Source organism: Vulpes lagopus, chromosome 23 (genome assembly GCF_018345385.1).
Source record: "Vulpes lagopus strain Blue_001 chromosome 23, ASM1834538v1, whole genome shotgun sequence".
Taxonomy (NCBI): Eukaryota; Metazoa; Chordata; class Mammalia; order Carnivora; family Canidae; genus Vulpes; species Vulpes lagopus.
In genome coordinates, this window is record NC_054846.1 from 60,009,472 (window position 1) to 60,153,650 (window position 144,179).

General features: G+C 43.3%; 4 protein-coding genes, 1 long non-coding RNA gene and 1 pseudogene across 5 annotated transcripts; 2 read left to right on the forward strand and 4 right to left on the reverse strand.

Moving 5' to 3' along the window:
• Window positions 1-28,837: 28,837 nt before the first annotated feature.
• RRAGC (Ras related GTP binding C) lies at window positions 28,838-45,379 on the reverse strand. The gene is made up of 7 exons (XM_041739079.1): window positions 45,038-45,379; window positions 43,020-43,223; window positions 41,825-42,024; window positions 38,953-39,067; window positions 37,774-37,916; window positions 35,080-35,228; window positions 28,838-30,386 (listed from the first exon to the last, which is right to left on the reverse strand). Exons 1-7 carry the CDS (start codon window positions 45,272-45,274, stop codon window positions 30,235-30,237), a joined length of 1,200 nt encoding a protein of 399 aa, XP_041595013.1. The 5' UTR covers window positions 45,275-45,379; the 3' UTR covers window positions 28,838-30,234.
• Window positions 45,380-48,529: 3,150 nt separating this feature from the next.
• Window positions 48,530-55,348, reverse strand: LOC121481224 (MYC binding protein). The gene is made up of 5 exons (XM_041738426.1): window positions 55,232-55,348; window positions 54,953-55,025; window positions 51,479-51,527; window positions 51,110-51,239; window positions 48,530-49,746 (listed from the first exon to the last, which is right to left on the reverse strand). The coding sequence occupies exons 1-5, from the start codon at window positions 55,313-55,315 to the stop codon at window positions 49,702-49,704; spliced, it is 381 nt and encodes a 126-aa protein (XP_041594360.1). The 5' UTR covers window positions 55,316-55,348; the 3' UTR covers window positions 48,530-49,701.
• A 122-nt stretch (window positions 55,349-55,470) lies between these two features.
• Window positions 55,471-69,405, forward strand: LOC121481226. Its single transcript, XR_005985236.1, has 3 exons — window positions 55,471-55,553; window positions 55,925-56,312; window positions 67,748-69,405. It is a non-coding gene; the product is annotated as an uncharacterized LOC121481226 (long non-coding RNA).
• Window positions 56,500-58,044, reverse strand: GJA9 (gap junction protein alpha 9). Its single transcript, XM_041738425.1, has one exon. The coding sequence runs from the start codon at window positions 58,042-58,044 to the stop codon at window positions 56,500-56,502; it is 1,545 nt and encodes a 514-aa protein (XP_041594359.1).
• Window positions 59,534-59,639, forward strand: LOC121481714 (annotated as a pseudogene).
• RHBDL2 (rhomboid like 2) lies at window positions 64,767-113,876 on the reverse strand. The gene is given in 8 exon segments (XM_041738427.1): window positions 64,767-65,846; window positions 66,630-66,691; window positions 70,789-70,849; window positions 73,274-73,374; window positions 86,454-86,566; window positions 89,692-89,840; window positions 90,995-91,261; window positions 113,785-113,876. Coding segments are annotated over 7 exon segments (912 nt in total). The 5' UTR covers window positions 91,241-91,261; window positions 113,785-113,876; the 3' UTR covers window positions 64,767-65,666.
• Window positions 113,877-144,179: the final 30,303 nt, after the last annotated feature.

Genomic DNA, 144,179 nt, shown 5'->3' on the forward strand with positions numbered 1-144,179 from the left:
AGAGAATGGAAGGCATATGTCCACACAAAAACTTGTGTATGAATGCTCACCGCAGCATTAGTCATAATAGCCAAAACGCAAAAAAAAAAAAAAAAGAAAAGAAAAGAAAAGAAAAACAAAACAAAACAAATGCCCATCAGCTGATGAATGGATAAATGAAATATGGAATGTCTGTAAAGTAGAACATTATTGGGCCACAATAAGGAATGAGGTGCTGATCTGTGCTACAACAGGGGAGAATTTTGAACACGTAATGCTAAGCAGAAGAAGCCAGTCAGGAAAGACAACATATTGTATGACTCCATTTATATGAAATGTTTAGAATAGACAAATCCATAAAGACAGATTGTCAGGAGTTCGGGGGGGTTATGCTCACACGGGGACAAGAACAGGTAACAGGAAGTAACTGCTAATAGGTACAAAGTTTCTTTGGGGGAAGGTGATGAACATGTTCTGGAATTGGAGAGAGGTGACAGTTCCACAACTCTGTAAATATATAAAAACCACTAAATTGTACACTTTAAAAGAGTGAGTTTTATGATATGTGAATTATATCTAAATAAAACTGCTTTTTAAAAGAGAACGGGCTTGGCACACCTGGGTGGCTCAGCGGTTGAGCGTCTGTCTTGGGCTCAGGGCGTGATCCTGGGGTCCAGGGATCGAGTCCCACATCGGGCTTCCTGCAGGGAGCCTGCTTCTCCCTCTGCCTGTGTCTCTGCCTCTCTCTCTCTCTCTCTGTCTCTCTCGTGAACAAATGAATAAAATCTTTTTAAAAAAATTATAAGGGATCCCTGGGTGGCGCAGCAGTTTGGCGCCTGCCTTTGGCCCAGGGCGCGATCCTGGAGACCCGGGATCCAATCCCACGTCGGGCTCCCGGTGCATGGAGCCTGCTTCTCCCTCTGCCTGTGTCTCTGACTCTCTGTCTCTCTGTCTCTCTGTCTCTCTGTCTCTCTCTCTCTCTCTCTGTGTGTGTGTGTGTGACTATCATAAATACATAAAAATTTAAAAAAATAAAAAATAAAAAATTATTAAAAAAAGTTCAAGCCCAGTTCTGAAGACCCAATCCTCTAAACCATGGGCAATTTTATCACTCATTATTGGGGTTCTCCCTTGCTCCGGGGTTGCCCCCAGAATCCCGGAGTCTCAGGCAGCACCAGCCTCAGAGAGGCACTCTGCCCTGCTGGTTCCCAAGGACATGCCCAGGAGACCCAACCTCACAGCCCCACTGCCACGGCCAGCCTTCCGGGGTCACGTTCTCTCTCCTGGAAATGGGCCCCTGCCATCCCTTGGAGAGACCCAGTGCCCTCTCCCTTTCCAGTTCCCCGATGGCTCAGTCTTCTCTTTCTCGATGCTTTCCAAGGCTCTCCCTACTCTCTAAGACACTGTTCATTCAAGGAGCCCTGGCTTTTACAGAACAACTTTGGCTTTGTCCCGTGCAAGGATCCTCGAGGCAGAGAAATTCCAAGGGCCAGGCTATTGGCTGGAGCATTCAGGCGGGGGAACAGAAAAAATAAGCCAAATGCATTCACATGTCTGAAATAGATCCTGCCAAGAGCATGCACCAAAAAGCCTGAATAGATTGTGAAGGGCCACGCCTTGGGTGGGGGTCCCACAGTGCCAGGCCCCGCAGGTGCGGTGCTTCAGTTACCTCTCCGTGCAGACACCCTTTGGGAAATGCCTGCCAGGGCGGGCCATCAACAAGTACTGATCTGTGGAACGATGAAGGAGCAGAAAAGTCTGACTTCTTCAGTCCCAAGCAGCAAGCTTTCCTGACTTAAGAGGGGCGGTCAAAATCCAAAATTGGACGCTTAACACCTGACCTCAGAACCTTGGCCCTCTTTGGTTTCTCGGTTGTGCTAGATCAAGGGCAGGACCTCCAGCCTCAAGGTCAGTGGGGACCACCCACCACGGGGCTGCTGCTACTGGAAAGAAAACCTCTTGTTGAACCATCTTGGGAACACCCACAGTAGCCCTATCGCGGAACCAGTGTTTCCTAATGCCAAGCACCCTCCTTCCTTGCTTCCGCACCGGTCTCCCCTTAATCTGCACCGGAGTCCTACCGAATTCTTTTCACACTGAGAAATGTGTAGCACAGAGGGACGGGTTCCAACCCACATCTGTCAGATTTCAGAGCCTGTATTCCTAACCACCCTTGCACCTACTGCCTTCAGTTGTTTAAAAAAGGGGGTGGTGGAGGGGGGGTGTCTGGAAATGTACCCATGATGGAAGAAGCACCCCCAGCAGCTTTGCAGGGAGGCGATGAGTGGCTGCTAGCAGTTTGGAGGAAGGAGCTGTCCCCTCCACTCACAGGCAAAGCCAGTAGCACCTGGTGTGGGTGCGTTACTGCCCTTGACACCACCCTCACGTCTAGACTGCCCTGTGGTTCCGGGGCTCAGAATACAAGGTCAAAATACCTTCACTGCTTTCCCATCACCCCCACAACCAGAACCTTACCTTTCCCCACTGCTATGAAACAAGCACCGCCTGGAGTCTGAAGTCTGGCTCTGTGTTCCTTCCGGGCCCTTGGCTTCCCATTGGTGAAATGACAGTCGCATCTCTCAGCATTTGCCACTCAGGTGGCCTGACTCCATGAGTATCTGCGGCCTCACCTCCCAGCTGGTGCCTTCATACTCCACCCAAAGCACTTGCCCTGCCCTGGATCCCTCCTGCTTTCTCTCTCCCCTTTGTTCTCATTGTCCCTTCCCATAAAGCCTCTCCCCTCATGTCTCTGCCCACCCCAATCCTCCTTGTCCTTCCAGCTCCAGTCCAAACATCACTTCCTCCTGGAAGGCTGCCCCGATCCCAAGAGGAGCCATCTCATCCCCTCTGTACCCCCACCCCCAGCACAATGTCTGCCACTCTCCCAAGAGACACAGCTCCCTCACCTCCTTTTTATGCAGTTTTATACCCCCCCCGCCCCCCCCCCCCCCCCGTGAAGAGGCACCGTCCCCGTGAAGAGGCACCGTACTGATAAGGGCAAGGTTTTGAGTCAAACAAGGCTGGGTTCACATCCCAGGTCCCTTAACTGTGATGATCTTGGGCAAGTAACTTAATGGTCCTGAACTTCACTTTCCTTAGGTGTAAAATAGGAATAAAACAGCACTTCTTTCAGAGGGTCCTGGAGAAGATCAAACCAATGCATGTAAGAACTCAGTAAATAGTGGGTAGCATTACTACTGGCTTTCTTTTTATGCAAGCTCCTTGTGGGCAGACATACCGCCTTTCTCCTCTCCTCACAGAAGCTCAGCACAGTCCTTCCTGAACATGGCTAAATATTTTTAGAATAAATGAAACGATGAGAAGTAGCTTTAGGCTGCACATCTATGTCCCTAGCAGCATTATTCACAGCAGCCAAGAGGTGGAAGCAACCCAACTGCACATCAGTGGATAAATGGATAAACAAAATGTGGTGCAATCATGAAATAGAATATTACTCTGCCTTTAAAGGGGAGGAAATTGGGGGATCCCTGGTGGCTCAGTGGTTTAGTGCCTGCCTTCGGCCCAGGGTATGATCCTGGAGTCCTGGGATCCAGCCCTGCATCAGGCTCCCTGCATGGAGCCTGCTTCTCACTCTGCCTATGTCTCTGCCTCTCTCTGTGTGTCTCTCATGAATAAATAAATAAAATCTTTTTAAAAAATAAAAATAAAATAAAAATAAAAAAATAAAAGGAAGGAAATTCTGACAAACGGATGGAGGACCCCTGAGGACGTGATGCTAAATGAAATGAGCCAGTCACAACGACAACAACAACACTGTATGATTCCACTAACATCAGGCACCTAGAGGAGCCAATTCATAGATGCCAAAGGTGGAAAGGGGGTTTCCAGGAACTGGGGGAGGGAGGAATGTGGAGATGTTTAATGAATACAGAGTTTCAGTTTTGCAAGATGAAAAGCATTCTGGCTACACATCGTAAATGTACTTAACACTACTGACCTGTACCCTTCAAAATGAGTAACATGGGAAACTTTATGTTATGTATATTTTACCACCATTAAAACTCAGCAAAAACTAAAATAAAGTCAGTAACTTCTTCGGATCTTAAAAAAAAAAAAAGTAGATTTAGGCTGAATCCCTTAAGGGTCCCAGTTGGAACAGAGTAGCTGAACAGAGGCATTTAGGTTTAAAATGTTTGAGTATAAATATATTTTTTTTAATGTCTGCGAACCACCCATATGTAAATACGCTCAAAACGAGCTCATTTTTCTTCTCCTTTCTGCTCTGAAGGGTGACATAGCGATCATCAGCCCAGGAGGGACCTGAACGGTCTGCTGATTACAGGATAATATTCATACAATGAGGTTAAAAGCACTGGCTGAAAAGTTCTTTCATAAAACCTGCTACACGAGAAGAGAAAATAATTTATGAGAACATGAACAATTAGCACTTTGTAAAAAAGAAATAATGCACTTAACTTGATCCCTATATTTAACATCAATTAAAGATTATCCTCATGAATGAAACTCGACCTGGAAATTAACAAGGGATTTAAATTGCATTATGCAAGCGACACAGAGAAGCGCGTGCACAGCTCAGGGCTTCCAATATTCAGCTAAAATGGCATCTGCACAATGAGACCGGGCCACCTCCTCGCCTCTCCGCCAGCTCCAAGATATTGTCGCAACATACAGGAACATTTGTTTCAGCTCCAAAATCCCGTGATAAAAAATCCCCAGGTAGCTGCGAGCAAAAGGTTGGCATCCTTCATTTTTAAAAATAACTTCTGGGTCATCTTTTTTCTTACCGATAGAACTAACCAAGAGATTCCCTCAAAAAGCGTGTCTGCGCTGCTCCTAGATTTGAATCTGGATCATTTCCATAGAGCCATCCGAGTGAATCTATAGGGCGAGCCTAGATCAGAAATTATATTCTGGATCACCTGGTTCCAATTCACAGAACATTTTCTTCCCTAAAATGGGCAGCTCAAAGGGTGTGAAATGGGTTAGAAAACAAGCATGGACTGTATGTACCTGTGTTTTTTTTAAATAGTTACCATGTATTGAGCTAGACTCTAGGCTAAGCAGCCCCAAACCCACAGGGCCAGGATGGCTAGCTCTCCATTCTACACTGAGAAGACCATGAGGCCCAGAGAGTACAAATGGGCAGGTGTGGAACTGGGTCCCAGGGTCCTCTGTTTCCAGAGCCCACTGGTGGTCACTACCCTTTAGGGTGGAGGACAGATGTGGTGGCAAGAGCACAGAAAGCCCAGAGGACAAGCACAAGACCCCTTCCCCAAATGCGCCAGAGCCTGTATCTAGAACAGAGACTGAGCTCTCTCCGTTTGTCTCCCTCTGGTACAAAGCATCCTACTGCTTCCCAGGGGACATGTCAGGACCACAGCTCTGATACGATGGCCAAGAATCGCCCCGCTCGGAGAAAACAGAGATTTTTGCCATCTGCCATCTGCCCCCTGGAAGAAAGGGCCTTGTTCACAGCCCAGAATGCACCCCCTGAGAGATTTGGTTTTGGTTGGTTTTTTGTTTTTTTGTTTTGTTTTGTTTTGTTTTGTTTGTGCTATCACTGTCACTCTTGCCACATCCAGGTTTTCTCATTATTGTTCCTGGCATTGGATCTGGGGACAATTTACCTCTTTGCCCAGTGAGAAACTCAACTCTCGCAGTCCTGTCTTGGTGTGCGTGAGCGCAGGTTTCCCCCACTGTTACCTGGCGGGGAGAAAGCAGATGGTAACAGCTACCCCTTGAGAATTCACCTTGCTGTGCTGTAGAACTCTGCATTATTAACATTCCCAAATCCTTCCACTCTGAACGCATCTTAGATGGGAGTGAATTTTTGAGAATTCAAAAATGTGGAGAGGATGGAAGTGGCAGAAATTTATTAAATTGGCCCAGGGCAGTTTTGAAATTTGAAAGTTTCTCACTCTCCATGGCTCTGGGCCAACTTTGCCGACTGGCCTGTGCAGAGCTTTCTCCCTGGGTGGTCCTCTGCACCCTCACGGAGGTGAAAGGCAAGGACCCCGGGGCACCAAGGGAGGACAGACCTGGCTGGCTCCAGCTGGACTCTGGAGCATGGGGAGAGGGTACAGGGGCAAAAGGAAACCGCTCCAGATGGCTTCTCAGTAAGTGCACCGAATATTAGTTACATTAATGGATCTTTTTCTTTAAGGCAAATAATTCTAAGGTAACCTCACCTTTACACAAGCCAGCAGTGGAACACGGAGGTTTCTTCCTCTGATCTCGCTGACCCACTGGAAAGTGACAGGGTGTTTTGGTTTTTGTTTTTCAGTCTGGTTTTTTTTTTTTTTTCCAGATTTTATTTATTTATGAAAGACACAGAGAGAGAGGCAGAGGCACAGGCAAAGGGAGATGCAGGCTTCATGCAGGGAGCCCAATACGGGACTCAATCCCGGACCTGGGATCACTCCCTGGGCTGAAGGCAGATGCTCAACCTCTGAGCCACCCAGGGATTCCCCGTTTTCAGTCCGTTTTGAAAAGAGGGAGAGAGAAGCAGCAGAGCCAAATATTCACTCGTTGCAAAACCGTAAAAGTATTTTATTTATTTATTTATTTTTGTAAAAGTATTTTAAAGGGTATTTCTCAGCCTATGAATGTGCTTTGCAGCAAGTTAGCTACACGGTTCCGTAATAACAGAGAGGAGCAATTATGTCCAAGGCTTTGAAATCAGAACTTAAGCTGAGTCCTGCCTCCGTCCCCTTCCAGCTGTGTCACCTTAGGCAAGTCAATTAACCTCTCTGAGCTTCGGGTTCTCCCTCTGCCAAAGGGGAATAATAATAGCACTTACCTTATAGGGTCTGCTCTGAAGATTAAGTACGATAATGGGGATTAAATACACAGAACCTGACACATACTCGGTGCCCAAGAAATATCAGCTGCCCCACATTATTATTATTTTCATCATCCTTATTGTTGGTGGGGTCGATGTTTAAAGCACTTTGGCCCCCAGATGCAGTAACATCCGCACATCCTGCCCCAAAGCAACAGCTAGGGTTTGGTTCCCCATCCTGAGCTGGACCCCAGGAGCCCCCAAATGAGGCAAACTGCAAAATAAAGGGCCTTCCCAGAGGCGAGGTTTCTCCCCAGCCCACCCCTCCCCTCCCACCGCCAGGTTTTCAGGATTCCCGACTACAAAAGATACACGAAGAACGTGGGGGGTGGGGGTGGAGGGGGGGGAGAAAGACAAAATAGAATCTAATTCCTATAATTAACTGATTAACCATAGCCTTCCATTAATGGAATTTTTAATGTACTATCTTGTAACGAGGAGAGGGACAAATAGCCAGCCTCGGTGATCTGTCTTCCCCGAGGTACGGGGCTCCCTGACCCGGGCACCAAAGGCCACCCAAGGAAAACTCTGGCGAGTGCTGGCACCTCCGCGGCCGCCGGGACCTGAGCAAGGAAGACCCCCAGGGGGGCTGGGGGGGAGGTTTGTGCAAGGTCGCCAGGGGTCCGGGTGACAGCGAGGACGACGGCCTCATTAACGCCAATCAGCCGGCCGGGTTAAGGGAGCGGAGCCCGCACCCCACCCCCACCCACCCCCACCCCCACCCCCACCCCAGCACCCGGCCCGGCGTCTGCTGCAGCCGCGGCGCGGGGGGCGGGAGCTGAGCGGCTCCCTGCAGGGCGAGCTGAGCGGGGGCTCCCCCGCCTGAGTAGACAGCCATCCATCACCCCCGAGAGGCGGCGGCGGGGACGTGAACTCGGTCACCCCCCCCCCCCCCCCCCGCAGGCGCTGCGGAGCCGAGGCGGTGGCAGCCGCGCGGAGCGGAACGCGCTGCAAACTGCTCGGCTGCCGCTTTGCTGCACAGACGCCGCCGCCGCCGCAGGTCTCGCTGTTTCCCGCAACAGCCTCCAGCGCCCCCGGGGGGTGGGGGGGGCTGCCCAGGGGGGTCGGAGCTGCACACACACGCACACCCCGCCCGAGCCCCCCCGGGGCCTGGGGACAGCCGCCGCCACCCAGCGGACCGCACGGCCCTGCGGAATACTGAGCGGGGAGCGCGACGGCCGCCTGACAGGTGCACCCCCCGCCCCGGGCCGCCCCAAACCCGCCGCCGTCGGGGGGCTCTGCGCGGCCGTGCCCTGGGCTCCCCCAACCCGGCGCCTCTTTCAGGGAAGCTGCCGTCTAAGCAGAGCGGTACGTGCTGGACTGGACACTTGCACGTCGCCCCACTGCCAGGCGGGCCGCCTCCCCAGGGGCCCGGGAGCCCCGGATGCTCACACTGCCGCCCCCTCACTCTGGGGCGCGCTCATCAGACCTGACCTGCAGGCCTGGAGACCCACAGGCGGGGGAGCAGCACCCCTTCAACGCCTGACCCCACTCCTGCGACCCCAGGGGTCCGTGCGCTGGAGGGACAAAGCCTCAGATGCTTCTCAAGAGCAACGCAAACTGCAGAACTCGGCAAGGACTAAACAAAAAAAGTCTCCTGAGCAAGCCTGACGGCAGCAGGTACCCTAAAGTGGAAGACCCGGGTGCCCCGGAGTGACCTTGACAAAGGTCTGTCTTCTCTGAGCCTCTGGGTTCGCGTCTCCAGGTGCCAAGGCAAGGCCCAGCTTCTCAGACCCTGAAGCGGTGCAAGGCTGTGACTGACCAGTGCCTAGAAACAGCCCCTAGGCCAAGACGAATTCAGACTGAGGCCCCCTTCCTCCTAAAAAGCAGCGAAGGAACCCCACTGCAGGGGGGAGGTGCGAGGTGTTTGCAGAGCTCCTCTGCCCAGCAGGCAGCTCTCAGCAGGGTGATGCGGACCCGTGAGGGCAGAGCCCTGAACATTGGAGCCTGAAAGAAAGAGGGCAATGAAATCAACCCATACTTTATATCATACACCCCAGAGACGATAGGACTGACCCCAGCCACCCCCACCCCCACCCCCGCCGGGGGTCCCACCTTCTCTCTGCACTGGGAAAGGCAGTGTTGACATACACACACACCCCAGGCCACCTCCTCTACACCAACAGCCTTCCCTCTCCCATGGCTGGACCGTGGGGAGGGGCGGGGGTGACCCCACCTGCCACTGGGGGTCTTGAGTGGGTGGGCTGTCGCTGCGGCCAAGGGCCCCGCGGAAACCAACCCCAGATCGCTGCGCTGCTACTACGAGGCTCATCGCAAGCAAGTCTGGGGAAGGCTTCATGAACCGTAAGCCGCGTCTAAGGGGGCCGGATCTCCCGCCGCGGATTCCACCCCGCTTGGCCTCGCCAGCGCCCCCATCCCCCCTACCCCCCCCCCACTTCCCGCCCCGGCCCGGGATGCGCGTCCTGCGTTGCCCAGGGGGTTGCCCAGGCCGCAAGGGCCCCCCCACCCCGAGCACGCGAGCCTGGTCGGCGTCCAACAACTCTCCTCCACCGGCCGCGTGGACCCGGCAGCCCCGGGGCTCGGTGCCAAGTGCAGCGCCTCCCGCGGAGCCGCCCGCGCCGCCTGCAGCCCGCGGCGCGCGCGGCGGAGACCAAGGCTGCCATCTAGCGGCCGCGGGGGCCCCGGGCGGGCGGCGGGGGCGCGGGGGTGCGGCCTCAGGCTTGGAGGCCGAGGCCCGGGGAGCGCAGCGCGGGCCGTGACCGTGGACCAGCCCCCGGCCCTGCCGCACTCGAACCTCCCTTCCCGGGGAAAGGGGGCGGGGACGGCTTCTCCGCCCAGGGTCGTCGGGAGAGGCGAGACCCCGGGAGGGGCGCACCTCGTTCCTCGAGGCCACCCCTGCGGGGCGTGGGCCCCGCCCCCCGCGCTCCCGCCGCGGGACCTCGGGCTCACCCCTTCCCCCGAGGACGCGAGAGGAAGGGGGCGCTGCGGAAAGGCAGAAGAGCAGGATTCCGCGCTGAACAGCAGGATCCTCTTCTAGGAATTGTAAACCCAGAATTGTAAATAAAATGCTAATGATTTATTCGTGCTCAAACTCCGGGGGCTGCGTCGCAGCTTTTGAAGACAATTCCAAGCCAGGCTTTCCAGGAAGGCGGGCCTCCCCGCGGCGCCTTGCAGGGCTCTCCGGGGGCTCAGGGGTTGGGGGTTGGGGGTGGCGGTGGGGGGTTCTCGGCTGAGGGCTCCGAACCTTCCTTCACTGAGGCCTGAATGGGGTCAGAGGAGGACCGATCCTTTTCCTGAATTCAATCCACCACGGAGCCAGACCCCTCAGCATTCACCCACCATTCATTCAACAAATATTTACCCATCACCAAGTACCTATTAAGTCCTTAGCTGAATGCTGGTGATCAAAACAGACCTGGGATTCACATCTGGTGGGGAAGGTTGATTTAGCGAACAATCTCACAAATAAATACATGCAAATTACAGCGAATGCTTTAAAAAAAAAAAAAAACAGAATTTTTTTTTTTTTTTTTTTTTTTTTTTTTTACTCTTCTAGTATGGATACCGTGAAAGTTCTAAGAGCTTCCGCAGGCCCTTAAGGATGGCAGAGAAGTGATCCTGCAATAAGCCTTTAGTGTCCTAAATATTTTAAGACATTTATGTAAATAATGAGCTTTTTAAAAACTTAAAAATAGTTCAAGCAATGTCCATAGGCTTCTGCAGCTGCCAGGGTAGCTGACCTGATGTCTGACCTGGCTGGGTCAGGTGAGGGTCACTGAACACCAGCAGGTGGAGGTGTGGATCACAGAGGATCCTCAGACTGCCCTCCATCAGGCCCAACCCACTGAAGCAGCGGATTTGGCCTCACTTTCAGCTTCCTCTCCCCTCCCAGCAGGAGGTGCTCAAGAGCCTCCTAGAGAAGCTTCACAGTGGCCACAAATCCTACACCTCAGAGCAGGAGACCTGGAGCAGCCCCATCAAGCCCCACCCCCACCCCCAGCAGCAACCTGCAGATGCTTGTGGCATACTTTGTTTTTAATGGGTATCTCTTCCCACATTCCCCTTACCTGATTTCCTGAGAAATGGTGCATCTCTGGTCAACCTTGAGCTTTCTAAGGTCCTTTTGAATCTAAGTCACAAATGTACTAAGGATGATCAAGATTCCTGCCTCCACCATTAAGCTGGGGTTTTTTGCATTGGAGGGAATCTCCCTAAGACCAGTGAAGTAGTTCCTTTATCACTGGTCACCGAAGATCGAAGATTGATCATATCGTTGAGGAAATCCAGACTTCCTGCAGAGGGCTGTTCTGAATGACCTTCATTTTTTTCATTCATTGGACAAATGTTTATTGATCTCCTTCTAGGGACTGATTCTTTACAGGGCCTTGGGGATATAAGACCCATAAAACAGCTCCTACCCCCAGGGGGCTCCCAGTCAAGGTTAAGCACCTCATTTGCAAGCAAGGAATTCCGGGGTTCCCTCCCCTTCCCAGCAATGTGGAAATCTGGACCCCACCACCATCCTGCATCCCTTGAATTAGTTTATGTTTTGAGGGAATTCGCGAAACAAATCCCTAAAGGGTATAAAAAGAGATTGGTATTTGGTCAGGGCAACCAGAACAAAATTTTTAAATTTTTTTTAAATTAAAAAAAAAAAAAACCTCTTTGGGGCACACTTGTCCCAAAACCCACCCCTAGACTGAACTATACCAAAAATCACACTTTATTTCACAGGGCGGAGCTCCAGTGGTTTCTTTAAAATAATTTTCTTTAAAATAATAAAAATTATCTAATTATCTTTAAAATAATTTAAAAATTACTAGTGCTAAAGATGAATAAAATTCAGCTATGGGCAACAACACTGGTGAATCTCACAATGTAGAATCAAAGAAACAAGACCCAAAGAGCACATGCATAAAGGATGGTTCCACTGATACAAAGTCTAAAAGCAGGCAGCAAGAAACTGTTTAGGTTGAAAATTTATGAAGGAAAGCTAGTAAGTGGTCATCACAACAGTGGAGATAGGGATTACTTCTAGGAGGAAGGGGCTTGAGATAGAGAGGGGCACACAGTGGGCCTTTTGAGGGCCTGGCAATACTCTTATTTTTTGACCCACATGGTGTTTGCAAAGGTATTTCCTTTATTAATTATTTATGAGATCGTATCTGGGTTTTATGAACTTCTCTATGTATGCGTGATAGCTTACCCTAAAAATGTGTTCAAGGAAAAAGGAAGAGAAGGATTTTCCAGGCTATTTTTTAAATATAACTTTTTCAAATTTAATTCTTCAATTTGGGGATCTATATCCTGCCTGAATTCTCTATAGCTAAGCGTATCAACCTTTTGAGTCATGCAGCTGCAACAGATTCCTGACTCAGCCTTACAGACACAGGGAAGGCAGAGAGCTTGGCCCAGGAGACCCAAATTCAAGTTCAATGGCATCTCCAATTCACTGTGTGACCTTGGGCAAGTCCCTTCCCTCCCTGGGCCCCCTTCTTCTACCACACAATGAGGGGGTTAGAGATGATTCCCCCCCTCACACCTGTCGTTATGTGGGAGGTGCCTAGTAGGTTGGGCGAGGTTTTCTCCGTTCTAGAAACCTCTTCCCATCTCCTGCAGGACCCACCCCTGGAGCCCAGCAAATCCTGCAGTGAGATCACACTGCAGAGCAAGCAAACATCCCCAAAGCCAGGCCATCAAATACCCACATCCAACTGCCACAAGGGCTGTTCCAGGGGGGTGAGCACCCCGCCTCTCCCCACCTCCCAGAACCCGCACACAGAATCAGCTCCATCAGTTCTCAGATTCCTCCTCTCTGCAGAGGCAAGAGCTGTCTTTGGGCCTGATGTCCCTTGGGGACATGAGCTCGGCTAAAATCCCATTGATTAATCGGGTCCCACCCTTGGATCAATGGCTGGCATTAGGCGAGCTTAGCGCACTTTTATTAGTCTGGCTGCCCTCTTGCAGATGTTATAGATGAAGAAATAAAACGAGGAGGAGAGGGAAAAAGGACAAAATCATTAGTCTGAAAGGAGCAAAAGAGCATCTTCTCTATTTTGTATTCAGATTCAGAGCTGCGCTGGGAGCTCACACAACAATCCATTTTTATTCTGTTTCCAGAAGTTCAGCTCAGCCTCCTGATTTCCCATTTTGCCTGATGTCTTAGATCCCAGGAGCATTTGGGCAGAAGCATCCGCCAGCCCAGCCTCTGGAGCCATTGTCCAGGACTCCGAAAACATCTGAGGTCCCGCTCATTCCTTCCTCCAATTCTCACCAGGGCAGGAGGCTGCTGCCGGATGTAGGGGAACAGGCCCAACTGTCCCCCCGATTATCCATCATGCAGGTGTCATACTTGCTCTAAGGAGACTGGCCCTTCCCAGGCCCCGAAGAGCAGCCTGCCCCATGATCCCCACCTCGCCACAGCTTCTGTTCCAACAGAGGAAACCTCTGTGGAGCCCCTGTGCTCGCTGAAGCTCTCCGGAGAGGCGCTTTGAATTAAGACCAGAAATGCTTTTAAAAGACTTCGGTCCCTGGCCTCCTAATGATGACCTCTTCCTTAATTTTGTGATGGCTTCATCTGCCTCCTTCGATCATCGAGGTAGCTATAAAAAGCCAAACACCTCCTACTAACCCCATTAGGATGAAAGCAGAGGATTTTATTATTCATTTTTAATAGGAAGAAGCTCAAACTCCCCCAGGAAGTGTAAAAGGTAGGGTTTTGATGTATCTGGGATGGAGAGGTTGCAACAAAGCAGAACCCCACCCCCACCCTGCCCCCTCCCCAGAGAATGAGAAAGCCTTGTGGCAGGACCAACGGGAAAAGACTAGGGTGACCGGTGGCTGCAGAAAGGAAATGATCTCAGGCGCCTGGACCGCTCCTCCAGGCGCCGGAGCTCCGCCCGCACTGATCGCAGGCCCTGCGGCGGGGGGGGGCGGGGGAACACCAGGAATCACCCGAATCCCCTGGAACACCGTCTCCCGGTAATTGTCTGTTAAACATTTGCAACTCACACACAAAGGTAACTAAACGGAATGGTTCCCTCCAGGACCACGCGGTTCCTAACAGTGATAAAGCCCCTGCCACAGGCAGCGTCATTATCCAAACGCCATTAACATCAATATTCGTATCAAATGCCATCTGGCAGGAGAGCTCGCAAACCCAAGCGTGTCCCACTCGGGGACTTGGCAGCCGGTGGGGAGAGGACGGAGTGGACCACTCAGCTCCTGCCTGGGGCCGGGGTGCGGGCCTGTCCCCGCAGGGTCCCAAGGTGTACCCGGAAAGGCAGGACGGGGCGGGCGACAAAACCTCCAAGTCCTTATCATTTATTCCCTGTCATTGACTTTTCTTCAAGTCTTAATTATGAAGATGCAACCAAGCGCTCCTTGGCGGCGTCATCATAGGAAACTGATGGAGGATTTATATAAATCCTCGGAGGGATCCCTGTCCTGAGGAGAAGCGGGACTTCACCTCCCGCCAGTGCTCAGGCCTGCCTTGCAGACAGCGTCCCTGTGCGACCCTATACTTAAGTTGAAAGAGATTTCTCGGGGAGTAATTACCTGACCCCAGGACACTGGTTCTTCCTGAGGAGGGAGGCTGGGTGCGTGGGGCACTGCTCGGCTCCTCCTTGGGGCCGGGGCCTGCTGCCCCAGCCACTGCCTCCCGGGCCACCGAGGCGGCCTCCTGAGAACCAGGGGCCACCCAGCCGCGGGGCCCAGCGGCCCTGAGCCGGGTCATGTGAAAGGAAGAAAGGAGACAGGAGCCTTATAGGATTGGGGTTTGACAAAGTGGTGCTGGGCCCCAGGCACAGAGATGCAGGAGCAGTCTCCCAGGAGATCCTAACAAACCCATGCCCAGCCTCCTCCTCCCCTCTGCCAGTTTCAGCTGTGATGATCATAAATATCTATAAATAAATACCTGCCACATGCAGTTATAGTGAGGTTCCAATGAAGTAATAGTAATACTACTACTACTACTAATAATAATAATAATGGCCCCCATTTATTGAGTTCAGTATGTGCCAGGCAGGAGCCTGAGTGTTGCACATTTTATCTTATGCAGGCCTTGCCACGACCATGTGAAGCGAAAAAGCGTTTATACAGGATGAAACAGGGGCTCAGAGGTGTCAGGTAACCTCCGCGAGCCAAGTAAGCTAGGAAGTGGGAGCTGGAGTTTGAGCCCAAATCTACCCCCTTCGGGTGCCCAAGCCCTTGACCATTTTGTGAGCTCTGATGGGCTGAGCATGGGCTCTGGGGCTAGAAGGCCAGGGTTCTTGGAGTCCTGGCCCCACCGCCTTCCAGCTGTGTGGCCGTGGGTTAGTCACTTTGTCTCTCTGGGTCTCCGTTTCTCGGGCTGCCCCACAGGGAGGCGGTGATGCTCTTGTGAGCAGGAGCCTGAGGCCCACGGTGCTTCCTAATGGGCTGAAGGGTAGAGCCCTGCTCGGATGAAAGGAAGGAGCAGCAGCAATGAGGAGTGGCCTTAGAGAAACGCCAGGGAAGGAGGCTCCGTGTGAGCTCAGGGCCTGGGGCAGCCAGGCCGCAGCCTGGACATCCATCCCCAGGCCCGTTGGAGAGTGACCGAGGACCAGAGAGATGCTGCTTGGCCACCGGCTAAGGACAGGCCCCGGCCCCACGCAGCAGCCTGGCCATCCATCCCCAGGCCCGTCAGAGAGTGACCAAGGACCAGAGAGATGCCGCATGGCCACCGGCTAAGGACAGGCCCCGGCCCCACGCAGGCCTAGCCAGGGACAATCAGAGCTGGGCCGGGCAGTGGTAGCAGGATCGTCATCACTCTTCACAGCAGCTGCAGCATCTTTCGTCCTGAGACATGACCAGCTGCCAGCAGCACTCAGAGCCGCTCCGACGTGTGCTGCCTCGGTGCCCACGAGGATGTCATGAGGCAGGAAACTCTACCCCGCTTGAAACCCTTCCGGGCACGATGCCGGACTCAATATGCTCAAGTCATTCTCCCCACCATCAGAAGCATCCACGCCAGCCGCCCGGGATGTCCCGGGAGGAATTCCCATGCGGAGAGGGAGGCCCTTCCATCCTCGGCCTTCCATCCTGGTTCTAGAGCGGCCTCTGTACCCCCGCAGCACAAAGCCTCCTTATGGGAGCCAGGGACGTGCTTGCAGAGGGGACACCGCTGTCCTCTGGGAGGACAGAAGTCTGACTCCAGTGCAGTGTCATCCACACTGCGTCCCCTGTGACAGGGCGGCATGGGTGCCGCACCCCCCTCACTCCCTGAGTGCCCCCCAGGCCTGATGCGGTGGACCATTGCCAAGGGGCTAGAACACAGTGGGTTCAGGGACCAGGACAGGGACACCCGGTGGCTCAGTGATTGAGAATCTGCCTTCAGCCCAGGGTGTGATCCTGGAGACCCGGGATCGAGTCCCACGTTGGGCTCCCTGCGGGGAGCCTGCTTCTCCCCCTGCCTGTGTCTCTGCCTCACTCTTTGTGTCTCTCATGAATAAATAAAGTCTTTTTTAAGAAAAGAGAGAGAGAGAGAGAGAGACCAGGACAGAGCTGGGGCACCCCGGTGTGGGAAAGCAGAAGGCACCACTGTCAGAGGGGGGCTAAGTCAGAATGTAGCGCACAGAGTCCACGGCGGGGAGACGAGGTCCAGTAGGCAGGGATCTAATGGGATGGGATCTAATGGGACGTCTGCACAATTGCATCAAATGCCAGCCAGCATTTAGAGCATCACCTTTATGGCCAGTGAGGACCTGACTCATGGCTCGGTCCACCCTGTTCAAAACTGGCCTGGGGAGATTGGGTGCCTGGAGTGACGAGGTAGGAGCAGTTCTGGCCGCCAAGCACCCCAGACTGCCCACTACAGAAGCCTCTGGAATCTTCAGACACATCTTCCCTGACTCTGCTCTACTAACATCACAACCTCGGCAGAGGGAACTTTTCCCTTTTCTACTTTTCCCTAATGCATTCAGGCAGAAGGGCCATGAATACTTAACAAAGAATGAAAAATCAAAAGAGGAAGACAATTTTTTACTGTATTTTTTAAACATTTGGGTAAGAAAAGTCAGATGTCAAAAAAAAGTCCCCATTTACATCTTTTAAAATGTGAGCAATTAATATTTTCCATGGAGGTTCACGCTCCCTCTCTTCATTCTGTTTGCAGGGTATTGTTAAGCCATGCTTTGTAATTTGTTGCATGTTTAAATATTCAGTCTGTATTTCATTTGGGCTACACATTTAATTCAGCCAACATGTTCATTTTAAGATCAATACTGTCATAACTATGTTGAAAAATTAAATTATTGTAACTTTATTTACATTTCTTAAAAGTACTGTGAAAATTATTCTTAACCAGGACCTAATCAATGTTAGAGTCTAAAAATATGCCACTCTGCATGAAGCTATAAAAAGATTAATGTACATTTTTTTACAAGAAATTAGTAGCTTAATGAAGTGGATAAAAACGCTGTCACAATTTTTATTGGATCTAAATTGCATAGTAGTAGAGGTACAGTAAGTGCCTTCCACATAATGACATAATGAGTCATGACTGGTGCTGGAAGGCTAATTTGCCCTTAACTGACACAAAACCAGGGAATTAACATCCCAGTCGCTCTACGCCAATAGCAGATGCATTATTTCATTGCACAGCAGGGTTTTTAACTAAACTCTTAACTGTAGAAATATTGATCTATTCTTCTGTGAAATGATGAAATTGAAATTTTTTAAAAGGACGTCTTAAATTATGGCTGCTGCAGTGACATTTGCTTTCACGGTACCATGCCTGTCGACAGAGCAGATGCCACGGGAGAAATTTGGTGAGGCTCATACCTGTGTTTTAAGAGGCTTTAATCAGAGCAGAGGGGAAAGGGGAACTTTGCATGAGAGCAAATGCTGGCGTTTGAGAAACCGATAGACCGTCTACGGGTGCCCAGGTTCTGCAGGGAACACTCTTGCGTGCTGCCCTGGCCCCTAAGTTGGTTTACTTTGAAGAAGATCTAGGGCTCACAAGTTGTTTTGAGCAGCCACTCACCAAAACAGGGAAATCCAACTTAAGTTCCAAATACAAATTTGGTTTTTTTTTAAGATTTTATTTATTTTTGAGAGAGAGAGAATGAATGAGCAGAGGAAAGGGCAGAAGGAGAGGGAGAAGCAGACTCCCCAGGGAGCCCGATGTGGGGTGGGGGCCTCGATCCCAGGACCCTGGCATCGTGACCTGAGCCAAAAGCAGATGCTTCACTGACTGAGCCACCCAGGTGACCCCCAAATACAAATTTAGTGGTGAAAAGTAGCATAGGAGGAGCTAGAAACCCTTCAAAGAGATGAGTAGGAAGTTAGAGACACGGTACTGCCCTGGTTTTTTTGTTATTTATTCATTCATTTAACCATTCACTCATTCATTCATTCATTTTGCATTTATTGGGCACCTACCAAGTGCCAGAGATGGGTAAATACAGCGACCACCCTTTGGTGGCTAACTATTGCTTCTGTCAAATAGTGCAATGCAACATATTCTTTGTTTAACCAAATGAATCAAAATTCACCTTGCTTTGAAATTCACACAATAAACCTGGAACTAACAGCAAGTGCTTTGAGCTATTACAACCCGGGAATTTAGATTTAAGAAGAACAGTGTACTGACGCCCATAGACATCTGACACCTCTCATGTGTCTCTGTTTGACATCTTGGGTTACCACCCTCCCCCCTCCCCAAAAAAAAAGCCCAGAAGAAGCAAAATCAGAATTCTTTATGCTGGAAAGCCTGGGAAACCAAACCTATTTAACTCAACTCAACAGGCCTATATTATATCACATGACTAGGCCCAGGCACACAAAATAACTAGACGTGCGCAGTTGAATCCAGTCTGTAGGCCCCTGGTTCTCAACAGCACTAACTAACGTTGAATCACAGTCTTTATTTAACGGTTTGGGGTGGACCTGGTATCACTATTTTTCAAAATCATTCCAAGTAGTATCAGAGGGCAACTGGGGTTGAGAATCGCCTCAAAGGCACCTGGCACAGTAGCAGTAGAAACTGCACAGACCACGCTCAGGAAATTGGAGGACTTGGAGACCAGACTCTGCCCAGGAGCCAAAAGGAGAACCACAGATGGGCCAGGTGAGGACCCGTAAAAGGAGGGCAATTGGGCGCATTGCAAAGTGCACACAATGAACTTGCTTCCCTACTCTGAGGCTTAGGACCATGCTCTACCGCATGTAAAAAGCCGATAAAATCTCCTCCTCATCTTCTCTTCAATATTTATAGAATTTTTTAAAATGCATTTATGTATATTGTTAATTATAGAAAAGGATACATATTCATTGTAGAAAAAAATTGGAAAACACTGTTTAAAAGGTAGGGGAAAAAAGAGGCTTTTCAAATCCCTGTTATTTTAAAGAGGTACAAGAATCAATCCATCTGAAAACATCTTAAAATTGATTGCTAAAGCAGGAATGAAAGACCCTGTTCCTGTACCCCCATCAACACTGAGTATCATCCCTTAAAAAAATGCCCATTTTATAAAGAGAAAGGGAAACCCATTGCTATTTTAATATGTATTTCTTCTCTTCCTTGTGAGGTTTGGTCGTTTTTCATGTTTTTGGCTTCTTTGTGTGTACATGTCACATACTAATATCTGTTCCTCACTTTCTTTTGGAATGTGTTTCTTACTGATTTATAAAAATGTATAAAACTGTATTAAGAATATTAACTCTGGAAAAAAAAAGAAAATTAACTTTGTGGGGGCACCTGGGTGGTTCAGTCAGTTAAGCTTTTGGCTCGGGTCATGATCCCAGGTCCTAAGATTGAGCCCCCACATGGGACTCCTGGCTCACTGGGGAGCCCACTTCTCCCTCTCCCCCTGCCCCTCTCCAATGCTTATGTGCTCTCCCTCCCTCTCTCTCTGTATCTCAAATAAAAAAATACAATTAAAAAAAAAAAAGAATGTTAACTTTGAGGGCGACTGGCTGGCTCAGTTGAAAGAGCACATGATGGGATCCCTGGGTGGCTCAGCGGTTTAGCGCCTGCCTTCAGCCCAGGGTGTAATTCTGGAGACCCGAGATCGAGTCCCGCATCGGGCTCCCTGCATGGAGCCTGCTTCTCCCTCTGCCTGTGTCTCTGTCTCTCATGAATAAATAACTAAAATCTTTAAAAAAAAAAAAAAAAAAAAAAGAAAGAAAGAAAAGAAAAGAAAGAAAGAGCACATGACTCTTAATCTCAGGGTCATGAGATCGAGCTCCATGATGGATGTAGAAGTTACTATTTTTTTAAACTATTATTTATTTACTTACTTACCTATTTGTTTGTTTATTTATTTATTTATTTATTTATTTATTTATTTATTTATTTATTATTTAAGAGAGAGAGAGCACAGATAGGCCCAGCAGCAGGCAGAGGGAGGAGAAGCAGGCTCTCTGCTGAGCAAAGAGCCAGACTCGAGGCTCCGTGCCAGGACTCCAGAATCATGACTTGATCTGAAGGCCACACTTAACCAGCTGAGGCCACCCAGCACCCCAACATTCTTCTTTTTAAGTTTGTTTACTTGTTTATGTATTTCTTAAGTAATCTCTACACCCGGGGTGCCTGGGTGGCTCAGTAGGTTGAGCATCAGGCCTTGCAATCAGGTCGTGATCCTGGGGTCCTGGGATTAAGGCCCCCCCCTCAATGACCCTGTGCTCAGTGGGGAGCCTGCTTCTCCCTCTCCCTCTGCCCCTCCTCCCTCTACTCATGACCTGAGCCGAAATCAAGAGTCAGACGCTTAACCCCCTGAGCCACTAGGCGCCCCAGGACAGTAAGATATGTTGAGATAGAGACCACATTCACATTCCTTTTATTACATTATATTGTTATACTTGTTCTATTTTATTATCAATCTCCCGCTGTGCCTACTTTGTAAATTAAACTTTATCATAGGTATGTATGCTCTCTCTCACAAATAAATTTTTTAAAAATCTTTTTCAGATAAAGAATGTTAACTTTGTGTGTTACACATTAGCAAATATTTTTTCCTAGTTTCTCCTGTCTTGTGTATAGTAGCATATTTTGACATCAAGAAGTTTTTCATTTGTATGTTAAAAAAAAAAAAGGAACAGTAAACATAACTCTTTATTAGATTGCCTCTGTTACCTTTCATTTCTCTCCTCCCCACCCTTATGTGTTGACAAGGCCCTGAGACCCGGCGTCAGAAGACTAACACTCAGCAGCTGTGTGATTTAGGGCACACCCTTCACTTCCCTGAGCCTCTACTTTCCCCCATCTGCATCCTAACGTTGGTCAGGATGAAATTCAGTCACCACTCTAATGGGGACAACTTTGCTATCTTATTCACTGGTATATCCCCAGCACCTAGAATGGAGCCTTGCACCCTGCAGGCACTCAATAAATATTTGTCGATTGAATGAATAAGTATCTGGCTTGGACCCTCGCCCGGAACAGGCGATCGGTAAATGTCGCCACCAGCAGCCATCCCAGGCTACCCTGGTCCTAAGAGGTCCTTAAGGATCAGAAGCTGTATTTCCCAGTCCTGCTGCTTGTGTTTTCCATGTTAAGCCCCACCACGGGACAGCACGGCCGGAGTGTGCGGTGTGAGGCCAGGCCTCTCCCGAGAACTCCTGGTGGTTCCAAAAGTGGGCTGATGCACAGCCCTGGCCCTTCAGCTGCAATTAAACTTTATCATAGGTACATATGTATAGGAAAAAACATTGTATGTATAGGGTTGGGTATTACCTACAGTTTCAGGCCTCCACTGGGAGTCTTGGAGCATATCCCCTGTGGTAAGGGAGACTACTGGTACGGAGGAAAGCAAGTTGCTAGGCCAGATGGTAAACCATGATCTAGGCTTACTTTTAGTCCTAAGACTCAACAGTCTACTAATGTGCTACTTGACCACAAGATAATTATGTTTTATGTTCATGATTTCCCTCACCCAGATTATTTCACTTGCTCATTGACACTTGTACCATATGCCAATGTATTGGGTTTAAGAAAAGCTCTGCATTTATAGTTTTACATATAGAAGTGGGGGGAAATGGAGATCCCAAGAAAAATGTGAAATCCAGAACATTCAGCCAAATCGGGTTTTTCATTTCTGTTCTAAATAAGCCTCCTAAGTGCTTTGTGCTTCACAGCTGGTTCTTCGCTTTTTTGAGTGCAGACCCCTTGGGGAATGTCAGGAAAAGTCAGGTCCCCTTTGTCCAGTTGGTCTGTGTGATTTTGCACGCAAATTCAGGACTCTCCAAATCTTCCCACTGACTCCTAGGTTCATACAGTGAGTTTCTTGCTTTAGAAGTCTGCATTAGAAGATCATCCAGCAAAACCCAGACTTCAAATTCTGTAATCAGTATAATCTCCTTGGCCTGAAAAATATCATTTTTGGCGCAGCGGTTTGGCACCTGCCTTTGGCCCAGAGCGTGATCCTGGAGACCCGGGATCGAATCCCACGTCGGGCTCCCAGTGCATGGAGCCTGCTTCTCCCTCTGCCTGTGTCTCTGCCTCTCTCTCTGTGTGTGTGACTATCATAAATAAATAAAAATTAAAAAAAAAATTGATCTTTTTAGTTCACTTCCTTCCAGGGATAGGTTGCCTCCTCACTCACTACCTGACTGAGCTCCTAGTCAAGAATCATTATGTGTAGGGCAGCCCCGATGGCCCAGTGGTTTGGTGCCGCCCTCAACCCGGGGTATGATCCTGGAGACCAGGGATCGAGTCCCACGTCAGGCTCCCTGCATGGACCTGTCTCTCCCTCTGCTTGTGTCTCTGCCTCTCTCTCTCTCTCTCTCTCTCTCTCTCTCTCTCTCTCTCTCTCTGTCTCTCATGTATAAATAAATAAAATCTTAAAAAAAAAATGAATCATTATGTGTAGGTGCATACGTTAAGTTTGTAGGTCCATAAGTTAGGACATGGTGTGTAGGTGCATGAGTTAGGTGTGTAGGTGCATAAGTTAGGACATGGTGTACAGGAGCATAAGTTAGGTGTGTAGGTGCATAAGTTAGGACATGGTGTGTAGAGCATAAGTTAGGATATTGTGTGTAGGTCCATAAGTTAGGACATGGTGTGTAGGTGCATGAGTTAGGTGTGTAGGTGCATAAGTTAGGACATGGTGTGCAGGAGCATAAGTTAGGTGTGTAGGTGTATAAGTTAGGACATGGTGTGTAGAGCATAAGTTAGGATATTGTGTGTAGGTGCATATGTTAGGACATGGTGTGTAGGTCCATAAGTTAGGACATGGTGTGTAGGTGCATAAGTTAGGACATGGTGTGCAGGTGCATGAGTTAGGTGTGTAGATGTATAAGTTAGGACAACACCAACTGCTGTAACAAATAAGGCTCATGATCTCAAAGACCTCACAGCAGAGGTGCTTATTCACTGTTATGTAACAGTCCAGTGCAAGTTCTTCTGGTCATCCGATGACCCCTCCAACAAGGTCATCCAGGAGTCCAGGCCCCTTGCACGTCGAAGCTCTGTATTTTTGGTGGTGTTGTCACACTCATCGGCAGCTATCTGGTGGAAAGGGAAAGGATCATGTGTAGAGGATCACACAGGAGCGGGTTTTATGGGCGAAGTGGCGTGCGTTGCTTCCATGGTCTTCCATCAGCCAGAGCTCAGTCACATAACCATCCCTAAATGAATTTCAAGGGAGGCTGGAAATACTATCCCTGGGCCTGAGAAGAGAAAGCTCGTTTGTTGAACAGGTATCGGGCCTCCGCCATGGTGGGTGTCTACAGCTACTAGGAGCTCTGGGGCAAGCTGCTCAGAGTCCCCATGGAGCCATTCCCCTTCCTCCTTTTGTTGGCGCCGCCTCTAAGGTGCTCTGCTACTACCAAGAAGGCCGACCTTCGTTCTGGCATCAGACAGATGGGACTTTGAGGCCAAGCTCTGCCAATAACTAGCAATATGCTCCTGCAAGTTCCTTAGCCTCTCTGTGTCTCAGTTTACCCATCTCCAAAATGGACCACCGCAATGGCTCTAACCTCATGACACTCGGTAGGTTCATGGGAAGGCATATGCAAAGCTCGCAGTACGATGTCTAGGGAGTTGTAAGCACGCACATATTATAGTACCAATGCCACTACTAATAATTATAACAAAAACAATACTACTATTATTATAGGCTAGTCCAGACTTTGAAAAACAAAGAAGAAATTTTGAGAGACAAAGTGAGATTCCTGTAAGAATGGAGATAAAATGTGGCAAGAGCCTGGCCTGGGGGAAAATAAAAAAGAATACCAATTGAAAAAAAGCACTTTTATGACCATTCTCTCGAATCTGAGAGAAATCAAGAATAAATAATTTCAGGTTCTAATAAATACACTGTGAGAAGAGAGTCGAGGGCCTAAAGAAACAAAAAGTGGCCCAGATCTCCAGTTTGGGGGGTTTTCAAAGCCACCAATACTCCTAAGCAAAATTAAGGTCTCTTCTCCATCCTCACCCTCCATCTGTGCTGCACTTTGCACCGCACAGTCTACCTGGTGTTCTTGCTGTGAGGATCATTCTGACCTCTTTCCTTGCCACCCTCCCCTTGTTGACTGGCCATGGCCTTCCCCAAGTCCTGTCCCAGCCCTGTCCGTGTGCCAGCTCAGTCTTCATTCCGCTCAGCTTTCTTCCCCTGCATCCCTCTCCTCTGAGATCCCAGGCCCCCCAACACCTAAATGAGCTCCTTTTTACCAAATAGCCTATCTTTCTTAATGATCCTATTTCCCTCAGTAGACAGCCACCAAGGGTCATATAGTGAGGAAACAGAGCCCACAGAACCTTCGGTCTTAGACATCTAACTAGGAGGAGCAACCGTGCAGCACAAAAGCATCCTTCCAGCATGGAAATGGCAGGCAGTTCCAAGTCAAGACAGGTGTCAGGGAAACGGCCAGTAGGACTATTAGCTGACTTCTCGGCCCACCTTCCAAAGCTGGAAAGCCAATGCCTTTTCTGGGACGAAGCCCCAATACAGAGAGTTTCAGCACTGCTTTTTCAGAATAAGATTGGTCCATTCTGCTCAAATACATGAACACTCCCTTCTCAGCGGACTCATTACATGGAGCACAAAGTTCACATGCCTATTTGAATAGAGAGGACCCAAAAAAGAGAAGAGCAATGTTTATAACTTACCAAAATGAGTATACCCAGCACCTCTCTTTTTTAAAAAAGGAAGGAATGGGGCAGCCCGGGTGGCTCAGTGGTTTAGCGCTGCCTTCGGCCCAGGGCCTGATCCTGGAGTCCCGGGATCGAGTCCCGCGTCGGGCTCCCGGCATGGAGCCTGCTTCTCCCTCTGCCTGTGTCTCTGCCTCTCTCTCTGTGTCTCTCATGAATAAATAAAAACTTTAAAAAAATAAAAAAAAGGAAAGAAGGGAGGGAGGGAGGAAAGTGTATAAGATTAATATTCCATTTTTATGGCCCAGGCTTTTGTTCTGCAGGTTATGTTGTATTAAACCAAACTACTCACCTGCCACGTGCCTTCTGATGTTTGCTCACTTTAGCTCAAGAGATGCTTTTCACAGTGTGAGGGTCTTAAAGTGGAAGTTGTAACACTTTCACAACCCGTGGGGAGTAATGGGCGGTTTGAAGTAAGGGCTGGGGGGCACCAGCTCGCTTCCTTCCACTCAGTTCCTCATTATAACTGCCCTTCTGCAATGTTCTCAGTTATATTTTAAACAGTCCTGAAGATGTACAGAGGCATCTAGTTCTTTTCACATTAAAATCTGTCTTTGCAGAACAGAGTCACAGCTGGGGATTGTGGAGAGTTGCTGTGGCCCCAGAAGAAAGAAAAGCAAGTGCCCGCGGAAGGCTAATGCAGCCCAGCCTTTTCCTTTGCAGTGTTTTACTTCTCCAGAGTGAAATAATCACAACAGACCTCATCTGAGGCCAAGGAAACTGATGAAAGCAGATATTTCAATTCAAAGATGTGGCTTCTCCTTCCAGGGGAGCCTTTAAGAGCACATGCATACCCAACAGATGGTTCAGGGGGGCGAATAGTCCTGTTAACAGGAATGTGGAGAGAGCTGTCTCCTTAAGGCCCCTTTGTAACCCACCTTCCACGAAGCAAATGATGTTATGACCCTCGTCCTATCCCACCCCTTGTTAAAAAGCTGATAATGGATACAAAACGTGAAAAATCACAAACGGCTCCCCTCCTAAACTGTCTCAGATCAGCCCTGAATATCATTTCAGGGGAAATAACTCCAGCAATCCCTTGGATCTCTAAGTGGGGTGTACACTTGGGTGATAATAATTTGAACTTTCAGAGCAAATAGGCAGGAGCCCCAAAGCCAAAGGCTGTTTGAACAGTACAACACCGCCACCTAGAGGTCACACACCAGGGCCTCGGACCCTGCAGCCAAACCAGGTGAAAAGCCTGGCAAGGGGCTGCCCAGAACAGGGGGGTGCATCCCCCCCCTTCGCGTCAAACCCGCCAAGAAAGGCGATTTAAGTGAGCCCGGGCTTTCCACAGCAGGTGGAATGGCGAGGAAGTGCTTCAGGGCATCAAGGTGTGCCCCCCGCACGGCGCCCAGCAAGGATGGAGGCTGACCAAGTGAGCAAGAAAGAGGCAGAGAACAGCCCCACGCGTGTCAAGGTGCGGGGGGTGGGGTGTAGGTGAAGGAAAAGGCAGTGGGTAGAGGGCTTTGAGGGAGGATCTGCCATTTAAGCTGAGCTTAGCAGGAGGAAGAGAATTTCTACAGGGCAAGGGAAGCCAATTCCAGGTCGGAAGAAAAGCATGAGCTACGAGGCTAGCTTATAGCCTGGTTTAGGAAAACCTGGGTTTTCCAAGACAGTGCCAGTACCTATATTGTGAAAATACACAGGTTTTATTACACAACCAGGTCCCTGAAGGCTGTATTAACATACTTGGAAAAGGGAGGCGCCTGGGTGGCTCAGTTGGTTAAGCCACTGACACCGGATTTCAGCTCAAATCATGATATGAGGGTCTTGGGATCGAGCTCCACAGAGGGCTCTACGCTCAGTGTGGAGGATTCTCTCTCCCTCAGCCCCTCCTTCTGCTCATGCACACACTAATCTTTAAAAAAAAAAAAAAAGATACTTGGAAAATGGAATCCTACTTCCAATCCCACAGAAAACATTTCAGTGAAGTGCCCTTCAGTGTATTCATTATACAGATTGAATAGGCATTTCTTAAAGTGTCACATGGACTTAAGAACATGGGGTTTTATAAACTGCGGCAAAAAGTCTTCTCTATTGCAGTCTTCTCAGAACCTTTAATATTTGGCTGAAAACTGTCTAAGTCCCACAGACTATAGAACGCAATTTCCAAAATTTGACTATAGAATTTTCTGCAAAACATCCCATAAGCAAACCCTCCCTCCCTACTTAGGGAAGCAAGGTCAAGTGGTGGTTTAAGGATGCAAGTTCTAGACTCAGGCTGTGTGGATTCCAGTCCCACCTCCACCACTCACAATTGAGTCCCTCCCTGTCTCGTTTTCCCTTCCTCAAAATAGGAATATGGTACCTGCTTCACAAGATACTGTGAAGATTGTGTGAGGTCATACATATAAACCACCTAAAATAATTGCTAGTAGTTGCTGCCACTTTGTGTGTCTTACCTGGCTCTTTAGACCCACTGGCTTCCGGCTCTGTGGGAGTTCAGGGAAAATGCTGTTAACAAGAAACACACCAGCCAGGCCTAACTGCTGCCCACATTCCCTTGAGAGACTATGTTCCTTCGGATCTCTGGGGGAAATAGAGGGTTTTAAGTTACTCTACTAGCTTAGATGGAAAATAATGAGGATATTCACTAATAATCTCTCTTGGTTAGAACTCGAAAAGCTTTCAGTATTTGCAAAACAAAACCACATATTATACACAATTGCTTTCCTCAACTACAAAGCTTGTGATGTAGCAAGCTCCAGCATCCTATATGGGGGACTTCAGTGTGTGTGTGTGCGCGCGCACACATCTGTGTATATGAGACCAGGTGAGTGAACGGGAGAGGGAGTGCTCCCTGCTGAAGACTGTAAAGGTTTTATTCAGCCATCTGTTGCAGTGCTCTCAGAGGTAGCCTGGAACAGATACACGGGCATATTCCCTTAATAGTTTTATAGGCCTCTTCCATTTCAATTCCGAGTTGTCTCCTTCGTTCATTTTGTCTATTTCACCATTTTTCAAGTTTCTCCTCCATCCTCCCTGAATTTGTCATTTTCCATAGCAGGGGGAAAAAATAATTCTCGGGCACCTCTGTGCCATGGTATGCTCACCTTGAGGCATGATCTCCACTGAGCCAACGAGAGTATGAGGTGAAGACACAGGCAGGCCCCATGGGGCGGGTGCATCTGGAGCGCAGGCCCCACAGCACACGATCTCCGACTAGGACTAGGCCGCCAACCTGGGTTTTCCAAGACAATGCCAGTCTACACCTGTCGCTCTGGCATCATGATTAACAGCATCCCTTCTATCTCAATAGCATCCCGGTTTGGAGTTTAATTTATATGGTCATCCTAGACAAGCTTCTCTACTCCTCTGCACTTCTGTTTCCAAAATTTGGAAAAAGATACAAGATTAGATAGTATTTTAAGAGGTTTGTGTGGGATTTTTTTTAATGTTTTTGTGATTTCCGTTTCAAAGTTTTAAAACTGAATTCTAAAGTAATCCAAGCATGAAAATCAAAAGATCTTTCGATCTCTATCCACCTTCCTCCCTTCTATAAACTAAGGTATACTCTACACCAATCAGTGTAGATCTCACCTGACACTTAAGGTTCAGTAATGAGTATCCCAGGAACTGGAAGAAATGAACAAGCTGGAATTGGTACAGAATTTTTAGATGGTGTTTCACCTAATTCATCTCTTTACCCCGGCACCCTGGCTTGGCTAAAACACATCAGTTATTCCTCACAAGAGATTTGTTGGTATGAAACACTACAACCAAAAAACCATTTTCACCTAGGCCTGGACCTCCTACACTAAGCAGGAATAGACCAGGAGAAGTGTTTGGACACAAAGCATGAAATTCCTGCAGCACTGGGACAGAGCTTGAAGTCCTAAAACATATAGCATGCTAACCATCTGAAGCAGCAAAAGAAATGGATGCTAGAATGATAAAGTGAAACGACCCAAAGTCCCATCACCCCACCCTCCTCCTATTTCAGGCAAATAAAAAACTGATTTTGGAGTAAATACATTTATTGATACCCATTTTATATAGTTCAGTGAAATAATCTATAAATATAAAAGCATTTTCTTTTGGATATCCCCATGGTCCATGTAAATACTCAACAGTCAAAATCATCTGTAGGAAGCGCTGCAAGTCACACTGTTAGGTTTACAGACCTGAATATACACATTTCATTAAACAGCGGCACTTATGTACTCAAGTGGTCCAGTGGCTTTGGAATACAGGACTACTGGGCATGTCGAGTAAAAATAATGTGTCACTTTAAATCAATGGACAGGGTATCAACCATCAACAAAAAGAAATAATTATGAATTAATATCCTAGGTGAAGAAAGTACCACAGTTGACACTCGGTGTCAGAATACTGGAGACAAAGTATGTTTAATGACACATGTTGTGGTGCCATGTGCTCTCTCCAACTCCCAGTGGACAGTCCACCAGTGCCTTATTAGGGTCATTCATGGCCAACAAAACAGCAATTCTTAGAGAATCTAGATAGCTTAGAATAAAAGGTATGTAGCGGCTGGTACCAAGTTTAAAGAGATATGAGCTAAGTATTTCAATGACATAATGAGTATCTCCCCTAGGAGGAGGAAATTGTGGGGAAAACAAATTTTTAAAATTCCCATCGTTACACTGATCATGATCACTTATCTAATGGAGGAGAAGGAACCCAGATATCTGGTACCCAAAACACAGGTGCAAACTTCTTCTGTTTTAAAGTTTCTTCAACACTTCAAGAGAACTAATGCAGCAGCCACTGTTGAGCCTTGCTCTCAAACTGATGCAGCATAAAACTTTCTTGTTTCTTCAGTAACAAATACAAGGAATGTCCTTTGCTGCGGTCAGATCATATGTCTTCTGAGTTAGCAAGCAAATGCATTTAAAACGTCTTAGGTGTGTAATGTCCAAAATTGAAATCTGAGAGGCAGTGTTAGAACTTAAGCAAGGCAGGATTTTTAGAGACTACTCAAATGAAAACCTAAGTGAAGCATATAAAAATTCAGTTCTTTCTATTATTTCCAACTGGTAATTGACAGCAACATTCTCTGGCAAGGATGGGTAAGTGGTGTTATCACCAGGTCCAAAATATCCCAACTACTCAAAATAGGACCCCAAAGAGGAGAAAGACACACTGAGTTCTGTGGTCTCTAGAATTCTTTTTTGCCTTTTTTTTTTTTTCTAAAAAAAAAAAAAGAAATAGTAGCTTCAGTTGCACACCACTGGTTGAAGGGGTCTTCATCCAAATGAGAAACTCTACCCCTTGTCTCTAGTGGGACAGGCACCAGGATTCCCACAAGCGGCAGCTCCCCTGTCCTGTAGCACGTGGCATCTGACCCTGGAGTGAAGAGTAAGCTGGCACAGAGCCCCGACAGCTGGAATTCAGGCTAGATGGCATTTCGCGGCGTGCCATTGTGTGTCAGCGATTTCAGGCTGGGGGCACTTGTCTGGTGACCACAGCTCCTGTGAGAGGTCACACCCACCTCAAAAACCTCATGAATAGCTTTCCGGAAACAGTGGAAGTTGTAGTCTATTAAACCTGCAAGAGAGTAAAGGAAGATCAGGCCCCCTGAATGTCAACTGTGAAGTTATCTGTTAAAAAAAAATATTTGGTAACAAAAGAAAAAAACTGGTTTGTATTTTTAAATACACATCCCACTGAGGAATGTGCTCTGTTAGAAACATGATAAAGCGTATACCCACACTGTTAACACTGGCTACCTCTGGGGCCTGGGAACGAGCAGGGTAAATAAAAAAAAAAAAAAAAAAAATTAGGAAGGTAAATTTGCTATGAAAATCTACAATAAAACCTAAAGTGAAAGTGAAATACTCTTCAAAGTATCAAGCTTTTCCTTTCACAAGTCTTTCGGGCAGCCAGCGAGGAGCTGAAGGGAAGGGCTGGAGCAGTAGTTTGGCAGACTGCTTAGAGGAGCCCAGGGGTACCAGAGGTCCCCGAGAGGCCCACCAGCCAGAGCCTCAGGCAGCCTAGACTGCTCTCCAGGCAACACAGCTCCTTCTTCGTCAGTTTCAAGAACTGGCTTCCAAGTAAGACTTTGGTCAAACAGTTCTACTTTGTGACACAAATGGCTAGCTGCCTATCAAAAATACATGTTCCCCCTTCCTCCTCAGTAACAGAAACCCAATTTTGGATGAGCACAATGGTGCTCAGCTAACACATTACACTTCTCAGCCTCCCTTGCAGTTATGTAGGGCCACACGACCAATTCTGGCCACTGAGATAAGTGCAAGCACACCGGCCCTCTGTGAAATCTCCTTAAAAGGAAAAGGATGTATTCCACCCCCAGCCTTGTTCCTCCTCCTTGCCTAGAATACAGAGCTCCAGGAGCCATTGTGACCTTAAGAATAGAAGCCAGTGAGGGGGCACCTGGGTGGCTCAGTGGCTAAGCATCTGCCTTCGGCTCAGGTAGTGATCCCAGGGTCCTGGGATCGAGTCCTGCATCGGGCTCCCTGCATGAAGCCTGCTTCTCCCTCTGCCTGTGTCTCTGCCTCCGTGTCTCTCTTGAAAAAATAAAATCTTTTTTTTTTTTTTTTTATTAAAAAAGGAAGCTAGTCAGAAGAATTACAGATCAGAAAGAGAAGCATCAATCCCTTGAGGATACTAGGACATGAAGATGACCACACAAGACACAAATCAAAACAACATGGTGTCAAAATGACTACAGGAAGAAGAGCCCAGCACAGGGCAAAAGCAGCCAATGAAAGCCTCAGGAATGAGGCAGAACTTTGGGGATACAGGCAAGATTTAATTAGGCAGGAAAGACAATATTAAAAAAAAAAAAAAAAACAGCAGGGAGCTGGCAATGAGAACATGACACAGGTGGGAGACAGGAAAGAAACTGGTATGTCTGGGGAAAAGGAGCAGAGAATTCTCACTGGGAAGTACTGAGAATCAAGTCTGAATAAGTGGATTAGAGCCAAATCCAGGAGGTCCTTCAGACTCAGAAAAAATAAACTATAAAAGTTCTGATAAGTTTAACTACATTAAAAATGACTTCTAGGAAAATGGTAAAATAAAACTGACAATCAGGGAAATCTGAACTCTCGCCAGCGATGTGATATTATGAAAGCACTGTTCATTTTTTTAAGTTTATCAATGGTACCGTTAGGTTTAATGTTTTATTAATGGTACTGTTACAGATACCTACTGAAATATGTAGAGACAAAATTATTTCATCAAGTCAAAGATTTGTTTCAGAATAATCCAGTAGGGAAAGAGGTACAGAAATGAAGTAAGATTGGCTATGATTTTGATAGTTATCCAATCTGGGTGATAGACAAAAAGGGTTCATTCTGTTATCTTCCCTCTGTTTTGTGTTTGACAGTTTCTACAACAAAAGGGTAAAAAATAATAATTAAGCTGATAGGATAAACAGGAAACAAGACTGATCATATGCTTGTGACTGCAGGAGGATGGGCACATGGACACTCACTGTGGATATATGGATATATTTGAAATATATATGATATTGGATATATTTGAAAATTTCCATAACCAAAACCTTTTTAATTTCTCAGATTAGAATGCAGAAAAATAAAGAACTCCTAAGAAGTATAAAAAGGATAAAGGTAATATGAAACGGGTAAATTACCAAAGAAGAAACCTGAACTGGTATAAAAGGTACCTGTCATGAAGAAAATGCCTGCCCTAAGTAGTAATTAAAGAAGTATAAAAATTGGGGGTGCTTGGTAGCTCAGTCCATTAAACGTCTGCCTTCAGCTCAAGTCATGATCCCGGGGTCCCAGAATTGAGCCCCACATTGGGATCCTTGCTTGGCAGGGAGGCTGCTTCTCCCTTTCCCACTCCCCCTGCTTGTGTGCTTTCTCTGTGTCAGATAAATAAATAAAATCTCTAAAATAAAGAAGTAAAAATTAGGGCTCCTGGGTGGCTCAGTGGCTGAACGTCTATCTTTGGCTCAGGTCATGATCCCGGGATCCTGGGATTGGGTCCCCTATCGGGCTCCCTGCAGGAAGCCTGCTTTTCCCTCTCCCTCTGCCTATGTCTCTGCTACTTTCTCTGTGTCTCTCATGAATACATAAATATTTTTTTAAAAAAGAAGTAAAAATTAGAACCTCAAAATGAAATACCATTTTGCATTTACCAGATTGCAAGCATTATCAAGGACATGAAGTGACAAGAACCACTACACAGTACTGCCGGGGGCAAAAATGGGAAAGCCACTTGGGAGAGCAATGTTTAATAAAGTTGAAGACGTATGAATACATCTCTCTAAATTCCACTACTAAATATGTTCTAAGAGAAACTCTCCACACATACAAAGGGAAACATATTCATGTGTTGCATTTGAGTATTTTTTGCAAAGTTATTTGTGATTTTATTTTATTAAGATTTTATCCATTTATTTCAGAAAGCAAATGAGAGAGAGAGCATGAGTGGTGGGGAGGGACAGAGGGAGAGGGAGAAGCAGACTCCCTGCTGAGCAGGAACCCCCCAATCCCAGGACCCCGAGATCTGCCCCAAGGCAGATACTTAACCAACTGAGCCACCCAGGCACCCTGCTATTTGTGATTTTAAAAACAATCTATGTGTCCAGCAAGAAGAAAATAAATTGTGGTATATTTAGCCTGCATATTATGGTGTGGAGTGAAAATGAAAGAATGAACTAAAGCTACATTTACCAACACAAATAAATCTCAAGATGAGTGAAAAGAGTGAGCAAGCTGTAAAAATGTAAGTAGTCTTCTGCATCATTTACACGGAGATACACAATACAAAACTCTGTATTGGTTAAGGAAGATACAAAGTAAAAGAATACATCATAAATGGGAAAATTAACTACTACATTCCACATAGCACAGGAAGAGACTTCCAAATGAGACATACATAGAAGACAACTATGTCTCTGCCATGTTTCAGTTCTGGAGCTCAAAGGTGAATACACACATTTTTGTTTATCCAAAAATTGTGTGTATCTGACAGAGTTTATTAATATTAACATTAGTGGAATATTAATTCACCCCATATAAATTAATATTAAAAATGCAGACCATAGAGCAGGTACTTGTTACAGTGAACAGAGAGCGAGGATGCATCCTTGAGTAATGAAATAACATGTTGAAAGTAACTTCCTGAAAGTCAATCTGCCTTTGGAATAAAAGACAACACATCCTAGCCCCTCGAAACACAGGCTGAGTGCATAACCTCAAGGAGGACATGACTGCAGCGCCATGGGCCTGCAGGGATGAGGACCTGCACTGGGGGCGCGGACAGTGGGGGTAGAAAGGAAACCCGAGAAACAAACAAAATTTGGTGAAAATTCAATTGTAAACAATACATGAAAAGAATCGAAAATGGAGAACACAGAAGGCCCTCTATGAAATGCCCCACAGGGGCCCCTTCGTGGTACCACCACACAACCACCTGATTACGATATATCTGAGCTTGAGTACCAGAAAATGTCGTAACTGGTAACAGCACTAGGGTAGCCGAGAGGGTCATAAAACAGAGGGAAAAATTTTCATCACTTCTGACACCATGTACAAGACAATAAAATATTTAAGTGAAAACGTCTTACTAACAGCTCCAAATATGGGACTGGAATATGGGCCCAAGTCAGAGCTGGAAAGGTGAATTTTTCAATCAACCACATAGAGAAAATTAACTGAAACCACGGCTTGAATGAGCTGACCAGGAGAGTAACGGAAGAAGCAAGCAAAAGGATTGGCTCTGAAGAAGGCTCAGAGCTGAGAAAAAAGGTCAGAAGAAACAGAAGTGGAGGTCAGAGAAACAAATACATAAAATAACGTGGAGAGCTTAGCTCTAGAGAAGCAAAGTGAGAGGGAAACTTCAAGAAAGGAGGGACCGGCAGGACCACATGCTTCAGAAGGCTGAAGGGCTACAGAATGAGGGACCATCTCTGCATAAAGCAAGAAGGTAACCTGGGAACCTGCCAAAGAATCATCTCAGTAAACAGGTACAGGTGGTAGCCCAACTGCCGGCATTTAGACATGTATTAAAAGGACCCAAAATCAGAAAGACTGGAATTAAATACTTGATTTAACATAAAAGATCAAATGGAGGATAAAGTCTGGACTAGATCTGGAAAGGAAGAGATAGAAGTAGTTTGAGCTGAAAATTACCTAACACTGCAATATCATTTTCTCTGATTTTTCAAAAACCTAATAAATTATTACAAAGAATGTAACATAAAAAATGCCTTTTAAAAAAAAAATGCCTTTTAAAATGCCATTACCTTTTCGTTCAAAACTTTCTTCCCTAAGAATGCAGACCAGTGCCAAAAATTTAGTCACTTCCTTTAAATAAAGGACAGTTGTATTATTCAGCTTGATAATTGCCATAGATTCTTTGTCATAAGCACTTCCACTTCCATCTTCCTTTAACCTGTTTTAAAAGAAAGTATTCATTATGGGTTTCCCAACGACGTATTCTGTCACATTTAATTTGCACAATGACAAGTCTTTCCACAGTTTCCCAAGTGTCTTTTAAGAAAAAATACTGGCTTAAATATACAGCAACAAAAGTTCTCGTTTAAGAAATAGGGTTCCCAAGGGTGCCAATGTAGCTCAATTGGTTAGGAGTGCAACTCTTGATCTCAGCTCAGGTCTTGATCTCAGGTCGGGAGTTCAAGTCCCCATTGGGGTCCATGCTGGGCATAGAGTATACAAGAAAAGAAGAAAAAAAGAAGGAAAAGAAAAGAAAAAGAAAAAGAAAAAGAAAAAGAAAAAGAAAAAGAGAAGAGAAATAGGGTTCCCAGACTAGGATGCAGTATCCCATGTGTGCACACCTTCACCTTGGTTACCTAGGATGCATGGAATATAGATTTCAAATCTCCCCTCACACTAATCTGTACTGATGCAGTATACAAATAAAAAAGGACCTAACATAAGAAAACCCCCATTTCGTAGAAAAAAAAAGTATTAAAAACTAAAATGAATATAGTCTATCAAAGATACTGTGGAATCCTAATGCTTACAAAGTGAGCCATCAGGGTCTGAAAGCTATTATTTTTACTAGAACTCTCAAAATTGTATGTAGTTCTCCTCCAAAAAATGTAATCAAGACTAAAGGAAGAAGCAAACATAATAAAGCACACCAAACTGCATGCATGGATTGTGTTAAGAATGAAATAATGAGGGATCCCTGGGTGGCTCAGTTTAGCCCCTGCCTTCAGCCCAGGGCGTGATTCTGGAGTCCCGGGATCGAGTCCCATATCGGGCTCCCTGCATGGAGCCTACTTCTCCCTCTGCCTCTCCCTCCCCCTCTCCCCTTCCCTCTCTCTCTCTCATGAATAAATAAAATCTTTTTTTTTAAAAAATGAGATATTGGATAATTTTTCTTCCCTTTTATAATGTGCCTTAAAGGGGCACCTGGGTGGCTCAGTTGGTTAAGTGTCTGCCTTCGACTTAGGTCTTGATCCTGAGGTCCTGGGATGGACCACCACATCAAGTTCCCTACTCAGTGGGGAGCCTGCTTCTTCCTCTGCCCCTTTCTCCTGCTCGTGTTCTCTCACTCACTTTCAAATAAATAAATAAAATCTTAAAAAAAAAAAAGTTTGATGTGCTTTATAACATAATGGATTTTACGATGTACCTTATACGAAAAAAAACCTTTGCAATTAAATTTGATTTTTAAATTATAAAAAAAAAAGTTACGAAATTTTCACTTCTTTTAAAGAAAAAACAAGTGTTCTATTCATCCATTTTTTAACTCAGGAATGGGAACATGAAACTTTACTGAATAATACAACAAAGATAAAAATCACAGTTTCATTATGGAAAAAGAGCAAAGGAGAGCACGTAACCACAAAAGGAAAAAATAAATAGAAGACAGGAATAGACAAGTAAAGAACATGTGAGAGAAATGCATTCTCCTACTCAGTCAGCTGGAGAAAGACACCAACAAATTAGGCTGAGAGACCAAGGTGAAGGGCAGGGACAGAGAGAGACGACTTCAGACCAGGTGGAGAAGGGAACAGATAAAGGACACAGAAAGCAGAGATTATGTTAGAGCATCGGAAAGTGTCTTGGGAGTACTGATGTTCATATGGGAGGGGGATCAGGGCTGTTAAGAACAAGGTTGTTGGCTTTTGAAATACCAGTAATTCTCCAAAGTTTTCACTCATCCTCTAGACTATTCCACAAAATCACACCTTTGCTGGCATTTATAAATCTCTGTATGGAGTTTGATGAATTTACATAAAGAAAGAGTTTACATTTTAGACATTTATTTTGGATACTCAGATGTTTGGGTCAAATTTTTCTATGTGTAAGTCCTCCTGACATCCAAAATTCTGATTTCCTGGTTTCTTAGCTGTCTGAAAGATCAGGATCCCTCATTTCCATAAAGCCTGAAGTTAAATCAGAAAGCAGTACTTAATTCTGTTTTTCAAAATGTTTTAAGTTAATCAATCTACTTTTTTGATCTAGCAAAGCCCCTAAGGGAGAAGACACAGTGCAAATCCCTCAAAAAATGGCAGGAGATGGGACGCCTGGGTGGCTCAGCAGTTGAGTATCTACCTTTGGCTCAGAGCCTGATCCTGGAGTCCCAGGATCGAGTCCCATATCGGTTTCCTTGCATAGAGCCTGCCTCTCCTCCCTCTGCCTGTGTCTCTGCCTCTCTCTCTCTGTGTGTCTCTCATGAATAAATAAATAAAATCTTTAAAAAAAAAAAAAATGGCAGGAGAAACTTTCAGTAACAATTAAATCTGGCTCAAGCACACTTTTTCAACTGCTCTTACCCATCCTCTCTGAAGCAGTAAGACCTAGCCATCTATCTACAGGGAAATCAAGCTCCAAGTTTAAGCAATGGTCAGAACAATTCCATTCCATATGGTACCTGCTAGAGGCCTCAAAAATTAATCCCTGACAAACCAAACAGGTAGTTTTCCACCAGTCTGAGATCTTGCAAAAGTATATACATAACTTACCCATATATACAAGACACATCAATTACAACATCAATCATGTCACAGCAAAGTTCATAAGATTGCATATCCACAGGGGAACTGTCTGTTGCAATGTAGATTTTGCTGACAACATCGAAGAGAAAAGCTTTTTCAATACCTGAATTCTTGGAAAAACAAAATTGGGGAAGTATTCAGTTTTAAGAGTCAAAATTTGTAATTTACCTAAGATCCTGAAATTACTGATTAATACACAAAGATATTTTTAATTGTATAACCCTGTAACAAACAAGCAAATAGTATTTGGTTGAGAGACACTTCTGTTATCCAAAGAATGAAATAAATAAATAAATAATAATAAAAAATTATTATTTGGTCTTAAATAATTATTATTTAAGAATTATTTATCTGATTTACTGACTGAACTGCACTAAATTTGTTTTTTCTTCCTCCTCTACTTAAATGAATTGTTTGCTAAGACACTACACCAAAAAACATTAACAAAAAAAATCCTCCAAAAATCAAGTTGTGCTACATTTTCAATAATCCTTTTCTGTTACAATAATCCCTGATTTGAATGAGCTTGCTACCAGAAAGGCTTTCCATGGCAATGAACAAAACATAAAAAATTAGTTTGATGTCAACATCTAGCATAACCCAAAAGTCCAAAAGAACTGGGGATCGCTACACCCTGAGTCCTTCAAAGTAATGCCTAAAAAACATAATAGTTGAGTCTTATATTTATTGAGGAACATCCTTTTTATTAAGCTGAATCCTCAAAATAAGAATATGACACTAAGATTACAGTTAGCAAGGAAAGGAAAAGATCAATTTTTCAATGTGACCTCCTATAAAGCAGAGATTAAGCAGAGTCAAATTCCCAAAACCTAGTCTTTTCCAGTTACTACTCTTTATTCAGGAAACAGATATTATGAAGATTTTTATCATGAAAACTTTTATTAAGAAAGTCTGAAAAAATTTTTCATCTCATTTTAAGACCAAAAAGGTACGCTGTAAGGAAAGAACTCAGAAAATAACTCAAGCCATTTTTTTTTAACGTTCTTATGATTTATTTTGCATGTTATGTGTGTCATTAGTCTTCAGCCTGATTCAGACTAATTCAAACCATTTTTTGGAGAATTTGAATACACAAATATATTCAAGAAAATGGAATCGGAAATTATAGTGAATTAGCTCACTTACTGATATAAAGATATTTAATAGGTTTTCCAAGGTCGGCAGTTGTGGGATGAGTTTCTGCACCACCTTACTAAAGGCTTCAAATATCGAATGGTCATAGATACTAGTCAGATAAAAGCTGAAAAACACAACACAGTTTAATTAATTTGAAAAATATCTTAAGTTCCATGACAATTATCATAAAATACAAAATTTTAAGTTTCCTAACATGTGATGTCACTAAGTTCAAATAAAGCCTTTTTATCTTGCCTGTTGTCCCCACTGTTCAAAAAGACCCACGGAGCTTTACACCTGGCTTGTAACTATCCATTGCTTTACACCATTTACAAAAGAGGGCAATTTCCTAGTACCCAGGCAAGCATTTCCAGATGCAGAAACCTGAATAGTCACCTAAGTCTTTGCAACCTGGTCCAAAAAACCTGGATTCCTAAGCCCGTACTGATAAAAACTAAGACAAAAACCCAGGGAGAGCACAGAAAGAGGGGTTACATTTATTTAGCAAGAATATAATTCAGGTTTCTACTAAAATGTCATTTCTTCACAAAGCTCTTTCCTGACCTCTCTACCTAAAACAGCAGTCCTTTCCCTGAATTTTTCTGCATAGTACTATTAAGTACCTCAAACTATATTACACATTTATAAGTGCTTTTGAGTTGTCTCATTCATTAGAATGTAAGGTCCATGAGGACAGAGACTTTGACGGCTTTCCTCATAGCTATAACCCCCCTGTCCTGAACAGTGCTCATAAATATTTGTTCAATAAAAAAATGCACACAATTGAAGCTTCGAATTTAGATTAGAAGGATAGGAGCTGGGGCCCTAAAGAGAACAGGAAAGGAACAGGAATCTGGTGGCCTTAAAATGACATATGGTGGAGTAGTAACATCCACAGATTTAACAAAACATATATGAGAGAGACCCTGAACATTTTAAACAATAGAGACAATTTTACCTGCTTTTTAGCTCAGGGAGTACATTCCTCGTTAATAGTTGCTCTATTTATTTATAAGTATATATTACGAAGTCAGAAAATACAGAACTGTGGATATCACACTTTACAAGCAATTTAAAAATACTTCAAAGACGCTGACCTAGGAACCTAACCCTATGCAAGATGGAGCTTGACTCCAGAAGTTAGAGCAACAAAACAAATGAAGCCAAAATGACCCCATACACACACTAGGGACAAAGGAATATTTTATTGTTTCCCTTAGACAAAAAGGTTAGCAATGTGGAAAGGTCCTTGAGAAACTGTGAGGCTTGGAAATAGATAGGGACATGGAGAACTACACCATACAGGGCATTTTAGTATGCTGAGTTTCCAGAAATCAAATAGAGCCTAATCCAGAGGCATGCTAATAATTAATAAAAGCTCAGCGCAAAGATTCTACAGAGGTTAACAAGGCCTCAGGCCCTATAAGGAACTAGAGAAAGGGATGGTGTGTACCATTGGGGTGGGAAGCCCCAAAAAGGGACACAGAAGTGGTGTAAAGAGGATTAAGAGAATCCCCATGTACACCGGGGGACACAGGACAATCGCAACCTAAAATCCATTGTTAATAGATTTCCAAAAAGTAAGACTGAGGAATTTCATAGGGAGGCAATTTTATCTTACAAATACTGAATTTTTTTAAGCATGAATTACTGGAAAGTATTTTTAAAATTTCAATCCAGACAAACTACAGATCAATAAAGACTTTTTCTACATGATTTCCTAGAAAAGTAACTGAAAGACCTTGGAGCCTGAGGCCCTAAGGAATATTAGGGGTAGGGACAGGGGTTGGCTTGAGGCTATGAGGAAGTCACCATAAGAGACCAGGGTTAAGGAAACAGCTACACATGTGTCTCTCCCTTGCTTCCCCTTTAACTTGTTTATATCATCAAGAGAATATTTTCTTGGGCACTTTTTATTACTCATATCTACCTATACCACCAAAAAAATGCAAAATATAGAAAATATTCCTCATACACTTTCAGAACACAAGCAGATAAATAAATCATCAATCCTTTCTAGTAGTTGTTCTTTAATAATAATAATTCTTAAAGACAATTATGAATCAGTTCTTTAAGCTTAACAGGAACCCTAAACAGATTGATAGAATAAAGTCCCTAACCTAAACAATACAGATTCATAAAAGCATAAACTGTTTTTAAAAACATATACAAGATACATTAGAATCCAGGCTTGAGGGATCCCTGGGTGGCGCAGCAGTTTAGCGCCTGCCTTTGGCCCAGGGTGTGATCCAGGAGACCCGGGATCGAGTCCCACGTCGGGCTCCCGGTGCATGGAGCCTGCTTCTCCCTCTGCCTGTGTCTCTGCCTCTTTCTCTCTCTCTCTCTGTGTGTGTGACTGACTAAATAAATAAATAAATAAATAAATAAATAAATAAAATTAAAAAAAAAAAAAGAATCCAGGCTTGAAAATGTACCCTCTTTAAAAGGCTTTTCCTACTGAAAAGAAAATACTGTGAAGACTCAAGCAACAGCTCTACAACAAATCTGACAGTCCTTGAAATGAGGCAAAAATAAAATAAATAAATAAATAAATAAATAAATGATGGAATCAAGAGAGGGGAGTCCCAAAGCAGATTTATGCCACGAGGAAACAGGCTGATTCCAGTCTCCTGAATTTCTAAAAGCACCAATGAGAACACTTCATATAACTTCAATCTCCAGGAAAATGCAAAACACTGGGAAAGTAACTTCTCAAATCACATCAGACTCCCAAAATTGAATTCAACAAAGAAGTGATCAAGAACATTACAGATTCGGGAAGGGTTTATCAGTAACAGAAAGCTACGTGTTTGTAATGACAGAGATGGGAATACATTTACACATTTTTCAGGGCTCTCATATCAAACACACATGTTGTTACCTAAGGTGGAGTTTTTCTAGCCCAGCATCTGCAAGGTCATCATTGGCCCTCTGATGAATGTCCCTCTGTGTTTCTATTTTGTGATCATCAGACAGACCATCAACTTTGTGAATAAAAACCTCAAAATTCATGTCTGGGTTAACTTTGTAGGCTTTAGAAACAGTAATGTGAAGTCTTGTTAAAGCCTCCATGTAGTCATCCTGTAAGTCAGAACAAAATATTTTTTAAAAAGAAATCTTGTAAAAGTCAGTAATGAGTTAAGAAAGCCTCAAACCACCTCTTTCCCCAACCACAGAAAATATATTACCCTAACTATTCACAAATACTCCAAACATTCCAATACATTAACCTCCTTTATCTCTCTAAATCTTTAATCTCTCCAGACAAAAAAAAATCAATTACCAAGTTAATGCTCGTAATTTTTAATATCTATAATATAAGAAAAAGAAAAAGGAAATGGACATGTCTTCCCAATAGAATTTTTTAAAAGTAATCCCAGCTCTGCCATTTACTAGATGTGTGACTTTAAGCAGGTCACTTAAATTTGAGATCTCAGTTTACTCATCCACAAAATTGGAATTACCGTACCCAGCTCACAGTATCATGAAGAATAAATTAAGTTGGATCATGTATGTGAAAGCATCAATTACAGAGCCTGTCACTCAGAAAGCATTCCTAACTAATGTTTAAGCTTACAAAAGTAAGCTTCTTAATGTCAGGGACATGTCCCATTCACCTCAGGGCCTGTCACCTGCTAGGCCCTCAATACATGTTTGTTAAACCAAACCCAATTTGGGCAACCAAGAAAACTATTCACTTTAATATTTACTCAGTTCTCCTATTCCTCTTTAGATATGAGCACCGAGGAGATCTTTCCAGTGAGTGACATCACTATTATAATAGTTAATGAAGTACAGCAATATCCACTACTGGACAAATAAAAGTGGAGAACTACTCATTAACTAGAACTCAAAGATAATAAGCCACCATCTCCTAATCATCGCATATTTTTAATTCGCAGGATGGCAGCCTGCTCCCAAACACACCTCTGCGGTTGCATCTCTCATACTGCTAGGAATCTACCAGCAAAGAAATAAGCTGCAAGAAGCACATGATAAAGATGGTAAACACCTTTCCTTTGTGTCTACATCTTTTGACACCAGAAAAAAGAAATAAGCATCATTATTCCTACTACCTGTGCATCAATGACATATATCAGTGCTCCTGTTCCCCGGAAGATCATCTCGTAGTCAAAAGTAGGGTCAAAAAAGTCCATTTGCCCAGGAAAATCCCAGATCTGGAAATTCACAAAGGAGCTATTGGAAATGTCATCTTTATAAATCTTGTTGGTACTTTCCAAGAAGAGAGTCTCGTTGGGTGACATTTTATGAAACACCACCTGTTTAAAGAAAAAAGGTCATTTTATAACTATTCAACTTTGTATTCAAAGTTCAAAATTCCACTCTGAAATAACATATAGAGAATTTCAACCTATAGTAAAAAATTTAAAAGAGATAAAAGTGAACGGTGTATCCTCAGTACTCACTATCTTTTAACTTCTAAGAGTTGAGAAGACACCAAATTATTCTCCAACAAGCCTATTCTGGAGCTGAAACTTGTCTATTTTCTCCGCACCATTCATTCAATCCTAGTAGTAGGAGTAGAATACCTCTACTCATGTCAATCGATTTTTTCTATTAAAAATGTATTAATTCTACCATAATCTGCTTTAAGATTATAAAAGCTTATAGCTGAAGAATTTTTGTTCACTGAAAACTTATCGGAATGCCTAAATCAGGCTCTGAGAATCAGAAAGGTGACTGATTAGACTCTGCCTTCACCGAGTCTGCATTCTTGTGGAAGAAACCAAAGGCAGCTCGCATGAAAAAAGAAGTAGTAAAAGTAATTGTTAAGAATCAGGATAATTGGGGATCCCTGGGTGGCTCAGCGGTTTAACGCCTGCCTTTGGCCCAGGGTGTGATCCTGGAGACCCGGGATCGAGTCCCACATGGGGCTCCCTGCATGGAGCCTGCTTCTCCCTCTGCCTGTGTCTCTGCCCCCGCCCCCCCCCCCCGTGTGTCTCTCATGAATAAATAAATAAAATCTTTAAAAAGAAGAAAAAAGAAGAAGAATTAGGATAATCACAATCCATACAACTCTAACATAAACCTAAATTTGTGTCTCGCTGTTACTTTGTAGAAGAGAAAAACGGGTAGTTACTATCAGAGTTTAGTCAATGAGTAACAAGTGAGAAGAATTAAATTCAGCTTGCTAAAAAAAAAAAAAAAAAAAAAAAAAAAAAATCCTACCCCGAATTTACCAAAACCTGCTTGTAGAGGTGAAAAAATAAACAAAACGCAGCAATCTAGTAAATTCGGAAGTAAATAAAACACAGTAATCCAGTAATCTCAGAAGAAGGCCACTCTTTTTTAAAAACCGTCATGTTTACAAAATATCACACACATTTGTTTTGGATAGACCTTTGCAACGGAGTGGAAAGGGCGACGGACCAGGCTTCTGGCGTTTCATTACCGGCTCAGTTGTGTGTCAGAGGGATGGGCAATGGAGTCCTGCCTCAGTTTACCCCTACTCTAAAGGGTCTGGCCCTCCATTTGCTCCTGACAGACCCGAAGTGAAAACACGCGGGGCTGACAGAGATCTGCAAATATTTCTCGAGGTCTCAGATGTCCGTATCCGCACCCGGAACGGGAGGGACCGTCACCAGCGATTGCAGTCGCCCGGCCCCAAGTGCGAGAGCTGGTGGCACGGCAGCAGCCCCTGCCCTCCAGGCCCGGGGGTGTGAAGCCTCCCCGTAGTAGGAGTGGCTTGGTCACTGCTCGTCCGGCGCTGCTCCCTGGGGCTCACCTGGGAAGCCCTGCAAACCCAGATCACCAGAAGTGGGAGAAAACACGCAAAACCCGGGCAGGGCATGGGAGGGAGTCGGACAAGTTCTCCAAGTTGCCACTGCAGGGTACGTCTCGGTTTCCGAAAGGACCGCGGGGCTGGGTCCCGGGCGGCGCCGCCGGCACCTGCCTCGCTCCAGCCGGTCCCGCCGGCGGGGACCGCTGGGCCTCGGCGGCCTCGGCGTGGGCTCCGCGGACCAGAACCAGCGCGCGGGGCAGCCCGCCCCCTCCAAGTCCGTGCCCGGAGGCCGCCCGAGCCCCCGGGAGGGGGGAGGGGAACGAGAGGAGGGGCCGGCGCGGCGCCGCTCACCTTCTGGATGGAGGACTTGCCGCTGCGCCGCAGCCCCATGAGCAGGATCCTGGGCTTGGAGCTGTCAGCGCCCCCCGGGCCACAGCCGCCGCCGGCCCCCGCCCCGACCCCGCCGCCCGCCGCCGCCGCCTCCTCTTCCTCCTCCTCCACGCCGTAGCCGAAGTCCTTGGGGAACGAGTCGGCCGCGCCGTAACTGCCGGCCAGGGGCGTCTCCTCCGCCCCGTACTGCAGAGACATGGTGCCGGAGCCGCCGCCGCCCGCGCCCTGACAGGCCAGGCCAGGCCAGGCCGAGCCAGGCCGCCGCCTCCCCAGTCCGCCGCCGCCGCCGCCGCCCCCGGCAGCCGCCGCCGCCGTGCGGCCCGCCCCCCGGAGCCCGGCTCCCATTGGCTCCGCGCCGGGGCCCGGCCCCTCATTGGCCGCCCGAGCTGCCACTCGGGGGCAGCAGGGTAGGTGGTGCCCGTCACGTGCCCGGAATCACCTGACCCGGAGCCGTGGAGGGGGGAGGAGGAGTCACGAGGAGGGCGGCCCGGCCGGCCGAGCCCTCTGCCCTCCGCCCTAGCGAGCGCCTGGCTCCCGCCGCGCCCCTGCCTTCCTGGGAGCTGCCCCCCGGGCGTGGGGGGGGCGGGGGGAGAACCGATGGCGCTCCTGCAGCGGCACGCGCCCGACCCATATTGGCTGATGCCCGCGATGCCCTGCGGGGGACAAGGGGACACCAGCCTGCAACGGACCCGGACCCCGCCCGCCCTCCAGTTGCTCGGAGAGTAACAGAGCTCGGGATCTCCGCGTAAGTAGCTTCGGTACGAGATAGGAACTGGAAAGGTCAAGGGGGTGTATATATATAGATAAAATTGCTCGGGAGTTGGGTGAGAAGAGTCTGTACGGAGGTGACGTCTGGGTGGGTCTAGATGGATGGATGCGATCGGGATGTGCAAGGGGACGGGGGAGGAGCCAGCCCGAGGGAGGGCGAAGCCTCAACCAAAGGCAGAGTCGTGGGTGTGATGCACAGCTGGATCTAGCAAGTCGCAGGACCCGGAGAGGAAAGCCACAGCAGCCAAGCTAGAGCAGCTTCTCCTCCTCCAGCCGATCAGGCGGTGGTTATTTACTACTACCACTTCAGACTCAAAAGGATTCAGTTTCTCCCTCCTTCCCACCAAATCTGCTTTTCATGTAACTTACCCCCCCACACACACACAGAACGTTACATCTTCTAGGACTTTCGGATCACAGACCAAAGGGATGAAAAATGAAAGCAAACTGAAATGCTTTCACCAAATACGTTTCAGAAAGCTACAGGAATGTTCGCTCTGGACAGTCAGGTTTTAGAAATGAAAATCTGACTAAAGAGCCTCCTCTTAAAATGGAGGTGATGGCGTTGGCACTGATTTTTTCCAAAGAGACGAATTTCTTGATTATGAACGGAAAGCATGTTCTTGAAGGTCTGGGACTTCGTTATTTGTGAAGCTGTAAGTTAAAGGTAGGCTACATCCCTGAGCGGTCATCTAGTCCGATGTCTCACCTAAAGGGAGTCCACTTTATAGCACCTCTAGCTAGTAAATCAGCATACACTTCAATGTTGCAAAGGAAGAGAGCGTATTATCTAAAAAGGCAGCTACTTCCACCGAAGTAGAACGTTGTTTGAAAGTCTTCTCTTCAGACCAAAAATCGCACTCCCTGGAGCTTAACATGGAACACAGTCTTCATCTCTTTTCATGACAGCCCTTCAAATATTAGATTGCAGTCTTCACTACCCACTAAGTCTTTCTGTTCACGTTAAATATACTCCGTTCCTTTGACCATCCCTTCTTCTCTGGTGATGTCCAGAACTTTCTGTGATGATAGAACTGCTCTGTAACCATAATGTTCAATATAGCAGCCAGTGAGGATTGAGCATTTGAAATGTTGCCACTATGATTGAGGAATGGAATTTTTTTTTAAACCTTCTAAGTTGCCAGATGTGGCTAGTGGCTACCATACTGGACAGCACAACCTTGTATTTCCAGATGCCTTCTCCCTATTGATCACTCTTTTTTACACGCATCTGAGTTTGTCAACATCTACCAAATGTCTGGCACCTGCAATGCGATACTGACCAATACAGCCTTCAGGATGCCTGTTTAGCACCTGGACAGTATTTCTATTAATGCTTTACAGAATGGAATTTTTTTTTTTTTTTTAATATCCAGAGTATATGTGGTTCACACTGATAATCACTGGGACTAGTATTTTGTCAGCAATCCTAGTGCCTAAACTTGTACCACTGCATTTTTTAACCTAAATGTAAGACTTGACATTTCAGCTTTTTGGTTTAGGCCCAGAAGTTAGGGTACCCTGAGTTACTCATTTTCCAGTTTGTCTCAATTATAGTTTACCAACCAGCCAACTTTGTGGCATTTACAGATTTGGCTTTACACCATGTGACCCATATGTAGTCCTTTACAGTTTACCAGGCACTTTTCATCCATTATATTTAATTTGATCCTTACAACAACCCAGTGAGGTAGGCAAGATATGAAATCAGCATTTTAAAGGTAAGGCTGCTGAAGCATAGCAGGAGCTGAATAGATGACATCCTTTTTCCACTTCATTGAGCATCTTCTTGTACATTCTCTTCATCCATATCCTTGATAGAAATGAAGAGGACCTCCAGAGGCCAGGCTGACTCTGAATTCTTAAATAGCACTGACTGGTACAGCAGTTTAAAACAGGTCGGTTCCCCCTTCAAAGTGTGATTATCCAACTCACAGGTTGCCGTTCTGTCCAAAAGGATGGTACAAGAGACAGCAACCTGACTTATATATACGCTAATACTAGTCCCATGGGAGAAAAGCAAATGAGGGTTGGCTGCCAGAAAAAATTCTGCTTGTCTCTATTCCACAAAGGGACTGTCATACCAACTGCTTAAAGAAGCCAAGTGTCTGTCTGTCTCTCTCTCTCTCTCTCTCTCTCAAAATCCCCATGGGGCCATGTTTTATTGTTCTCACGGTTCTTAGCACTTCCTATCCCTCATTGTAATTGCTTATGTACATGTCTATAACTAACTTCAAGTCATTCATCTCTATAACACCCAGCACTCAGCCTACCGCTGAGCATGTAGGAGGCACTCAAATTGGTAAAAGATAAACTGATTCAAGTGAATGTTCTTCCAACAGTATCTGGCCCCCCTCCAAAAACGAATTTGTGACTAGAAGAGACACAGACCATTGCCACATTCTTACCAACATGACTGACTAAAATGCCTTTACAATTAGTTTGGTCACAGTTCCTAGCTGTGCTGAGGCTTTTGCTAATTAAATCAGCTTTCACTGGAGCATTCTGCGTTCTATGTGTGTGTTGACCACAGTAAAGACAGGTTCTCTAACATTAGGGTTAGAATACACAAAACAGGATGACTCTTAATAATGTCAATCAGTAAGGAAAATAAATGACCACTAAAATGAAACATCTGACTACAGGTCTTCCAAAAGAAAGGAAAAGGACTAACAAACAAGAATATAGTGCTTTACCATTGACAGATCTTTCACATACATTCCATTTGACCCTCACAACAACCCTGTGAGGTAGGCAGCACTGATATTATTCTCACTTTAACAGATGAGGAAAGTGACTCTCAGAGCAGTTAACTGAAGTGCCCAAGGTTCTATAGTTAGTGAAGAATTTGTATTAATATCAGTCTTTGGCCTAAAAATTCAGCACCCAACCTCCCCTCATACCTGCCCTACCTACTTCACAGGGATAATGAAGATAAAATGAATTCAAGGCTAGAAAAATACTTTGAGGGGAAAAAAAGCACTATATAATTATACCCGCAAACTATAATTCTCCACGATATATGGCTCATTCCCTTCTTATCCCAGCTTGTGCGTGAACCCAGAAATTTATATTGCCTCAGTTCTGTGCTCAATCAATTAAGCAACTAAGTAAGACAGGGGAACAGTGTGATCCTGTTTGAAGGTATATAAATTACAATCAGGGTACTGCTAGTATAGCAAATTGAAAAACAACATAGGCCAATGTGCAGCTGGAACCCACTGAAGCACAGAGCAAAGCAAGGCAACATTATCAGATAGGGCATGATTGCATAGAAGGAAACGTGGTGTCAGAGTTCAAACTGGCACACACATGGTTATCTAAGGCAAAGTGGTGGCAAAGAAGAGTTATTTGTTCCACATTATATAAACAAGAGTACGATATTCATGGGAACCCGTGCAAAAGCATCTTCTGTCACACAGATCTCTCCAGCTGCCTACAGAGGATATAAACAACAGTGTCCTCTTCATTTTAAGGAATGACTGTACCTGTGCTCACATCCTGCACTAAACCAAGGAACAGCTCCATGCTGAACTTCTTGGCCTATATACAACCAGTACCATCATTCCTAGTCAGACTAATAACAATGTCCTTTAAGGTAATGAATTAGATGGCTGTGTTTAGATTTTTTTTCAGGATTCACTTTGGATTCTCCTGCTTTTAAGACCCAAAGAAAGTTATATTGAGTTTTTATTGGTGATTCTAAGTATATGTGTTTATAACAGTTAAAGTGTGATAGGTGAATTCAACATATTAAAAGAGTTCTAGAGCATCTGTTCAGAAAAGATTATATACTATACAAACTATTCAAGTCATACAAAACCATTTTTTCAGTGTCTTTTCAACTGAGAAGAATCCTATTCAGCACGCTTCTCCTCCTGAGGTGGTTCATACTGAGCAAGCTATAGGGCAAAGACAGAGGAGTTTAGGTGAATTTTATTCTAAGTTGGGTAAAAAAAAAAAACTTAATAGTAACAAAACGAGTAGTTAACTATTATGTTCAGTTTAATCACTGAATCAGTAACTTATATGAATATCCTATCCCTTTTTAAACCATTTAAGATTAATACAATTTAAGATTTAATACAATCAAGTCTAATGAAAACTCTTTTCATATAAATCTTTAAAATTACTGGGAAACCAAAACTGAATTCCAATTCGTGACTACACTACTCAAATACTTGATATGCAATAATCTGTATCTTCCCAAAGATGTTGTGGCTTCTGGCAAGGTACTTAATCTTTCTCTTTACCAAACGTTGACTGAACTTTCTCTTAAAAAGCAGGAAAAAGAATATATTAATCTAGCCAGTCAATGAAGAGCAGCTCATGTCTTTGACTTAAAAAGTGCCAAAAAGTTAACTGGTATTTGTGTTGTGGAATCCTGGATAATTTAAGATGCTGCATTTTCTGTTATGCTAAGCTGTGGTTCCCTGAAAGAACACTAGGCTAAGATTTAGGTTGTTCCAATTAGCTGTCAGATTTGAGAAGATAATTAGACTTCAAAGTGCTTTCAGTTCCTAAATATAAAATGGTCTGTGTACCTGTTTCACTTATCTCGCAAGGTTGTTGAGAAGATAAATCACATTATGAGAAATGCCTAATGTAAAATGCATTATGTGATTCAAATGTGGAAAAACCTCAAAGACTTGGGAGTTGACTAATTTGAAGTTTATGAAAATTCTCACAGGCGTTTCAACAAAGAAAAAACTTTAGCAAATAGACAAAATCAGGTGCAAACAAATTTATAGAGATAGGCCAGCACATACGACTGTGCAGATTATGTACTGCACAACTCTAAGATGTGCTATTCACAAAGTAATGACCCTACATTGACCTACTTAAATCAACTGTTCATGACTCCCAGAAACCTCCATTTACTCATAAGCAGCATTAACCAGTACTCTCATCTTTTTTTAAGTAGGCACCATGCTCTGCATGGAGCCTAGTGCAGGGCTTGACCTCACACCCCCTACTAAGATCAAGACCTGAGCTAAGGTCAAGAGTCAAGACCGAATGAACCACCCAGGCATCCCTCTCATCTTTTTCTTGATGTAGGTTCCTAAGAACCTCTTCTTGACCACACGTAGCTTGTCCTATTTACTATCTGTCTGTGGTTTTCTAGATAGGGCATCAGTTCAGCCTTGCAGTTAATTGAGATTATTAATCCCCCCCAATTCCCTGCTATCCGTTTTAGTGAGGCTTTGATCTTATAATCATTAAAGATGAAATTATTTTTAACATGAATTCTTTTAAAACATTTACCTTTGTTTTCAGTTTTTTATTTTCTTCTACAATAGCTTCATATTTTTCTTTCATTTCTGCCAATTCTAGGCGAAGCAGCTCTATTTCTGGATTTTCTGGGGTAGCAGCTCCTAAGTGATGCTTTAAGAAACTAATATCAAAGTTAAGAATTTACTTGAGCTGAATGAAACTAATGAAATATCTCAGAGTAGTATCAATATCTCTGATCATGGTCACCCCATCTTACCACCACCATTTACCCAGAGATCATCATCACAAAACTTGAAGTAACTTTTTCAATCATCAAAAATATTTCAAATATTATTTATGTGAAAAAATAAGAGTTCCAAAAATAAGTCTTTTTTCTGACTTGAAGGATGAAAAGGATACTCCAAAGCACTATTAGGTTTCTCTGGTTCTTCATATAAGGCTACCAATACTGCAAATCAAAAAGCAGAAAAAAGCAACAATTAAAGTCTTAAATTTGACTGAAATTATATTCCATAGCCCAGTAAATATTAAGTGCCCATTATATGCCAAGCACATTGCTAAGGCTGCCATACCATGGTAAACAAGGCAGATAAGGTCCCTGCTCTCAACAAATTTACAGTCTAGTGCAAAAGCAAGGAACTAGACAAAAAAAGAGCATCAAGAAGCAATACAGGATGATGGATTATGGGAGCACATTGGAAGAACACCTAACTCAGCCCAAAGCAGCAGGGAAGGCTCCCCAATGAAGGGAAATAAGATGTGAGACTTGGCTCTGAGGGTTTCAGATAAAATGGGAAGGTGAGGGGGTGGGGAGGGCAAGAGAACAACATATTGAGGAACTGAAAATTCAAATATGGCTAGATGGAGCTATGAACTATGTGGCAGGGAAGGAAGCTGGCAAGGTGGTCAGGAGGCAGACCAGGGAGGATCCGGCAAGTTTGGCTGGACTTTGATGCTCAGAACAGGAGGCATATAATTAAACAGTTTAAGCAGGACAGTGACAGGATCGCTCTTGACTGCTGTGTGAAAGATCCAGAATGGGACAAGGATGAAGGCAGGAAGAGCAGTTAAGAGGCAGGTGTCCTAATCCAGCTGAAAAAGATAGTAACCTGCGCTAGCGTGATGGAGGGGTGAAAACAAAGTAGTAGATTAATTTGAGAAAAATTTTGGAGAATCAACAGGGCTTATGGTAATTACTGGAAGAAGCTTTGAATTCAAAGTGTGCTTCAAGAATAGTTTCATATACAACATGCTAAATAACCACCAACCAAAAACTTTACCAGTAATCGACATGCTCAGATCAACTTTAAAATAGATGTTTTAGTTTGTACCCAAAAGCTTATGTCAGCACTACCTTTTCTCATCTTCTATTGAACAAATTCCTCCTAGGATTTACTACTCAAAAATCTCTCTAAACCAGTGGTTAAATTTTTTGTGCATGGAACCCTTTGAAAAATGACAAAAGCCAAAAATGTAATTACACACAAAAAAAATGTGCATCTCTAGACTCCAAGAACTGCTGTAAAACTTACACGTTTCCTTTTTTATTTTTTTAGTTTTAATAATTCATCAAAATAATACACAGTATGAAAAAGTCAAATGACAATCAATGACTTTTAACAACCTGGACTGAATTCTGATACTCTTCTAAATGTATTACAACCCGTTTTTTTTAAGAATCTGGTATGTTTACATCACCAGCCCCCTCTCCCTTCATTATGTTTTTCTTTAAATTACATACTCAAGCCTGTTTCTTCTTCCACTAATTTCTACTGATCTCTGCCAACTAACTCTATAAGACATGAATAACTCTTAGCCTTTCTACCTCTTCCGCACCGCATTTCTTTCAGCTTCTAAATTTCTGTCAGTGCTACCATGAGGTTGATAGTTACAGAACACAATGTAAATGTCAAGCTTCCTGTGCTTTTCTATAGATGAAATATACTTCCTTTTAATCAGACAAGAACTTGATAGCTGGTGTTTCCCTTTTTGCCTTAGAGGTGGGATTTTTTAGAGGTTAGTATGGTACTCAACTCAAATGCCTTTTTCCAAAAGACTTCTCTTTATCTTTAGCCATCTTTATAGTGTTTTAATGTTAGAAGCAGTTTCAGATCCTCTTAGAAATAAGCTGTATTAAAATCATAAATTAAATTGTGGAAAGTACCCACGTTTGGAGCTGAAAAATCAAATTTTAAATAGGTCACATCAGTAGACACTATGTTATCTGATATTGAGGAGACTGGAAGTCTACAGAGGTGGAGGAGTTAGATGCCAATAGATGTGACCAAGAGAAAAGAAGCCTTCAGTGGTTTCCAATCTCATGAGGGAAAATCCATGTATGGCCACAGGCTGTTACCCCCTGCCAAGGTCACTTCTCTGCCTTCTAACATTCTGTCTTTAATTTAATGCAGTCACCCTGGCCTCCTTGCACTTCCTGGAACTCTTGACATCACATTTCATTCAGATCTCTGCTCAAATGTTACTTAAAAGAAACCTTCCCCCACCACCTCTTGCTCTTTATCCCCCTTTGCTGTATTTTCATTCATAACAATTCCCACTGGCTGGCACTACTTATTTATCTGTCTCCACCAACTAGAATAGAAGCTTATTTGGAGCAGGGTCTTTCTTTTTTCTTTCCCCACTGGTGTATACCCAGGGCCTAGAACAGAGACCTGAATAAAACGGTTTAATAAATGAAAGAAAACTCATGGAGTTTTTTTAAGGTTGGGGGGTCGGTATTGAAATTCCAAGTTTCTGTGACATTTCAAGAGAGGACAGAGAACAGCACTTTCGTAGAGTACTCCTGTAATGTTTGCTGAAATTTAATTGTATTAATTAATTTAATTGTATTTAATTTAATTGCAGATAGAAGGAAAGTAGTACCCAAACCTAAGGTAGGTAGCAATTCAAAATTATCAGCCCAGGTATGGGAATTAAAAGCCCTGCTTTGTGCTAAGGTCCAGTTGTTACTCTCCCAGAATTTTCTCCTAATAAGCTTTGCTTCTGGCCAAAGAGCAGTTACCAAATTATCTCCCAGACGCTTCTCGTATGGACCCAGTCATCATCCCGGACAGCTTTTCTGTTCTATACCCTTGAAAGTCCTAGCCAGTGAGTTGAACGATACATAGCAGGCATTCACATTATTGCTGAGCTAATAAGCAGTAGCCCAACTGTCTCCTGGAACGCTGCAGTTTCAAGCTCCTTCCTCATCTCAGGTCTTGAACACACGCACACACAGACACCACCACCACCACCACCCCCCCCCAGAAAGAGATACAGTGTCACAGCTTCCATCTTAAGTGTAAACAATATAACCATTTTCATGTGCCCTCAAGCTCTTTAAACTAATTCTACTTCGGAAATCTGCACAGGGCAGGAACTGGCATAGCCTACGAAAGAGGGGCTGAAAAACCACAAACTGATTCTTAATCGCCTATTTGGGGGATTCGGTTCACTTGGTTACTTTTATCCGCAACTTTGGAAATCCGGTCATTTTCCCCCTTGCCCTTTGTCCGGGGGGAAACATGCTGCTTTACCTAATTTTGACTCCGCAAAAAGTGTCAGGAGGGAGAGATTGGGATCTCAGGGTCTTTAGCAAACATGCCTTCTGCGGCCGCTGGAGGCAAAGCAACGGAAATTGGAGGGACTTTGCAACAGCTGCAAGAGTTCCACTCCCCGCCCGGAGAGCGCGGTAGCCCGGCGCGGGCGGCGTCCCCGCCGAGGACCGGGCCCACCTGGCAGGGCCCACCTGGCAGGGCCCGTGCAGGCCCCACCTGCTGCCCCTCCCGCTCCCGCCCCGCGCCTCGGCCCGGCAGGGGCGCAGCGCCGAGGAGCACGACGTGGACGAGGAGCCCCCTCCCGGCGCATGCTCACCCTTGGTCAGCGTGTCCAGCACCCCCGACTTCTCCAAGTACCTCCGGAACTGCTCGCGCTTCGAGTCGGCGGCCTGAGGAGACACGGCGGGTCAGCGGCCGAAGCGCAGGGGCCGGAGCAGGAAGAAGGCGCTGGGAGTCCGGCAGCCCCGCCTCCGCCTCCGCCTCCGCCTGGCTACTCAGGCCCCCCAAACCTGCGCGCGCGCCCCCACGCCCTCCCGGAGCCGACCAGCGGCTGGCTCCCGCCCGCACGCCCCCAGCCACGCCGCGCCCCCCTCACTTTGTAATGGGCCATAGTGACAGCGGCAGCGGCGTAGCTGGCGCCCGAGACCGTGGCTGGCGGGCTCCGAGCCGCACTGCTCATGCGCCGCAGGGCGCGCGCGCCTGCGCACTTGCGAACCGCGGTCGGCGAGCGCGGGGGCGTGGCCTGTTTTCATGACGACGGGGACGCTGCGAGGGCCCCGCCGCAGGCCGGGCAGAGGGAGGCTGCGCGCGCCCGCCTCCTGCTCCCGGGGCCGCGCCTCGCCTTCCTCTTCCGGTCCCTGCGGCGGTTCGGTGGCTCAGCGAGAGGCGAGGTCGAGGGGACTCGGACGGGCGTCCAGGTGGGGCCGGAGGGGGCGGGGCGCCCGGGGGCGGGGCCTGCGGGGGCCGGAGCGCGGCGGGATGCGCGGGCGCGGGGCTGGGCGCACCTGCCTCCCCCGGGACCTCGGTAGGGGCGCTAGCCCACCTGGACGCGCTGGCTTCCTGGCGCTCCTCCCGGAAAGGGGCGCGCCACCCGCCGCCGGTCGACCGAGCGCTTGGAGTCGTTATGTTTCAGCTCCGGCTGTTTACTTTCAGAGTTTGTTTTGTGGCCGGCGTGATTGAGAAGGGCCCCTGGAGGGTGAGCAGTGACGTCGTACTGAGTGCCGGTGTTAAACCTGTTTAACAGAATTTCTTCTTTTAAAAGAATTTCTTCTTTTCATTCTCCTGCAAGGTAGGCGCTGGTGAGTGAAGTGGTTAGAGGAACCAGGGAGTGTGGAGCTACGCCCGCCAACTTGGGCAATGAATCACGATGCTCTGAAGCCACCGATTTTTTTTAAGATTTTATTTACTAGATAGCAACGTCATCGTTACACTCAAGAGGCAGCAAGTTGCAGTCTATAAGGAAACTAAATTAAGTCCCATTTAACCATCGTCCAGAAACAAAAGATTCGCAACCAAAAGGAGGATGATGTAGATCCAGAACCATCTCCCAAGGCTGTACTTCCTTCAAGGAAAAACCTCGTTCCAAACCGTGAAGCCTCAGTTCTGAATTTGTGACTTTGCAAGAATCAGTTTTCATGGATTCTGAAGGGAGCCTGTGAAGCAGTAACCCTGATTTGGTAACTATGGCTTTGAATTTAAAACTGCCCCTTCGCCATTCAGAATTGATGCGTGTTTTTCTTTTTGAGATGGGTTTGCAATGGTCTGTCGGAACAGCTGGTCTTTAGAGCTGCCCTTACCTGTGCTCCACCACCACTAGGCCACCTCTGTGATAACTATGCAGAAAGTCTAGGAGCCCACAGCTGCTCAGATCTGAAGGTCTGTGGGAGCCCGCCTGCCAGTGAGGTGGTTTGTCAGCAACACTGAATGATTTGGAGGACAAGCAGTAGGATTATTGCAGCCTCTGACCAAATCAGATTCGAAGGTCAACTGTCCCAAAGAATCAGGAGTGTCTGAAATGTCAGGTGCTTGGCAGTCTCCCTGCGAAGGGGGAAGGGTTCTAATCGTGCCCTCTCTGAACTGACCCTTGAGGTTTCCTTTAGGGGGTGACCCCTGATTTTCCTCTTCAGGAGAGGGACCCCATGTCGTGCTAAGCCACGACTGTTCCCAAGCACCCTGAGCAGGTGGAGGGAAAGCTGTTTGGGATGACTGCCCCATGTGATTGTCCAGTTCTATAGCAACACCTGGAATAGAACAATGACCTCTAGAGCAGTGGTTCCTTTTGCCGTCTTTGCAGGCCATTTCTCTCTTTTCCTTTAATGGGGTACCCACTTCTCTTCTAAATATTTTATGAGTGTCTTCATTATTACATGAGCTGATGTGTTGAAGATGACTACACGTAGCACTAAGTGTACGCATCTCATCAGAAAGTACAGTTTCTTGTTCATCTAAAATGCATTTCTCATCATTTCCACTGTGGTTGTCAGGATCTGCCTGAAATGCGGGTGAACTTAAACTAGGACACGCTGCTGGGTGTTTTTGCTTTTCCATTAACAGATAATAATCAGGTGCAGAAGAGAATCCCTTCAGTGAGTATGCAGATGTGCTCTGATATTTGGCAAGATTTTGTTTTGACTTGTTCGCAAAGAATTCATTATGCTCATCCTTCAACTTATATTGTCCCCAAAGCCCTCTTTTAATCTTTTTAAAACCGAGGTGGAAAATTTCTAGAACATTTAAGAAAAGTGAAACAGTGGCTATAGATTGCATAAATAATAGGAATATTGTCTTTTCTGTTGGTCTTGAGACAAAGCAGTCAATTACATTTGGACATGGGTGGCCATGGCATTTAAATAAAGGCTGTAAATGAAATCCGTATAAAAGATACTGTCCAATTATGAACCCAACCTCAACCATAGAGCGAGTGAAAATGTGTACCACATAAGTGCAAAGCAGGTTTCCTCTGAGTGGAGCTTTATTTAGTTTCCTTTGTTCCAGCTGACAGAGTTCTTGCTCCAGTCTTCTCCGATCCCCAGGTACTTCAAACCCCACCCCCTCCAGTGCTCCTCTCAGTTGAGCTTTCCTCCTCTGCCTCTCTTTCTCCAGAACCCGCAGTCGGTACAAAGCATGGCCCATATAGACCAGGGACGGTGAAGACACAAATATCACCTGCAAAACCCAATATCTAATGAGGGAGATAGGAAAGGCCTGGTCATAGCACACATTTCTGCAGCCAGGTTGTTCTGTATTACAGATGAAGCCAGACTGCTCATCATTCCAGACATCTTCAGCTGCTACACCCAGAACAAGCATTCGAAATATGAACAGGACAGTGAGCCAGATCTTTCCAATTATGGTGGAGTGGATGTGAACTTCCTCCAGGATGCCTCCAAGGAAATTCCAGTTCCCCATGCTTATTTACTCAGCCATCTTCACTCTGAACCCCATCAGATAGGAGACAGATGAATTCTTCTATTCTGAAGGGCGTGCTGTTTCGTAAAGCAAACCTATGGCCAAAACATGAACAAAGAAAGCATCACTCTCTAAGTGTACTGGTTGCTCTACTTTTTCCCTAGAGAACTGATCATTTTATCAAGAATATATGTAAGATATCAGGAATTGAAAATCACTTATGTTTAGACGTCATAATGCAATGAAGAAAAAAAAAGATACCTGGAGGAGGGGGTTGTATATACTCTCTATGAAGAATAGAATGTAGATGGGTGTTTGGCTGACTCAGAAAAGCATGTGACTCTTGATCTTAGGGTTGTGAGTTCAAGTCCCATGTTGGGTATAGAGATTATTTAAAATAAGTAAATAAAACTTAAAAAAAAAACAACAATCGTAGGATTCCCTACAAGAAAGGAATCTTGTTATTGTTAGCTGAAGTTTATTACTGTTTTACTTTGTTTAACGGAGAACTTTTGGAGAGGTTTCTAAGACTACTGACATGATTTTATAAACCTCTTTATTAAGATTATATAAAAATTATAACCAAAGTCAGTGCTTTTAAAAACCCCATTTATACACTCAAGGGAAAATGAATGGGTTTCTTTTGATAAGTCAGTAAGATACAGCACTTAATGAAACCAGAGGAAACAGATCTGGTTTTTGCTAAAGAATTTAGATTTGTTTTTTAATCCACATATAAGTGTCAAATTTCTGGTGGCTTTCTGGCAGTTGTTGAGCATTTTCGAAACAGAAATTTCAGTAATATTTATGAATATCTGTAAAATCCTTAATGAATAATTGTATACATTTTTATCATCTTAAAATGAACTTCAGTTAACTAAGTAAAATTTAAATTAAAAAAAATAGAATTTAGGGGATCCCTGGGTGGCGCAGCGGTTTGGCACCTGCCTTTGGCCCAGGGCACGATCCTGAAGACCCAGGATCGAATCCCACGTCGGGCTCCCGGTGCATGGAGCCTGCTTCTCCCTCTGCCTGTGTCTCTGCCTCTCTCTCTCAATCTCTCTGTGTGACTATCGTAAGTAAATAAAAATTTATAAAAAAAATAGAATTTAAAGATTAATGCAAAGAAAGAAAGAACTCCAAAAATGTTCAACTATTTTTGTGCTACCAGAATGATATTAGATAGTTCTTGAAATAAACTGATGGCTGTTGTGGTGATGATATTTTTTCATTGTAACAATATTTGACCTATTGAAGACACTTTAGCTTGCTTTTGTGGAAGGAACAGTGGGCAAATTATAATTTACATGCTTGGATTATCAAGCAGTACATTCCATATTAAGATAGATATCCTAGTTCTAAGAGGAAGTTACATCCCACAGGAAAGATACAAAGAGGAATGTTTTCGTAACTTTAAAATATCAATGTGTATCCTATATCCTATATGTAAAGGAAAATGTTACACAATTAAATAAGAGACTGGGATGCTAAGACTATACTTTCAGGGATCGTTTCTATAGTTTGTTACTAGAGAAGTTTCTCTGAATGTGTAGGGTACCGGTCTCATTCATTTGGGGAATATAAAAAATAGTGAAAGGGAATAAAGGGGAAAGGAGAAAAAAATGAGTGGGAAATATCAGAAAGGGAGACAGAACATGAGAGACTCCTAACTCTGGGAAATGAACTAGGGGTGGTGGAAGGGGAGGTGGGCGGGGGTTGGTGTGGCTGGGTGACGGGCACTGAGGGGGGCACTTGATGGGATGAGCACTGGGTGTTATTCTATGTGTTGGCAGATTGAACACCAATAAAAAATAAATTTATAAAAAAAATAAAAAATAAAGAAAGACTGGGATGCTATAGCTAAATGATATGTTCATCACAAAAATCTTAGAAGGTAGGTATGTTGTTTCCTCAGTTTACAGATAGAGAAACTGAGACACACCTTACATTATACCCAAGGTCAGGGCACCTGGGTGGCTCAGTCGACCAAACATCCAACTCTTCTTTTTTCTTTCTTTTTTTTTTAATTTTTTTTTTAATTTTTATTTGTTTATGATAGTCACAGAGAGAGAGAGAGGCAGAGACACAGGCAGAGGGAGAAGCAGGCTCCGTGCACCGGGAGCCCGATGTGGGATTCGATCCCGGGTCTCCAGGATCGCGCCCTGGGCCAAAGGCAGGCACCAAACCACTGCACCACCCAGGGATCCCCTTTTTTCTTTTTTTTTAGATTTTTTATTTATTCATGATAGACACAGGGAAAGAGAGGCAGAGACACAGGCAGAGGGAGAAGCAGGCTCCATGCAGGGAGCCTGACATGGGACTCGATCCTGGGTCTCCAGGAATCACACCCTGGGCCAAAGGCAGGCGCTAAACCACTGAGCCACCCAGCGATCCCCGAAACATCCAACTCTTGATTTTGGCTCAGGTCATGATCTCAGGGTTGTGAGATCAAGCTCCATATCAGGCTCTGCACTAAGCGCAGAGTCAGCTTGGGATTCTCTCTCTCCTTCTCCCTCTGCCCCTCCCCACAAAAAATAAATAAAAATCTTTAAATTACCCAAGGTCACACAGCTGGAACTGGCATTAAAAATCAGTGTGGGGAAAAAAATCAGATTAAAGTCAGATCCTATTCTACTAAACTGTTATTTTTCCTATTTGGGTGCACTGAGATTTGCATGAAAAAAACGTTAAGAAATCATCTGTTTTCTCTTAAAAGTTTATTTAAATTAGGTATGTCAAATAGTGATCATTTGGGCTTTTTAAATAACTGGTTCTAAAGTCTTTAGTTCTTTTTCTAAAACTTAGTACAGTTTAAAAGGTTTGCAAAAGCATCAACCTTCTAAATTTAGTTGTATTCCTGAGTTAGAGAAAATCTCTATTTACCTTTTATAATGTTATTGATAGTATATTCTTTGATCCACAATCCAAAACACTTTAAAAGTGTAAACAATGTTATTATTCATATTGTTTATAATAATCACAAAATGAAAATGTCCAAAATAATTATCAATACAAGAAAGACAGTATCGTCCATAATCAATAATAGTGCATCTATAGTATGGTACTATGCAACCAGTAAAAATGATAAATACTACTAATATAAAAAGATATTTGAGGGATGCCTGGGTGGCTCAGCGGTTGAGTATCTGCCTTCAGCTCAGGGCGTGATCCTGGAGTCTCAGGATCGAGTCCCACATTGGGCTTCCTGCATGGAACCTGCTTCTCCCTTCTGCTTGTGTCTCTGCCTCTCTCTCTCTCTCTCTCTCTCTCTCTCTGTGTGTGTCTCTAATGAATAAATAAATAAAATCTTTAAAAGAAAAGATATTTGATATATCATTTCAGTTTACAAAATAGAACAGTATGACCCCATAATTGTATATTTGTTTATATGTACTGATGCATACAAAAAAGCCTAGAAGGATACTCATCAAGGTAATAACTATGGGTGTGTCTGAGAGGCCCCGTCAGTTAAGTCGTGTGCCTTAACTGAATAAAACCTTAAAAAAGAAAAAAAAAAAAAAAAGGATACTATGATAATCTCTGGGTGTATGATTACAGTCAACTTAATTTGTTATAATTATATGTATTTTAATTTGTTTTTACCATGAGCATCTCTATAATCCCCCCAAAATGCTGTTGTTGCTTTTCGCCTTAAAGTACAAAAGCATAGAATTTACTGAAAGAAGGAGCAGTAAATCATTTAGCTACAAATCTTAGGTTCTGAAGCTTTCATATCCAATGACATGAATACTAGTATACACAGATTCAATCCCATAGAATTCAAAAGGAAAAAATAAGAACATTTCAAACAACTCTTTCTTAATTTGCAAAAACAGAGATTAACACAAACCTGTTTAGATAAATCGGAGAAGCAAGTCATGTTTGTTCTCTGAAAGTGTCCCTTTGCAAGTGTAGAAAAGTTCAGTCTGAGCAGTGAGTCAGCGTCAGCTCAAATCATTTGGACTCATTGTTCTTGCTTCTACAACCCTCCCTGGGTTGTAATAAACTCTCTCTGGACTGACCAATAAGGTAGCCACTAACTACAGATAGCCATTGGGTGCTCGCATCATGATTTGTGTAACACAGGAACTGAGTTTTTTAATCTTACTTAATTTTAATTAAAACGTAAGGGCTTGCATGTGCCTTGTGGCTACTTTATTGGACAGGACAGATGAAGAATATTTCCACTATTTCTAATAACACAGCAGCTTAGAAGACTGAAGTGATAAGCCCCAAATTAAGCTGTTCAGATGGTTCCTCTATAATTCAGAGATGTCAAATTTAAAATACCAGATGTTTGCATGCTTTTTTTTTAACAGTAATTTTGCCCCCTAGGGAACCCAATTAAATAGTACTGGTTGAGATAATGTGAACCATGTTTCTAGTACCAAAAAGTCCCTGACTAAAAATGGTTTCATCGTTCGATGAATTGTTTCTCTGTCTAGTTTTCTGTTATGAACAATTAGACTTCCGTTTAGGTCATTAAAGGTCTCAAGTCTTCAGAGCTAGTGACCTGATGGGTTGACCATGACAGATGAATATTTCTCCTCTGGGCTTTTTTTTTTTTTTTTAAGGTTGTTTGTTTGTTTGTTTGTTTGTTTGGTGGTGGTTTTTTAGATTTTATTTATTTATTCATGAGACCAGAATGGGGCAGAGATATAGGCAGAGGGAGAAGCAGGCTCCCTGCGGGGAGCCCAATGTGGGACTCGATCCCAGGGCCCCGGGATCACAACCTGAACCAAAAGCAGACACTCAACCCACCGAGCCACCCAGATGCCCCAAAGATTTTTTATTTTTAAGTTATCTCTACTCCCCAGCCTGGAGCTCAAACTTAGAACCTTGAGAGAGAGAGAGCTCTACCAACTGAACAAGCCAGGCACCCCTTCTCTGGGCTTCTTTGCCAATTAATAGATACTTTTCAGATTAAATGCAACTATTTCACAGTGAAAAAAGTATAAATATTTATTCATATTTGTATATTGTATAAATTACATATATGTAATATATAAATTATTAATAAACTTGGAAAACACTAAGCCTCATTAGTAGACAAATACAAATCTCAGTGAAGTATTTATTTTTTAACTATCAAAATGCAAATTTTTCAATGATTTACAATACCTGCTTTTTGCAAAAGTGTGAGGAAAATTACTATCATCCACTTTCAATAAGAATATTAATGGATGCAGCTACTTAAAAGGCAGTTTAAATCTGAAAATTAACATTTCTGCTTCTGGGTGCTTAAAAGATTCATTCAGCAATCATGCTCAAAGGCACACTGCATGTACTAGGAAGTTCACATAGTAGGGTTGATAATAGTACAAAATCAGTAGCCTGAGTGTCCAATAGAGGCGTGGTTAAATAACCACAGTACGTCTTTATCCTTCAGCAACTCAGAGAATGAAGGTCTCTATGTCCCATTATAAACTAAGTTACAGAGCAATACATGTAGTATAATCTCACTTATCTTGTTAAAACCTGCATTTCATATGTATATTTAATTACCTGGAACAGAGATTAACCCAGATCTTTCTTGAGAAGCAAATCATTCTTAGAAATTATCCCACAGTATCTTCAACATGATCTCTGAACTTGCCCCTTTGGGGGTGCAGAGCAGATTCAGTGCCGTTCACTGCAGTGAGTGAGCCAGGCCTCAACTCAAATCCATTTTCCTTTCTGTGCATCATGGATGGAAAAAGGTCTGTGAGAACACACCCAGCTGTCGACAGCAGGCATCACCAGGGAAAAGAGAAGGTTCAGGGTGGGAAGGTAAGAAGGACTCTTTTAACTTCTTGTTCACATCTTTGTTTAACCAAAAACATAGCCCCACAGCCTGCAGAACAAGGAGGTGAGGCAAAAGAGACACAAAACTCCCATGCATATTCTCATACTCAAATTGAAAAACATTTTTTTAACAAATCTCCGATCCATTTTTCTCAATATGGTGAAATAATACATTTCTCGATATATCTATGTAAGTAGGTATGCTCCTTTCAGGATACAGCAACATGTTTGTTTGTTTATTTATTTATTTAGCAACATGTTTAGATAGGTGTTTATAAATAAAACACACCAATGATGAAAGAAAAAATTGTATTTCCTGTGTTCACATGGCCCCAAACTACTATTTTTGGAAAAGACTGACCAAGGTGCCTGGGTGGCTTAGTTGGTTAAGCATCTAATTCGTGGTCTCAGCTCAGGTCTTGATCTCAAGGTTGTGAGTTCAAGCCCTGTGTTGGGCTCCATGGAGCCTACTTTTTTTTGGGGGGGGGGGGCGAGGAGAGGGAGGGAGGGACAGAGAGAGTGAATCCCAAGCAGGCTCCAGGCTGAGCTCAGAGCCCAATGGGGGGGGAGGGGGCCTCCATCCCATGACCCTGAAATCATGACCTGAACCAAAATCAAGAGTCAGATGCTTAACCAACTAAGCCACCCAGGCGTCCCAACATGAAGCCAACTTAAAAAAAAAAAGAATAAATGGCCAACAATCTGGGTTCTATAATAAGAAAGGAGACAGGCTTCTCAGCCTTCAGATCTGACATTTTACCTTTTGTAAATAAATCCTACCCACTCCCAGAAGAGCCACTCATGTAAAGGAAGAGAATCCAGGGATCCCTGGGTGGCTCAGAGGTTTAGTGCCGCCTTCAGCCCAGGAAGTGATCCTGGAAGTCCTGGGATCAAGTCCCACGTCGGGCTCCCTGCATGGAGCCTGCTTCTCCCTCTGCCTGAGTCTGCCTCTCTCTCTTTCTTTCTCTATGTCTCTCATGAATAAATAAATAAAATCTTAAAAAAAAAAAAAAAGAGAGAATCCAGAGTCCAGGTGCCTCGTATGCACCAGAAAGCTACTTCTAGGTTCCTTGGGGTCCTAGACACACTTCTAGAATCTTAAACTGGCAGTCCAGAAAATTTTCAGTCTTCTTTTACAGATATTTCTACCACTTATGGCACACTCACAGAAATGTTTGTTCCTATACTCCCATGATACCCACAACTTGCAGGATTTGGGGGAAAGAGCATCATTAGACCAGTAGGGGAGAGGATGGGCTTTCGAGTCATTACCAACCTTTAAATCCTGCGCCCTCTTAGACAAGTTACTTGATTTTTCTTAATGAGTTTCCATGTCCTCCCCCCAGATACAGAGTAATAGCCACCTTTCTGGGTCACTGAAAAGATGAGCAATAATGCATATAAACCACCTCAAACAGTGATATGTCCACCCCAACAGTGATTGAAGGTGATTATCAATAGTCTGACACAAGTATGAAAAGTTTTTATTATCAGCACAGTACAATATATGTGGGTTCTATCAAACAGTCTCTATAATATATCCTCCAAGGAGAGCAAGTCTCTTTTAAAAAGAGACCACATGTCTGGAAAGAGCCAATGCCTGCTTTTTACCGTCCCTCCCCTGCTCCCTCTCTCTCTTTTCCCTCCTCCTGCTTTCAGAATCCCCATCCCTAAACCCTAACCCCCTTTGTAAACAGTCTTTGAAACTGAGAACTTCAGTTGTGTTCTGACCTCTTTATAAAACTATCAGCATTTGCAAGGACTTCTCTGTCTCTTCCTAGACTTCAGTTCTTTTCCCAGATGGCTCTTTTCATTACTTGCTTCCTATGAGAGGCAGGTCAGTTTGCCGGGGATAGGAAAATGTTGAAGAACACGGCAAATAAGACACAAGCAAAATAAGCTGCAATTGCCATCCAAAATCGTGGATCCTTCAGCAGTGCCTTATCAAAGCAGCTAAACACAGTGTAACCTATGGACATTCCAGTGAATCCGCCTACAATGTGGGCTGCAAAAGACACCTGGGGAGGGAGAGGGGAGCAATGAAAAGTGAAGAAAATGCTGTTTTCATATTCGAGCTGCATCACCCTCTTCCTAAAACACAAATGCCATCAAACAAGAGTCCCAAAAGCTCACAGAACAAGGAGAATGAGGCAAAAGAGACATAAAACTCCCATGTGCACAGAGAGGAGATGTTCTGAGAACGTGCAGAGCCAAAAAATGTCATTTCATCAGCTCTCTGAGTGCACAGGACGGAGCCACTGTTTCTCATTCTCTGTCACCATCATGTTCGGGATGGTTCTATATGTCAAGAGAATGTGTTGCATGACCACAAGGGATCTCAGTAGGAGCCGTGTCTGACCCCACATAAATGGAATGTCAGAATGAGAACCCAGATGATGGATACACACAAATATGCAAACAAACTATCCAATTCAAAGACTACTTAAAACTGAAAATCTTTGCCAGGTGTTTTTTTATGTTTTTATGTTGTTTTTTTTTTTTTTACTGCCAAGTCATCTGGACCCAAATTTTCATTGCTATTTTCCAATCAGCTTTTTATAAAATTCCTTCTCCCCTGTTTTGCTCCCAGTAGGGCAGGTGCAGAGAAATAGAGCTGGTGGGGATCAGGGCTGTGAGAGAGTTAAGTGAAAGGACAATCCAAAAGTCTGATTTCCTCAGGAATTTGCTTGCCTTCCTAATGGAAGTTTGGCTGCCCTAAATGGGTGCCCCTATTTGCTGGGCCTTTTTGGATAGGATAGGTAAACAAGCTTTCATTGAAAAACATAATAAACTGAACTCACCGGTGACCCGTCTGCAGGGACAAAGAACCTTCTGTAGAGAGCAAACCCCATATCCGACATAACTAGAAAGAAAAACAGCCTGATGAAGCCCCCAGGAGCGCCACAACAACACACCAGATGTTTTGGGTTCTCTTCTGATAATGGTGGCAGCTAACATTTATTGAGATTTACTCTGTGCCAGGTGCTGCTGTAAGAGCTTTATGGGTATTAATTCCCTAATCCTCACAAAGACCCTAGGAAATAAGTATATCATTATCCCATTTTACAGATGCGTTCATCCCACCTGTATCTACTGGTTATCTTCTATGCGCCAGGCACTCTTCTAGGTGGTGGAGATACTGCAGGGAACAGACCAAACAGCCCTGCTTCATAGAGCGGATGGTCTAGTTGGGGCGGAGAGGTTGGGGCACACCAGTAAAACATACACTACATCAAATGACGCTAAATGCTCCATCAAATGGACAAAATGCAAAGAGAGGAAGGAGGATTAGGAAAGCTGGGAGTAGGGTGTTATGTTTAGTTGGAGAGTCAGGAACAGTCTCACTGAGACTATGCCATTTGACAGAGATCAGAGAGCAAGCCATGCTGACATCTGAAGTAAGAGTCTTCCAGGCAGAGGGAAGAGCAAGTGCAAAGTCCCTGAGGCAGGACTGTGCCTGATGTGCTGGAGCTGAGCTGGCTGGCTGGCTAATTTTCAGAGTGATTCCCTGCCCCTCCAAGAGCAGCAATAACATTCACCTGGGAACTTAGTAGAAATTTAAATTCTCAAATAAATTAAAATAAAATAAAATTAAATTAAATTAAATTAAATTAAAATAAAATAAAATAAATAAAACAAAATAAAATAAAAACTCTCAGGCCCACCCCAGCCTTACTGAACCAGAAAACTCTGAAGATGGGGCTCCAAAGTCTGTGTTTTAACAAGACCTCCAGGTGACTCTGGACTATAAGTAGGGATAAAATGATAGGCGTGGAACAGGGGACAAATCCTGTAGGGGCTTTATGGCCCACTGTAAGGGCTTTGACTCCAAGTGGCAGGAAACCTAGGAAGGTGTCTGAGCACAGGAGTGATATGATTCAACTCATGTTTTCACAAGATTGTTCTCGCTGCCCTACAGGGAGGACTGGAAGGGAGCAAGGACGGAGCAGGAGACAACTGATACTGCACCAGTCCGGGCGAGAAATGATGGTGGCATCTTATCCATAGGGAAACCAAAATACCCAGGGTAAGTACTCATCCAAGGCCACACAGCTCAGAGGCGGGGGCAGGATCCGAACCGTAAGCAGTCTGGCTGTGGAGGCCCCTCTCTCCCCCACCAGGAGCACTGAAGACGGACCAAGGAATGACATGCGTCCACATCTCCAATGGGACAGTGAAAGCCAGAACTTGGATCTCCTTCAAAGAAGCCAGATCCTGGGGGTCTCTTGGCCTAGAAGAACTCCGCCCTCCGTGTGCCCTGCACTTGGAAACCTCTTGTACAGCTGTCACATTCCACACCCACTGTCCCCACCCCACCCTGTGCTCCACTTAGTGAGCTGTCGTGTCCTCGCAGATGGAAAGGCCTAGTCCTTGCCTTTGGGAAAATAGCATCACGACCCCGTGTTGTGGCTCATTTCCCTTTTCAGGACAGTATTGATGATGTTCAAGTGACTAGACCGGAATGGAGGTCGAGGAAGTACTCAATAGTAATTTAACTGTAAATGACTATTACACAACACACCGGATTAAATTCGGCTGTGTTGTATTTTCGATCCTCTTGTGAATCTCCTAATCCAGTGTAAAGGCACACCACAGAGACAGAACTAGGAAAGTCTAAGAAAACCACCCCATGGGACAGGGCTGACTTACTGGAAGCAGTTACTCTGGCCTCGTTGTCATCCACAGGAGGAGGCCTCCTTTCAGAAAGTTTTTGTGACCCTCAACTGTCAGTTTCTCCAATCTCTTTCTCTCGGCTCAGGCTCTTCCTCCATATCTCTGCCCAGGTCCTTCTGCTTCCCAGGGGAGCTTGCTTCTACATCCGCTGCAATCATGTCTCCCACCTGAAAAGAAGCTTCTGTTCCAATAAACCAACTCATTGTCCTCACTAAAAATCTGACACTGATTTTAAGAGAAGTTGCCTTTACATGGATTTTTTTTTGAAAGGTGAAAATGCAGGATTTCCTTTTTCAAAAGGGAAGCCCAGTTGCCTTACACATCCAAAAATAAGGCTTCATGAAGGAAGGTACTTAAGGCCAACTAGCCTTCATAATTAATAATAATTCACCTTTTTTTTGCCCTTTTTTAAAAACTATACATTTTCCCAAGGAAATGTGTTTAAAATTTTTTAAATACTCATATTTTGTTACTCTAACGTGTGTTGCAACTTTCCTCATCTTCAGTTGCAGGCAAACCAGGCCAAAGAACTTTCAGAAGTGGCCCGTGCCAAGGAGAAGGGAAGGGTAACGCTAAGGGGTCTTAGCTACTTTGTAAAATGAAGTGACTTTATTACTTACCTCAGGAATGACATAATGTTACATAAACTATTTTTGGAGCCTCCCTGTGCATAAGGAAAGGGTTTTTACTCCAACACTGAAGAGTATTAAAACCATTTCCCCATCAAGGGTCTGAGGCTCCCTTTACAAAGTCATTCATAATTACCTAAAAGAAACAGATTGAGGGATCCCTGGGTGGCGCAGCGGTTTAGTGCCTGCCTTTGGCCCAGGGCGCGATCCTAGAGACCCGGGATCGAATCCCACGTCGGGCTCCCGGGGTATGGAGCCTGCTTCTCCCTCTCCCTCTGCCTGTGTCTCTGCCTCTCTCTCTCTCTCTCTGTGACTATCGTAAATAAATAAAAAAAAGTAATAAAATAAATAAAAAATAAATAAATAAATAAAAGAAACAGATTGAAAACCGGGTAACTTGTGTGTGGCAACATTTTTTGGTCACAGGATTTGTCCCTTGGTCCTGGTTGTGACGCTTAACAGCCCAGGTGGCAGCTCTGCTGCACAGCGATTCTCCTCACCAAGCCCAGACACTTGCTCTCCCTTCTGTGCTCACAACTTTCCCTCCCATTTTCAATTTCTCAGGGACAAAAATATTACGTAGAGTATATGTGACCTATAAACAAGTCACTTATCTTCTCTCAGGATGAGTCTTGTGTTTACAGCGGAAGTGCCCATAAGCTGGATTTAGTGTCTTTGCTCAGAGGTAGTTGGCCCTGTTCCCAGCAATGTGGATAATTGAACTCCTGATACCCATTAGCAGAACCATTCCTTCCTTTCTTTTTCTTTCTTTTTTTTTTTTTTTTTTTTCATTTCTTCCTTTCATGTGGACAGCCCAAATCTTCGGTTTTATCAAGCATCACCTCCATCTTGGCCTCCAAGCGTGACCCTACAGTCTGACCCAGGGTCTGTCTTCCCCTGTGCGGCTACAGCTTCAACCAGAGCAGGTGCAGAAACATGAGTTACTAGCCCTGCCCTGGCTCCTCCTTCTTCTACCCTGGGTGGCCTGCCCCCACCCAGAATCTGCCCTGACATTCCGACTCAGCTAAAATTCCACCTCCTCTCCAGATTGAGCACCCTTCCTAAATTCCCTCAGCATGTAATTCTCTGCTATAATTCTTAGAGATTTCAAAAGCCACATTCGCCATCCTGCTTGTTCCTGGACCCTCTGCCTCTGTCTTCAACCCTAAGCCACCCACTCTGTGCTTAGATCCTAGATCGGTGTTTTGTTCTTTTTTTTTTTTTTTTTTTAATCTGACAATGTATAAATTGAGGAAGAAAACAGATTATGTCAGTGGTTTTCAAGCTTTCCCCATTTCAGACAAAATCATATACAGGGTCCAATGTATGAATGAGAAAAATCCAATATATAAAACATAAATGAAAAAAGAAAAAGAAACATAAATGAAACTGTGTGGTTAAAGTAGACAGAGTACCTAAAGCTCTGCTCTCTTGACTTCCCCCACTCCAGAAAGAAACAAAAAGCAAAAACTCATTACTGAGGCACCTCTAAAAGCCACCCATGGGTGTCTGTGAAAACTCCTCCATGGACCTTTCTGCTTAGGGCTATGGAGCCACAGTTCTTTGTCACTCCATGCTAGTGTTTAGGAAAAGTGAGGCCCTCTGGAGGTCAAACCAATAACACTATAGGTGTGAAGTGTTCACAAAACAAACTTACTTATAAGGATGATGATCAGTAGTCTGACAATTCCAAAGGCAGGAATCATTTCTCGAAAATTCTTGTAAAGAGATAAATAAAAATAATGTAAGCTATCTATTGGCCAATGAAATTTCAACTGTACTCTCTCTCCATCTGCTTTTTCATTTGAAGTTTGAGTATCAAATATTTGCAAAATAAAGCAATGCTGTTGCAGCCAGTTTTCAAATGTATTTGGGAAGTACAATGCTGGTGCACTTTGGAGAACAAAATGAATATTTAACTCCATGATATGAAATAGACATAATTACATTAGCAGGAAAAAAATATAAATATAAGTAATATGAAATCAATACTTCACATGTCAGTGATATGATAGATAGATAGATAGATAGATAGATAGATAGATAGATGATAGATGCTGTCAAACTAACTGATGAAATATTTTTAAGGTTTTATTGGTTAATATTCATTCAATACTTTATCCTCTTTCCCAATGGAGTTAGTTAAAATTTGAGTATTACCTTAATTCTTTTAGATAATTTAAAAGAATTTAAAATATTGGTTAAAAAGATCAAGTTTGATTTTAGTTGAAAAATCTCAGTCCAGGGGCACCTGAGTGGCTCAGTCACTTGGGTATCTGACTCTTGATTTCATCTCAGGTCATGTATGATCTCAGGGCCGTGAGATCAGGTTCTGTGTGGGGCTCTGTGCTCAGCCAAAGGGAGTCGGCTTGAGATTCTCTCTCCCTCTGCCTCTCTGCCTATTCTCCCCCTCTCTTTTCAAAATAAATACATAAACTTAAAAAAAAAAATCTCAGTCCAGTTTCAGTACCCTTCTGTGTTACCAAAAAACAACTGAGTCAGGGCACCTGGGTGGCTCAGTTGGTTAAGCATCTGCCTTCAGCTCAGATTGTGATCTTGGGGTTCCAGGATCAAGGCTCCCACTGGGCACCCTGCCCAGTGGGGAGCCTGCTTCTCCCTCTCCCCCTGCCCCTCACCCCACTCATGCCCCCCCCCAAATAAATAAATTATGTTTTAAAAAAAAGAACTACTGATGGGCAGCCCTGGTGGCTCAGTGGTTTAGCGCCGCCTTTCGCCCAGGGCATGATCCCGGAGACCTGGGATTGAGTCCCACGTCAAGCTCCCAGCATGGGGCTTGCTTCTCTCTCTGCCTGTGTCTCTGCATCTCAATCTCTGTGTCTCTGAATAAATAAATAAAATCTTTTTTAAAAATTTAAAAAATAACTACTGAATCAGAAAGACATCTCCACTTTAATTTATTGAGTTACTTCTCCTTTCCTCTTCAATTTATTGACTCTCTTCCCAAAGAGTAGACACTGAAATACCCAAGTTTATTCTAAATCAATTATTTTTAAACTGCCATGATCAAAGCCTACAGAAACAATTTACATAACAATCCAGTACATACAGAGCCAGTATTATGTGTGATATATGTTGAAATTTTTGTAATTTTTTCTTTTTAATTTTCCTAATTTTTTTATTACTTTAAGGCTCGATGCCCAACATGGAGCTTGACGTCATGACCTCAAGATTAAGAGTCATGTGCTGTACCCACTGAGCCAGCCAGGTGCCCCTCTTTTTGATTAATTTTTGGTCACAATTCTTAAACTGCTCAACCACTAATGGGTTGCAATCCAAATTTTGAAAAACATTTTTCTAAATAACTTCTATTTTTGGAATAGTTTTATAATTGCTTCCTATTTTCCTCCTAGAGTATTCTTATAAAGTATACATACCTACATGGTTAAATGATTTAAGAACTAGTTAGGAATTACACTATAGGCTGTTTTAGAAAGTGGTTGGCATTCTTACATACTATATCATGGTATGCCAGCTTTGGAGGGCAATTTGGCATTTATCTATGAAAATTTAAACCCTTCACCCAGTAAATCCATATCTAGGAATTTATCCTACCAAAATACACACACACACACACACACAAATGCAAAAAGATAAATGTAAGAGAACATCCTTACAGCATTACCTACAAGTGTGAATAGGTGGAGTCACCCCAATTTCTTTTCATTGAAGGATTAAATCAGGATGCAGCCTAGCTAGTGCGCTGTGGAGCACTTGAAGAGATTGAAGTGATTTCTGTGTACTGATATGGGTAGATGGGATCAAGGTAACTATGTTAAGATGTAGAATGGTATTTTTAAGAGTGGGTCCATTTTTGTAGCCTTCATTTTGGCAGGATTTTGAATACATATAGAAAAAGGTTTAAAAGGATGTACAGTAAACTGTTAACAGATACAATATTTGAGATTTTGACTATTTTTCAACTTAATTTTTTTTTTTTTTTTTTAGTATTCATCACTTTTGAGATCAGAAAAAAAAAAAGAGATTAAAATATAAAAGGAAAATTCTGGTGCCCAGAAGGAAGATGAGTGCTCAGTAAATATGATGAAGATTCCCTGAACCAAATACTAGTTACTCTTTAAAAGAACAAAAAAATTCAAAGATTCCATTCCCAAAGTTCTTACCACCAGAACATTCATAAAATAGCCTCCCATCAGAGCATAGACTCCTCCTGAAGCACCCACAAGATATCTGAGCGGGTCAAAAATGGAGCTGGCAAGGGACCCTAAAGAAATAAAAAACAAAGGATGACACATAATTGTAAGAATCATGAAAGATAAATCTTTCTAATATGAGGTGGAAGTTGGGAAGTCTGGACCATTATCATATTAACAAGCAACAAAGTAATTTTGTTTGTCTCTTCCATCCTATAAAGGTATAGCTATGTGACCTAACTACCTTAATTTTTCTGAAATAATAAATGTTCAGCATGAGGGCAGTGTAACAGGGACAAGAGCACAAACTCTAGTGCTGAAATTACAACCTGTGTGACTTGAGCAAGTCTCTTAATCTTTCTGTGCCCGTTTCCCTACATAAAGAGAATATTAATAGAAATTACCTGAATGCATTGTCAGGGAAAGTAAATGAATTGATATGTGCATCGTACTTAGAACGCTGCCTGACACGCATTATGTACTTGTTAGCTATTGTTTCAAAATATTGCAAGCATTTAGTCAAAACTATCCAAATACCTGAGATATTCCAACATTTCATTATCTGATGGCTGGCTTTCTCATGGAGTCAAGATGTGGTCTCAGAACCCGTTTCAACATAGTATTAATCAGATTCGCCAAACAACAGGAAACCTATTTGCCAACCGGATCTTAGATTTCCTGAGCAAAAACAAGACTTTCAAATCACCTAAAGTCAAACTCTAAGTTGCTCTCTCTGTACTGCTTTGTTCTACTACTTAGTTTTTTGCTCTTAAGGCTCGCCTTCATTCCTTAGGATACAATGTAATACCTGCTTTGTGCAAGAAAGACAAAGTGGCCTTAGGAATCTTACAGATGAGTAAACAATTATAAGATGCAGAATAAAATAACTACTATGATTTCTTAAAAGTAGTGAATTTACTATGAAAGCACTTAGGAAGGAATGATTTCTTTTTCAGCAGAGAGGTGGAAGCCTTGCTGCTCTGAGAAAGAGGATGTAGCGTTTTGATTAAACTCTAAAATATTTTTAAGATAAGGAGAAAGTAAAAAAAAATAAAATAAAATAAAAGATAAGGAGAAAGTATTCAGGACTTAGGGAACTGGAAAAGCAAAAACATAGAAACAGAAGTATATGGGTGACTAAAAATTAGGAGTAGTCCAATAGGTTTAGGGCAATGGTCCTCAAATATCAACCTTCAGACTAGGGCTGGGGTGGTTGCATCTTAATCATATGAGTAATTTATTTTTAAAACAGATACAAATGTCCACTTCTGGCCACAATGGAGTAATAAGGATAAGATTATCTCTCCCGCTTGGAACAGCCAAAAGCACTGGACTATGTGAAACAGTGGTCTCCAAAATACTGGACACCAGATAGCAAAGGACAGTGAATCCTGACATATAAGAAATATATGAGGTGAGTTGTCTGATTGCCCAGCTTTACTGCCTTGAGAGAGATTACAGGCTACAACACATGAAGGGGAAACCCAGGTATATCTCAGTAAACTTTAAGTTGATGAGATAGAGTTTGAAGTCCAGATAGTCCCAGGCAACTGGAGTTTGCAAGACAGTGCACCAGAGAAGAAGGAGCACCACAGAGGGAACCCCAGAGAGGAGCATGTGAGGAAATTACCTGAGCCAGGGAAAGAGCCACTAGAAAGGAGTAAAGGGAGGATGTCTGAGTGGCTCAGTGGTTGGTGTCTGCCTTTAGCTCAGGGTGTGATCCTGGAGTTCCAGGATCAAGTCCCACATCAGGCTCCCTGCATGGAGCCTGTTTCTCCCTCTGCCTGTGTCTCTGCCTCTCTCTTTCTGTGTCTCTCATGAATGAATAAATAAATAAAATCTTCCAAAAAAAAAAAAAAAAGGAGTAAAGGAAAGAACGAATAGCTTTGCTCACACAGCACCAGAGAGGCTAAGTAACTTTCCAAACTAGAAAACTTCATAATTCATGGGGCATTGGGTAAAGTACACAGAAGGATCCTACACCAGTAATGGGTAATAATCACACTAAACATGACTCAAAAACACAGTTTCATCTAGCAAATCTTACCAAAAAGTTTCAAACTACTTCCAAGTAACTGTGTTCCAGAACAAATTTAAGGAATACTTATAGGAATACAATAATAGGGATCCCTGGGTGGTGCAGCGGTTTAGCGCCTGCCTTTGGCCCAGGGCGCGATCCTGGAGACCTGGGATCGAATCCCACATCGGGCTCCCGGTGCATGGAGCCTGCTTCTCCCTCTGCCTATGTCTCTGCCTCTCTCTCTCTCTCTCTCTGTGTGTGTGTGTGTGTGTGTGACTATCATAAATAAATAAAAATTATAAAAAAAGGAATACAATAATATCCACCATCCAAAGATTAAATGTCTAGCATCCAAACAAAAATGGTCAGATATGCAAAGAAACAGGAAAATATGACCCATAAGAAAAAGAAAAAGCAATCAATTAAAACATTCCCAAACTAACACAAGTGTAAGTTTTAGCCGATAATGGGAATAAATAATTACTACGACTGTAATACTGTATGTTCAAAAATTGAGACATACAGGGATCCCTGGGTGGCACAGCGGTTTGGCGCCTGCCTTTGGCCCAGGGCGCAATCCTGGAGACCCGGGATGGAATCCCACATCAGGCTCCCGGTGCGTGGAGCCTGCTTCTCCCTCTGCCTGTGTCTCTGCCTCTCTCTCTCACTGTGTTCCTATCATAAATAAAAAATTAAAAATTAAAAATTAAAAAAAAATTGAGACATACAAGATACAAAACACTCAAATTTCTAAAGACAAAAACTACAATGTCTAAGATGAAAAAATACATCAGTAGAGTTTAATGACACATTAGACAGTACTGACAAAAAGATAGTGAACATGAAGACATAGTAGTAAAAGTATCCAACATGAAACACATAGAGAAGATTTTTTTTTTTTAATAAATACTGCATCAAAGAGCTGTGAGTCGATTTCAAGCAACCTAATACATACATAATTTGAGTCCCCAAAGAAGAGGAGAGAAGTCAGGTACAGAAAAAATAATTGAAGAAATTATGGCCAAATTTTTTCCAAAGTTTTATGAAAACTATAAATCAACCAATCCAAGAATTTCAACAAACCCCAAGCACTGCAAACATTTATAAAACTATACCAAGTCACAACAAAATCAAATTGTTCAAAAGCAGTGAAAATCTTAAAAGCAACCGGAGTAAAAAGACATGTGTCCTACTAAGGAACAAAGATAGGGATGGTAGCTGATTTCTCATTGGAAATGATGCAAATGAATAAACAGTAGAGCGCACCGTCTTTAAGCCATTGAACAAAAAAATACAGTCAAGCTAGAATTCTGTGCCTAATAACAATATATTTCAAAAAGAAAGGCAAAATAAGGATTCTTTTTTCAGACATACAAAGGCTGAAAGAATAGATAAACAGCAGACTCATACAAGAAATGTTAAAGGAGGGGCACCTGGGTGGCTCAATCAGTTAAGTGGCCAACTCTTGTTTTTGGCTCAGGTCATGATGTCAGGGTCCTGGGATTGAGCCCCACTTTGGGCTCTGTGTTCAGCAGAGTCTGCTTCAAGATTCTCTCTCCTTCTGCCCCTCCCCCCACTTGCTCACACACTCTTTCAAATAAATAAATAAATAAATAAATAAATAAATAAATAAATAAATAAATATTTAATTAAAAAAATGTTAAAGGAAATCCTCAGGCAGAAGGAAAAAATATCAAATGAAAATATGAAATTATACTAAGGAATGGAGGGCATTGGAAATGGTGAGAACATGAACAAACCCACAAGATTTTGCCTAATTACTTAAATTCCTAGGGAAGATACTGTTTACTAGAAATAATAAGTGAATTAAATTGGAGGATAGATCAAAGAAATCAACTTTATTTCCATGTCATAGCAGTGAAGAATTGGAAATAGAAAATTTTTAAATAGTACTTTACAGCACATCAAAAATATAAAATATGGAGATAAATCTGACCCCCCCACACACATACACACAAATGTTCAAGAGTTGACTCTGAAAGCACAATTCCTAAAATTTACAGAGTGATAAGTTATACACCAAAACTTTAAAACTCCTATTCTTCAAAAGATAATATTAAGAACATGAAAAGACAAGCAACAGACTAGGAGAAAATATTTGCAAGTCATATATCTGATAAAGGACTTATAATCAGAATATACATTATTATATATAATAAAGAATATAATCCAATTTTAAATGGGCAAAGATTTAACAGATACCTTACCCCAAAAGAAGATATGTGGATAGCAAATGAGCACATGAAAATATATTCACCATCATTAATTGTTAGGAAATGCAAATTAAAACCCAGTGAGAGGGACACCTGGCTGACTCAGTCAGTGGAGCATTTGACTTTGGATCTCAGGGTTGTGAGTTCAAGCCCTGCATTGGGTAGAGAGATTACTCAAAAATAAAATGTCTTTTATTTTTTTAATTATTAAATTTTCAAGTAGGCCCCACACCCAGCATAGAGCCCAGTGCAGGGCTTGAACTCATAACCCTGAGATCAAGACCTGAACTGAGATGAAGAGTTGGCTACTTAACCAACTGAGCCACCTGGATGCTCCCAAAATAATTTTTTTAAATATAAAAAAAATAATAAATCCATCCATCCCAGTGAGATACCTTCATACACCCAATAGACTGACTAAAATTTAAAAAAACTGATGTTAGCAAGTGTTGAGAATTGTGGAAGAGCTGGAACTTCTGGTGAAGGTGTAAAATGTTACTACGGATGACCCTTGAACAACACAGGTTTGAATTGCTCAGGTCCACCCTTATGCAGATTTTTTCCCAATAAATACAGCACAGTATTGTAAATGTATCTTATCTTCCCTATGATTTTCTTTAAGTTTTGTTGTTGTTTTTTGCCTTTAGTAATCTCCATACCCAACATGGGGCTCAAACTCATGACCTCAAGATCATGTGACTACATGCTCTTCTTTTTTTTTTTTTTTTAAGATTTTATTTATTTATTCATGACAGACACAGAGAGAGAGAGAGAGAGAGACAGAGGCAGAGACACAGGCAGAGGGAGAAGCAGGCTCCATACAGGGAGCCCGACGTGGGACTCGATCCCGGGTCTCCAGGATCACACCCCAGGCTAAAGGAGGCACTAAACTGCTGGGCCACCGGGCTGCCCTATAGGCTCTTTCTTCTGACTGAGCCAGCCAGGCACCCCCTTATGGTTTTCTTAACTGTTTCCCCTAGTTTATTTTATTATAAGAACACAGTACATAATAATATATACAAAATATATGTTAATTGACTATGTTATCAGTAAGGTTTTGGGTCAACAGTAGGCTATTAAATTTTGGGAAAGTCAAACATTACATGCAAATTTTCAACTGTGTGAGGGGGCTCAGAACCCCCTAAGGGTAAGCTGTACTTTCTTCCATATAACCTAACAATCCCATTTATAGATATAAATCCAAGAGATTAATACAAAAAGTTCTACACAGATATTCATAGTAGTGTTATTCGTAATATCCAAAAAGTGAAAATAACCCAAATATCCATCAATTGATGAATGTGTAGAGAAAACCTGTATAGCCACACAATGGACTATAGTCTAATAAATAAAAAGGAGTGAAGCACTGATATATGCTACAACATCAATGAAGAATGGAAACATTATGCTAAGTGAAAAATGCCAATCACAAAAGATCATATATTATATGATTCCATTTGTATGAAATGTCCAAAATGGCAAATCTAAAAAGACAGTAGTAGTAGTGGTTGCCTAAGGCTGGAAAAGGGAGAATGGGGTGAGGAGTGGGGAGAGGTCCAGGGTTTCTTTGGGGAACAAAAACGTAAAATTCAGTTGTGATGATGAGTATATAATCTGTGAATTAAGTAAAAAAAAAAAAAACATTGAATTAAATACTTAAATGAGTTGTATATTGTATAGCTTATATCTCAGGAAAGCAGTTGGCAGTTTCTTAAAAAGTTAAACGTACCCTCTGATAGGATCTGGCCATTTCATTCCTAGGTATTGACCCGAGAAAGCTGAAAACATTTGATTACACAAGTACTTACACACAAGTGTTCATAGAAGCTTCATTTGCAATAACCCCAAACTGCAAACAACTCAAATGTCCATCAACAGGAGAATGGACAATTTGTGGTATGCCCCTGCAATCAAATACCACTTGCAATAAAAAAGAATTGACCATTGATAGACATAGAGCATGAATAAATCTGAAAATAATTATGCTGACCGACAGAACCAAAGATAGAGTACATACTCTATGATTGCACTTCTATAAAATTCTAGAAAATACAAATTAATCTATAATGATCAGTAGTTGGCAGGGAAAAGACAGGGAGGGACAGTAGAGAGCGATTTTCAAGAGTCACAAAGATACTTTTTTGGGGAGCAATGGATATGTTTATTGCCTTGACGGTGGTGATAGTTTCATGATTGTATACACATAGCAAAATTCTCATATTATACATTTTAAATACATGCAGCCTATTATATGTCAATCATACCTCACCAAACAGGGAAGAAAACAAAACCAGATGCCAGGGCCATATCCTCTGAGATTCTGATCCAGTAGATCTGGATAGGCTCTGGATAGCTGTAGCTATGACAAACTTTCCAGGTGACTATGATGATCAGTCAACCTTGGGGAGCCCGGGTGGGATTGCAGACCAGCACTCTTCAGTCTTTAACGTGCATGCAAATCACTTCTGGGTTCATTCAAATGCAGATTCTGATAAGTAGGTCTGGTGAGGGGGGGGCACTATTATGCCTTTATGACGAGTGATACTAATGCTGTTAATCCGAAGCTCCTGCTTTGCCAGGAGCAAGGATGGGGACACTAAAGTTATTTGATGTATTAAGGAATCTGGAAAAAAAGCAAAGCAAGAAGACAGCAGGCAAGCAGAAACTTTTAGAGGTGATGGATATGTTTATGACATAGGGACGATTTCACAGGTGTATACTTATCTCCAAGCCCATCAAGGCACATACGTTAAATATGTACAGATTTGTGTCTGTCAATAAGACCTCAAAAAAGTTATTTTTTAAAAGATTTTATTTATTTATTCATGAGAGACACAGAAAGAGAAGCAGAGACATAGGCAGAGGGAGAAGCAGGTTCCCTGTGGGGAGCCCGATGCGGGATTTGATCCCGAAATGGATAAATGATCCAGGATCACTCCCTGAGCTGAAGGCAGATGTTCAACCACTGAGCCACCCAGGCGTCCCAAGTTATTAAAAAACATTTTACATCAAGATCCCCTTAACCTCTTATGTATAATTTTCTTTTTTGAACATTAGTAAAGATTATTCTTCCAAGGTAAGAAAAGAAAAGAAAGGCAATGGGGCCACGCAGTGGAGGGTAATGAGCAATCTTGGATGTTTTGACTTTCTTCTGGGCATTGTCAATGTTCTAGGAAGGATATAATATGATCTAATCTGTGCTTGAGGAAGGTGACCCAGGCAACAGTGTGAGGACTGGAATAGCAAAGAGACACCTGCCAAGAAGCTATTGCAAAAATTAACAGGGGATGTGAACAGGTTAATCACATTCCCTCCCCTCTCTCCTCTGAAACTGGGGCAGGGCTGATTCCATAGGTTGAAATCAAGCTGCGGGGGAAACCCCCGTGCAAATGCCAGAGCCAGGAAGGTCCTCATCAGTGCAAAGGCTTTGAAGGGCAGGAAAGACAGGTGTGTGCAGGAACGAAGGTAGAAGGCAGAAGAACAGGTTCCACAAAAGTAGAAGGGAAACAGAATGGGGAGCTATGTCACTGAGCATTGCCAATTCTATCCCTTTAACATGTCTCAGGAGTGCTTCCTGTTCTCTGGCCCCACCGCCCCAGGAGGCCAGTAAGGTTTTCATCAGTTAAAGAAAAAATCTGAGCACTGCAAAAGTTTGGATTGTGTCCCCCCAAAAAGACATATTGACGTTCTAACCCCCTAGCACCACAGAATGTGATATTATGTGGAAATAGGGTTGTTGCAGATACGATTCATTAAGATGAGGTCACAGTGGAGTATAGTGGGGCTCTAACCAATATGACTGTGTCCTTTTTAGAGGAGAAGGGGACATATGAGAGCAGAACTCCACACGATGATGGAGGCAGAGCTCGAGAGGCTGCAGCTACAAGCCAGGGAATGCCAAGGACTGATGGCCACCCCAGACTCTCCCAGACAACAGGATCAGAGGAGGGAGCATGGTCCTATTGACACCTTGACTTCAAACTTGCAGCCTCCAGAACTGTGAGATAGTACAGTGCTGTTGTTTAAACCACCCAATTTGTGGTTCTTTGTTATAAGAGCCCCAGGAAACTGATACAACCACCCACCACAATATAGGCATATGAATTTATTTGTAGGTTGCATATAGAAGTACCACTGTACTAATGTAGGGTTTTTGATGGCAGGTACATTTACTGGTTTTCTTTCATATACTAATATTTTTTTAAGTATAAAAATAGAATTTTCAAAGGATGAAACATTGATTACACAATATTTTTTTAAATTTTTTTATTTATTTATGATAGTCACAGAGAGAGAGAGAGGCAGAGACACAGGCAGAGGGAGAAGCAGGCTCCATGCACCGGGAGCCCGATGTGGGACTCGATCCCGGGTCTCCAGGATCGCGCCCTGGGCCAAAGGCAGGCGCCAAACCGCTGCGCCACCCAGGGATCCCCGATTATCATTTTTATTTTATTAATGGTACAAAAAAATGTTTTTTCTTAAAGATCTAGAGAGAGAGAGAGTGAGCAGGGAGAGAGAGAATCCTCAAGCAGACTCGCCGCTAAGTGTGGAACCTAACCTGGGGCCAGATCTCACAACCGTGAGATGAGATCATGACCTGAGTGGAAATCAAGAGTTAGCCGTATAACTGACTGAGCACCCAGGCACCCCTGGTACAAAAAATGTTTATCAAACCATGAAAAGACAAGGGAGACATTTAAATGCATGTTACTAAGTGAAAGAAGCCAATCTGAAGAGGCTACATGATGTATGATTCCAACTATATGACATAATGGAAAAGGCCAAATTACAGAGATGGTAAAAGGATCAATGGTTGCTGGGGGGGGTGCAGGGGGGGGCTGTAGGGATGAACAGAGGGATTTTAGGACAGTGAAAATACTCCACATGCTACTCTAATGATGGATACATGTCATCACGCATTTGTCCCAAACTGCAGGAGGTACAATGCCAAAAGTGAACTTCTCTATTGGGTGATTATGATGTGCCAGCGGAGGATTCATCAATTCTAACAAAGGCCCATCTGTTCGGGGGGGGGGGGGGGACATATTATATGGGGGGAGCAGGGAGTTTATGGGAAATCTCTGTGCCTTCCTCTTCATTTTCCTGTAAACCTAAAACTCCTCTAAAAAAAAATAGTCTTTAATTTAAAAATTTTTTTTCAATGAGCAGATTTATAAAATAAGCTTCATTGCTTTTTAAAAACCCTCATTGAAAATCATAACCCTGAAATTACAAATATATACTTCTAAATTTGGTTATTTTCTATAGAAATTTTCTCTTACTATCATAGCCAAAATGTACAATTTAAAAATGACATGTAAAAAAATAAAAATAAAAATAAAAATAAAAATAAAAAGGACATGTAGTTTCCAATGGGAGAATTATATCATTGACTGTGCTTCAATTATAAAAAAAAGAAAAGTGTTGTAATTTAACTGTTAATCCCCACCTTTCTTAGCATCAGTCACTTGTTCTTAATCAGAAAGTATTATAAAATATGTTTAAAACCCACTAAAACTCTTAACTGAGAAATCTTAAAACCGATTAAGAAATTGTTTCCAAAAAAAAAAAGGAAATTGTTTCCCCACATTTTAAGTGTGAATTTCTAAGACTCATTGCATCATTCCCAGCAGCAAAATCAAACAACAAGAGAACGATTTCCAATTATTAGTTTTTAAAATGCCCTTTCAGAGCATTAGTGTTTTTGGAAGAGCAGTTATGTTCTTTCTCCTTGTATGAAAAAGGCTATTATGTCGCCAAAGAAACATATTTTGCATTTGCTTTTTCAACATCTGTTAGGTTGCATCCTACTGAAAGCCTTGTGTTTACCACAGGGGGAAAAGTCAGCAAATTAGATACTCATCTTTTTGTAAAAGAAAAATGCTTAGTCTTTAAAATGAGCAAAATCTCTAACTCTCTAACTGAATCTCTCTAACTGATTTCAAGACTTTTATTGTATAGCTACAGTGGTATTGACTACATGGTATTGGTGAAGGGGTAACACATCGGTCAACAAAACAAACAGGAGAACCCAGAAATAGTGCCCTACAAATAAGCCAAGTGATTTTTGACAAAGGTGCAAAAAAAAATTTTTTTCAATGAAGGAGATAGAATTTCTAATAAATTGTTGCAAAGTCATTGGATATCCAAAAAAAACCCAAAAAGAACCTCAGTCTAAACCTCATACCTTATACAAAAATGAGCCAACTCAAAATAGATCATATTTCAACATAAAGCATAAAACTATGACTTTAGAAGATAACATCAGAAAAAATCTTTAGGACCCGGAGTGCAGTGAAGAGTTGAGACATGACCAAGAGCACGATTCATAAAGGAAAAATTAATAAATCAGACTTCATCGAAATTAAAAACTTTTGCTCTGTGAAAGACTCGATTAAAGCGATGCAAAGACAACTACACACTGAGAAAAATATACCTGTCAACTACATATTCGATAAATGACTAGAAAAGAAAAGAAGAACGAAAAGAACTCTCAAAATTTAATGGTTTATAAAAACTTAATGAAAAAAATCTAATTAGGAAGTAAGCAAAAGACATGAGCAGGTATTTCACAAAAGAGGTTATGCACATCAAGGGATCCCTGGGTGGCTCCGTGGTTGAGCATCTGCCTTTGGCCCAGGTGCTATCCTGGGGTCCTGGGATCGAATCCCGCATCGGGCTCCCAGCATGGAGCCTGCTTCTCCCTCTGCCTGTGTCTCTGCCTCTCTCTCTCTCTCTCTCTCTTTGTCTATCATGAATAAATAAATAAATCTTAGGGGGAAAAAAAAAAGGTGTTCAGCATCATTAGCCATTTGAGTAAAGCAGGTTAAGGCCATGATGAGATATCACTGCACACTTACGAGCACAGCTGAAATAATGGTGACAACACAAATGGTGGTGAGGAAAAATAAAAAAAACAAATGGTGGTGAGGATGTGGAAAATGGAATCACTTATACAATATTGGAGGGAATGTCAAATGGAACAGCCATTCTGGAAAATGTTTTGTCTGATTCTTAAAAAACGAAATATGCAACTACTATACAACCAAAGAACTGTGCTCGTGGACATTTATCCCAGAGAAATGAAAATGTATGTTCACAAAACTCTGTACTTTTGTTCACAAAAACCTGTACACACTATAACGGCTTTATTTGTGATAGCCCCAAACTGGAAACCACCCAGAGAGTCTCCAATGAGTCAAGAGTTAAACAAAAAAACAAACAAACAAACAAAAAGAGTTAAACAAACAGTGGTCTAGCCATTGGAATACTACTCAGCGATAAAAATGAAGAAGTGTTGATACATGCAACAACCTACACTGATCTCCAAAGAATTATGCCGTGCGAAGACCACCAATCCCAAAAGTGATATGCTGTGTTATTCCATTTATATGACATTCTTGAAGTGAGAAAATTATAGAAATAGAGAACAGATTAGAGGGTGTGGGGGGGAGAAGAAGCGGGTGTGACTATAAAAATACAATGTGAGGGATCCTTGTTTTGCACCTTGACAGTATCCAGGTGGATATCCTGGTTGTGATACTGTGTACTGTCATTTTGTAAGCTGTTACCATTGGGGGTAACTGGTTAAAGGACACATGGGACCACTACGTATTGATTTCATACAATTGCAATGTAAAAAAGTTTAATTAAAAAATAACTAAATAAAAAATAAAAAATTTAAAAAAATTTAAAAATAAAGTCTCCAATAAAAGGGTAGATGGGAATTCTAAGATTTTTCTGCTCCGACCAAAGTGGATCATCTTAAGACACACCCAACTTCAGAGATCACTGGCATGCTGCTAGTCTCTCTTGAGCTTTCGGGGCCCCTCTAGCTCTTCTCTGCATTCTCTTCAAACTTGCTTTTTTTTTTTTTTTTTTTTTTTTTATTTATGATAGTCACAGAGAGAGAGAGAGAGAGAGAGGCAGAGACACAGGCAGAGGGAGAAGCAGGCTCCACGCACCGGGAGCCTGATGTGGGACTCGATCCCGGGTCTCCAGGATCGCGCCCTGGGCCAAAGGCAGGTGCCAAACCGCTGTGCCACCCAGGGATCCCCTCAAACTGTCTTTCTTAAACGCAAATTTGTGTTACTTCCCAAGATCACCAGTCTGACACATCGGGCCTTCGTGATCTAGCTATTAAGTCTCTACCCAATCTGTGCACCTGGACACCAGACTACACACAACTCCCAATTGTGCAAAACCCAGTCCGACTCTGAGATATCTGAAGACAGGCACCATGACCTCTCCCCATCTGCTTATCTTCTCTCAGATATTTTTAACTTTTTTTTGTTTATTTTTTGTTTAGTAATCTCTACACCCAATGTGGGGCTCAAACTCACCATCCTAAAATAAAGAGTAGCATGCTCTTCCAACTGAGCCATCCAGGCACCCTTCTAACTTCTTTTTTGTTTAAGCTTTATTTAAGAAATCTCTATACTTGACATGGGGCTCAAACTCATGACCCCGAGATCAAGAGTCACATGCTTTTCTGACAGAGCCCACCAGCTGCCCCTAATTAATTTCTAATGCTCATCAGGTTCCCCAGCCCGTATTAGGAGTGCAGTAAATCTTGACTTAAATGTTGATTACTGGGAAACCTGGGTGGCTCAGCAGATCTAATTCAAAACCTGGATTTTGGGGGCACCTGGGTGGCTCAGCGGTTGAGTGTCTGCCTTCAGCTCAGGTCTTGATCCCAGGGTCCCGGGATCAAGTCCCGCATCGGGATCCCTGTAGGGAGCCTGCTTCTCCCTCTGCCTGTGTCTCTGCCTCTCTCTGTGTCTCTCATGAACAAATAAATAAAATATCTTTTTAAAACGTAGATTACTTTTGCTTTGTGCATTGCCTCCTCAGAGTGCAGAGGCATCGATTCTGTGTTGATCCTGAGGACACTAACCTGCGATCATTCCTGCCAGGTACACCAGCCCTACTCGGAGACCTTTGTGGTCCATTTCCAAGGGAATACCCAAAACGAGCTGCATAACAAGATTCCCCAAGATGTGCTGAACTCTGCAGAGACAAACACAGTAGTCAAAAATTATGACCAAAGCACAGTTATTTCTTTGGGACATTAACAGGCGTTGGTGTCTTGTTCCTGACGACAGACTTGCTTCACTCAAATGCCATTTTCTAGTATTTTTAGGTGACTTTTTTTTCTTTTAAATAAAATCTCAGCATGTAAAACAGACAAAGGACATTTTGGAAGTGTACATTCATATTATAAGTTCTGTTTTATAACAGTGACTGACAACGCGATCCTGGGATCGAGTCCCGCATTAGGCTCCCAGTGGGGAGCCTGCTTCTCCCTCTGCCTATGTCTCTGTGTCTCTCATGAATAAATAAATAGAATCTTAAAAAACCAAACAAACAAACAAAAAACAGTGACTGACCATATCAGGGAGCAATAAGGATGGCTTAAGGAACAGAAACTTGATATTAGGTTTAGATGACAATTACCATCTTACATCAGCCCCTGGCATCTGATTTTGTTTTGTTCGCATGGTATTAAGAAAGTCCTAATTTTAGGACTGAGAGTTTAAGTTTCAATAGTTTTGTTCTGTTTTTTAAAGTAATATCCACACCCAATGTGGAGACACCAAGATCAAGAGTCGCACACGCTACCGACTGAGCCAGCTAGATGCCCCCAAGTTTCAATAGGTTTTTAAACAACTGCTCTTGCCGTCTTAGGATATTCTTTAATAAAACAGAGACGGCAAGAGAAACCTCATCCCCGGTTCTACCTTAAAAAGCTGAAAAAACAGTTTACCAGGATGAAAAAGAAAGTTTACCCAGTAACACCAGCTTAAGTTAGCATCTGCCAAACTGTAGTATTGGCATATGACATATTTGAGCACCCGTTGCTTTTATTCTAGTTTTTACAGAGGTAAAAATATTTTTAAATAAAATTCACATTATGTTGCCTGCCAAATCCCACAGGTTATCTCTGGAGGATTTCTGAATGTATCTTGGTACATTCCCACATTACAGTAATCCTCAATTTAGTTATTACGTAAGAGATTTCAAGGTTAAACGAAAAAGTTAAAAAACAAAATAGGCGTTGGATCTTCCACAAAGTGTAGCAGCTTTCATACTAGCTTTAGGATTGTGTTTTTGCATTATAAATTGCTCAACAAATACCCAGCAGAGGTTCTCCGGGTAGACTGCAGAACAGATTACTTACCTTCATGGCCACGTGTGCACCCAGCCACAACTATCACTGCCCAAGGCATCTTCAAAGACATACAAGAAGTAACATGTAATTCAGCACACAATAGTCCAGCAAGGACAGTGACACTGGCCTTACAGAGAGACATCAGACATAAAGAGTATTTAGAAATCTGTGCCCTTAGTGAATTTGAACAAAGTCAAAGGAAGCCACCTGTCCTGTCCTCTGGCAACAGCTTGAGGACAAAGTGACCAGTAACACAAAAACCCCAAGGAATCACCCTCGGTGTTCTTTCTGCTGCTCAATAACATGAGTAGAAATGGCATAAGGATGAGATCCTATCATAACTTCAGAACAGAAATACTAACTTTTTTCATCCAAATTTTATCTACCCTTCCAAGTCCAGCTGGAACCCATGTCATCTGTGAAACCATCCCCATTCTGACCTTCCTTTCTTTATGTTTATATCTACAATAGCTAAGCCCACATCCATCTCCTTATCATTTGGCCAGCCTCTCTCAGCTAGGGGTAGTCGTGTCCATGGTTCTGGCCAACAAAATGCAGGTCAGAGCAGCAGTGATGGGCTGATGGGAGACTAGTAAGAGAGCTGCTTTCCAGGCAAACGGGATGGATTTCACCAGTACCCGGTCCTACACTTCCCCTTCCTGCTTTTAACACCCAGCTATAGCTGCCGACTTGCAGCCATGAGAGAAAGGTCAAGGGAAAACCAGAGATGCCAGCACAGAACCAGGAGTCTTGGCTTCATTAGACTCATGAATTAAGAAAAAAAAAAAAAAAAAGACTCATGAACTAACCACAAACCTCTGGGCTTCTTGTATGGTAAAGAATTACCTCCATTTGTTTAGGCCCCCATTAGATTCTTTTGGTTACTTTCATCTGAAAGCATTCCAAACCTCTACAGCCCCATCTATGACCTGTCCTACACAGCCTTGAGACCTCTTTTTGAGTGCCTTGCTATGTGTCGGACACTGCAGAAATTACATGATAACCATGGTGTCATTTAATCACAGCATCCTCATGGGACAGATACTATTGCCCCATTTTACCAAGTCACTACTATGACTATAATGCCATATGGCCCTGAGTTACTATCTAACCGACTGCTCGCCCATATAAATCCCTTGAGTGCAGGAGCCACGTTTGTTCAGAACATGTTAAATGAAAAACCAAACCGAAAGGATCCGTAGAAACTGGGCAATAGGCAATTTTGTCCTTGATTTGTCAAGCCTCTGAGCCCTGTGTCCTGCCATGGATGCTGGCCAGCATCTTCCTTCAAGGTCCAGGGCTGGGTAGGTCACAAAGATGAAGTTGGCCCCATCTGAACCCCCAGGCATCCACTGGAGGGGGAACCCAGCAGCAGGCAGCTTGCTCACTGCCTGCTATGGGCACAGTGAATCATGGGTTCTGAGCAAGGTCACAAAAGATGATGAGCATATAAGAAGCCAAATGGCAGGCAGGGCATTGCCCATGGCTTGTGTTAGTCCGTGTTACACACTCAACAAAGTGCTCACGAATTCTTTTTTTTAAGTGTGCGGCAGGCGTAGGGAGGGAGGGATTGATGATTCATATCCTAAAGGGAACATTTTAACAACATCAAAGCAACTAGGGGGAACATACATATTGTTTAGAATGATTTGGTCTCTTCTCATGAATATTCCTATATAAATACCAATATTGGGCAATGATCATGCAATAGAAAGTAGCACTTTGGGTTAGCACTAATGGGTTGAGGTTCCAGCTCTGCAACTTAGCCAAGTGACGTGGAGCGAGTAACATCCCCCAAGCCTCGGACACAGTAGGGCAGGACTAGTACCTGCCTCCTAGGGTCGCTGAGGATCAAAGATTATGGCCATGTGATTGCCTTATCAATAAGAGCGCCAACCAAATGCTGGTGGTTACGAGTACTTGCAGTCACCTCCGACATCCGCGACTTACTGTCATTCCTTACCCAGCATATACCAGCATGTATGAGATAAACCTCCAGGCTTGCTCCCTCTTCTCAGGGCTGTAGATAAAGGGGCTCTCCAGGATGCCTGTGTCCAGGGTGATCCACTGTTCCTGAGGCTTCTACACAGCATAGTAAATAAACACTGCCAGCTGCCAGGGAGGGGCAGACATGAATGTCAACCACTTTCTCTGCCAGAGTGGCCCTATTACATAAGCCCCGTGAGCCCTACCTTGCTTCCAAACGATTAGCTCTCAAGTGGGCCTCTCCACAGCGTGTGCTCAGAGGAATGAAACCCCCTTGCCATATATCTGACCATGTAACTGCGGTCACATCCTACTTCCTCCAGTGATTAGGAGCAGCCCGAGACCAAATACAAAGAACCCCTCAACCCCCTTAAATACCCTCTGCTCTCACTGCCCCTTCCCATCATTTAGTCTTTCACTTACAAGTTAATGTGAATTAAGTCGCTGCTGGCTTGCAAGGAGTAGATGAGGGGAAAGGGAACAGTAATAACCTTACAGAACAGAAGCCTTAACTAAGTGATGAAGCCTCATGTCGCCAGGGATGACATCGATGGGAATTAAGAGGATTACGTTAGAAACTTCCTAATGACCCCAAAGTCACACCCCACACACATCCATGCCCTGCCCATTCCTTTATGAGGCATTGTGGTGAAGGAGGAAAAGGTAGGCACAATGAGGCTCAGGAGAAGCCCAGTCCTGGCCCAGTCACTAAGTATGTGACCTTGGGCAAGTCATTCCACTTCTCTGGGTGTTGTACTCTTTTCTGGAAAATCAAAGGGCTGACTAGATCAGAGTCAAAACACACTACAGGCTGCCCACAGTAGACATCAGTAGGGGATCCCATTTTTTCCCCCTACTGAAATCTGGAGGCAGCCCACAGCTCTTCTGGTGAGGCTCCTATAATGGCTCCACAGAAAGACCTTACCAATCCAAGTCGGTTCATGAGACCAATTTGCGACTCCAAGATGATTTGGCTTCTAAAGCCCCAACAATTAAAATGAAACGAAGCCACTGAAAATCATAGTCACTACTGGGTGGGGCGGTTGCTTGAAAAATAAACCTCAACCCCTGGCTGAAAGTGGCTGCAATCATAGGGAAGATGGACCTAAGGGGGCTCCAGAGAGGGTGCTGTTGAGTTCCATGTGTGCTGTACTGGCCACTACCAAGCTCTTTTCCCACGTGTTATCCACTTTGACTAGATGAAGTCAAAGCCTCCTCCTCCTCCCTCCCCCACCCAGCAAGTGCTACTTGCTCTAGCACTCCCCGCCCAACATGTTCACCTCCGCAAGGCTGATGGAGATGATGAATATAGAGGGTGGGAAGCAGTTGGCTCTCTCCAAGTATGTTCTTCGGACCTTTTCAGGAAGCATCCATTTTGAGACAACCCTGTGGACCTTTTTATTCTTGAAGTGATCTTTGCTTCTCCAGTCCTCTTGCATTTCCTTCTCCTCTTCCAGCTCTCCTTTCATGTCTCTACCCATATTCAGATTCACATCCTCCATCTCCAAATCACCATCAGCAGCCATAGTCCTGAGTCCTCCCTCCACCTGAAAGGGCCATGAATGTCAGTGAAAAACAGATAACCCCATAGTCCTTGGGCCATGACTCTTTCCTGGGCTCTCTAGCATAACCATTGGTTTCCAAGGCTTTCCTGTATATTAATAGAAGGCAATTAAAGATCTGGTTTCCAAATACTTATAATATCCATACCCTCATCATCAGTATTCAGTTGTGACAAAGTATGAGGGTCTCCCCAGATAAGGGAAAGAACTCCCAGGGATCACTTCTGGTTTCCTCTATTGCCACTACCTAAAAGGATGGACTAGGGCCTTGAAATAGAAACTTTACTTTGTATTCCCCTTCATTCCCCTCTGCCACAGACTGTCAAGTCAACCTTCAGTGTAAGAGATGAGGTGTTTGTTGTGAGGTGATGCATCTCAGAGCTTAAACCATGCACACTGCATAACTGAACCAAGTCTTGACCAGCTAAACGATCTCCTTTCCCTTCTGAGGTTCATCTTGGAAAAAATAATATAAAATTAAAATTCCAAAATATAGGGGATCCCTGGGTGGCGCAGCAGTTTAGCACCTGCCTTTGGCCCAGGGCGTGATCCTGGAGACCCGGGATCAAGTCCCACGTCGGGCTCCTGGTGCATGGAGCCTGCTTCTCCCTCTGCCTATGTCTCTGCCTCTCTCTCTCTCTCTCTCTCTCTCTCTCTCTCTCTCTGTGACTAGCATAAATAAATAAATAAATAAATAAATAAATAAATAAATAAATAAAATTTATTTAAAAAATTACAAAATATAAAAATTGCAAAAGTGGATACACGGCCTTTGAAGGAGCCCATGCAAATGAGAGACCTGACATTTAAGCTCTTAGTCTCAGAGAAAATCCACCTCTGTTTATATTTGAAGAGTTTTTTAAATTTTATTTTTAAGTAATCTCTACATCCAACATGGGCCTTGAACTCACAACCCCGAGATCGAGAGTCGCACACTCTACTGACTGAGCCAGCCAGGTGCCCCTATTTGATTTTTTAAAGTATGTATCACTATTTGTTTTTATGATTTTATTTATTCATGAGAGGCACACACAGAGAGAGAGGCAGAGACACAGGCAGAGGGGGAAGCAGGCTCCATGCAGGGAGCCCGATGCAGGACTCAATCCTGGGACCCCAGGATCACGCCCTGGGCTGAAGGTGGTGCTAAACCGCTGAGCCACCCGGGCTATCCATGTATTACTATTTTAATAAAAAATAAAAAAACTAAGAAAGACATATCTAAGACAACTTTACCTGATCCTAGAGTCTCAACTCCTATACTATTTCTCCCCTTCCCTTTGGGGCCCAGTGTCTTGAAGGAGGAATCTATACCCTAACCAGCTGGTCATCTGCATGCCCCACTGAAATCAATCTCCTGAGTTATGCCCTTCAAACAAATCCACTTCCGGAATGATGTGAGTCCCAAACACGTATGCAGAGCCCCCTTGGCATTTCAAAGCACAGCCTCACTGCAAAATCTCACGTACTCCTCAGAATTACCTGAAGTAAAAAGGAATGATTCGGTTCCCAATTCTCTTCGTCTTCAACCTTCCTAACAGATTTTCCTATTGAAATCTCTCCCTCTGTCTTTCATCTCAACCATAATTCATTCACTGCCTCCACTGACTGCCTTTTCCTCCTCCCCAGCCATGGGCATCCCCTCTGGGGGCTTCAGCAACATGCTCATCCTGCAACTGGACCTCTCTAACCTGCTGAAGAGGAGCTAGTGGCAAGGTCCCTAGAGGATGGGGTTCTAACACCAGACAGACCAGAGGAATAACCTTGTCTTATTTTTCTTAGCAACCATAGACAATGGCCTAGAGCCTGGTACCATAAACAATAGAATAGTAGTTGGGAAAAAAAAGAAAAAAAGATTAGTAGTTGTGGGGTGGGGGGTGGGTGATGGGGGGCTGTATGTTTTATGAGTACAAAGATTCAGTTTGGGAAGACAAAAAAGTCCTGGAGATGGATGGTAATGAGACTTGCACAACAATTTAAGATAGTTAATGCCACTGAATTGTACACTTAAAAATGGTTAAAATTAAAAATGGTTAAAATGGGGGCAGCCCGGGTGGCTCAGCGGTTTAGTGCCACCTTCAGCCCAGGGCGTGATCCTGGAGACCCGGGATAGAGTCCCACATCGGGCTCCCTGCATGGAGCCTGCTTCTCCCTCTGCCTGTGTCTCTGCCTCTCTCTCTGTGTGTCTCTCATGAATAAATAAAATCTTTTTTTAAAAAAAGCATTTAAAAATGGTTAAAAAGGCAAATTTTAAGTTATGTATATTTCACACACACACACACACACACACACACACACAAATAATGTGAAACTTTCAAAGTCCTTGTGAAGATTAGATACAGTGTTTGTGTCACCAATATGTGCTTCACCAATGATATAATACTGCTATTTTCAGCTTAGGTTCATGCATCTAAATTTCCTAAATGACCCCAAATAAGGTTTTTCACAGTAACTTTTTTTAAAAAACATGATCCATGGAGCCGGAAGACTGGGATTAGGACAGAGCTCTACTACATGTCAACTGTAAACTTAGGTACGTCACTTAAATTCTCTGAGCCTCAGATTGCATTTTTTTAATTGTGGTAAAATACACATAACCTAAAGTGTACCACTTTAGCCATTTTATTTTTTTTTTATTATTTATTTATGATAGTCATACAGAGAGAGAGAGAGAGAGGCAGAGACATAGGCAGAGGGAGAAGCAGGCTCCATGCCCCGGGAGCCCGACGTGGGATTCGATCCCGGGTCTCCAGGATCGCGCCCTGGGCCAAAGGCAGGCGCCAAACCGCTGCGCCACCCAGGGATCCCCAGCCATTTTATTTTTTTTTTTAAGATTTTTTTAAGAAGCAGGGAGCCTGCTTCTTCCTCTCCCTCTGCCACTCCCCCCCCTGCTTGTGCCTCTCTCCCTCTCTCTCCCTCTCACTCTCTGTCAAATAAATAAATAAATAAATAACATCTTTAAAAGAAAAGAAAATGGAATCATACAACATGAGGCCTTTTGAGTCTGGCTTCTCTCAGTAGTAAGTTTGCAAGGTTGATCCAGGTTGTGCCCTGTATCTGTACTTTGTTCCTTTTTTTTTTTTTTTTTAAGTAGGTGCCACACCCAGTGTGGGGCTTGAACTCACAACCCTGAGATCAATAGTTACAGGTGGGAGAAAGAGGAGGTGGGAGGGTGGAGGGATGTATGAAATAGGTGATGGGGATTAAGGAGGTCACTTGTTGTGATGACCACTGGGTGTTGCATGTAAGTGATGAATCACTAAACCTACACCTGAAACTAATACTACCCTGTATGTTTACTAACTGGAATTTAATAAAAACTTAAAAAAAAAAACAAAAAAAAAAACGGAGTCATGTGCTCTACTGACTGAGCCAGCCAGGTAACCCAGTACTTCATTCCTTTTTATGGCTGAATAACACTGCATTGTACAGATATATAAACATATTTTGTTTATCTGTTGGACTGTTGAAGGACATTTAGATTGTTTCTGTCTTTGGATATTGTGAATAGAGTTGCTATGAACATCCCTGTGCATTGTTTGAACACCTGCTTTCAATTATTTGAGGTATATACCTAGGAGTGGACTTGCTAAGCTATATAGTAATTCTATATTTAACTTACTGGAGGGCAGCCCTGGTGGCTCAGCGGTTTACCACTGCCTTTGGCCTGGGGTGTGATCCTGGAGTCCCAGGATCGAGTCCCACATCAGGCTCCCTGCGTGGAGCCTGCTTCTCCCTCTGCCTGTGTCTCTGCCTCTCTCTCTGTCTCTGTCATGAATAAATAAAAACTTAAAAAAAAAACTTACTGGAAAACTCTCAGATTACACTTTAAAGTGGAGATAATTCAAAAAAATAAAAATAAAGTGGGGATAATGATAGACCTTACCTTGTAACATTGTTGGAAAGATCATCCAAGGTAATGCATGTAAAGCACTTGGAATAGTATCTGGCACATAATAAACACTCCACAATTACTAGTTATTATTAGCTATGGATAGATGAGTGGGTGTGTGCATGGATGGATGGATGGATGGAAAGATGAAAGGGATAGGGCTGAGTCTAGGGCCTATTTTCAGACTGCAAGTTACTGGAATCAACTCATACTGAATTTATTGTTTAAAATAGTTCATTAGGCAGTTTCCACATAACAATAGATTATATTCAGTAAATTTAGAGAAGAAGAGAATTCCCCTTTTATGTTACTTTTCCCCAGCAACTTTTCTGAGAAGAAAGTTCCCTCCTCTACATCTTCTACCCTCCCCACTCACCCACCCTCCCCAGGGTCAGACACTAAGTCTATAGACCTCACTGTTTCATGAATTTTCCTTGAATGTTGGTGATTGTTTCTAGTTTCACAACTTCTCATAATTGGCAAAACACAGTGCGGATTTAAGATCTGCAGCTTTTAACAGCAAATATTAAAGCATTTTAAAAATAAGTTCGGGGCACCTGGGTGGCTCAGTCGGTTGAGTGTTGGACTCTTATTTTTGGCTCAGGTCATGATCTGTGTTGTGGGGTGAAACCCCATGTCAGGCTCTGCACCCATCAAGGAATCTGCTTGTCTTTCTCCCTCAGCTGCTCCTCCCCCCACTCCCTGCCACTCACTCTCTCTAAAATAAATAAACAAAATATTTTAAAAATGGGGTATCTGGGGAAGCCTGGGTGGCTCAGCAGTTGGGCACCTGCCTTTGGCCCACGGCATGATCCTGGAGACCTGGGATCAAGTCCCACACCGGGCTCCCCGCATGGAGCCTGCTTCTCCCTCTGCCTGTGTCTCTGCCTCTCTCTCTCTCTGTGTGTGTCTCTCATGAATAAATAAATAAAATCTTAAAAGGGGGGGGCACCTGGGTGGCTCAGTTGGTTGAGTGTCTGCCTTCAGTTCAGGTCATGATCCCAAGGTCCTGGGATTGAGTCCGATATCATATCGGGCTCCTTGCTCAGTGGGGAGCCTGCTTCTCCCTCTCCCTCTGCCTGCCACTCCCCCTGCTTGTGCTCTCCCTTTCTCTGTCAAATAAATAAATAAATAATCTTATTAAAAAATCAGTAATAAAAGTTCAAGGACCCCTGGTTAGCTCAGTCAGTAAAACATGAGACTCTCGATGTCAAGGTTGTAGGTTTGAGCCCCATGTTGGGTATAGAGATTACTCTTTAAAAAGTGAAGTAGGGACACCTGGGTGGCTCAAGTGGTTGAGCATCAGTCTTTGGCTTGGGTCGTCATCCTAGAGTTCCAGGATTGAGTTCTGCATCGGGCTCCTGCGTGGAGCCTGCTTCTCCTCCCTCTGTCTGTATCTCTGCCTCTCCCTGTGTCTCTCATGAATAAATGAATAAAATCATTAGAAAACATTTTAGAGGGATCCCTGGGTGGCGCAGCGGTTTGGCGCCTGCCTTTGGCCCAGGGCGCGATCCTGGAGACCCGGGATCGAATCCCACATCGGGCTCCCGGTGCATGGAGCCTGCTTCTCCCTCCGCCTGTGTCTCTGCCTCTCTCTCTCTCTCTGTGACTATCATAAAAAAAAAATAAAATAAAAAATAAAAAAAAAAACAGAAAACATTTTAGAAAATAAAAAGTAAAGTAAAATCTTAAAATTAACTAATTAAATAAGTTCAGTTAGGGATGGTTAACATTGTATTAATAAGCTCTACTGTAAATACAGATGCCATACATGATCATTTTATAAGGAAATTAAATTCTACGTTGTTAAGGGCGCCTGGGTGGCTCCGTCGGTTAAGTGTCTGCCTTCGGGTCAGCTCATGATCCCAGAGTCCTGGATGGAGTCCCACATGGTCAGGCTCCCTGCTCAGCGGGGAGTCTGCTTCTCCCTCTCCCTCTGCTCTTTCTCTTGCTCATGCTCACTCTCGCGCTCTCTCTCCCAAGTAAATAAAATCTTTAAAAACAATTTTAATTCTACATTGTTAATACAACTTTAAAGCTTAAAAAGAGCTTTAAAAACTAAGGATCATATTTCCTCAAAATTTTGTCTTCTCTCGATTTCAAAATTTCTAGAAATTTTAGAAAGTCAAGCCCAGCATTTCAGGTATTTTAGAAAAATGTATTCCCTGTGCTACAAAGATATACAACCCATTCAGCTTGGCCAGGACTCACAGTGGGTCTGCTCTCTTCCTTGGCATGTCCAGTAACGAGATCTGACAACCAGTTCTAGCTCCTTCTGGCTCCAGCAATAGACGAACATGTTGGTAGCAACTGCAGCAATTTGGTTTTTACCTCTCTTCTCAATGACACTCACATTCTGACTTCCAGCTCTGTTTGTGTGCCCTGTTCCTTGGAGACAGGGGCCTCCCCCTGGTGAAGCAGCTCTCCACCATCTGCTGCTCAATGCTCACAGGTGTGCTTCCAGTCTCTGGCATTCCCTGTCCCTCCCACTCTTGTTTATCTTCTGCTCCCCCACCTAAGTTCCTGAGAGCCCAGTTCACCACCTTGAAGAAATTACCGATCAAACAATGAAAAAGATTTCCGAAAGGAAAGGAAAAGAAAAGAGAGAGAAAAGAAAAAAGAAAGGAAAAGAAGAAAAGAAAAGAAAAGAAAAGAGAAAAGAAAGAAAAGAAAAGAAAGAAAAGAAAAGAAAAGAAAAGAAAAGAAAAGAAAAGAAAAGAAAAGAAAAGAAAAGAAAAGATTATTCATATTTATGAGGCTATGAGAAATGGGTGCAGCCTTCTGGGAAGGCAATTGGGCAGTAGCTACAAAATATGAAAAGCATACACCTTTCAACAGAACCACTCTACTGGTAGAAATCTATCCCCCAAATGTATCTGAGCAAGTGCAAGAGCTATATTTCAAAATGTTCAGTGCAGAACTATTTATCGTAGCGAAAAATTACAAAGAACTTCAGTTTTCTGGCAGTTCTAATTCTTAGGTAGCTCTTCCTTATACTCTGCTGAAGTCTGCTCAGCAGGACCTCTGCTCCTAGGTCCAAGGTTTTCCTCCCTAGGCTAATCTAAGGTTAGGCCATTAATTTTGTCCTTGCATAGGCGTGGTCCGGATACTCCATGGGCTCTACAGGTCAAAGTTGGGAGAGAGTCTCCAGAAACATACTTTAGATTTAGAATTTTTGAAGGCCCAATTAAACAAAGCAGGCGCCTCAAAACAAGGCAGCAATGATGACAACACATCATACTCTTGGAGAGATATAAAAGCATTGCAGCTGTCAAATTATTCACTTGGTCACTCTCATCATGGTGTTGCGTATGGAGTGGAATTATTATTGCACTGACTGCTTTCTTACTCACTAAGCAAAGATCTTCCAAGTTTCATGACCTGTCTTTAATATTGGCTTGATGTGATGCCTCACCTCCTACCTTTTATCTTTATCAGGTGGCTGTCAACTCTTGTTGAAATCTTTCTCTCTCTCTCTCTGACACACACACTCACACACACACACACACACACACACACACACACACAGATCAAAACTGGGTGGCACTGCTGTGAAAAGTTCTCATCCTACCAGTGTGGAGCAATAAAAGTAGATTGTTAAAAAGAACGTTAGAGGAGGGACGCCTGGGTGGCTCACCGGTGGCTTTGCCTTCAGCTCAGGGCATGACCCTGGGGTCCCAGGATCGAGTCCCACATCAGGCTCCCTGCATGGAGCCTGCTTCTCCCTCTGCCTGTGTCTCTGCCTCTCTCTCTGTGTCTCTCATAAATAAATAAAATCTTTAAAAAAAAAATTACAGGAGTAGAAAAGACTCATAGCCTCCGAGTTAAAAACGAAGATGTCCCCCTGTGCACCAAAAGCTAAAGACCTTCCCTTAATGGCTGGCAGGTATTCTAATTTTTTTTCGGTAGGCTCCACACCCAGCATGGCACTCAAACTCACAACCCTGAGATCAAGAGTCATATGCTCTACCAACTGAGCCAGCCAGGCACCCCAGCAAGTATTCTTAAGAGGAAAAGTGGAAAGAACTTCCCTACATCCCAACTTTATCTGGAATAAGCATTGCTCATGTGATGAATCATAGAGCCATTGTCTTGGCCAAGGACTGGAAAGGGTGGGGTCCTACTCATTTACCCAGAACACTCTTCTGCCTTAAAAAAAAAAAAAAAAAAGTAGAAAAAGATTTCCATAAGGAGATTTACACAGGAGATCCTGTACAATGGCACAAGATTTTTCCAAAGCTCTTTCAGGAAACTGAATATACCACATAGTGTCTCCCAAGATCAAGTCATAAATTATAGCCAGAAAATTTTAAGCAATTGCATTTCAGACCCTAAATAATTCCATAAATGTAGATGTAGGGTTATTTATAAAGTTTGTTATGTGAGGAGTATTAATTGACCAGGTTCAACCCTTTGCACTCAAGGTCCCAAAGAAGAAAAGAAAATAGAACCTTGGTTAGTTCACTGTGCCTCTTCGTCTTTTTTTTTTTTTTTTTAATTTTTATTTATTTATGATAGTCACAGAGAGATAGAGAGAGAGGCAGAGACACAGGCAGAGGGAGAAGCAGGCTCCATGCACCGGGAGCCCGACGTGGGACTCGATCCCAGGTCTCCAGGATCACGCCCTGGGCCAAAGGCAGGCGCCAAACCGCTGCGCCACCCAGGGATCCCTGCCTCTTCGTCTTTAAGCCAAGTTTAACCTGTCTCTCGAAGAGCAATTTCTGCACTGGCTGAAACACCAATTAGGACAATTTCCCAAAGCACCTTTCCTTGTAGCTATGTGACACACATAGTAGCTCCCCCAGAAATCCTAGGCACCGCTGAACCCGACATTCCATGCCAATTTTATCCTCCACTTCTATTTTTGGCCACACACACATACACAAAAAAAGTCACTTTCTCAAGCTTCTTCACTTTCTTCTCATTTCTATTTCTAGCACTATCAAGTGATTTATTTTTAGGAGTCTCTTCTACTCCTCCAACACAAAAGAAAGATCTTCGTCACTGCATGCAGGTTACCCAAAGGCTGTAACTAGTAGAGAAGAGTGAAGACAGGCGAGCCCAAGAGGAACAGTAGGCCTGGCTCACTAGCTCCTGAATGACTGGCTGCAGCAAAGTCATCCAATTCACATCCACTTACAACGGGCCTTTGAGGGTAGATAATGAAATGCAAAACTGAAAGTGTTGAATCTGCACACGTCAAGGGCTCCCAGTGTCTTCTTTTGATAACACTTAGATAAAGGTCACTTGTCAGGGTTCTTGGGGAATCCTTCATCTCATGAATGATGGGCAGGAGGGACCACTTCCCACTACAGAGGGTACCTGAGCCCAGGTCCTGAGCTCAGGTAGTGACTTAAGCTTCACCCATTAGCCACACTTGCTTAGGATGTTTGAGGCTGGAGCTTCAAAACTGGGTAAGTTCTTTACAATGGTGCACTCGAAAGCAGTGGCGGCTGGATCCAGTGTCCATGCCCTTGGGGTCACAGTGGCATCATTGATGCAGGTGGTAGCAATGAGCACACAGCAGGGGTAGCAGGGGGGCCGCCTTCACCTACCAGGCCCTGCAATGTGATCTGGGTGTAGTTCTACATGCCTGGTCTCCTTTTGTCTCCGCTTATTTCCCAAACCTTGTTTCTGCAGCCTTCCAGGGATTTTGTAACCTACCAGTGATATTGTGCTGTACAAAGATACATATATTTGGTCTTCATCCCCAGTTCCTGGCAGAGTTGGAAAACCCTTGGAATTTCCTGAGTGACAGGGGTCGGAGGAGCAACTTCTGTTATTCATAAGCCCATGCTAATGAAGTGACTCTTGGAGGATGGGGGCTGGTTGCCTGAGGAAATAACCCTGTGTTTAGAGGGTTGGAATTTTCCACCTCTGGGAAGGGAAGAAGGGCTAGAGTTTGAGTTGAATCAGCAATGGTCAATAGCCAATCACGCCTATGTAATGGAACCTCCATGAAAACTCTAAACAGAAGATTTGGGGACGCCTGGGTGGCTCAGTGGTTGAGCATCTGCCTTTGGTTCAGGGCATGATTTGATCCCCCATCAGGGTCCTTGCAGGGAGCCTGCTTCTCCCTCTGCCTGTGTCTCTGCCTCTCTCTCTATGTCTCTCATGAATTAATAAATAGAATATTTAAAACAAACAAAAAAACCACAGAAGACTCAGAGAGCTTCCAGGTTGGTAAGCACAGTAAGGCACCGGGAGAATGAAACACCCAGAGATCTCATGGAAGCTCTGCATCCTTTCCCATCCGCCCTGCCCCACGCATCTCTTCCATTTGGCTGTTCTTGAGTTGTCTCCTTTATATATTTCAAAGAAAAAAAAATCAGTAATAATAAGTAAAGTCTGTGAGCTGTTCTAGCTCCTCTAGCAAGGAGGGGGTCATAGGAACCCCAATTTATAGCCAGTTGATCAAAAGTACTGGAAGCCCAGACTTGCAACTGGCATCTGAAGCAGGGAGCAGTCATGGGCACTGAGTCCTTACCCGGTGGGGTAGCTGGTGTCAGAAATGCCCCGTGTGAAAAAACCCACATATTTGGTGTCAGAAATGTGAGTACGAGTCAAGAAATAGTTTTTTCTCTTCCTACCCAATGTGCCTTCCATCAGATTCATTCACTGGTGTCCATCAGCCAGAATCAGTTTTCCGTCCCTTGGCACCAAGAACCTGCTAACACTCGAGTAGCCAAGAAATTCTTCTAAGCTCTATGTGGGGTCTTCCTGTTGGCAAGTTAAACTCCTGTCTTGTTCTGCGTTGGGGAGACAGGGAGACATGGAACCAGGGGACCTGCTCTCTGGCCTAGACCCTGCCACTACCCGGCTGTGCAGCCTGGAGCCAGTCGCTCCCCTGCTCTGAGCCCTGGCTCTCATCTGCGGGGTCAAATGGATGGTCTGCAAGATACCAGTAGTTCCCCCAAACTAGTTCTGCCTTAGAATCCCCTCGAACATTTGTTTTTCAACATGTTTTTATACAGCCTCCTGGGCCCCACTCCTGAAAAAACTCTTTTTTTTTTTTTTAAAGATTTTATTTAGGGCAGCCCCTAAATAAAGGCTGCCTTTGGCTCAGGGCCTAATCCTGGAGACCCGGGATCGAGTCCCACGTCAGGCTCCCTGCATGGGGCCTGCTTCTCCCTCTGCCTGTGTCTCTGCCTTTCTGTGTTTCTCAGGAATAGATAAATAAAATCTTTAAATATTTTATTTATTTATTCATGAGAGAGAGAGGCAGAGACACAGGCAGAGGGAGAAGCAGGCCCCATGCAGGGAGCCCGACGTGGGACTCGATCCCAGGACCCGGGGATCATGACCTGAGCTGAAGGCAGATGCTCAACTGCTGAGCCACCCGGGTACCCCTGAAAAAACTAATTTAATAGATGTAGCAGGTCTCTGACAAGTGACATGGAGAACCATAAACTAGGGGCTCCGGGGGCCCACTCCTCTCACAGACTCTGATCTTCCAGTGGAAACCAGAGGCACTTTTATTGCTGGATTCCTTGTGCCCAGAAAGTTCCTGGCACACAGGAGGTGTTCGGAAAATCCTAGCGTCTGGGTAAAGGGTAAATAAACTCTCTGCGACTTTTCTGTATATCTAAAATTATTCCAAAATAGAGTTTATTTAAAAGAATACTAGAAGGAAGGAGAGGGGAATTCTACGAAGACCACATTAACCAAGAGCCTTATAACACTTTGTGTTGAAAAGTGCCCTCCACCGCCCTGTTCCTCTGCACCCCCCTCCCCACCCCATCCTCTGCTGTCACGGAGCCCTCAGAGGAGACCCCCAAGGCCACCACTCTGCAATGGCTACAACAGGGCTTGTCACCTGCCTTTTTGCTGGGCACCGTGAAGACCCGAGTTCTGCTCCCAGCACACCCCTTAATTTCCCTGTGTCTCAGTTTCCTCGGCTATAAAGCAGACCCCCCCCCTTCTCCCTTCAGTATCCTATAGAATTATTGTAAGAAACAAATGAAATAATAAGATTTGCCGAAATGGTGAGCACTTCCTACCTGCCAGATTCTATGCTAAGCCTTTGAGGAGCAATCTCTTCATTAATTTTCACAACAACCTCATAAAATAGGATAATAACCAAAAATGAAAATAAAAAAATAAAATAAGAGGGGCATCTGGGTGGCTCAGTGGTTGAGCACCTGACTTCGGCTCAGGTTATGACCCCGGGGTCCCGAGATCGAGTCCTGCATCAGGATCTCCCCATGGGGAGCCTGCTTCTCCCTCTGCCTGGGTCTCTGCCTCTCTCTGGGTGCCTCTCACGAATAAGATATTTTTAAAAATTAAATTAAATTTTAAAAAGATTATAACATCCTCATTGGGTAGTTAAGGAAACGCAGGCTTCCAAGTACCTTAATCAAGGTAATCCCACCAGTGATGGGAGGGCTGGGCCAAGAGCCCCAGGCGTCTGACTCCAGACCCGGTGTGAGCCTCTGCCCTCTGGTTTCTGCACACCAAGTGTTAAAGAAGTGCACACCTTCATGTTGACTACTCACATCCATCCTTCCCTCTCCCCTACTCTCCTTCATCTTCCTCCAACTCCCCCACACACAGACCCAGACCAGAGCCTGGGAGTTTCCAAATGACAGCTGTAGAAGGGGCAGGTCATGGGCCTGAGTCTGGGGCTGGGAATCCCCACCATTCCCACTGCTGCCCACGGGAGTCAAGAGAGAAACAGGCACCCAGGGAAGGAAAAGGATTTGCCTCTCTGAAAACCCAAATGTCTAAGTCCGGCTCACCTTCACCTTCTTCACCTCCCCCAGGAGAGCACAGGCAAGGCCACCCACCTTAGGACAACTCCTCTCTGGCAGAAGAGACTTTTGATCATTAGTTTGTGCCGCTTTCCTGCTTGCATTCAAATGAGTAGGTTTTTAAATACCTGAATTGTTTCTTTAAACCGCTGGCCCCACCCATTCATTGGTACCAGGCAGGGCCCCTGCCCAAGGCTGAGTCCAGCCTTGATGTGGCCTGGGAACCCAGGAGGCTGGGCTGGGTGTACCCAACTTTTGCCCAGCCGGGCCTGGTGGGGACGTTTTTGGTGGTGTTGCCAGGCAACCTTGGTAATTGGAGAGGCCACAGATTGGGCTTCTGGGCCACGGAGATTAACAGCCTCCTTCATCACACTGCAGACCATCATTATGCCCAGTTCCAGAGGCCTGCAGCCATCTCTGTGGTTATAGCCTGAAAGAGTGCTTTTTTAGCTACAGAAATTAAGAACCGGCTTTTCAATATTATGGGTTTGTGGCTGTGGTTGTTTTCTTTTTGCTACCTCTCTGAGGATACACTTGCAACAAATACGCAAGCGATTTAAACACAAAACAAAACAGAAATGCCCTCACAAACCCCCTTTCCCAAAAGTTTTTCTTATTCCTAAAGCAAAGCAAACTTGCACTCACTGTGAGGGCAACTAAGGTAGAGACACTGTGCTTCCTGAGGTCTGTGCATGCCCACTACGTGTGAATCTTCTTCCTTGGAATCCCACACAACTGTGGCTGTGGTTCAGGGTGGGGGAGCCAGGGCCTTGGTCCTCAGCAAGGCCTCTCTCAGCAGAATAATTTGTTTGTGTCTCCCCCATTCCACAAAATCACAATGCCTCCCCTTCCCAGTCGACAGCCACTTTTACCTCTTCCTCTCTTTCAGTGGGTCTTCCTGGCTGCCCTGGGAAGAATGATGTCATTACTATGCCCATTTTACAGATGAACAACTAAAGCAAAAGAGGCCCCTGTGCTCATGTGCCTACCTAGCCACACCGAAGCTGAGACACAAACCCATTTTTCTGAGGCATCTGGAGATCCTGGGCTCTCCACTAACCACACTGCTTCCCCCAGAGCTAAGATAGGACACATGTCTTTGTACCTTATTACAATTTAAGTAACAGTAGTAATAATACACACCGGTGTAGACACAAGAACTTCATCCTGCATCTCATACTGTCCTCAACACAACATCCTTGCTGATCGTGGTCAGGCTTTCAAAGCAGCCTCATGTACACTAAGGAATACAGTCTGGAAAAATCACCAGGGATGGACACCCTATTAAACCAGGTTAAAAAAATAAATAAAATAAAATAAAATAAAATAAAATAAAATAAAATAAAATAAAATAAGCCAGGTTAACCAAGTACATCAGGGTACGGGGCTGAAGGAAAACATTGACCCTGAGGCCTTCATTCGAGGAGCTGACTCTGCTTGATAGCATGGTACGACCATGTGGGTCCCTTAAGTAAGGAGGGAAAATCATTGCTTTCATTAGATATCTGTAGTTATTCTTTAAGAGGGCTTTCACTGCCTCATCTACAATGTTTCTTGAATAGTGGCCCATTGATAGCGACCAACTGAGCCAGTTTGTGTGGGAGTAGGGATTTCCTGGGATGTGAGACTTGGGGTGCTAAAATCAGGATAGTCCTGGGCAAACTGAGGACAGTCACCTCTCCTGGACCACCTACATCAGAAACATCTGGGGACGTCAGGTGAAGATGGCCGATTCTAGTCCTCTGGCAGTGGTTCCTAACCTGGGCTACACGTCAGAATTATCTGAGATTGTATACAAATACGACTGTCTGGGCTTAGGAGTCCAGCTCATCAGTGGCATCAGAGCCTCTGGAACTGGGGCCTGAGTACCGGTATATTTTAATGTGCAGCCTAGACTAAAAACCTCTACCCTAGAGATTTAGATTCAGAGGGTCTGGACTGGGGTCTTGCCCAGGAATCTGCATGCCTTTTTGACAGCTCCTCGGGGGCCCCTTAAGGTATACTGTGGCTTGATAAGCAATGAATTCTTATGTGATGTGTGCATTCGCTGCAAAAGCATTCCCTGAATGCCTTATATATGTTGGGTTCTGGAAACATAAGGAAAAAACAAAACAAAACCGAAACACCTCCTGTTCCCAGGTCCTCCCTATCCAGTGAGGAATAAAGATCTATAAATAGTGCCAACATGGTATATTGCGATTTAGATTTATAAGTGAGTCAGCACCATCAGGATGATGGTTCCCAGAAGCCTAGTGTGATAGATTAATGATGGAGTATAAGTATATTATTTGCCATTCCCACTAACAGGTGGGGTTTGTTTCTCCTGCCCTTGGATCTGGGCTAGCTCTGTGACAGGTTCTGACAATAATACATAGCAGAAGTAGTACATTCCAAGACCAGGCCTTGAAAGATTAGCAACCCCACTCTTGTTCTTCTTGGACACCTAAGACCATAAGGTTGAAGACTGGGGCACCTCGCTGGCTCAGTCAGTAGAGCATGCAACTCTTGATCTTGAGGTCATAAGTGCAAGCCTCACCCAGGGCACAGAGCTTGCTTTTAAAATAAATAAATAGGTGGATCCCTGGGTGGCGCAGCGGTTTGGCGCCTGCCTTTGGCCCAGGGCGCGATCCTGGAGACCCGGGATCGAGTCCCACGTCGGGCTCCCGGTGCATGGAGCCTGCTTCTCCCTCTGCCTGTGTCTCTGCCTCTTTCTCTATCTCTCTGTGACTATCATAAATAAATAAAAATTTAAAAAAAAAAAAATTTAAAAAAAAAATAATAAATAAAATAAATAAATAGGGGGGACTCCTGGGTAGTTCAGCGGTTGAGCATCTGCCTTCGGCTCAGGTCATGATCCTGGGGTCCTGGGATTGAGTCCCACATCGGGCTCCCAGCAGGGAACCGGCTCCTCTCTCTGCCTGTCTCTGCTTCTCTCTCTGTGTCTCTCATGAATAAATAAATAAAATATTTAAATAATTAATTTATTTATTTATCGATTGATTAATTAATTAAAATAAATAAATAAGAAAGCTGGAGGGCCTGTGATGTAATGGGCACAGGTATTATACAAGACTGATGCATCACTGAACTCTATCTCTGAAACTAATAATATATTATATGCTAATTAATTGAATTTAAATAAAAAATAGGGGATCCTTGGGTGGCTCAGCGGTTTAGCGCCTGCCTTTGGCCCAGGGTGCGATCCTGGAGTCCTGGGATCGAGTCCTGCGTCGGACTCCTGGCATGGAGCCTGCTTCTCCCTCTGCCTGTGTCTCTGCCTCTCTCTCTCTCTCTCTCTATGTCTATCATGAATACATAAATAAAATCTTTAATAAATAAATAAATAAAAATAAAGTTCTTGTGAAAGACAAAAAAAAAAGAAATAATAAAATAAATTTTAAAAGAAAGTTTATTACCCTGAAGCTAGCATGCTATGATGAAGCCCCAATCTATTCATATGGAGAGAGAGGCCACGTAGAGGAGCACAGAAGTGCCAGACCTGTATGTAAGTGGAGGCTTCTTTTCTCTCTCTTTTTTTTTTTTTTAGATTTATTTATTTGAGCAAGAGCCAACATGTGCACGTGTGAGTAGAGAGAGGGGCAGAAGGAGAGGAAGAGACTCTCCAAGCCGACTCCCCACTGAGCAGAGCCCCACTTGGGGTGGGCTCTCATGACCCTGAGATCATGACCTGAGTGGAAACCAAGAGTCCAACGCTCAACTCACTGAGCCACCCAGGTGCCCCTAAATAAAGCCTTCTTAGACTGTACAGCCCAGCTCATCCATTATCTGTAGACAGCCAAGCCGCTGACCCCAGCTGACAGCTCACAGAGCAGAAGAACCGCTCAGCTGAACTCTGCCCAAATGCCAGACCCACAGAATCACGATAAAATAAAACGATTGTTGTTTTAAGCTGCCACATTTTAGAGTGATTTGTTAATATAGCAAGAGTTACCAACATACCTCATAAGAACCAGAAGACAGACGGCATCCCACACCATTCTGCATTCCCATTAACATTATTCATCTCAGTACCCCTCCGTAGAGGAGACCCCCGGTGTCTACCTGAAATCTTTTCCATCTTGGTTTCCACTCTGTCTCCCTCCACAACGAACAAATACAACCATAAATCAGAGTATAGCAACTCAGCTTAAAACCTCTCAATGGTTTCTCTCTGTCTTCGAGATGAACAAGGATCCTTACTGGGGCTGGTAAGGTCCTATATGACCTACTTCTTGCTTTCTTGGTGGAATTTTACCACTCCCTCCCAATATCTCTGTTCTTGCTTTTATATACAAATACATGTATTTCTTAGTTGAAGTATAGTTGACATACAGTACTACATTAGTTTCAGGTGTACAATATAATGATTCAACAATTATTTACATTACAAAATGCTCACCATAATAGGTGTAGGGACCATCTATCACCATACAACATTATAATAGTACTATTGACTATATTCTCTATGTCGTACTTTTTATCCCCGTGACTTATTTATTTTATAAGTGGAAGTTGATACCCCTTATCCCCCTTCACTCACTTCACCTATGAGTCTGTTTCTATTTTTATTTATGCATTTGCTTTGCTTTTTAGATTCCACATATACGTGAAGTCATATGGTAGTTGTCTTTCTGTCTGACTTATCTCACTAGCATAATACCCTCTAGGTCCATCCACGTTGTTACAGATGGCAAGATTTCCTTCTCTTTTTTATGGCTGAGTAGTGGTTATATATATATATATATATATATATATATATATATATATATACCACATCTTTACCCATTCATCTGCTGATGGACACTTAGGTAGCTTCCGTATCATGGCTATTGTAAATAATGCTACAATAAACATAGGGATGCATGCCTCTTTTTTAATGTGTCTTTGTTTTCTCAAGTAAATACCCAGAAGTAGAATTACTGGATTGTATGCTATTTCCATTTTTTAATTTTTAAAGAAATCTCCATGTTGTTATCTATGAGTTCTTCTCTCTATCCCAAGAACACCCCAAGCTCTCTCCAGCCTCAGGGTCTTTGCATTTGCTGTTCCCTTGACCTAAATATCTCTCCTCCACCTCTCCCACACACTTTAGCATATATATACACAAGGCTCCTTTATAACAGAGTACCTCCCTGGGAAGTCTTCCCTGACCCACCCCTCTGCCCGCCCCATATATTCTAGCACATTCTCCTGCTCATTTGCTCCCAGCATTTGTCACTATCTAAAAAAATCGGATGTGTTTATTCATTGTCTTTTCTACTAGAATATAAATTCCAGAAAAAGTAGAAAATGTGTATTTTTTTACTCTATCTGTAGGTGCTCAGGAAATGTTTGCCGAATAAACCATCAAGGAATGAAGAAGGAAGTATGGAGTGATAGAAATCACAGCAGTCAGAAATGCCTAATCTTGCTTCACTTGGGCTTCTGCTTATCCGTGGACAAGTCACTTCAGCTCACCTGATCAGGAGCCTCATCCCCACCTGAGGCACATGGCCAGTGATGTGTACACGAGCCACATGCCAGAAGTCTTCACATGGTTTTGCTTACAAATCCCCATTAGATTTTGAAAAAGCCATGGCCCTCTCACACGTTTTACAATAATGACTAAAATTTTTCAAAAGTTAAAATAGGTTCCAAGACAGAACTTTCTGGTGTTGTCTTATTAGAAACATGCTTTCAGATAGGTTTTCATCTAAACCATGGAGCTCTAGATGTAGCTTGTTCAGTGTTTGGAAAATGTCTGCCATGTAATCCAATTGTCAAAGCCAATCCTCACCCTCAAACCAATTAGCCAAACCAGAATAATTTTCTGTCTGTAAGAAAATCTATCTTCATTTTTAAATTTTTCTATTAAAAAAATAAATAAATAAAATAAAAAATAAAAAAAATTCTATAAATGAATTTATCTGTATCCACACAACAATCAACTGAAGTCCCAATTAATTCTACAATACACAGATAAAAGAGCTAAGGCACTTCAATTCAAAGTAGAGTAGCATAATGGTTAAGGGTACAAATTCTAGAAAGGAGGCTCTGGAATTAAAGTCCTGATTCTACCACTTAATAGCTCTGTGGCCTTGGGCAACCTATTAAACCTCTGGTTACTGGGGCACCTAGCTGGCTCAGTTGGGAGCCTGTGACTCTCAACGTCAGTGTCATGAGTTCAAGCCCCACACTGGGTGTAGAGCTTACTTTAAAAATAACAATAAAATAAAATGAAAAGTAAATTCTAAGAGCCTACATTGAGGTACCACCCTTTCAGTTTATTTTATCTAATCCCTAAGGAACAAAGCATTCTCCAATTGTCATTCTGGTTTTATAGCCCCGAGCAATGCACCATAAAAAGATTCAGGACAAATCTAGTAAAGCTCGAGAAGGGAAACAAAGCCGAGTTAGGGGCTCCAGGCAGGCTCAGCAGTGGAACATGCAACCCTCAGTCTCAAGGTCTTGAGTTCAAGCCCCACATTGGGCATGAAGCCCACTGAAAGAAAGCAAGGGAAAAAGCAAGCAAGAAAGCCAGAAAGTAAGAAAGCAAGAAAGAAAGAGTTCACAAGGAGAGCTTAAAAGAATCCAGCCTGGGGGGCCTGAGTGGCTTAAGAGGTTAAGTGTCTGTCTCTTGATTTCAGCTCAGGTCTTGATGTCAGGGTTGTGAGTTCAAGTCTCACACTGGGCTCCATGCTGGCTATGGAGCCTACTTAAAAAAATAATAATAATAACAAAACACCAAAATCTAAAAAAAAAAAAATCCAATAAAGCAGTTTCCTTTCAGGAAAGAATACCTGTAGAATCTGAGGGTCTGGAAACTGATTCTCTGAAAACTATCCACGTCCATGTACCCCTAGTTCCATATTCAACACAAACTCCCAGGACACATTCACAGCCCAACATAATTCCTGGTGCCCCACCCACTCTCTCCTTTACATAACAAAGCACAGATCAGCAAGCGGTAAACCCCAGAATTTGCCCCAGATTATACAAATGTAAATCATTTGTAAATATCAGTACTTCTAGAAAGAAGAGATTGGCTGCAACCCAGCACACAGCTGAGGACAAAACACAGTGGATCAGGACTCAAGGCAACCTAGGAAGCCCTTTGGGAACCATTATTATGTCCTTAAAAGGAAGTCCTAACCCAGGTCCTAAAGAAGGCTCATTTCCTCAAGCAGAGAGGAACCCTGTCAGGCCTAGAGACCTGAGTGCCATTTCCCTGACCCCCATGCATCAGCCACACTTCTGAAATACCAGTCCTCCTTTTGCTAAATCCCTTCAATAGTTACCCGATACCCTTGGTGTAAAATCTAGCTTCCTTAACAAGGCCCATGACCTGAGCCCTGCCTATTTATCCATCATTCTTCCATAGACATTCTACACTTCAGCCATATTGAGCCCCTAGCAATTCCAGCTCCCACCCTCCACTAGGCCTTTCCAGGAGCATCTCTCTCTGCTAGAATATCTTCCCTCCTCAATTTGTTCTCCTGGTGAATTTCTTTTCTAATTATTATTTTTTAAGATTTTATTTATTTATTTGAGATAGAAGGAGCAAGCACAAGCAAGGGGAGGGGCAGAGGGAAAAGGAGAAGTAGGCTCTCCACTGAGCAGGGAGCCTGACATGGGGCTTGATCCCAGGATTCACGACCTGAGCCAAAGGCAAATGTTTAACCGACTGAGCCACCCAGGGGCCCCTTCTGTTTGTTTGTTTGTTTCTTTGTTTGTTTGTTTTAAGATTTTATTAATTTGTTTGAGAGAGAGAGAGAGCAAGCTGGAGGTAGGAGCAAAGGGAGAGAGACTCTCCAGCACATTCCATACTGAGCACAGAGCCCAATGAGGGGCCCGATCCCACAACCCTCAGATCATGACCTGAGCAGAAACAAGAGTTGGACGCTTCACCAATCGAGCCACCCAGGGGCCCCTCTCCTGGTGAACTTCTAATACCTGCTTCAAGACTGTCCTAAACACTTCCTCTGCAAAGCCTTATAAGCATCTACCATGAGCCTGCCATTGGCTGGGCCCTGCATACAGTAGGGAACGAAGGAACCGTGGTGGAATTAAATGCCTCTCCTAGTTCCCTCTGCAGCCTCTGCTCCTAAGGTACCATGTCTTCTTTGTATGATCACCATCTCCTCCACGGCTACACGGGTCTACAAGGTGCTGGTTACACAGTTGTGCACAGACATGGCCCCTGCCCTCTTGTGACCAACAGAGCACTTGATTGAATAAATGATGGATGAATGAATGAATGGATTAATGAATTGGGAAGGCGTGTGCTCCTCCCCACTGGGATGAAGGGACCCAGAGTAGATGTAGAAGAAGAGAGAAGCCCATGTCTAGGAAGCTGGGAGAATGATGCCGTCCTTTTGATCTTTCTGATCAACAGGAGCTGGAAAGACAGCAAGGAGTTGAACCAAGAGCATAAAGCCTAGAGTCTGACCTAGACTTGAACTCTGGATCCAGGACTTACTAGCCCACTGACCTCAGGCAATCCCCTAGCCTGTCTGGATCTTCATTTCCTCATCTGTAAATTGGGGCTAACAATAATACCATAACAGGGTTGTGATTCAAGGAGATAATGGGTTTAAAAGCCCTTAGCCTGGGGCCAGGCAGACTTGGTTTTAGAAATTGGTAATTGCCATCACTTGCTCAGTGTGAGTGCAAATTCAGAGCCTGCTGAGAACTGCATCTCCCTCCACTGGGGTCCCAGCCCTGGTCCCAGAGGTTCTTATCTGAGACCCACAGGAGGCACCTTCCCCATCCAGTGCCACCCCCACACCTACTGAGCCTCCCTCTCCCTTCTCCACCTCTCCCTTCACTACCCATTCTGGATTTCCAAGCTTGCCTAAGTGCTTTCAAGACCAGGGGCTGTCTTATAGATCTTTACCAGCCCATAGGGAGGGGGAGGTGGCATGGCAGGAAGGGGGCCCAAGAAGGGAAGAGCCTGGTGTTTGTTGAGGCCCCAACGTGGGGGAGTGGGGGGGTGGGGGAGGGCTTGGCGCGTTGGCTCATGGCATCTTCCTAACAATACCACTTTACCAGGCCTCGGGAAGTGAACAGAAAAGAGATGGGACCCGAATCCAAGTGTCTCCAAGATAATCTTACCCTAGGCCCCCCTGCCCACCAGCTTATCATTATTAAATGTGTGTGAAATAAATGTCAGTTTTCCTATTCCCAGGAGAAGCCTGTGTGCCCCCCTCCCCGGGAGGGCAGGTATATGCTCTGAGAGTGATGAATAAGCAAGTGAATAATAGAAATCCCTCAAACACCCACAGCAGGAAGGAGGAAACGAAACCCCGGGGGGGAGGGACCCACGGGGAGGGGCCCAGAGACTGTCTTCCCGGGCTGAGGTCTCCAGGGCCGGCGCCCCGACACAGGGGCGCAGAACTGATTCAGGCTGGAGGGACAGGAGTTGGGGGACAAAGGTGGGGAGGGGGGTTGGTTATTGTGGCAAGTGTGATGTAGGGACAGAAGGCCAGTGATTGACCAGGGCTGGAAAGGAGGATGGCATCACCTGGTCGTCCCCCCCACACACACACCCTGTCCTGGGGAGCTGGGGGTGGGGAAGGAGAGAAGCCAGATAGCAACCCCACTCCTGACTCAACATGCAACTTTTATTTATTTTTACCGTTTAATTGTCTATTTATTTCAGTGACCTCTATGCCCACCCTGGGGCTCGAACTCAGGACCCCCAGATCAGGAGCCCCGCGCCCCTGGGGCTGCGCCAGCCCCACGCCCGTCCCGTCCGCCTGCTACTTGTAAAATGAAAGTTGCGGGATCCCCAGCCGCCCTCCCGGGGATTGTTCCGGAAGAGTGTCCCTCGGCAGGCCGGCTGCCCGCCCCCCCGCCCCAGGGCGCCCCTCGGTGGGTCCCCCGCTCACCTGCAGAGGCCACGCGCCCGGGCCTTCCTGGCCGCCGGCGCCCTGCGCTCCCGCCGCTCCTCCGGCCCCTCCCCAAGCTGAAATCGTCCCGGCGGGTCCGGACGCCCGGCCCACGGGGAGGGAGCCTGCTGGAGTCCCCTCCCCCCGAACCCCGCCCGCACCCCGCCCGGCAGGCCCAGGCCCCTTGCGGGGCTGCCCTGGATGAAGGAGTCCTGCCTGGGTCTGAGCCGGGGACCTGGGACAGTCGCAGGTCGTCCTCGTGGCCCCTCCTCCCAGTCCTACCTTCCTGCCAGGTCCCTCCGGGCCCAGCCCCCTGGGGACAGCCCCCACCCCACCCCCCTGCAGGGTGGTCTCTCTGTCACCCCGCCAGGCCTGGCACTGGCCACCAGAGTGGAGTGATTTGGTGACCCTCAGATTTCGTCACAAGCCCCCTGGGTTCTCTCTACCAAACTGCTCCTACCTTGGTCCCTGGTGAAACAGGTTTACCAATTTCTGATTATTCATGCAATGCGTTTTGGGAGTAATTCCCATTGCACTAGGCCCCAGGGGGGCCCACATGCCCTTAAATAATTGTTATACATTATACATTTGCATTTAGGATTTGTACGCCAGTGGCTTGTGACCCTTGTTAATGTGAATCGGTACCTACAAAATCGCACTTCTGAGAATCTTTTTTTTTTTTTTTTTAAGATTTTAAAGTAACCTCTGCACCTGATGTGGGGCTCAAACCCACAACCTTGAGATCAAGGGTCCTATGCTCTACAGACTGAGCCAGCCCGTTGCCCCTCAGTTCTGAGATATTAAGCTCACGTTTCTCAGCTTGCAAAATTCAGAGCCTGCCCCTGAACTTGGTGACTTCACCAAGCACATGTTAACTCTTTGGGGCCATCCGATCAGTCTTTGCAAGGCTACCCCGCCTAGCACCATCCCTCCCTGCCCAACCACCCTCAGGAAGCCCAGGGGACTTCTTCCCATTTGGATGTTCCATTTGAAATTCCCACGAATGTTTGTGTGGGGTTTTTGGGGGGTTGTGTGTGTGTGTGTGTGTGTGTGTGTGTGTGTGTGTTTCTTTCTCCAACAGCTTTAGCTGCTCAGGCAAAGACGGTGGCAGGACTGATTTAGGTTTGAGTGCTTCAGAAAGACAAGGGCCAAGGGCCAAGTAGCCTGCTGGCCCATCACAATACCACTTCTCTGAGAACTGCTTGTACCCACACCATTCCTTGGGACTTTGGCTGTCATATATACATACTCAGTGACCAACATTGGTCCTAGCAATGGGACCAGAAAACACATTTGACTAAAGGGGAGGGGGAAGCAATTCATTTCCCTTTCCTAAAAATTTGCATTGGGGGCAGAAAGACTACTGTGTCTCGGCCTGTAGCTGAAATAAAAAGCAGTAAATCTGGGAGCTACAGAGAGTTCCTTGGATGGAGATGCAAAGTAAACTAACCTTACTGCACTGTGAGCCTACCACATGGCGGGAGGGCAGTCTTTCCCTCACATACAACTCTTCACTTCTGACACTTCTGGTCACCAAATGTGTGGAGGTTTATACCCATCAAGCAATCACATTCTCTGTGATATGATCAGCCGGGTGTCGTACACCTTAACTCAAATATGACGCTGCCTATGTGGAGATAGCATGGGATCCCACAGATTAAGGGCTCAGTCCCACGAGACTGTCACCCACTTGAGATGCCCATCGCCAGTAGTAAGTACCCAGGTTACCCACAACAGCTCTCTGCCATGGCTAAGACGTTCCCACATCCCTCTCCTCTGGTTTGATTGATTTAGTAGAGTGGCTCACTCAGGGAAATATCATTACTAGGTTAGTTAAGGGTATGATAAAGGATACAAATCAATACCCAGATGAAGAGATACATTGGGTAAAGTCTGGGAGAGTCTTGAGCACAGGAGCTCTGTACCCATGGAAACAGAAGGGTTGCGTTACCCTCCCAATTCATGGATGGTTTACAGACCTGGATGTTCTCTGAACCCCATACTATTGGGATTTTATGGAGGCTTCCTCACATAGGCATGATCAATTACCAACTCCATTTCTAATCCCTTCCCCTCTCTGAAGATATAGGAAGGGGCAGGGCTGAAAATTCCAAGCTTCAGATAGAGGCTTAGTCTTTCTGATGACCAGCTCCACCCAGGAGACACACAGAAGCCCACCCAGAGCCACCTCAGTAGAACAAAAGATGCTTCTAGTGCTCTTATCCCTTAGGAATTTACAAGGGTTTTAGGAGCTCTGTGCCAGGAACTTGGGAGAGCCCAGTATATATTTTTTACTATCTCACACACATCCTAACACCTACCACAAAGTATTTAAATTATCGGCGTATGTGTCTTTCTCTTGCCCCTCTAAAGGGCATGCCCTGAGATTATGAATTCTTCAAGAGCAGTAACCTACTGTGTCATCTTTGTATCCCTGTGATGATGCCAAAATTTGCACAGAAGTATGAAACAGTAAGTGTTTATTGAACTTTTGAACTCAGAAGCAGCAATTCCCACCTTTAGCAGGTGAAGGCTCCCTCAGCCACCAGCAGGTGTCACGACATATCTCTGTAGCTTCCGGCCACCAAGCTTCTTATCTGGATTGTGATCCATAGTGGGTAGTACAACTACTGATGAGTCCCCAGAGGTGTGCAGTCTGTGGCATAGCTCGAGGCACCGGAATGTCAGGCCACTCAACAGGAAGCAATATAATCTAGGCTGCATAAACCTACTCATTATATTTTTCCCAATTCCCTGGAATATGTTTCCCAAATGCTGAAATCTCTCCTGAAATGTGCTAAACTGCAAATGTGAGTATCCCAATAAAGTAGCTTTCCTTCTGGGATTTAGCATTATATGTCTAAAATATGTAAAATATGAATTTTTGAAAAGGTATTCCATTTATGAAAAAAGACGTAGTAACCATTCATAGAAAGCCCAGTACAGCAGAACCCAAAAAATAGATAAAATGTAAAAAAAAATATATATATATATATATATATTTTTTTTTTAGTGCATGACTAACTTTGGCTGATATCTAAGAGATCCCTAGGAGGAAACAGGAGGAAACTAAGGCTATATGGACAAATCTATTTATTTATTTATTTATTTATTTATTTATTTTTTTTTTTTGGACAAATCTATTTAAAGAAGACATACCTCCAAATTAAGAAAGTAGGAAAGGTTGGGGTTTTTATTATTGAAATATAATTGACATATAATATTATATAAGTTTAAAGTATATAAAAGTTTTTCTTAAGTTTTTTTTAAAGATTTTGTTTTTACATAATTCTACACTCAACATGGGGCTCGAACTCACAACTTCAAGATCAAGAGTCACATACATGCTCCACGAACTGAGCCAGCCCAGCGCCTCCACAAGATTTTTGTTAAAGCGTGTAAAAACACATGGTCAAACTAAGCAAAAGAAAGTTGATACAGCAGTATCACAGAAAATAGAATTTAAGTTAACAAAGTTATCAGAGATAAAAGAGGGTTACTATGAGTTGAAAAGAGCTTTGAGGTGGCTGGCTGGCTCAGTGGATAGGACACAGGACTCTTGATCTTGCGGTTGTAAGTTCAAGTCCCATGCTGGGTGTGAAGCTTATTTAAAATGAAAAAAATAATAAAATATACTTTTTTTAAAGATTTTATTTATTTATTCATGAGAGATGGAGAGGCAGAGACACAGGCAGAGGGAGAAGCAGGCTCCATGCAGGGAGCCCAATGTGGGACTCGATCCTGGAACTCTAGGATCAAGTCCTAAGCCGACGGCAGGTGCTCAACCACTGAGCCACCCAGGGGTCCCTACATATATTTTTTAAAAGAGCTTTGGTTTACCAGGAATCTACTATGATTCTAAATGTATGATTGATAGATGGATGCCTACATACATAGAAACACATACAAAAAAGCATTTTTTGGGGATCCCTGAGTGGCTCGGCAGTTTAGCACCTGCCTTCGGCCCAGGGCGTGATCCTAGAGTCCCGGGATCAAGTCCCACATCAGGGTCCCTGCATGGAGCCTGCTTCTCCCTCTGCCTGTGTCTCTGCTTCTCTCTCTCTCTCTGTCTCTCATGAATAAATAAAATCTTAAAAAAAAAAAAAGCATTTTTTAGGGGCACCTGGGTGGCTCAGTTGGTTAAGCCTCCGACTCTTGGCTTCAGCTCAGGTCATGATCTCAGGGTTGTGGGATCGGCCCTGCAATGGGCTCGGAGCTCCCTGAGGAATCTGCTTGAAGATTCTCTCCCTCTGCCCCTTCTCAACCCCCTCAAATGAATACATAAATCTATTTTTCAAAAGCTTTTTTATTGGGATCTCTCTTTTTTTAAAGATTTTTAAAGATTAAAATCTTTTTAAAAATATTTTAAAATTGGGATCCCTGGGTGGCGCAACGGTTTGGCGCCTGCCTTTGGCCCAGGGCGCGATCCTGGAGACCCGGGATCGAATCCCACATCAGGCTCCCGGTGCATGGAGCCTGCTTCTTCCTCAGCCTGTGTCTCTGCCTCTCTCTCTCTCTCTCTGTGACTATCATAAATAAATTTAAAAAAAAAAAAATTAAAAAAAAATATTTTAAAATTTATTTATTTGAGAGAGAGTGAGAGAGAGAGCTCATAAGTAGGGGGGAGGGGTTGAGGGAGAAGCAGATTCCCCGCTGAGCAAGGACAAGGGGCTTAGTCCAGGGGTTCCATCCAGAAGCTCAGTTCACAGAGGCTGGATTCTGGGACTCCAGGATCATGACCCGAACCAAAGGCAGATACTTAACTGACTGAGCCACCCAGGTGTCCTTATAAGGATCTTATAAAAGTAAAACCTAATATAGCATAGAGAATATAGTCAATGGCATTGTAATAGCGTGTGGCGGCAGATGGTAAGGATACTTGTAGTGAGCACAGCATAAGGAATAAACACAGCATAACCAATAAACTTGTCAAATCACTATGTAACTAGTGTAACATTGAAACTAATATAACAAAAAATAAATATAAAATAAAAAAGAAACTAATATAACATTGTGTCAACTCCACTTTAAAATATTTTAAAAATTTTTTAAAGTAAATAAATAATGTGTCATATTTTGTGTCGTATACATTTGAAATGTCCTAATCTTTTTTTTTTGAAATGTCCTAATCTGATAGCACGAGTGGATCCATTTGTCACTTATTGCCATACTTCTGTCAATGCAAAGTGAGTTCCTTAAACTGAAAATCTTGCAGCAAAAGTCCTACCCAAGAGAGAGAATTAGTCTTCTTCTTCTTTTTTTTTTTTTTTTGAAGATTTCATTTATTTATTCATGAGAGACCCAGAGAGAGAGAGGTAGAGACACAGGCAGAGGGAGAAGTAGGCTCCCTGCCATCCTGGAACCTGGCATCATGACCTGAGCCAAAGGCAGACACTCAACCACTGAGCCACCCAGGTGCCTGGAGAACCATCAGAATTCCAAATTGCAAGCAACAAAAACCAACTCTGGGTCTTTTAAAGCAGAAAAGCAATTTATTTGAAGAAGATTCAGTAGCTAGTAGAATTAAGAGAGGGCTGAGGAGAAGAATCCCATTCTGGGTTACGCAACGAAAGCAGCCGAAATCAAGTTCTAGGACAGATCTGGTGGTAAGGACACCACTGCTATTGCTGCGGAGCTCTGGACACGCAGCTGGGCTAAGTACTGGCTGGCCACCACCCCTATGGCCACTGCCTGTCCAGGAAACAATCTTCCTGAAGCCAGTTTCTCCAGCTAGCTTCGAGGTGGGGGTACGTGACCGGCACAGCACCATCCACGTGCCAAGGGATGTGGCAACGGGAACACCTAGCACTTTTACCTTTTGTAGAGGATGATAGGCCCTATATCTCAGATTCATAACCTGAAATAATTTCCTAAATGCAGGACAGGAGTTCCAATGCCAAGTCCCCAAAGGAAATGTAAAATGTCCACTATATACCCACTTCAAGACCACCCCTGCCAGGGAATTAAGATCAATTTAAGAATTAAGTTAATGAAATTAAGACTTCTGAATTAAACTAAGGATTAAAATCAACTTTGGACTGGTTCTAGTTCCCCCACAGAGCCTGCTGCCAATAAAGCTCACAAATTGTCATGACCTGTACTTAGAGCCAGTGATTGAATGAGGGTCTATTTAAGTCAGGTACATATTATCGCCAAGAAAATTGTTACTTCTTCCTCATGGGAAAATTAGGAAATTAGGAAGCCACTGTCCCAACTATTGGCTCCAAGAACGCACCCCTTTAGACACGATCTGGGAGAAAAGAAACCAGTGTCAGAGCTGTTGGTTCCAGAACCATGACATCCTAAATGCTCACATGCTGCCTCATTTCTCCCAGAGAGAAATTCAGTTTCAGATTCAAGCCCCGTCCCATGTATCTGACTGGGGAACTTAAAACGCATCCGGAGACTAAGCTCCAAGAAGATCTTGGAAGTGTAGTTTTAACTTCCTAGCCTCTGCAGTGTAGGCAGGCTGGATAGTGAGGCTTGGTGCAGATGCCAAGCATGCTATCCACCCCCCTGGCCTCAGATTACTATCCCTTCCCTTTTATTCAAACTCTGAATGCTTTTTTTTTTTTTTTTTTTTTTTTTTAGATTTTATTTATTTATTCATGAGACACAGAGAGAGAGAGAGGCAAAGACATAGGCAGAGGGAGAAGCAGGCAGGGAGCCCAATGCAGGACTAGATCCCAGGACCCTGGGATCATGTCCTGAGCCAAAGGCAGGTACTCAACTGCTGAGCCACCCAGGAGTCCCTGAATGCTTTTTTAAAAAATTATTTTAAAAAATAAAAAATAGTTTTTAATAGGTAATTCATTTGCATGGTAAAAAAAAAATTCAAACACCATCACCAGTAGACAATGAAAAGCAAATCCCGGGCAGCCCGGGTGGCTCAGTGGTTTAGCACCCCCTTCAGCCCAGGGCCTGATCCTGGAGACCCAGGGCCTGATCCTGGAGACCCAGGATCAAGTCCCACATTGGACTCCCTGCATGGAGCCTGCTTCTCCCTCTGCCTGTGTCTGTGTCTCTCATAAATAAATAAATAAAATCTTTTTAAAAAGAAAGAAAGAAAAGAGAAAAGCAAGTCTCTTACCTGCCTTTATCTTCCAAATCTCACCCTCCCTTTCCTCCCAAGAATGATTGATTTTCACCAGCTTCCTGTTTATCATTCCAATGATAATCCGTGTGTCTGTGCCTGTATAACCTTCCCTTTTTGTTTCACATACTTGGGGCAGAAAGTGCACACTGTTTTTCTCCAGTCTACTTTAAATTTCATTTTTTAAGTGAAACATACTTGACACATAATGGCTTTATTAGTTTCAAGTGTACAATATAGTGATTCAACTTGTATAGTTATGGGATGTTTACCACAATAAGTATAGTTACCTCCTGTTGCCATGCACAACTATTACACTGTTATTGATTACATTCCCTATGCCATACTTCATATCTCTGTGACTTACTTATTTCATACCTGGAAGTTTGTACCTCTTTATCCCCTTTATCTACTTCCTCCAACCTTCCCCCACTCTGGTAACCACCAGTTTCTTCTCTGTATTTATGAGTCTCTTTCTGTTTTGTTTTGTTTGTGTGTGTGTGTGTGTGTGTGTGTGTTCATTTGCTTTGTTCTTTTAGTTTCCACATGTAGGTGAAATCATATGGTGTTTGTCTTTGACTTATTTTCTTTAGCAACATACCCTCTAGGGCCTTCTGTGTTCTCACAAGCGGCAAGATTTCATTATTTTTTATAGCTGAGTAATATTCCATTGTATCTATATATATGTCCCATCTTCTTTACCCATTCATCTGTGGATGGACGCTTGAGTTGCTTGCCTATCTGGGCCATTGTAAATGATGCTGTCATATATATATAAGGATATATATATCTTTTTGAATTAGTGATTTTGTTTTCTTTGGGTAAATACCCAATAGTCGAGTTGCTGGATTATATGGCACTTCTTTTTTTTTAATATTCTATTTATTTATTCACGAGAGACACACAGAGAGAGGCAGAGACACAGGCAGAGGGAGAAGCAGGCTCCATGCAGGGATCCCGACATGGGACTGGATCCCGGGTCTCCAGGATCACACCCTGGGCCGAAGCAGTACTAAACCGCTGAGCCACCCGGGCTGCCCTGTATGGTATTTCTATATTTAATTTTTTGAGGAACCTCCATACTGTTCTCTATAGTACCTGCACCAGTTTGCATTCCCACCCACAGTGCATGAAGCTTTCTTTTTCTTTTTCTAATACTTATTTCTCCTCCAGTCTACTTTTAATAGCTGGTGAGAGAAAAAAAGTCCTGGGGAACCCAACACCAGATAAGGACAGTCTGATGACAATGAGAACCCCATTTCTTTTTCACACAGATTTTGTTTTTAAAAAAATCTTTCTTTTGGGGAGCCTGGTTGGCTCAGTTGGTTGAGCACCTAACTCTTGATTTCCGCTCATGTCATGATCTCAGGGTCTCGGGGTGGAGTCCCACATCAGGCTCGGCACCTCAGCATGGAGTCTGCTTGAGATTCTCTGCCTCTCCCTCTGCCTCTCCCCCTGCTAGAACATTCTCTCTCTCTAAAATAAATAATAAATAAATAAATAAATAAATAAATAAATAAATAAAATCTTTTTAAAAATCTTTCTTTTGTTTATTTCTTATAAAATATTGCAAAATATTTAAATGCCACAAAAATAAAAATAGTAAAAACTGAAAGTCTCCCCAAAGAGGGAATTTCCAAAAAATAATTAATGTAAATAGTTTGCATATCTATGTGTCTATCTCTATCTATCTGTCCCTGTGTGCATATATGTATATAGTGTCTATAGCTTTGAATTCCTTCCTCTACGTTTTTCCAAGCTCTTCATTGGCCAGCATGTTGGGTCTGAATTTGCCTCACAGTTCTATTAGCTATTAAGGCCACAGTTACTGCCTTTCTTTCTTTTTTTTTTTTTTTTTTTTAAGATTTAATTGATTCGGGCAGCCCGGTGGCTCAGCGGTTTAGCGCCGCCTGCAGCCTGGGGTTTGATCCTGGGGACCCTGGATCGAGTCCCACGTCAGGCTCCCTGCATGGAGGCTGCTTCTCCCTCTGCCTGTGCCCCTGCCTCTCTCTCTCTCTCTCTCTCTCTCTCTCTCTCTCTGTGTGTGTCTCTATGAATAAATAAATAAAATCATTAAAAAAAAAGATTTGATTGATTCATTGGTTGACTGATTTGAGAGAGAGATAGAGAAAGGGAGAGAGGGAGGAGCAGAGGGAGAAAGTCAAGCAGGCTCCATCCTGAGTACAGAGCCCATGGTGGGGCTCCATCCCAGGATCCTGAGATCATGATCTCTGCTGAAAACAAAAGTCAGATGCTCGATCCATTGAGCCACCCAGATGCCCATACAGTTATTGCCTTAATTAATCCCCTAAATCTTGTATCTCTACTGAAACTCCTCAAAGCAAACAAAGAAGTCTGATCAAACTGTGTACTTGCTTCTTCTTGGTGGTAGACTCTTGAAATTCAAGCTCCTAGATTTCCTCTTGGATTCTGCCAAAATTCTCTAAGCAATTTCTGCAATTTACTCTGCCTATATTCTTTAAGGCAGCATAATCTTGTTTTCAGACTCCCTGTAGACTCCTCTCTCCCGATCATAGACATGTGGTCTTCCAGGGAAACAGGATGAGAGTATAACGCAAGACAGGTTAGTCAATGTTTTCCCTAAGATTTTTCAAAGCAAATTTGGGAGGAAAATGCTCTTTTCCTTTCTGGAGGAAAAAAAAATGTGACCATGTGAGTCTGGAATGGCTGGCAGGCACAGATCTACTACCTTCATGGTGAAGTCAGATTTATCTTCCATAGCAATTTTATCATGTATTAATAAAATTTTCTGACAGCTTGTTGATATACAATTGACATAACAAAGCCCACTCCATTTTTTAAATATTTTATTTATTTGTTTGAGAGAGAGAGAGAGAGCACAAGCAGGGGGAGCAGCAGAAGGAGAGGAAGAAGCAGACTCCCCACTAAGCAGGGACCCGACAACAATGTGGGGCTCTATCCCAGGACCCTAGGATCGTGACCTGAGTTGAAGGCAGCCGCTTAACCAGCTGACCAGCCAGGCTCTCCTAATTTTTTTTTGGTTTTGTTTTAATGTAAGCTCTACGCCCAACATGAGGCTTAAACTTACAGCCCTGAGGTACATGGTCTACTGTTTGAACCAGCTGGGAAACCCCAGTCAAATTATTCATTATACAACAAGTAATATTCACTTTTTTTTCCATACTCAAAGGTTCTGGGGATTAGGAAATGGGTATCTTTGGGGGGCATTATTTAGCCTACCACCTAGGTTAATAATGGGACATGCCTTGTAGGGCTGTTGTAAGGATTAACTGCATTAATTCACATACAACTTGTACATACATAGCTCTCAATTAATATTGACTGTTGTTTTTATTATTATTTATTTCTGTAATATACTTTATTGTTTTTCTAGCCATCTCATACCTTCTTATTTTGAGGAGTGGTTCCATTTGTTGGTCTCAGTGGGAGAGAGAAGAGTAACTTGTGTTATAAAAATATGCGGGAAGACAAGTATTCACCTTCCCTATCCCCTACCATTATAGGTCATGGGCAATAGCCAAGGTTTGGCCAATAGATGCTCATGCCTGGGACAATGGAGTCTTGTAAAGACTCAATTTGAGATTTTTTTTTTTTTAAGATTTTATTTATTTATTCAGGAGAGACACAGAGGCAGAGACACAGGTGGAGGGAGAAGCAGGCTCCCTGCGGGGAGCCTGATATGGGACTCGATCCCAGGACCACAGGACCAGGACATGAGCCGAAGGCAGACACTCAACCACTGAGCCACCCAGGTGCCCTTAATTTGAGATTATTAAAGACTGCAGCAATGATGTCAAGATTCTGGAAGCAACCAATGTCCAGTGGTGAGAGAAATGGTCAATGCTGTCCAGCCTTTTTAAAGCTAGACTATTGGCTTTCTGTTCCCTTTCCCAGGCTGCTTCTCCAGTTTTCCCTTCTTATCTATAAGCTATATAATATCCTTCTGATAAATTCATTTTCTTCCTAAGTTAGCCATTTTTGGCACCTACTGTTGCAATGGACAACCCTGATTAATATCTAGTGGAATTCTCGCGTTCTGCTGTTTGTGACAATTAACCACGGTTATTAGACTTTCTGACAATACACCCTGTGAAGGTAAGACACTGAAGATTTGACTAGAACAATTTCATGAAGTCAAAAAATGTAAGAGATCATTGATTATTTTACCTACAGCAAGACAAGGAAAATTTTGGTTTACATTTCCCAGATCAGAGCAATTTTTTTTCTAAAGATTTTATTTATGTATTCATGAGAGACACACGGAGAGAGGCAGAGACACAGGCAGAGGGAGAAGCAGGCTCCATGCAGGGAGCCTGATGTGGGACTCGATCCCCAGAGTCTGGGATCACGGCCTGAGCGAAGGCAGACTCTCAACTGCTGAGCCACCCAGGCGTCCCCCCAACTATTTTTTTTTTAAAAGAGATCAGAGCAAATTTTAAAATTCAGAATCATCATGAAACGTGGCAGGAAAACCTTCTGCTTGTATCCAGCACTCTGGAACTGTTCAACACCTGGTTCAAAAACATACTAATTTTTCAAAAAGATTTTATTTATTTATTTTTGTTTGTTTGACAGAGAGAGGACAAGCAGTGGGAGCTCTACACCTAATGGGAGAAGTAGGCTTCCTGCTGAGCAGGGAGCCCCAGCAACATTGTAGGGCTCAATTCCAGGATCCTGGGATTATGATTCAAGCTGAAGGCATACACTTAACCAACTGAGCCAACCAGGCACCCCCAAAACATACTAATTTTTAACAAGTGCTCCAAACACATCTGGATACCCACATGCAAAAAAATGAAGTTGGACCTCTAGTTCACACTATCCACAAAAATGAACTCAAAATAGATCATAGACTTAAGTATAAGAACTAAAATTATAAAACTCCTTGAAGAAAAATAGGAGTAAAATCTTTGTGACCTCAGGGTAAGCAGTGATTTCCTAGATGTGATATCGAAAGTACAACTGACAAAAGAAAAAAAATAGGTAAGTTGGGCTACCTCAAAATTTAAGTGTTTGTGTTGTACACAATACCACCAAAAAAGCAAAATGAGAGAAAATCTTTTTTTTTTTTTAAGATTTTATTTATTTATTCATGAAACAGAGAGAGAGGCAGAGACACAGGCATAGGGAGAAGCAGGGAGCCCGATACGGGACTCAATCCTGAGTCCCCAGGATCACGCCCTGGGCCAAAGGCGACACTAAACCGCTGAGCCACCAGGCTGTCCGAGAGAAAATACTTATAAAAGGGGAGGAAAATATTTGCAAAATCACATATCTGATAAGGGACTTGTCCAGAATACATAAAGAACTCTTAGAACTCAATAATTAAAAAGAACTTAAAGCGGGCAGCCCTGGTGGCACAGCAGTTTAGCACTGCCTGCAGCCCAGGGCGTGATCCTGGAGACCTGGGATCGAGTCCCACATTGGGCTCCCTGCATGGAGCCTGCTCCTCCCTCTGCCTGTGTCTCTGCCTCTCTCTCTCGCTCTGTGTCTCTCATGAATAAATAAAATAAAATCTTTAAAAAATACAAAAATAAAAAGACATAAAGCTCAATCAAATTTGAGCAAATAATTTGAATGGGTATTTCTCCCAAGAATATACACAAATGACCGATAAGCACATGAAAATATGTTCAACATCATGCATCATTGGTCATTAGAGAAATACAAATCAAAACCACAATGACATACCCACATGATGTTATCCTGACCTCTAGGGAGGGAAAAAAGGACATGGGAAGGACATTGAGTTCAATCAATGATTGGTGGTCAACCAATGGCCCATGATTTAATCAATCGTGCTTATATAACAAAGCTCCAGGAAAAACTCTGGACTCTGAAGCTTGGTAGAGCTTCCTGGCTAGCAAACATTGATGTGCCAGGAGCTGATATGCCCTGATTTTGCAGGTAGAGGGCATGGAAACTCTGCATTTGAGGCCCTCCCAACTTCTGTGGCTCTTTGGCTCGTCCCGACTGGTATTATCTATGATAAAACTATAATTGTAAGTATAGAACTTTCCTGAATTATGTGAGTCATTCTACCAAAATTTCAAACCAGATGGGGGTGTGGGAACCCTCAACTTTGTAGCCAGTTGGCATAAGTGGGAGTGGCCTGGGGATGGCTGAAGTTTGGGTGGCTTCTGAAGTCAAGGAAGGTTTGTTGCGGATCATGCCTTTTAATTGTGAGTTTGTGCTAACTCCTGGTGGTCAGCCCCAGAGTTTGATTCTAGTGCACTAGTCGGTGTCAGAGTATCACCTTATACGGCACAAGATGTAACTAAATTAAGGTTATCTGAGCCACCTGGATTATCCAGGTGAACCCTAAATTCAATCACATGTATCCTTGTAAGAGGGAGGCAGAGGGAGATTTGCCACAGGCAGAAGAAAAAAAGGGAACGTGGCCAGAGAAGCAGAGAGTAGGATGATGTAGCCACAGCTGAGAAATACTGGCAAACACCAGCAGCTGGACGAGGCGATGAACAGATTCTATCCTGGGGTATTTGGAAAGAGAAGAGCCCGGCCAATATCTTGATTCCGGATTTTGGCCCAATGAAACTGATTTTAGACATCTGACCTCTAGATTTATGTGAGAGTGAATTCCTGTTGTCTTAAGCCACCAAGTTTGTGGCAATTCGTTACAAAAGCCATAGGAAGCCAGTGTATCTCACATACAGATAGAGTTGAGGCCTAGTGGGGCACGTGGGTGGCTAAGTTGGTTAGGTGTCTGCCTTGGGCTCAGGTCATGATCCCGGAGCTCCCTGTTCAGCATGGGGTCTGCTTCTCCCTCTCCCTCTGCCCCTCCCAGCCCTACTCCTGCTCACTTGCTCACTCTCAAATAAATAAATAAAACCTTTTTTTTTTAAATTTATTTATTCATGAGATGCAGAGAGAGAGAGAGAGAGAGAGAGAGAGGCAGAGGGAGAAGCAGGCTCCATGCAGGGAGCCTGACATGGGACTTGATCCCGGGTCTCCAGGATCAGGCCCTGGGCCGAAGGCAGGAACTTAACCACTGAACCACCCAGGGATCCCTAAGTAAAACCTTTAAAAAAAAAAATTTGAGACCTAGAAATTTGCCCCAAATCCTGCAACAAGGACAAATTCACATGCAGGCTATCTGGCTCCACAGCATATACTCCCAGTCGCTAGGCTGTCCTGCAACCAAAAGGAAGAAGGTTCTCACCGGTCACCACCTTGCTGTGGTTGCCACATTCACTTCTTCACAATTCCGGAGGTCTGTTCCTTGCCACCCCCCTCCTGGTGTTGGTGCCTTCATCTTTTAGGCCAAAGGAAACAAAAGCATCCCCAACTTACCACAGGAAATAGGAATTTGGTGTTCAGAACCACAGATAAGAGGCACAAGAACAGGGGCACCCGGTGGCTCAGTCAGCTGAGTGTCCAACTCTTGATATCAGCTCAGGTCTTGATTTCACGGTCATGAGTTCAAGTCCCGTATTGGGCTTCACACTGGGCATGGAGCCTACTTAAAAAAAAAAAAAAAAAAGGCACATGAAAGCATCCTGGGCTGTATATTCAGGCTTTGTGCAACTGAACCCTGGCTCTTTGCCATTTAGAATACTGTGCCAGCTCTAGTGCACAGACCCAACTCCAGGGGTCACCCCCCCCCCCCCCCCCCCATCCACAGGAGGCCATCTATTGCTTCCTACCCGAGTTGCTCCTCCATTCTCTGGACACAGTTCATCTCGGTCCTTGCCCCTGCTACTTCCTGCTGCTTCTACTGATGGCTCCTGTCCCTGTTCTCCTTCTGTTTCCTGCTTGGTTTCTTCTTTATTCTAGATGCTGCTGCTACCTTATTGTGAGCTTTTTCCTTCTGTGTCCCGACTACCGTTTCATGCATAGTCAGATGCCCAGAAAAGGGATATGGTGAGGTTGGTCAAGGACTATCTGATCTAGTGTCCTTATTGGTCAGAGCTCTTTCCAGGTCACTTTATAATGATTCAATATATTTACTATATTTATAATGATTCTTGATTTTTGGCCCAGTGAAGCTGATTTCTGACATCTGACTTCTTAATATTCACTATATTCAAAAACAATTATGTAATGGTTTTTAATTTTTAAGTGTTGATATTTGCAATATGCTGGAAATCCTATCCTTTGCAATACTTAGCTTAGAACTAAAAAATTTATTATTTTTTTAAAGACGTTATTTCTTTATTTGAGAGAGAGAGAGACAGAGAGAGCACAAGCAGGGTTAGGGGCAGATGGATAGAGACAAGCAGACTCCCCGCTGAGCGCAGAGCCTCGATCCCAGAACCCTGAGATCACAACCTAATCCAAAGCCAGACACTTAACTGACTGAGCTACACAGGCACCCAAGAATGAAAAAATTTAAATAACAACTAAATCTTATGCACAAGAGCACACACAATTTTTCAAAATTGTTTTAGAGGATATGTAAGCAAAACATGGTGGTTCAATGCCCAGGTTCCTTATCGGAGTCTCACAGCAAATGATGGGAAGAAAGTTCGTGGGTTGAAAAATAAAGGCAAGGTAGCTGAGTACAAGTGCCCCCATCGAAAGATACTTTCTGACTTTGTTTATTTATTTATTTATATTTATTTATTTATATTTATTTATTTTTTTTACTTTCTGACTTTAGTAACAGGAGCTGCACTTAGCACTGGAGATGCATTCTCTCAGCTAATTCTGGTAATTCACCTGTGATTAGGTTCATTTCACAGGTGAGCAAGCCGGGTTCACAGAGATTGTGACGGGCCTAGGCTTCCACACGGAGGGCAATAACTGGGCTCGGATTTGAACCCATGTCTCCCCAGTCCCCAGATCTGTGTGGGGTTTTTTTTTCTTTCTTTTAGTTTTTTTTTTTTTTTCCAGATCTGTGTTTTAGCCACCTCATTCTGCTATTTGCCAGAGAGAAGAGGCCTCTGCTACATCTCAGCTCTACAAGAAGCAGCCAGCGGCAAGGGTAGGCAGAGCCACCCAGCAGAGAGGAGACTCGGGGTCAGCCTAGAGAGGGATGGCAAGGAGACCCAAAGCATTGCTGATACAGGCTCTGCATCTCAGCGAAGAAGCCGGGATGTCCTCTGGTGCTCTAAGAAAAGTCACTACTCATGTCACATTGTGAATTAGGAAGGGTGGCCTCTGCTGTCCTCCTGTCTTGGGGGGTGGGAGCAAACAGTTGCTACCAGATGATTAATCCCCCTTTGTTCCACGCTCCTTTGACACTCGTGGTATTTAGCTGTATCTCTTTTTTCTCCCTGTTATTTGTCCCCCTCTACCAACTTTCTATTTACTTCCCCTCAGAAATAACCCAATACAGAGGCTAAGCTCATGGTCTCTGAACCCAAACTTTTTGGATCCTGGTCCTACTCTTTACTAGATGTGCGATCTTCGAGGAATTACATAAATTCTCCATATCTTGATTTCCTTCTTAAAATCCTACCATGTAAATTTGCATACTTCCGATCCATTCTTTTTAATAGCTGCATTAAAGGTACCATGCTTTCTTCAACCTCTGCTTGAATGATGAACATGCACTTTAATCTCAGTTGTTTGGCAACTGTGAACAATGGGGCAATAAATATCCTTGTAGATAGAGTCCTGTGCTTTTCTTTTATAGGATGTCTACCCAGAAGTGAGATTTGTAGATAAAAAGGTATGTTTTTATTTTTAATAGGTGTTGCTGGAGTGCTTTCCATAAGGCTATACCAGGAGCGCCTGGTACTCCAGGATTGTGCCCTGGGCCAAAGGCAGGCGCTAAACCGCTGAGCCACCCAGGGATCCCCTAAATCTTTATTTTAAAATACATAAATGTTAACCCTCTTTTCACTCTGTTGCATGTCCTCCCCCCCAAATTTTTGCATGATTCATTGAAAAGTCTTTATTTAGGGACACCTGGGTGGCTCAGTGGTTGAGCATCTGCCTTTGGCTCAGGGTGCGACCATGGAGTCCCAGGATTGAGTCCCACATCAGGCTCTCTGCGTGGAGCCTGCTTCTCCCTCTGCCTGTGTCTCTGCCTCTCTCTCTCTCTCTGTCTCTCATGAATAAATAAATAAAATATTTTTAAAAATAAAATAAAAGGCTTTATTTAGGGACAGCTGGGTGGCTCGGTGATTGAGTGTCTGCCTTTGGCTCAGGTCCTGATCCCGGGGTCCTGGGATCCCGTCCCACATCAGGCTCTTTGCAAGGAGCCTGCTTCTCCCTCTGCTTATGTCTTTGCCTGTGTCTCTCATGAATAAATAAATATAATATTTTTTTTTTAAAAAGCTTTATTTAGGAGCAACCCTCTCAGGTCCCCTCCTTCTTTGGGAGCTTTGTACTATCACTCAATAAAACTTACTAGTGCTTAATAAACTTTGTTTTGCTGCCCACCAAAAAAAAAAAAAAAAAAAAAAGACATCATTTAGTCAAGTTGTTACTACCTTTTTTTTAAAGTAGGCTCTATACCCAACATGGGGCTTGAACTCATGACCAGAGATCAAGAGTTGCATGATTTGCACACTGAAACAGCCTGGCATCTCCTACCTCTCTTTTCTAACAGCTGAGTTTGCTGCCTTGGTCTACCTCATACCTAGATTGTACATATGGTCTCTTGTATTTTCTTTCTTTTTAAAAAATATATACAGGGCAGCCTGGGTGGCTCAACGGTTTAGTGCTGTCTTCAGCCCGGGGTGTGGTCCTGGAGACCTGGGATCGAGTCCCACATCGGGCTTCCTGCATGGAGCCTGCTTCTCCCTCTGCCTGTGTCTCTGCCTCTCTCTCTCTCTGCGTGTCTCTCATGAATAAATAAAATCTTTAAAAGATAAAAAATATAAATAAATAAATAAATAAATAAATAAATAAATAAATAATACAGAAAAGGGGTGCCTACATGGCTCCGTTGGTTAAGCGTCTGACAATGGATTTCAGCTCAGGTCATGATCTCAGGGTGGTGAGATTGACCCCTGCATTGGGCTCCACACTGGGCATGGGGCCTGCTTAAGATTCTCTGTCTCTTTCTCCCTCTTTAAAAGAAATTCAAAAATAAAATATGTGCAAAGTTAAAATAGTTGCTTTTTAAAAAATGTTTTTCTCTTTAAATTATGTGACATATCCAAATTTTACTAAAATGTTTTGAGCATCTGCACTGTATACAGGTACTTTGCCAGGGAAGATATCTTTTTTTTCCTGTTTTATTGATGTATGTGGTTGGCAAAAAAAAATTTGTATATTTAGGTTATACAACACAATTTTTAAAATGTATAAGATGAGGGGCACCTGGGTGGCTTAGTTAAGCATCTAACTCTTGACTTCAGTTCAGGTCATGATCTCAGGGTCCTGAGATTGAGCTTGTGCTCAGCAGGGAGTCTGGGTCAGATTCTCCCTCTGCCTCTGCCCCTCCCTCCACTTGTGCTTGTGCCCTCTCTCTCAAAATAAACAAATAAAATCTTTTTTTTTTAAAGTGATGGTATATGTATAGATTTTGAAATGAGTATCACCAAAGTAATTACCACACCCATCACTTCAAGAGAACCTGGGTGGCTCAGTGGGTTAAGCCTAGGTCATGATCTCTGAGTCCTGGGATGGAGCCCTGCATGGGGCTCCCTGATGGCTGGGGAGTCTGCTTCTCCCTCTCCTTCCTCCTGCTTGTGCACTTGTGTGCACTCACTTGCTCTCTCTCACTCACTGTCTCTGAAATAAATAAATAAAATCTTTAAGAAAAAATTTAAGAAACACATCCATCACTTTACATAGTCACCATTGTATGTAGTGAGAACACTTAAAATCTACTCTTTTAGTAAACTTCAAGTATATTAACGATAATCACCACGTTGCAATACATTAGATCCCCTCCTACAATTTCTTCTAAGGTTTTCATGTTTATTTTTTACATTTTACATGTAATTGTAAATATTTAAGCCATATATTGACATTGTGTAAGATAGGGGTCAAATTATTTTCTTCCAGGGACCCTTGGGTGGCTCAGTCGGTTAGGCCTCCAACTCTTGATTTCAAATTGAGGTCATGATCTCAGGGTCATGAGACTGAGCCCCATGTCGGGCTGTGCACTGGATGTGGAGCCTTCTTGGGGTTCTCTCTCTCCCTCTTCTTGTTCCTCCCCACATGTAGTCTGTCTCTCTTAAAAAAAATTCCTTTCCGGCAGCCCCGGTGGCACAGCGGTTTAGCACCAACTGCAGCCCAGGGTGTGATCCTAGAGACCTGGGATTGAGTCCCATGTCAGGCTGCCTGCATGGAGCCTGCTTCTCCCTCTGCCTGTGTCTCTGCCCCCCACCCCGAATAAATCAATAAATCTTTTTTAAAAAAATTCCTTTCTTCCATATACAGAACCTGTTCAACAGCATCTTTTACTAAAGAAACCATGTTTTCCCTCTGTGACAAATGATACCATTGTCACATGCTGAACTAATACACTAAGATCTACTTTTAGATTTTTCTATTATTTTCCACTGAACTAGTCCTATGCCAACATTACGTTACTTTGATTACGGCAGTTTTATGAATATTCTGACATCTGGTTAAGCAAGTGGCCCCCCCCTTCACTATACTTAATTTTATGTTTTCTTTGGTTATTGTAAGGCATACATTCTTCCATGTGGATTTAAGATTATTTTACCAATACAATCCAACGTATTTCAAAAAAACCTGCCTGTCGGAATTTTAACTAGAATTTCATTAAATATAAATAATTTTAAAATGTTTTTTGTTTTTTTATTTATTTATTTATTTATTATTATTTTTTTGTTTTTATAACATTGTTACCCCAGAACAAATAACTTCCCTTTTGTCTAGGTCCAATTTTATGTTGTTCAATAAGATTTCACCATGTTCTTCGTATATGGCCCGAATTCAACTTATTCATCTCTTTTTTGTTGTTCTTCAACTTATTTTAAGTGTTTTTTTCATTATGACAAAACACAAACATGAAATTTACCACCTTAACTGATATAACAGCATATATTAATTATACTGGAATTTCAAAAATCAAACATTAAGAAACAAAAATTGTCACCTTAACCATTTTTTTGAGTTTATTTATTTTTGTAATCTCTTCTTTATTTACTTTTGTAATCTCCCCACATGGGGCTCAAACTTATGACCTTGAGATCAAGAGTCACACACCCAGCCTCAACTTCACCATTTTTAAGTGCGTGGTTCAATGTCATTAAGTTCATCTACAGGGCTGTGCAGCCATCACCACCATCCACTCTATAACATTTTCATCTTCCAAAACTGAAACTCTATACCTATTAAACAATAACTCCCCAATCTCTCCTCCCCTCCACCTCTGGCAACCACCTTTATACATACTGTGTTTATGACCTTGACTATTCTAAGTACCTCACAAAAGTGGACTTATACAGTATTTGTCTTTCTATGACTGGCTTATTTCACTTAGCGTAATATCCTCAAAGTTCATCCATGTTGTAACATATTGTAGAAATTCCTTCCTTTTCTAAAAAAATTTTTTTCTTGAATTTTTTATTTTTTACTTTTTAAGAATTTCCTTGCTTTTTAAGGCTGAAAATATCTCACTGCTTGTATATACCACATTTGGCTTATCCATTCATTGGTCAGTGGACACTTGAGTTGCTTCCATGTTTTGGCTATTGTGAATAATGCTGCTAAAAACATGGGTGTATAAATATCTCTGCAAGACTCTGTTTTTGGGGTGCCTGAGTGGCTCACTCAGTTGTGTCTGCTTTCAGCTCAGGTCATGATCACAGGGTTCTGGGATTGAGCCCCGCGAGTCGGGCTCCCTGCTCAGTGGGGAGCCTACTTCCCCTCTCTTGTTCTCCTTGTTTGTACTCTCTCTCCCATTATTTCTCTCTGTCAAACAAATGAATAAAATCTTAAAAAAAAAAAAAAAAAAGACCCTGTTTTCAACTCTTTGAATATACTCAAAAGTGGAATTGCTGGATCATATGGTAATTCCATGTTTAACTTTGTGACAACTACCATACTATTTTCTTCAGTGGCTACCTTATTTTACATTATTATCAACAGCGCACCAGAGTTCCAACTTCTCTACATCCTTGCCAACATTTGATATTTTCTATTTTTCTTATTAGCTGTCCTAATGGGTGTGAGGTGGTATCCCTTATAGTTTTGATTTGCATTTCCTTAATGATTAATGATGTTGAGCATCTTTTCATGTGATTATTGGCCATTCATATATCTTTTTTGGAGAAATGTCTATGCCAATCATTTGTCTATTTTTTAAAAATATGTTATTTATGTATTTGAAAGAGAGAGAGAGCATGAGTGGAAAAGAGGGGCAGAGGGAGAAGGAGAAGCAGACACTCTGCTGAGCAGGGAGCCTGACTCAGGGCTCAATCCCAGGACTCTGGGATCATGACCAGAGTCGAAGACAGATGCCCAACCAAATGAGCCACAGATGCCGTCCCTTTGCCCATTTTTGAATCAGGTTTTTTGTTCTTGTTGAGTTTTAGAAATTCTCTATGCATTCTGGATATTAATCTCTTATCAGATGTATGATTTGCAAATATTTTCTCCCCTTTTGTGAGTTGCTTTTTTACTCTGTGGATATTGTTTTTTGATGTGCAAACTTTTAAAATTTTCACGTAGTTCTTTTCTTTTGTTATCAGTGCCTTTGGTGTCATATCTAAGAAGTCATTGCCAAATCCAAGGTTATGAAGTTTTTGTTCTATATTTTCTTCTAAGAATTTTATTATTTTATGTCTTACATTTAGGTCATGAATCCATTTTGAGTTAATTTTTATAAATGGTGTTAGGTAAAGTCCCACTCTTTAGTATCCATATGCTAAAAGTGAGCATATGGATACCCACTTTTCCCAGTACCATTTGATGAGAAGATTATTCTTGCGGGACACCTGGGTGGCTCAGCAGTTGAGTGTCTGTCTGCCTTTGGCTCAGGGCATGTTCGCCGAGTCCCAGGATCAAGTGCCACATCAGGCTTCCTGCATAGAGCCTGCTTCTCCCTCTGCCTGTGTCTCTGCCTCTCTGTGTGTCTCTCATGAATAAATAAATAAAATATTTTTTTAAAATTTTTTATTTATTTATGATAGTCACAGAGAGAGAGAGAGAGAGAGAGAGAGAGAGAGAGAGGCAGAGACACAGGCGGAGGGAGAAGCAGGCTCCATGCACCGGGAGCCTGATGTGGGATTCGATCCCGGGTCTCCAGGATCGCGCCCTGGGCCAAAGGCAGGCGCCAAACCGCTGTGCCACCCAGGGATCCCCTAAAATATTTTTTAAAAAAGATTATTCTTTCCTTCTTGAATGGTCTTGGAACCCTTTTCAAAAATCATTTTTTTTAAATAAATTTTATTCATTTATTCAGGAGAGACACAGAGACATAGGCAGAGGGAGAGCTTTATGCCAATACCATACTGATCTGATTACTGTAACTTTGTAGGAATATAAGTAATGCAGTAATATAAGTAGAAGTATAAGTCTTCCAGTTTTGTTCTTTTTTAAAAAAGATTTATTTATTTATTTTCAGGAGAGAGAGAGAGAGAGAGAGAATGAAAGCATGAGTGGGAGGGGCAGAGAGAGAGACAGAAACCCAAGCTGATTCCATGCCAAACATAGAGCCCAACACAGGGCTCGGTCCCACAACCCAGAGTTCACAACCTGAGCCCAGACAAAGAATTGGATGCTCAAAAACTGCACCATCAGGAGCCCTTGTTCTTTTAAAGATTGTTTTGTGTTTTTTTCTTAAGATTTTATTTCTTTATTCATGAGAGACACAGAGAGAAAGGCAGAGACACAGGCAGAGGGAGAAGCAGGCTCCCTGCAGGGAGCCCGATGTGGGAGTCAATCCCAGGTCTCTAGGATCACGCCCTGGGCCAAAAGCAGTGCTAAACCGCTGAGCCACCCAGGCTGCCCTGTTTTGGTTTTTGGAGTCCCCTTAGAGTCCATCTGAATTTTAGGATGGGTGTTTCTTTTTTTGTTTTTTTAAGATTTTATTTATTTATTTATTTATTTATTTATTTATTTATTTATGAGAGACACACAGAGAGAGGCAGAAACATAGGCAGAAGGAGAAGCAGGGAGCCTGCTGCAGGACTCAACCCCAGGGTCCCGGGATCATGACCTGAGCCAAAAGCAGATGCTCAACCACTGACCTATCCAGGTGCCTTTAGGATGGGTTTTTCTATCTCAGCCAAAGAATGTTATTGGGATTTTGATAGAATTACATTTAAATTGTAGATTGTTTGGGGGTAGTATTGGTATTTTAACAATATTAAGTCTTCCAGTCTATGAACATGGAACATGTTTCCATGTATTTATGTCTTCCTTAATTTCTTTCAGCAATGTTTTGTGTAATTTGCATTGCACAAATCTTTCACCTCTTTGATTAATTCCTACTATTTTTAAAAAGATTTTTTAAAGAAGAAATATTTATTTATTTGAGAGAGAGAATTCAGGTGTGGGGGGGAGGGACAGAGGGAAAGAGAGAGAGAGACTCTCAAGCAGATTCCGCATTGAACTTGGAGCTCAACATTGGGCTCAATCTCATGACCCTGAGATCATGACCTGAGCCAAAATCAAGAGTGGGGCACTTAACTAACTGAGTCACCAGGTGCCCCAATCCCTAATTATTTTATTTTTTCAATGCTATGTAAATGTAATTGTTTTTGTAATTTCCTTTTCAGAAACTTCACTGTCCATGTATAAATGATTTTGTGTGTTGACTTTGTATCCTGCTATTTAGCTAAATTCATTTATTTGTTCTAACATCTTTTTTTGTAGGGTCTTTAGGTTGTTCTACATATAAGATCATATCATCAGCAAACAGAAATAATTTTATCTCTTCTTTTTCATTTTGAATGCCTTTCATTTAATTTATTTTTCTTATCTAATTGTGTTGGCTAGAACTTCTGGTACTATGTTGAACAGAGGTGGTAAAAGTGAGCATCCTTGCATGATGCTTGATCTTGGAGGAAAAAAAATTTTTTTAAAGATTTTATTTATTTATCCATGAGAGACACAGAGAGAGAGAGGCAGAGACAGAAGCAGGCTCCCTGCTGGGAGCCCAATATGGGACTCCATCTGGTGACCCTGATCATGCCCTGAGCCAAAAGCAGAGGCTCAACCACTGAGCCACCCAGGCATCCCATGAAAGAAAAATTTTATTCTTCTACTATTGGGTATGACATTTGCTGTGGGTTTGTCATATGTTCTTTTTAATATGTTGAAGTAATTTCCTTCTAATTTTGTTGAGTGTTGTTATCAGGAAAGGATGCTGAATTTTGTCAATGCTCTTCCTGCATCATTTGAGATGGTCATTTGGGTTTTTTGTTTCATCTTTTTGCTGTGGTGTATTACATTAACCAATTTTCATATGTTGAACCACCCTTGCATTCCACTTGCTCATGGGTCCTTTTAATATGCTGCTGAATTCTGTTTGCTAGTGTTTCGCTGAGAATTTTTGCATCAATGTTCCTAAAAGATTTGGTGTGTTCCTAGATATTTTATAATGCTGAGAATAAAATTTTTCTTTCTTTCTTTTTTTTAAAAGATTTTATTGGGCAGCCTGGGGGGCTCAGCGGTTTAGCGCAGTCTTTGGCCCAGGGCATGATCCTGGAGACCGGGGATCGAGTCCCACGTCAGGCTCCCTGCATGGAGCCGGCTGCTCCCTCTGCCTGTGTCTCTGCCTCTGCCTCTCTCTCTCTCTCTCTCTCTGTGTGTGTGTGTGTCTCATGAATAAATAAATAAAATATTTGAACATCTTTAAGAAAAAGATTTTATTTATTTATTCATGAGAGACACAGAGAGAGAGAGAGGCAGAGACATAGGCAGAGGGAGAAGCAGGATCCCTGCAGAGAGCCTGATGTGGGACTCCATCCTAGGACTCCGGGATCAAACCCTGAGCCAAAGGCAGACACTCAACTGCTGAGCCACCCGTGTCCCAAGAAAAATTTTTTTCCATTTTCATTTGTAGTTGTTCACCTTCTTTTTTAAAAGATTTTATTTTCAAGTGATATCTACATACAACGTGGGGCTTGAACCCACAACCCTGACATCCAGAGTTACGCTCTACCCAACTGAGACAGCCAGGTTCCCCATGCAGCTGTTTACCTTAAGTACAGAAAAAAATTACTGCTTTTTAAAAAATTATTTTTTGGGGGGATCCCTGGGTGGCGTAGCAGTTTGGCCCCTGCCTTTGGCCCAGGACGCGATCCTGGATACCCGGGATCGAGTCCCATGTCGGGCTCCCGGTGCATGGAGCCTGCTTCTCCCTCTGCCTGTGTCTCTGCCTCTCTCTCTCTCTCTCTCTCTCTCTCTGTGACTATCATAAATAAATAAAAATTTAAACAATTATTTTTATTTTAGAGAGAGATAACAAGAGCAAGCACAAGCAAGAGCAAAGGGCAGAGGGAGAGGGGGGAGAATCTTAAGACTCCATGCTTAGCATGAAACCCAATGTGGGACTTGATCTCATGACCCTGAAATCATGACTGAGCCAAAATCAAGAGTTGGACACCCCCACACTATTGTGTTTTTAAAAAATATTTACCTTGGAGTGCCTATGTGACTCAGTCGGTTGAATGTCCAGCTCTTGATTTTGGCTCTGGTCATGATCTCAGGGATGTGAGCTCGAGCCCTAGGTCAGTCTCTGTGCTGACAGCGGAGCCTGCTTGGGATTTTCTCTTTGTCTGCTCCTCCCCCCACTACACCACCCCCACTCATACTTACTTTCTGTCTCTCCAAAAATAAAATAGGGACTCCTGGGTGGCTCAGTGGTTGAGCATCTGCCTGTGGCACAGGTCGTGACCCTAGGGTCCTGGGATTGGGTCCTGTGTTGGGCTCCCTGCAGGAAGCCTGCTTCTCCCTCTGCCTATGTCTCTCCCTCTCTCTCTCTCTGTCTCTCATGAATAAATAAAATCTTAAAAAATAATAAATTAAATTAAAATTTAAAAATATATTTATATTGTAGCCACCTGCCTTATCAAATTTTCTTAATTCTAGTAGTTTTTTTTGTCATTTTTGATATCAGCACAATTAGTATTTCATCTTTTTTAATGTTTATACAATGTCTTATCTTGTTTTAATCCCTATGATTAGTAACTCCAAGGTAATATTTAATAACATTGGTCTTTGTGGTCATCTCTGTCTAGTTTTAATCAAAATAGTTTGAGAATTTCACCATTTGGAATGCTACTGTCTATTGGTTAAACAGTATTTTTCATGTTTAAGTAATTTCTGTCCATTTCTTAATGTTAAATATTTTTTCTTTTCATTATTTATTTTCAATTAATGTGGTTCTTACGTATTTTAGAGAACTTGAATTTGCCTGTGCCCTTAAATGACAGGGCAAGCTTGCTTTTGGCATATGATTAGAGAAAACTGTACATTCTTATTAAGAATGGCTATTGAATTTTATTAAGATCCTTTTCAGCATCTACTGATATGATCTTAAGGCTTTTCTTCTTTGATTCATGAAGTTTATGAATTATATTTCCTGATATTCTAATTGCCCTTATATGTTTGAAATAACCCAGTTAGGTCACAGTGTGTTACTTTTGTGTATTGAATTTACCTTGCAAATATTTTATTTGGAATTTTTGCCTCTATTCATTAAAGGTGAGCAATAGTTCTTTTGGAACTATCTTTTTTTTTTTTTCTTTTGGAACTATCTTTATCAGACTTTGGTTTTAAAATTATGTCAGCTTCATAAAATGCATTGAGGAGTTTCCTAAATTTTGGTTGGACTAGTAGGTGAAATACCAGTGGAATCATGTGTACTTAAAAGGTTTGATAAAACTGGATTGGAAAACCATCAGGTTCTGATTCTTTTATTTTTTTTGTATTTTTATTTTTTTAAAGTAATCATTCTACTCAATGTGGGGCTCACACTCACTCCTTTGAGATCAAGAGTTGCATGCTGTGCCGACTGAGCTAGCCAGGTGTCCCTGATCTTTTTATTAAATGGTAGATTTTTAAATTACCTTTCAAATCTCTTTTGTGATGAATGGTATATTATAGTTTTCCTATTTTTAAAGCTAATATGTCTAATTTATAATTTAATTAGAAATTAACTATTTCTGTTAACTTTTCAAATGTTTTGCCATCAGTTGCAAGTAGTATTCTAAATTTTTCATCTCTTCTGTATGTATGATTGTCTTCTCATTCCTAATATTTTGACTTTCTTTTCCTTAATGAAACTTTCAAGTTTACTGGTTTTAAACAAAAAAGCTTTCACTTTATTCATCCTTTTTACTAGTTTTTGTTTTATATTATCTGAGCTTTTCTATCAATAATTTCTTCCTATTTTATTTTAGTTTATTTGTTTTTCCAATTTCTTAGGATGAATTTTAAGTTCATGTATTCTTTTTAGTATTTCATTTACTTTCTTTTTCCTTTTTTAGATTTTATTTATTTATTTGAGATAGAGAGTGAGAGAGAGAGAGAGAGCTCTCGAGCAGTGGGAAAGGGAAGAGGGAGAAGGAGACACCTAACTGACTGAGCCATCCAGGCACCCAGTATTTCATTTTCAATATTAAAGGCACCAAGGCTATAAAATTTTCTCTGACTACAAAAGGAAGTGTTTGCTGTATATAGGTTTTAATAAAATGTTCTTTTTTTGTATTGCTTTCTAGTTTACAATTTCAATTTTTATTTCCTCTTTGATTTCCATGTTATCTAGGAATATGCTTATTAATTTCCAGGCATCCAAAGATTTTCCTATCACCTTTTTTTCTAATTAATTAATTTTTAAAAGATTTTATTTATTTATTCATTAAATACATGCAGAGAGAGAGAGAGTCAGGGACACAGGCAGAGGGAGAAGCAGGCTCCATCCTGGGAGCCCGATGTGGGACTCAATCCCAGTTCTCCAGGATCAGGCCCTGGGCTGAAGGCAGCACTAAACCACTGAGCCACCTGGGCTGCCCTTAATTAAATTTTTAAAAGTAATCTCTACACCCAATGTTGGGCTCTAACTCATGACCCCAAGATTAAGAGTTGGACATTCTATTGACTGAGCCAGTCAGGCACTCCCTCTATCACCTTTTTATTATGTATTTCTAATTTCGTTGGATTATAATTAAAGTGTGTTCTATAAACTTGCTTTTGAAAAAAATGCATTAATGTTTTCTTTTTTTTTTAATTTAATTTTATTTATTTATGATAGGCACACAGTGAGAGAGAGAGAGAGGCAGAGACACAGGCAGAGGGAGAAGCAGGCTCCATGCACCGGGAGCCTGACGTGGGATTCGATCCCGAGTCTCCAGGATCACGCCCTGGGCCAAAGGCAGGCACCAAACCGCTGCGCGACCCAGGGATCCCTCATTAATGTTTTCTTTGTGACACAAGTAAATGGTCTAATTTTGTAAATGATTCATGTGCATATAAAAAAAGGATATTCTCCATTCAATGGATATTAGGATCCATAAATGACTATTAAATCAAATTTGTTTAGGGGCGCCTGGGTGTCTCAGTCGGTCAAGCATCTGACTTTGGCTCTGGTCATGATTTCAGGCTCCTGGAATCAAGTCCTATGTTGGGCTCCCTGCTCAGTGGGGAGTCTACTTGTCCCTCTGACCCTCCCCCCACTTAAGCTCTTTCTCTCTCAAATAAATAAAATCTTTTTAAAAAATCAAAATTGTTTATTCAATTATTCAGTTCCTTTATGTTCTTGTCTATTATTCATACTATATCTGTTTATTTACAATATGGTTGTATTTCTATCAAGTTCTCTTTGCCTTTCTAATAGTTTTTTTTTTTTAAGGTGGGCTCTATGCCCAACATAGACTCATGACCCAGAGACCAAGACCTGCATGCTCTACCAACTGAGCCAGCTACTCACCCTCTAGTAGTTTGTGCTTTATATAATTAGCTGCCATGTTGTTTAGTTTATAATTACTAAAAATTCTTAAATTATGGTTTTTATTGTTATATCACATTATCCCACTGAATGCTTTTTCTTTAGACTCCTCCTGATATTAACATTGCTGCTTCTGCCTTCCCCTTACTTAGCATTTGCTAGATTTGTCTCCCCCATTCCTTATTTTCATCTTTTATTACTGCATTTTTCTTTTCAAGATTTATTTATTTATTTGAGAGGGAGAAAAACAAAGAAAGTGTGCATGGAGGGGGTGGTGAGGAGCAGAGGGAGAGGGAGACCCTCCAGCAGACTCCACCTTGAGCACAGAGCCCTACTCAGGCCCCATCTCATGACCCTGAGATCACCACCTGAGCTGAAACCACAAGTCAGCTGCTTAATCAACCCTGCACCCAGGGGCCCCTATATCACTGCATTTTGTTTTCTTTCTTTATTTTTTAAGATTTTATTTATTTATTCATGAAAGACACAGAGAGAGAGGCAGAGACACAGGCAGAGGGAGAAGCAGGCTCCCCACGGGGAGCCCGATGTGGGACTTGATCCCAGGACCTCAGGATAACAATCTGAGCCCAAAGCAGACGCTCAACCGCTGAGCCCCCCTGGCACCCCTGTCACTGCATTTTTAAATCTGATTCTTACATGCAGTACAGAGTTGGGTGCATTTTTAACTCAATCCGACAATCTTTCAGTGGAAGTTCTGTTTATTTACAATTATGGCAATTGATACCACTCAGTTCTGTCAATTGATATTATGTTTTTTATTTATTTTACTTTGCTGATTCCTCTGGTTTTATCAAATTACCATGTTACCCCTTTTTCCTTTTCTTGTTAATCTTTGAGTTCTGTCATACTGTCCCACTGTATTTATGATTTCTTTTCCTTTCCCTAAGTTTATTATTGAACACAAATTTTTCTACTGTCATATAAAAAAATACCAACTATTTGCCTTTCTTCCCTCAACTCTTCTATCTCTTCCCCTAACTTAAGATGTGATATTTTAGAATACTTTTACTTTCCCATTCTCCACTCACATGAAAACTTTGGATGGATTTTACCACTTCTCTTCTGACTCGCCCCAATTCCTGGGTCTTGCTCAGATAATTTGATACTCTTTGTTTCAGGCTACTAGAATTTTCTGGGGTGGTTGGCTGGTTCAGTTGGTAGAGCATGTAACTCTTTATTTTGGGAGTTTGAGCCCCACCTTGAGTGTGGAGATTACTTAAAAATTTTAACAATTAAAAGAAAAAGAGGGATGCCTGGGTGGTTCAGTGGTTGAGCGTCTGCCTTTGGCTCAGGTCATAATCCTGGAGTCCTGGGATTGGGTCCCATATCGGGCTCCCCACAGGGACCCTGCTTCTCCCTCTGCCTGTGTCTGCCTCTCTCTGTGTCTCTCATATATAAATAAAATCTAAAAAAAAAAAAAGAAAAGAAAAAGAAAAAGAACTCCCTTTGCAGTATGTTTCTTCAATCTCAAGATTTTTTTAGCCTAAA

Excerpts from the sequence above, each read along its gene's own strand:
- RRAGC (XM_041739079.1), bottom strand. The coding sequence starts at position 45,274 with ATGTCTCTGCAGTACGGGGCGGAGGAGACGCCCCTGGCCGGCAGTTAC. Across the intron at positions 42,025-43,019 it reads TATATGTCATTGATGCACAG|GATGACTACATGGAGGCTTT; the intron begins GTAGTAGGAATA and ends TCTGACTTACAG. Across the intron at positions 30,387-35,079 it reads AGAAAGTTTTGAACGAAAAG|GTTTAATAGACTACAACTTC; the intron begins GTAATGGCATTT and ends ACTCTCTTGCAG.
- GJA9 (XM_041738425.1), bottom strand. The coding sequence starts at position 58,044 with ATGGGGAACTGGAATTTCCTTGGAGGCATCCTGGAGGAAGTTCACATC.
- LOC121481224 (XM_041738426.1), bottom strand. The coding sequence starts at position 55,315 with ATGAGCAGTGCGGCTCGGAGCCCGCCAGCCACGGTCTCGGGCGCCAGC. Across the intron at positions 55,026-55,231 it reads TCACTATGGCCCATTACAAA|GCCGCCGACTCGAAGCGCGA; the intron begins GTGAGGGGGGCG and ends GTGTCTCCTCAG. Across the intron at positions 51,528-54,952 it reads GCTGGACACGCTGACCAAGG|TATTGGTAGCCTTATATGAA; the intron begins GTGAGCATGCGC and ends TTTGATTTGCAG.